A 107,935-nucleotide genomic window follows, 5' to 3' on the forward strand; every position below is an offset into this window, starting at 1 on the left:
GTCCCCTTGACTGCAGAATGGCTCTGGGAACATTACATCTCTGGCAAGGAAGGACCCTGAGTTAGTGCTGGAGGTTCAGAGGTTCTGGCAAAATATTGTCAGACTCACCTTGACACACAGCCCGGGCTCTAGATCTAGGCTTCTTGAGAGGGGTTGGAGTCTTTTCCACTCTGGAGTTGCCCCCAGTGAGAGGCACTGGGCAGGTGTGGGAATATTGATTGCCACCCATCTCAGCGCTTGCATGTTGGGGTTCAACCCACTGAATGAGAGGGCTACCTCCATCATCACATTGGGGGATGTGTTAAGAATGTTGTGTGTACCAATGCACCCACCAGCAGATCAGATTACCCACCCTTTTTGGGGTCCCTAGAGGGGCTGCTAGAGTGCACTCCTGTAGGGGACTCCCTCTTCTTACTGGGACACCTCAGTCCACCAGCGGTCCCACCAATCTGAACCTGAGAGGTGTTCTGTTACTGGACTTCTGTGCTCATCATGGACTGTCCATGTTCAGATATAAATGTGTGCACAAGTTTGGTTGCATCGGGAAGGGCATCCAACGTAAAACTTTTGCTAAAAACAAACTTGTGAATCAAACCTAAGAATCTAATACCGGGTGTGTTGACCACCATTGGCACTGATGATCTACAAGGTACCAGTGGAAATCAAAGAAGGAGAGGGGGAAAGTGTGTTCAGGACCAGAGAGAGAAGAGGACAGGCAAGAGTCTGGGACTGAGAGGAGGGACTTTGAAGATGACAGGAAAAGGTGAAGAGTTGGTCGACATGATGCAGAGAAGGAAGGTGGATATACTGTTGGTCCAGTAGACCAGGTGGAAAGGTAGGAGAGCTCGAAAGCCAAGGAGCAAGCTTTAAGTTGTTCTATCATGGTACTAACAGGAAGAGAAATGGATTAGGAGTTAGCTTGGCGAAGGAGTTTGTTAGGAATGTTGTGGAGGTGAAAAGAATGTCAGATAGACTTATGAATCTGAAACTGGAAATTGGAGGTGTGATGCTCAATGTTGTTAGTGACTGTGCCCCACAGGTGGGATGTGAGTTAGAGGAGAAGGAGGAGTTCTGGAACGAGTTAGATGACGTGATGCAGAATATCCCCTGGGATGAGAGAGTAGTAATTGGTGCAGATTTCAATGGCCATGTTGGTGCAGGCAATAAAGGGGATGAAGAAGTGATGGGCAGATTTGGTATCCAGGATAGGAACGCAGAGGGACAGATGGTGGTAGACTTTGCAGAAAGGATGGAAATGGCTGTGGTGAACACTTTTTTCCAGAAAAGACAGGAAGATAGGGTAACTTATAAGAGGTAGGAACACGCAGGTAGACTACATCTTGTGTAGACGAGGTAACCTGAAATAGATCAGTGACTGCAAAGTAGTTATAGGTGAGAGTGTAGTCAGACAGCATGGATGGTTGTTTAAAGACAGTACAAAGGCAGGACAGAGGACAAAGTGGTGGAAGCTGAAAAGGGAGGAGTGTTATAAGGTTTTCAGGGAGAAGTTGGGAGGTCAGGGAGAGCCTCCAGATGACTGAGCAACTACAGCTAATGCTATCAGGGAGACAGGTAGGACAGTACTTGGTGTATTATCTGGAAGGAAATTAGATAAAGAGACTTGGTGATGGAATGAGGAAGTGTAGGAGTATGTACAGAGAAAGTGGTTCGCAAAGAAAAAGTGAGACACTGAGGGGACTGAAGAGAATAGACAGGAGTGCAGGGAGCAGTGACGTGCAGTCATCATGGAAAAAAAAATGTAAAATGAAAAAATAAATTAAATGGTTGTATATATTCAGTGATTTGTACTATTAAGCTATTTTCCACAACTTCACCATTTTGTTTTTCAAAATCGCTGAAAAAAACAACACATTTACCATTCAAATATGAAGAAGAGACATGCGGTGACACAGCAACCAGCTGATCCCACTATGGATTGCACAATGATTATGCTAACCGTGCTGCCATGCTATGCACCGGGACCATATTGCTGTCTTTGTGTATCTCAATATTAAAATTTGTTGCGTTTAAGTTTGCAGCTTCTTCGTTTTCCATGTTTCGGAAGGAATTCACAAGTTTGCCTTGTTTGAATCGTCTTTTATTTTCTTCTTCACAGCCCCGGGAATCAACATCGGTTAGCCATGGGACACGTACAGTACAGAGTGAGGGAAAAATTCCCGCCAGCACTGCTGTACCAAAAAAAAACACTGACGTAAAAGTTAACGTCAAGTTAGCTGAACAGTCGCGAAAAACTAAAACAAGTCCCAAACCTTGTCATAAAGTGCCATACATTTCCTGAGAGTAGATACAAATACAACATATGTATACTTGAATGTAAACTCAAATAAAACTAATGAGATCACCTATCTCAACAAAATTGTAAAACACTTTTAAATTTTCAACTAAATTTCCATAGTTTAGCTGATGTGTATAATGTTTTTCGTCAACAACTTTTACATCTCTTGTAATCATAAAACGACTAAAAAGAGACATAGAATGAGGCACGCAGTAACGGTGCCTCGTGGAAGGGCAGTAGTCAGTAACTAAAAAAATAATAGAATTAGCAATAGCAAGCTACAGTAAACAGTTAGCAAGTCAAGTGCAGCCATCCAGTTACTTTTCCCCGATCTCATCGAGCTGTATAGCTCACAAACAGCAAGGAATGAATATAAATCTCCAGGGCAGCTTCTCAACTTTTTGGCCCAGGAGGATCTCATTCAAACTGTGCATGAGGCGACCAAGTTGCTCCGGCCGGTGGTCACCGTTCCGGCTACGACAGCATCGGTGGAGCGCTCATTCTCGGCACCGAAAAGACTCAAAACATTCAGTCGGAACAGGATTGATCAAGAACGACTGTCTTCACTGGCAGTTATTTCCATTGAGACAGAGAGACTTTTAAAACTGAAGAAAGAAACGGAAGTCTTCCACAAGCAAGTTATCGACGCTTCTGAAGGAGCGGCGCATGGACTTCAATTTATAAGTAAAGGTAAGAGATAATAACTTTTTTTTACATGTGCTTTTTTCTATGCTGCAGTTTATATATGTAAGGTATACTGATATGATATGATAACAGCTGCCTATAAAATGGTGAATAAGCTACTCTGTAGGGTTCATATGTTTGTAAATCTGACTGTGATGACGTCAGTGCCTCGGCAGCCATGAACCTCACCGCACGTTACTGGCAGGGAGGTTCAACATAAGGTAAAGATAGAAGTAGAAAACACAAAACAAAGAGCGTACGGTTACTTGCATGCTCAGTTGGACAGTAAGTAGGGAGAGAATCATCTATACAAGTTGGTAAAACAGAGAGATGGGAAGGATGTACAGCAGGTCAAGATGATTAGGGATAGAGAGGGAAATGTATTTATAGATGCTAGAAGAGTGATGGGAAGATGGAAAGAATACTTTGAAGAGCTGCTGAATGACAAATGAAAGAGAGGCAAGGGTAGAGGAGGTGACTATTGTAGACTACAAAGTAGCAGAGATTAGTAAAAGTGAAGCGAGGAAGGCATTGAAGAGGATGAAGAGTGGGAAAGCAGTTGGTGCTGATGATATACCTGCGGTTGTATGGAAGTGTCTAAGAGAGGCAGCGGTAGTTTCTGGCTAAATTATTCAACAGGATCTTAGAGAGTGAGAAGATGCCTGAGGAATGGAGAAGTGTGATGGCGCCCATTTTTAAGAATAAGGGGGATGTGCAGAATTATGGCAACTATATAGAGGGATAAAGTTGATGAGCCATACAATGAAGTCATGGGAAAGAGTAGTGGAAACTAGAGTGAGAACAACAGAGAAGTAAGAGAGAAGTTCAAGGTGGAGGTGGGACTTCTTCATTGATCAGCTCTGAGCCCCTTCTTGTTTGCAGTGGTGATGAACAGGCTGACAGATGAGGTTAGACAGGAATCTCCATGGACCATGATGTTCTCAGATGACATTGTGATCTGTAGTGAGAGCAGAGACAAGGTTGAGGAAAATCTAGAGAGGTGGAGGTATGCTCTGGAAAGGAGAGGAAGCTTAGTTGCAGCAAGACAGAGTATATGTGTGTGAATGCGTGGAACTCGGGTGAAATGGTGAAACTACAGGCAGCGGAGATCAAGAAGTTGGAGGATTTCAGGTATTTGGGGTCAACAGTCGAGAGCAAGGCAGAGTGTGGGAAAAAACGAGATGAGATGGGTTCAAGCAGGTTGGAATGGGTTTGTGAAAAGTGTCATTGTTACTATGTGATAGAAAACTATCAGCCAGAATGAAAGGAAAGGTGTACAAAACAGTGGTGAGACCAGCGATGCTATGTGGCCTAGAAACGGTAACAATGATGAAAAGTCAAGGGGCAGAGCTAGAGGTCATGGAGATAAAGATGTTAAGGTTCTCTTTTGGAGTGACGAGGTGGATAGGATCAGGAATGAGTCTCTAAGAGGGACAGCACATGTTAGATGTTTTGGAGAAAAGGTCAGAGAGGCCAGACTGAGATGGTTCAGTCATGTACAAAGGAGGGATAGCAAATATATTGGTAGACGGATGCTGGAATTGGAGCTGCCAGGCAGGAGGTCTTAAGGAAGACCAAAGAGAAGATTTATGGACGTAGTGAGAGAGGATATGAAGGTCGTTGGCGTGAGAGAGGAGGATACAGAGAATAGGGTTAGATGGAGAAGGTTGATTCTCTGTGGCAACCCCTGAAGGGAAAAGCCGAAAGGAGAAGAAGTGATATAATACCCTGCAAGCTATAATGATTATGCAATAAGTACTGGAGGCTGCTGTGTTTATAAATCTGTGAAAAGACTGCTTTGCATCGACCTCCCCATCAAACTGAGGATAACAGAAAAGAAACAGGAGCAGAAACTGAACTACATTAATACAAAAGTTGAATCTTCCTTTGGAGGATCTAGTTTGTCACAGGATAAGCCAGATTGATTTAGCTGAGTCTATGATATTGCCAACTTACCAACAAAACAATATATCAAAGTCAAGATGGAGTGAACCGCAGAGCTTTGCTGGACAGGATGCAACTGACTGCAGAGCAATAACAGTCCATCTGATGCAGGAACCGACTCAGTTTTCATCAGTGTTTCAACACCCCTTCTTTTCATTTGTGGTCTATCTGTTTTGAACAACAAATGCAATACGTTGACTTAAGGAGTCAGCCTGTTAATTTCCTTTTGCATAACTTTGCCCCTCAGTCTGATAGATAGGTAAGTCGTGGTTAGTGACGTCTGAACAAACCACAATGATTGGCCGAAGACCAAACGTCCTTTGTGTTTCACCCATTTGCATCATCCAGCACACCGCCATCAGCAGTCACTGAGACGTGGATGCTTAAGATGTAAGCCAACGGGGAATTCTCTCTGTAAATGCAAGTATATAATCATTGGAGCAGAATCCATTCTAATATTTCGAGCCAGATTCAAAATAGCAACCCACACGGAGGAAACACCCAAATGCTTGTTTGTTTCATCAAATGATGAATGCAATAGTAAAATTTGTCAATTGTTATATCTCAAATTAACTGAAATCAAATTATAAACTTTTTACCCAAAGAGAGTATTGTAATGGGGGTCCTCTTCATGTTCTCATCCTCTGCCGACAATTTTTTTACTCATTTATATAATTGATTAATTTATTTGAGAGTAAGCATGGGTATTTAATGTTGTGTCACAATTGTATTCAGGCTGATACAACCTAATGTACATTGTTGGTTTATTCTCAAAAATTCTTAAAATAGGTGACTTCCTCCAGTGTGCACTATGTGAAAGCCTCATTAAAAAATGTCTGTTATCTACCAGCTTTCTGCAGATGGGAAGGAAAGACAGTATTCTCCCACTTAGAAACAGCAGCAGCTCCAGCATTTAAATGGACTAATGTTGCTGTCCTAAAATGGCGATTTGAGAATTTAAGATAAAAATCTGCAAATATCAACTCAAGAATGTGAGTAAAAATAGTGTCTTAAGAGTAGATGTATCTAAGAGTAAATTCAATGAATGTGACTTCTGGTCAGAATTGCAAATGTCAAACATATTCAAACACTATCTACCATTTAAATCATTTTTTTGATAATGCTTCATAAATTCTTGATTTACACAAGGGATGTTTGAAAAATTTTCTGCTCAGCCCATTCCATCCTCATAAAGTCTTTAGCATTAATACGATTATACTGTGTTTCTTAATGCATTGTATATCTGGATGAAAATGGCATGCATTCTAAAGTATGAGTGCACTGTGTGACCAGGAAAAGAACTCACCTCTCTTATTTTGCAGGACCCCAGATTACATATGTTTGATGTCACTTTACAAAATGTCACTTTACTTTTGCCACTCCTCTTCATGACCAAGTGAGACAGAGGATATAAGAATATAAGGTTAAGACAAAATCTATCTGGAGAAATATGTTTTGCCTTTTCAGTCTTAGCTGTTGACATACATAGTAGACTAGGGCAGAAAACTAACTGTTTCTGGAAAGGAGAACCAGTGCTTTGAAGAGTCAAGCGATTTAATTGAATTGGCTTCTATTTGGCAAAATATAATTTTATGGTAACCTGATTATGATTTAAGGTTTAGGACTATTGCACTTGAATAGGTTTTTAGTTTGGATGATAACAAGTCTTCGATTATGTAACTGTTCCAATTTTAGCTTGAACAAAGTTACAATACAGAAGCATTTATAAAAACAACAGTGCAACCCACGACCACAAAATTATAGCAACAATAAAAGTGTATAAGATGCTGCTGTCTCTAGGCTCAGAGTTTCCTGCTACTTCGTTATTTGGCAAAACCCAACAAAGCAATATGTGATTTGGGATTGTATTGATTATATTTTTGAATTGTCTAGTTTTAAACAATGTGTATTCGCACTCCCAACATAAATCAGTAATGAGAAATTGTCATAAGAACCTTGGCTTAAAAGTGCCAGTTCAATTAGTTCCCACCCAAAAAGAAGAGCAGAGCCAGGCAACCTATAGACTTTCAAAAATATCTTGGCAGTTGGGATTGTTTGGTTCGGCAGATCTGTTGTTATCCTTCATGCAAGATGTTGTATTTTGCCTTTGTGTTTTGTCCTGCTTATCAAAATGGCCTTTGAAAAAAGAAAAAAAAAATCTATTAGTATTTGGGAAAACCTCCCAAAACTTTGGGAAAAATAAGGCCAGATACAAAGCACATTTAGACACACACACCCTCAATTCACTCAAACAAATCAACATTATCTTTAACTTTGGTCTTTGACTGTCATGAGATAAATAGACACTAAGGTATCCTCACAATAGATGGCGAGGCATTAAAATCTAAAAACAAGCCCTCAATGAAGTCATCCATCAAATAGCACCAGCCGTCTTATGCTCACAGTACAACCTGGGCACATCGTCAGTGAAGGACCTGGCATCAATGGATGTTTTGGGTCTTATCTTCCTTATCAGCTGACACCCTCTTTCAGGCTACCCGGCTAGCGTGTATCAGGCCCCAACCTGTGTCCGGGTAGCTAACTGCACCACTTGTCACCCCTCTTAATCCAGAGTCAGCAGGAAGCTTTTTTGGTAACTTCCAAGATATTCTTGGTGGCTCGTCGCCTCTGCTGCCCACGGATTCCTAAGAGTCACAGGACCCCATGTAATGGATGCCCTGTGGAGCCCCTGCAGCCTACTTCAACAGGCTCACAGCGGGCCTTCCACCCCTAGCGCAACTCTCTGCTACCAGAAGTGCATATCGTCACCCTCTTAAAATAACCGCCGAAGTCATTTTTTCAGATTTTTCAGGAAACACAAAAAACTGAACCATTTGGCACACTCTTGACATAGGCAACTTCTACTAAAGGGGTAGAATGGCACAATCTGTTTAACTGAGGATGTAGTCAATTTTGCCAGAGGTGGTCAGCATCATGAGGAGATTATTTAGGCAAAAAAAAACAATTTTTGTAAAAAAATGACTTAGGCGATTATTTTAAGAGGTTGACCATATGTGGCCCTCTTTCTCTCTTGCGACTCTTTCATCCTGTCCTTCCCAGGGAAAAGTCAGATCCAGCAACACCACTTGATGGGCTGCCTCAGACATCAGAACTATGTCAGGCCTGAGTGTGATTGATGTAATTGTGTCCGGGAACTTCAACTGTCTTCCGAAGTCTGCTGTTCTGTTGAGAGAAGAGCAGCAGAGAAGAGAGAAGAACAACAGAGAAGTTCTGCTGTGGAGAGAAGTCCTGCGTGGGCTTCTCTCTGGCACAAAGAAAAGAGGTGGAGCACTTTGCAGGATGTTGAGACTTGCTGGAGCTGACACCAGTACTGATGGTTTCTGCTACTGCTCATAGGACTCCTCCACTAGACTGTTGAATGGGAGCTGCAGCTTGGTGTTCCACCCATAAAGGGCAATGATGATGAGACTCCATGGGAGGCCCAGTCACCTGCACAGAAAGTGGTTTACCTTGCGTTCAAAGGTCTCCATTTCATTGGAACTTCATAAACCAGACGAGGCATCCACACCCTCTTTAAACCTCCACTGCTGTGGCACTTCTCCTTCCTCTAGATTACCTTACGAATCTTCCAAAGGCACTCTTGCGGCTGTGAGTACTGTTTGAAGTCTTTGTGAGGTACTCCACTCAGTTCTGGGGCTGAAGATGCTCCGGCTGACTGGATGAGAGTGGGTTCTTTGATTTTGAAGAGGGTGATGGATTCGAGTGGGGTAATGAGGGTGGCAGATTGTCCAAGGTCTTGCTTCGTCCTGCTGTCACTGTAGGTGTTGCTTATGAAGTGATTGATCTCATCTTCAGGACAGGAGAGGTTGCCACTGCACCTCTGCCCCAGCAGCTTCTTCGTAAATCCAAATGGATTTGAGATGAAGGCACTGTATTTCTGGGCCTTCTCTTTCCCACTTTTTTTGTACCACTCTGCATGCCGAGGGGTTGTGAATGTCCCCCGGACTGTGTCTGGGTGTTCTGCCAGTGCCACCTTATCTTCCTTGCTTACCTTCCTGTACTGGCTCCTCAATGTCCTCAGCTGTCGTCTGAGTTGGGCGATCTTCACTTCCTGGCAGTTTGGATTTTGCCCTGTGGGTGCTTTTGTGATTGTTCCTCGATGCCAAACCTCTCAGATGCAATGCTGATGATGAGGGTGCTCATAGTCTGGAGCCTCCTGCCAACCTCACCCTTTTGCCATTGCTCCAAGGGCTGCATCCACATCCTTGTAAAATTGGGACCCCTCTAACTCTTTGTTGGCAGCAGGCCGCAATGCCCAGCAATTTTCTAATGGTCTACTTAGGGGAAGTGCTTGTGGTGTTTGGAGGTTGTGGACACTGTTGGGTGACTCCAGGCCCAGCTCCTCCTCTGTCTCACCAGGTGCTGTAACAAGTACAGGCTCTGTGCTTTGCACCACTTCCCACCAGCAGGTTTGTTGGTGCCTCCTCTCGAAAGCTGCAGTTTGGGCAGTTAACCCTCCCTGCAATGGTTGCAATCTCTTTGAGCTGTACTGTGTCTCCAGATGTCACTGCCCCACCACTAATATTATCAAGAATAGTTGGAATTTTTAGAAATACCAGTATTAATCTTCATGAAACACAACTATGTTTCACTTTCACCTTACTGATTGGTTCATTGGTACCTAAGAGCTGCAATTTGTTAAAATTGCATCATTGCTTTATTTTATTTTATTTCAGCATTTTTCAATATGGACATCCAATTGTAAGTCTGTGCCAGCAAAGAAAGCTATTCTTTGTTAGATATGCTGCATTAACTAGTTTGACATAATGACATATAGACGATGGTTATTTCTGCTGTCGCTAAATTCCCACCACATAAAAATACACATGTTTTTTCAGGCTTTTCCATTCACAAATATATTGCTACTCATTCTGTTGAGAATGAATACAGTATTCCCTATTTTTCACACTTGTTTCATAGATTTATTCACACATTGCGCATTCAAGGTTTACCTAATACGCATGCAAAAATATCTTCTTCCCTTCTGCACCACCCCTTCTGCTACCCTGCCGCCAACATTGGATGTCTTGTAACCGAGATGCCCAGCAGCGAGGGAGGTTTCTCTCTGTGAGGATAACCCACTAACACCCTCCCCTTAGCCCCCTCGCCCGCGTCTCCTCCACCATCCCCCTTATTCCCTATCCACCCACGCATTCGCCTCCTACCCCGCCTTTCTCTCAAGTGATTACATTTTAACAGAGCAGCTCCAGGCATCGTTCAAATGTGCAAGCGATGCTGATGACTCACCAGCTCCCTCTTTGCTCATGATCAGACAGTTAGTCTATTTCTCACTTATTATTTCTGGCTAAATGAATGTTAAGCCAAAACCAGATAAGTGTGAATTCATGTTGACTGAACAGATCTGAGTGGTGTCTCAAAAATCCTTTAAGCTTCAATTAAATTTAAAGGAGTGGTACAATAGCAGTGTTTGTTTTTGACTTCATGAACTAAGATAATTGAAAAAAATGTATGACATTCTTTGCAAATTTTGGGTTTGCCCCCTGATTCAGCTGGTGGGGAACAGGTTGTTAGTTAGTTAGAAATAGACAAGAGGACCTGTTCACACAGGGGAGAAAGAAAAGATAAAGAGAGAAGGGAGAAACCCTGAAAAGCTGATTATGCAGCTTCTTCTTCCCACGCAGTCTGCCTACGCATCCTCCTCCATCTCTTCCTCCTCTGCCTGTTCAGAATTCTTTTCTATCCATTTTCTCCATCCCTGCCTTTCATTCTCAGCTGCGTCATCCAGCTCTATATTGTGTGTTTGTCTCCTCCCTCCTCCCACCTCTCTGGAAACAGAGGAAGTCAGGTTTGATATCACATGCAGACTCAAGCTGTCTTGCAATGAGACATTAATCAACACACAAAAAATGGTAGTTTTTCAAAAGCCAGCTTGTGAAAAAAAAATGTAACCACATTTGTTTTCTCTTAAAATTTGTCCCCATTATGTTACATTTGTCCCTGAGTTTCTTGTATATTGTTGTCAGAGGTTTTGCATCTCTCCAATTTCTGGAATGGAGAGAGGTGGGTATCCAATTGCAGTCCAAAGTGGGATCTCCTTTTGATGGAGCTGTGCCTTATTCAGAGAAAGGTCTTTTGATGGAAAGACACACAAAATCCTGAGCACCTACCTGCACTTAAAAAACCCTTCTGACGATGCGTTTCCATGATGGTGGTAGAAGTCAAAATTGATTTACGACAATTTTTTAAACAAGCAACATCAACACTTTTGCCAGTGCTACCCAATGGGTATTTCTTGTGGTTTTGGATCACCTGGTCAAGACATATGTGCCTGCTAAGGTTACGAAGAAATAGGAAAAAAATGAAAGAAGGTTGGTTTGCTGATAGAGATTTTTAGCTGTGCTCATTTAAGCAATAATGGGAATGGATGCCCTTTTGGGCAAGTATTTGATCAGTTAGTGAGATATTTATGTCATTAGAAGATTACACCCACTGATACATCTCAATCCTCACTATCTATTGACGCAGCAAAGTTAAGTATGTGGTTAAATTGCAATGGTGCCTTGAGTCAATCTCACACTGTCAATAGAGCATCACTGCTTCTCATCCTTGTTTATTTGGTCTTATCTGTTAAACCGGAGATGGTTTAAATAACTGTTTGTTGAACGTTGCCGACACAGACTCACTAAATATGGATCAATGAGCTGGATTAACAAATCATTTCAGAGCATGCAATCTCAGTTAACCTCCAGCTGTAGAACTCTCTTTGTCACACTTTCAGCATAGCGGAGTTTGACCCAATGAGGTCAAAGGGTTATCTCAAAAGCAGAGGTACGGTATATACAAAACAAAAACGGATGCAGCTCTGTGCTTGCAAATTCCCAACAAAATAGGGAAAGTTGAAAAAAAACTATCGACAGGATGAAGGATTCTGTAAAATATACTTATTACCTTTTGCAAGAAAATGTTACTTGATGCCCTTTGTTATTTTACCTCCCTCACATCACCGCCCTTCCTCACAGTATGCTTCTCAGCTGTGGGTTTACTGATTAGCCTGATCCATTAATAAGCAATCAAAGCCAGAGGAGTGGCATTAAACCTGCCCTTATTATCAGTCTGAACCAACATGTGTGTATACTGTCTATGGTCAACTTATACTCTTAGTTGTATTTTTGGATCCTTATTAGGGAACCTTGAATGACTCTCCACCACTGACGAAATGTATGAGAGCTGCATTTGTTTGTGTGTGTGTCAGAGAGAGAGCTCACGTGCAAATGCGTGCATCTGGGTTGAGGGGTGGGGAAAAACATACACAGTCGGTGTGATTGTGACTAAACTGACTGCAGCAGAATGACTCACCCTGTTGCTATGGCAACTTAAAGACATGCTCTCCTCTAATGTGCAATTTCAACTACTGGTGGAGTGGTAACTAACTGGGCCAGGAATACACGTTTCTAGAGATTATTGAGGGATGACGGGATGACGACCAGCATATGGTTTGCAAATAGTGGGCATAAAATTCAATAAATTGCTGAAACAAAAATCAAAATGTATCATTGGAAAAGGTGAAGTGCTTAGCAACATCCAGTTTCATCCACTGCCCCCCACACCCTTTGCTCGCTCAGCACTGCAGTATGAAATCCAGCAGCCTCTTTTTCACAGCAGTGGACGTGTGGATGTGTGTGGGTGTTCAGCTCAAATGCCCTTGGTAAGTAAACAGCATGTAGGATAAGTTCTGACCTCCACCCCACAAAACTACTACATTTTGTAATTATTTTAAAAAAGTTTTCATATTCTCTGATACTTTCTGTACTGAATAATAAAATGTAACTGTAACTCACCCATCTTTTCACTCATGATCAGTGATTTAGACGGTAGTTTATTAGTGTTTATTCACAAAAAGACAGGAGGGGATGTGCTATTGGGAATAAAAACAACACGATTTGTAATCTCCATTACAGAATGCAAACTCATATTATTATAAAAACCTGTAAATGATCACAAATCCATGAGGAGAACATGAGGTATCAATGATCAAACAGCTTTCAATCCAACAAAAGCTGAAATCAGGGAAACTAGACTTGGATACTGCTAGTTGAAACATCTCACATCTATATCAAGAGACATCTTCATTTTGAGATATATGGGAAATAGATCTGTTGCACATAATTGTCAGGTGTCTTTATATCTTTGATTTATTCTTTTTGTTTTTTTTTCATTTAAGGAATTTAATTCCGCCATTGCTGAAATTCATGATTTCTAGTTAACCTTATTTAAGAGCTTTGCTGTTTTCAGTAATATGAAGGAATCTCTTGATAGTAAATACACGCTTGGCAATTCTGGCTCCGGTTCAGATAGGAGGTGTCATATTTTTTAAGAAGAGATTGTACTGGTGTCTCTATTTATGTAAAATGAGTTAAGCCAGTATTTCTCAAGATTAGTCTCTCCTACCAGCAATAGACCAGAAAACTGGGTAACAGAAGAATCTGTTCCTCTGGAGATTGGTGAAAGGTAAAAACAAAGAAGGGGAGCAAGAGACTCATGACAGTCTGTATTATAGAATGTAATTAAGTCCAATGTGGACCCATCCCAATTTTAATTCATCAGACAATGGAGAATAAACAGAAAGTTACACGGTAACCTCCCCATGCGGCCACAAACTAACATGTTACTCCACCGACTGGTCTGAGAGAAGCAGGCTCCTGTAGACAGACAGATACATTTTCCACCATTACCGAAAGGATGCTCAGCGTTTATTTTTGAAGAGGTTAGTTATAAAAGGTTCCAAAAAGACTGTTACATCATGGACTTCCGTCACCTGGTTTGAAGTCACTGCAAAATTAGTGGCTGGAAGAAAGAAAAAAATCACTATCACTCTCCAATTCAATTTTTAAGCTCAGGGCTTTGTTTAGGCTTTAGTTATGTTGGATAAGGTGTGGAAATACATGTATGCAAATTAATGAATGAGCGCAACTGCCAATGACTGGTGTCATTAAAATACAGCAGCAAGATGTACTGAGTGTATATGTGTTAGTTTGTGTGTGTATGTGTCAGTTTGTGTGTGTATAGGGGGTGGGGGGGGGTCTTGCTCAGGGGTTGACACTCTCAACATGTTACAATTAGCCAAACAAGAGACACTGACATATTGAGCGCTGCTAGCACCTTCTGTTCATCAGCCTGCAAATCCGTCTTTAGGCCATTCCTGCTCACACAACAACATTACCCTTCCTAACAGCATCAACAGGACTTAATGCTGCAGCTCAGATTGGAGGGGAAAAAACTATGTGGCTGAATATATTTAGAGAAATTATTGGAATGGAAGCCTGTCAAGGGTGTAATTCAAATGATATTGGAAACTTGCATATTAAAATATGATTCAGCCGCAGAGTGTTTCTTCCTCAGAAGGGCTGCCTTGATGAGGGCTGGGAGTTATTACACGAGGCTGGGTGACAGGTTAACGTGAATGTCTTGGACCGTGGGTACCGTCTACATAAATGAAAATGCCAATCGGAGTGCAGCATTTTTAGTATTGGTTCACTAAAACACTAAACTCTTGTTTGAACTTCCAAAGACATATAGGCTTGACTGAAAGCCATCAAAATGATTAGGATAGACTCCCTCGATGAGTTTCTTCTCAGTAACCGAGGAAAAAAAGAAGCTAAAATGTGATTCAAAGCCCACCTGCATTGACATTTCATACAATATAGTATAAAATGCCAAACTATTTGAAGCCAATGTGTGTATTTACTATAACTATTTACTTTTTTTTCTGTTTTTGTGTAATGTTTATCAAGGATAATGCGATGTTAAGCATCATTCTGTATATTTCGTTTTACATAGAGAATTCAAAATCTGATGTTTTCTGTGTTAATAACCATTTTCAATCTTAACGATTGCTTTGACTGATTAAATTAACAATTAAAAAAGCTGTGTTTGTGTGTTAGGGGGTGAGTGGATGTGTGTGTATTGTAGTGTTTTTGTCAGGGAAAACACTTGGTTGACGGTAAAACGTTTGTTTCATAAGCAATATCTGTTGTTAGCCACAGCCATGCCACACAAGCCTGCAATACTAACTGTTTCTGCTCAATTCCAGGTACAAAAAAAAAACAGAAATCTTTGCACCCCAAACCATACCCACACCATTCCCAGCAACCCCAAAATCACACAGAAAACAAGCATCAACATAAACCCCAACATTCATGACTCGCTACAATATATTTTGAGTGGGGCATACAATCATATGGACCATTCATGTCATGGACTAGCTGGCAAGAGACTGCAACAGGAGCATTCAGCTCCTTTGAAGCCTTGAGAGAACTGTTTCTAAATTTTATATATCTAACCTGCAGGCATATTTATTTGACACAAATACATTATGCTTCTTTCTATTATTAACTCAAACTAAATGAAATTGCCTCAGTGATTTGATTAGAAAAATGGGGCTGCAAGATAGTGGCAGGAAGACAGTGAAGAAGAACCAACATGTGTAAATGTGACAAATAATCATTAGGATGCAATCAGGGGAGGTGATGACTGAACAACTCTCAACATGGGAGAAGTATTTTTTCAAAACAAACCCTCATCATAGTCAGTGATGATGACAAGAGTACCCTCAATTACAGGAAAACAGAGTGCAGAAGGGAAGAGAAAGGGTCGGAAATTGAAAATTGGTGGAGGGGAGAGACTGACATGCCACTGTGGAGGTGTGTTTGCTGTGAATGTGACTGCGTAGCAAAGGATGAATGAGTCTAGAAACACACACTTAAAGGAGACATACAGTGATTTCCCGAATTAATCCCAAGTCTGATGTTTGGCAGAAAACAGGCTTAGACCTCATTTAGCTGTCGGAGTGTTTGTTTGTTTGTTTGTTTGTGTGTGTGTGTGTGTCTCTTATATCAAATTCAATACTTTTGGATGCCTTATTTACTACTTTGTCTCTCTATGTTCTGTATTTGGTTTCCTTTCTTTTCTTTTTCTATTGCCAATTTATCCACACACATATTTAAGATAAAGGGCGGCAGTGGTTAGCTTTTCAGCCTCACAGGATGAAGGACCCTGGTTCGATTCCCACCAGTGGACCCTTCCGTGTGGAGTTTGCATGTTCATGTTCTCCCCATGTCTGGTGGGTTTCTTCCAGGTTCTCCGGTTTCCTCCCACAGTCGAAAAACATGCAAGTTAATTGGAAGAAATTGGGAAAATAGCCCCAAATGATTGATTGAGTGAATTGTCGTTTGTCTATATATGTGGCCGTGCGATTGACTGGCGATCACTCCATGGTGTACCCGCCTATTGCCCGATGACAACTTGTTCTTCTTGGTAACATAAACTTTTGCGAGTAATATAGTCAGAATTTTTGGTCAATTAGTAGGCAAACAAAAGTAAAATCAATTTGATGCTATGTATTTTATGTGTTTCACCATGAGGCATATCTGTTTGCTCCTCTGAAATTTAAACAACCTAATGGAGGGTCAGAGTTTGGTTTAATGATTTACCTCCAGTGTCAATTTACAATCATCTGAAGTCTCTTAACTTGAGATTCCTCATAAATCTTCAGGTCAAGGCCAAACACCACACACACAAACATAGGGTTATATGACATTATTCTCACAGTGAAGTGTTTCTCTTTCCATTCTGGCTCATTGTCATTGCAGCCAAGGGTAAATTATTTTTCCTGCTTGCCCATAGCAATTTTTTATCCAACAAGATCAGTAGTCGAGATTTCTTGACTGAAGTGGAAACAAGTGGTTATTACACATAGCCCTAAGAACTTGCCACGAAAACACATAGGTAGTTTTTTTCTGTCCCATATTAACCAACTAGATCTGTTGATCCCTCAATGTAACTGAACTATAAATTATGTACAGATAGTTTAATTTAATTCTACAATTATTTATTATTTTTGTAGTGACTTGGTGAACTGATTCGTTTTATGCAGCCAGATAGGTATCTAGTGAATAAATCAGTTGCACACACACACACACACACACAGAAAGATCTAATGTGTACCAGTGTCAAATGACGGCAAGGTAATGGGCACTATTGTGAATTTGAAGTTTGTTATCCATGAATGAAAAAATAATATATATGAGAATAATGTTGGGGGAAAAGCTTTACAGTAGAGCCCATTTTCTGCATCAAAGAGCATCAAATGCTTCACGCCCCACCTCTGTTTTAAAATTTAATGAATGAATGTGCATACATGAGCAATCCACTTGAAAAGATGCTATAGCATATGTAGAGATTCCCTGAATTATTCATTTATTTATTGAAAATACAAAGAATTGCATTTCAGAAATGGAAACTATCTAAATTCGTAATTGCTGACATTTCTACCCCCCAAATGAACAGAAAAAATACATCTATACAGGGTGAATGCAACACTTCAGAGGATATCACTGTTTGGTAAGAAAAAATAGGGAACAATATAAGACCTTATCTTAAGATCAAAGAAACAGCAGTATTCAGGAAGTGCAAGCACCTCAAAAAGCAGAAGTTCAATTCACAGGCCTGATTTGCACTGTTATGATTTTGTATGTTTTAAGTGATAGTCAGGAGATAAAAATCGCCCACATGTCCTTCCTGATGCAAAAAATATTCTTTGGGGAGCACGCCACATGCAACACACAGCATCATTCAAGTGAAAGCAGTGAGTAATGTTTGAAGAGGAAGACCTGTTTTGAAACTGCTCACAGAAAATGTGTGTGTGTGTGTGTGTGTGTGTGTGTGTGTGTGTGTGTGTGTGTGTGTGCCCGCATGCGTATGTTCGTGCATGCGTGTGTGTGTGTGTGTGTGTGTGTGTGTGTGTGTGCGTGCACATGCGATTGTGTGGACTGAAGCGGGGGGGGGAGGGGGGCAGGAAGATGTAGTATGTTTGTATCTGCTAGGACAAATGTGGAGTGTGTAAGTCTGGAGGAGTAATATGTGTGGGAGGTGCATGGGTATTTTTTCTGGTAGGAATGGACATGGTGGGAAATAAAAGTATCTTTGTGGTTCTCTCCCTTCTAAACTTCATGATTTCTTGCTTTGTTAACCTCTTGGTCTAGTAAGCATCAATTTGTGCTGCTTTTGTAAATTAGTTTTTCTCTCTCTTCCTGCAACGATAAGCCTCTCTTCCCACTCCCATCCTCCAATTCTGAACAGCTCATTTTACTTTTCCACCCCCACTGCTGCAGCTAAAATAATTAAAAGAGGCAATTATCTGTGACTTTCATAAAGTTGAAATACAAAGCTTAGTTTCAAACAGTGACTCATGCTGTATTTGGTGATTTCAGTATCCCTGTTGGTAACTAATAATGTTAGCAATCACCTTTATCAAGCTTAATGTTGGTAAAATGTTTCATTTGAACATTGAGATAATGAAATAAAGATGGAGCCAGTGATTTATTAGCAGTTATGTATTGCCACCAATTTATTTTATATATTTAACATTTCATTTGTTTAATATTAGCAACCAAACAAAATGTTATGCAAAGAATGCAGGATAAATTTATCCGTCACAGGATAATGTGGGCCAAACAGATATTAAAATTTCTGCTGTTCCACACGGGCCTAGATCCCAACCCTGACCAAAACTTTGCCAAGGTGCCAAATTAGTAGGTATTATGATGGTATCCCTGCTGAGCTCAACATAAACCCTGCGAGGCTTGCATCTATGGCACAGTGGATATCTTCACTCTCACCAGGTAAAGATGCTTTGGTGCTTGTCATTAATACTAAATAGACACCAGCATGGAGCTTCTACCCATTGTAAGTTATCCCTAATGTTCATATTTACACTGAGAGTGGTAGGCCTAATTAATTCTAAAGACCCATCTGCTCTTTTTCGCGTTTAAATATTTATACAACAGCTAGTCTTTCTTTTCCTCACTTTCAATCTATTCATATCCTCTGCTGCCCATTGTGCCTGGCACTGTATGAAAACAGCTATTGCAGGGAGATTAATAAGACTCTTTGAAATAAGTCATCATTGTTTACCAGTGAGCAGAAGAAAAAGAAAGCTCATTAATCCGCTTGTCGAGGAGTTGAAGAATCGTGTGTGTGTGTGTGTGTGTGTGTGTGTGTGTGTGTGTGTGTGTGTGTATATCTATCATAGATAGATAGATAGATAGATAGATAGATAGATAGATAGATAGATAGATAGTTTAGAGTAGTGTAATGTTGAGTGTGATGGTAATCAATTTCCTCTGGTATAAGCCATGATATACATATGGATGTTCCTCGTTTCATTTTTTCTGATCGAGTATTTGGGTTCAGAGCTGTCACGGGGCACTTAAATCATAACGCTTCATACTCTGTTTAGTTTTATTTGTCTGTTTGTGACAGCTTTCATGTAACAGGAGCAACAGATACTCGGATAGTCTTTTGTTGCCATGGTAACTGGTGCTGAGCACGAGTATTTGCTCTTCTGCTGTCAAGAGTTTTTAAAGGGCAAGCTAGGGGTATGTATTTCTGACAAGGCATAGGCTTTCTTCTCCATCATTCTGGAGCCACAATTCTTCTGAGATTTAATGTGAAAGCTGATGATGCCACCTACTGTGCCCAATTAAGGTTTGATAACGGTGTTCAAATCAATGCAAATTCATCCTTGACTTAATATATATGAAAAGACATGAATGCATTTATGTAGTTCTTCATGTAATCAGTACCCCAGAGGGATTCTTAATATGCAATTGCATTGATTTGTCAAAAATATAATGATTTTACTGATAATATATGATTTTTTTACACATAATATATTTACAATGAATGGGGCATTTATGCTAAATGTTTAAACTTTTATTAATGATCTGTCTCTCATAGTATCAGGTAAGTAAATAGTGTCCCTATGCTCTATCTTACTTTACACACCTTACTGGTATGAAAAATGGCTCAACTGGTGAAAAGTCATGCATGTACAATATGTCATCAATATTATTGCACATCTTAAATGAACAATATATTACTTAATCAGGTGGACAGGAGGATTGTCATTTTCAAGCTCCTGTCAATTTTTGTGTCAGAGATTAATCTTTTTTGATGTGTTGTTGTTTCCAGGATAAAAAAACAAAGGAAATCATAAAACCAAGGTGTTGCCAACGTGACAGATGAGGGGTTTGCTGTGTGCCATATCACGAAAAGTAAAATGAGGCTGTTTTCAATAAGGTTTATTCAAAACCTACCAAGTCCAGGGAGTTCACTGTGATCTGTCTCCTTCTAAAGAGCATAACATTATATTTTATATTTAATTTCATTTAAACTGTTTGACATTTTCAAAGTACTATCTTCTACTAACTGCTGTCAACAGGTTTGACGCATAAATGAGAGGCAGGAGAAGTGAAGGATACTTTTCAAACCGTGTGACTCATCTGGATGTCACGCAGAACTTACTTAAAATTAGGTGCGTGTTTTAAAAGTATCTATTTTCAATGTTTCTGGAAAACAGGTGAGAAGGCAGCTGCAGCAGCACATTGATATGTTTACATTTGAATGTTCTTTGGACAGATTGAACATCATATTGATCGGAGAGAAAACCCAACATTGGCTATCTGAGTCTGCTTTCCGCTTCTTTAGTTTCTGGCTCTTCGATTCGATTCCTGCTTGTCTGTTCATTTATGACTGTTTTTGTTTGATCTTGTGTAATTTTGGTTGCTATGTGTCTCTGTTTTGCTGTGTCCTTGCACCTGTTCCTATGGTTTCCCTTTCAATCATCTTCCTGCCTGCCATGTTGTACTGCCATCTGTGTATTATTTGGCATTTGCCATCTTTTTTTCCTATTGTTTGTGTCATGTTTTCCTTTTTCTTTTTAGTGTTACCTGTAGTCATACATTTTTTCATATTCATCTTGTCACTTGCCAAAAACCTTTGCATAACATTCTTATATAACATAAACATGAAATGATTCTTTCTTATTCATAGCGTTCCCTTTCACTCACTCTCACACAGTAAGGTCATTTTAAATCATCTACAGGATTTGTCACCGAAAAAAATACAGGTATATCTGTAAGAAAAGACACTGCACTCTCAAAAGTTTAGAGCTTCATCATTCAAACCTCAGCTGCAAACTTTTATTTTTTTTCTATTATTGTCAGGTTTCTCAATTTAAGTCAATATTTAATAATAAAGAGACAGACAGAAGGAAGGAAAGAAAGAAAGACAGAAAAACTCTAATATTCTATTTGTTGTTGCTGCCACCATTGTCTTTGACACTTGGTATCTCTTTTTCCCTTTTATCAGACTACATGAATCTGCAGCACCTACAACAAATGAAAACAAAAATCAATGAACCCCCTGCAAGAAAAGGCTTTCTGCCCACATTTAATCAGTCAGATGCAAAACAATTAGCATTGCAGTTTAAAGTCATATTAAAGGAGCTCTGACGTTGCTTTTAATGAATCTTCTAAATAACAGAACACGATGTGAACGTTAAAGGTAGCAGATGGCAGCTGACATGTCACTAGACCTACAGTGTATACACACCAGGATACCAGGACAAATGTAGTTGTTGTTATCTAGAAAAGGCTAGTTATTAAATACAATTATGCTCCTAAAGATTATCTGAAGACAATATACATGATTGAATCACCTGAAGTAGTTTAATTAAAGATGCAATTAAGGTCCTGAAACAAATCGAAATATATCATAAATCTCAATATGTTTTGGAATGTGAGCTGGAGTCATCAAAAACAGTTGAAAATGGCCTTGCTTTGCTGTTGTCTGAGCTTTGGACAGAATAGACATGATGAAAAACACCATATAACGATATTACCCTCTAACAAGTAATACCAAGGTAATCATTTGTAAATGTGTTATCTTTTCTCCATCTCAGATTAAAATCTGATATATAATTTGTTCATTATGTTTATATACGCATTGATAAATCAGATTTTTCTCATTTGATTAAAAATGAATCTGACTGTTTTAAAGTCTGCAATTATTCATCGTCAGGAAGAGACAGTCATAAGAGGATATGTAAGGCCACTAGAGTAGAGCTAAGAGATCTCAGTCATCATGCAGAAAGAGTTAAGAGACCATCAATATGTCAGCTCAGGGGGAGACCCTAAGTCATGACAACCTCAGCTTTCTGTTCAGGTTATAAAGTGAGTGAAAGAAAATGGGAGGGCTAGAGATAGTGGAAAAGGTGACATAGGCAGAGGGAGGTGGGGGGGGATCTAAAAGAAGGACAGGAAGTAAGGTGAAGAGGGAGGGAGCGCTGCTGTATGAGCAGCGCGTGTGCTGACATTCACCTTCCCCATTAATGAACCTCTGGAGGGACTTCATACAGGCAACACAAAACACAGGAAGGAAGTGAGGCAAAGGAGAAGGGGGAGAGCAGTGGGGGAAGAGAAGTTGTGTGAGGGACAGTGGGTGATTCTTTCCTGCTGTTTCACTTTTTCAACCCTTTACTGCCGGTTCAATCTGTAACACACATTAAGAATAAAGTGGGTGGATAGATGTTGCAGCTGCTTTCAGCCAGTCTGTGGTAGACACAGTAATTACCAATACGGAACCCTGTTTGGCTTCGTGACGTACACACAAATGATGTGACTTAAGATGTTAAAACTTAGTAATTAACCCCCTATTACCAACTGTAACACAGTAATTGTCTGATTTGTTTGTTTGTTTGTTTGTTTGTGCTTTTAGAAAGAGATGATTGTATATTGCAGATTGTAAGTGAAGAAAACCAAAATGTATGAAACATTTTCAAAAGCCACAAATTCTGTCATAGTGAAACCAATGATGTAGGTCAGTCACCCTTCAGGTAATAAGTTCAAGGAAACAGGAAATGTATGAAAAAGGGGGCCAAAAAACACAGATGCAAGCAAAACAAACAATAACTGAACACCAATGTTGGGTGCTGAATTTCAGAAGCTACTTCTTGGTCAAGGCCCTGAAGACATCAAATGCATTGGTAATATAACACCAGCACTATGAGCACTTTGAAATAGAATTTGATGACCAAGATCAATGCAATAGAATTGATATATAGTGACTGCAGAAATGCAGAAAACACTGGTTAGAAAAACAAACCGATGCGGTATTGTAGGGAAGGTAAAGGGTGCCCTCATCTGGTCAATTTTGATGAAAGCAACAAAATGCCATTCGCAGTTATTAGGTCATTGCAGGGTTCGGAATAATTTTTGTTGATTTTTCATTTGGTTCGAACCCCTCAGTTCTTTCATGTGGGAAAAAAGTAATTTTGCAGCGGATCCTTTAAAAAATCTCCTACAAATTCTATTTTTAGGAGCAGAATTTCATAAAAATCTACAGGATGTGACTACAATAATTGCAATAGGTACCACAAGAGGAGATAAATCACAGATAACTAGAACAAAATAGTGATAATCATCATCAAACCGTGGATGTCAGTCTTCTCATCTTAGCTATGGGACTGATTATCAGGTGTTTGATGAAACTAGGAAGAGCGATGTGTCACGTAGTTGCAAATTTATTTTCAAATTCAATTCTATTCATTACCTTTGTGGATCATGTTGCAACATAATCTTTTTTACATCTTCATATCAAGGAATCCTGGCCTGTCAAATCATTTTGTGAAAGCCTCCCACTTGTTTCTGGCAAAATCATGGAAATGTACTGCCAGACACATGAAGATTATTTTCACAATAATTTGCTCGAATTTGGATGTCCTATCTAAAAATTGGTGATGATTTGTGACATTACAAGTAGTTTGAATTCTGTTCATATCCTGCAGTTAACTAATGTTGAATGCATGTGGGCAGAACATGCGGGATGAAAGAGAAGACTGTGTTGCACAGTTTTTGTCCCAACTCAACCTTAAATGACATTGTTACTAAGATGGGCATTGTCTTCAAGGAAAACCAGATTTTTATCACAATCTGGATAATATGCAAAATTAATCGATTAAGTGATTATTTTAGAATAATTACACCACTTGGCATGTGCTCATTTGCTGTTGCTGAAACAGTTAATACTACCTTAAAGAAATCATATTTTTTCTGGCATGTTTTTAAAAGGGAAATGCATGGTCCATTTAGGGCCTGGCTCAACTCATGTCGCATCACATTTTGTTAAGTTAAATACAAAATGACAGGAAAGGGATGGATTTTTATTGGTAATGTAGATGTGTTTTAAACATGTATCCTGTCACTTTGAGCCCTGGAATAGAGATTGTAGAGAGTATTCAGAGGGGATGCGTATGAACCCGTTGTCATGACATTATTAAGAACAATTCCATATATACGGTTTTCAAATCCTTCCAGCAGATGGCAGTGTTGGGTTTGGCTGATCCTCAGTGTGTCCCTGTTAAATATTAGAGGTCCACACCTGCCATGTCAGAGATGTGTATTCTCTATTTCATATTACACACAGTCCACCATAAGTTTCTTAAATTTCACGCAACCCCACTGAGCCCTGCCACATGAAAGAGACCAATATTATTGACAGATGAGACACAGTAAACGGCACCCTAATACAGATCATACATTATAGGGGGCTCTCAAGTCTCCACCATGCTGTATTCATTTGTATGGCTCGGCAGCGATGATCCAAACCATATGAGGAGTGGAGTGGATCTGTAGAAAACCGCTGGAGCCCACCCACAGCTCACTGCTTCCCTTTGTCTTCCCTCCCCTCCGAGGTCAGGCAGCATTCCTTCTTTGCCCTGGGGATCTCCACTAATGAAGGCAAAATCATTCACGAGGACTGTTATACTACAGCACATGCTACCTTCATTACCCCAAAAATCAAATGAGAACTTTAGAAAATAAAAATATTTTATTTCAAAAAGATAAAGCTGTCAGACGGATGGGTGGACTCGTATTTTTTTGATATTAGTCCTTATAACTCAGTGTCAGGGGGTGAATGAGTGCAATAAGAGGTGGGTAGATGTGCAGTTCAAACAGTTACAGAAAAATATTGAGCTGTTTATTTGCAACTGTAGATACCTTGACTTTTGAGGAATGCACATACTTTTTTTCGCTCAAAAGACCCTACACTTGAATTTTTCGTAGCAATCTTTCTCTGAGGCCATGCTTGTCTGTGTGTAATCATAGAATAAAGTGAAAGTGAAGACATTAATATCCTGGATAAGCCAAAGCCTAGCCTTGTTTTAATTAAATTGATATGTTGCTCAAAGCAAACATCCTCCCTGATCTACTCTTGTGAAAGATTTGTCTCACTTCAGATAATATTGCAACCAGTTGTGGAGTGAAATATCAGCATTTACTGCCAAGCCCAGACTGTTAAGAGCAGCATCGATGAGGTATTATACTTCAGGCACTTGATCTTCAGTTTATTCGGTATAAGGCGGCTAGAGAACATTCTCAATAGCATAAATGTTAACCACAATGCTGCTGTGGCCCCTTGCTTGCTCATCATCTGCGCTAAATAGATGTGCACTATTTTTTATCACTGTTACATCATTCATAACTTCAGCAAACCATGTTTGCTTCAAACATTTAACTTGGTAGCATTTAGAAAAGAATTAATGTATTTAGATCATACACTTTTTTTCAAAGACTGTAAATAAATTAGTTAACTCAGAGAAAATAGTTACTGTCCAGAATCAACCACACAAATAAAAGATATCCGCTGAAAATTAAATATTCCTCCACTCAGGGTCAGATATGAAGCAAAAGTTCTTAAGCTAATAGCTACACTACAGCTGGGATAGCCTTTGCTATAACCTGAACCGTTCAATTATAAAGTTTAAATATTGAAATGAAAGAAGAGAACACACTCAGTGAGACTTGAAAATTAAAAAAAAAAGGCCATTGTCTTTACCTGGAACTTAGATTCAAAACTCAATTAGCCTTTAATTTTTCTGACATGGTGTGAAAATGTTTTGTGAGGTCATATAAGTGCCCAGCGTCTGGCGCTGGAGAGCATGGATCATTTCCCGACTCTGGAAATTGAGTCAGCGTCAAACTGTGTCCTGCCCTGGCTTATTACTGGCTGAGAGGATCGCCCATCCCAGCAGCATAATTCCATCTGGGCTAAATATTTATACAGAGGGGGAACGACATCACTTATCCACAACACATTCATTCACTTGAGAGAGAGAGCTATTCTTCCAGAGAAGTTAGAATACTGATCAGCAGCAGGGGGAACATTGTTTCTTGCTGGTATTTACTTAGCTTTCTGAAAAGGATTTGTACCATCTAGAGTACACAATGAGCTGTTTGATTTCTGTTTTTTGTGTGATTCTAACTCTCTGTCTGATTGGGAGGAATCCTGCCAATGGTGAGTGGAACTTTGTTGCAATTTGGAAAAGTGTGAACGCGGCTTGCCGTGCATTTATCGTGATTGGATGTAAGGGACCGCAGCTGGAAAGCTAAGATGATGATATACCTTTTTTCCTGATAAACTTCCATTTTCACTGAACTTAAAAGAGTGTCCATCATCAGTTTTGAAAGAAAACCTTTCTACACTAAATACAGACACAACACATAACAATTAATAATAATGTTGTTTTCATTATTAAAACACATATATTCTCCGCAAACTAAATTATTCAAAATGGTTAGTGATATTTAACATTCATCCAGAAAGAGACAACACGCACTAAAGTAACTAGTTTTAAGTTGTATTTGTTGGGCTGTTGTCTTCAGGTGGGATGTGCTGGCTACAACAGGGTCAAGACCAGCGCTGTGACATGGTGCTGATGAGAGGGGTGACCAAAGAGGAGTGCTGCACCGGGGGCCGCCTGGACACAGCTTGGTCCAATACTAGTCTGCCTATAAATGAGGTCAGCCTGATGGGACTCTTGGGAATTGTCTCCTGTAAACCCTGCAAAGGTAAACAAGCAAGATCTTCTAAAATGTAACTTTTATATTTTTGTCTCCTTTTGGTCCATCGATCTATGTTGAAATGATACCCCGCATGTAATGTTATCTAAAATACCCCGTTTCAAAACGTAGTTGTGAAAGTTGAGTTTTCCAAATGCTAGGTTTTCAGAAAATAAAATAATTTTGTTTGTCAGAAGGTAGCTATTTGCTCAGTGTTTATCTGCTAGATACAAACTCACCCCTTCAGTGTCTTATCATTTTGTCGAATCGAGATATTACACAATCAGTTTCCGACGCTGCCTTTTAACTAAATGCAGACGTGGATCGAGGAGAGGCGTTCCGGATAACTCTACTCAGCTGTTCTGAGATCTTTCCTCTTGGAAATTGCATGCAAGGTTCATCCAGGTTCACTTGCAGATTAATTTGTTTTTATAAGCAGCATATGCACTATGTGATCAAAAGCCAAACATATGAAACGATTTTCCCAAGTTTGAGGAAAAACCTAGCTACTGATGTTGTTGAAAACACACACAGCAACAGCTCCAGATTTTCAGCCCCTTGTCAAGAGGCTTACCGAAGGAAATGGAAGGGTTGCGTGTACATAAAGCCTGCTTTGGCAAAAGTCAACATGACATCCATCAGAATCAGTATGAAATATTTTAAAATGCCTTGTGATCTCTGTCAGAGAAATATAGATATTAACCCACAACATCGCTCTTAAGGATAAAAATGTGTCTGTCAATAAAAAGCGAATTACAAAGTCAAGGGAATTGTGGTAGACATGAGCATTCTTCATCCGTCTGGTTTTACTACATCAAAATTTTCATTTCGAGCTTCTTGAAAAGAAGGAATGTGTGCCTCTTTGAGCAAAATAAGAAAATAAATTCCTCCAGACTCTGGAATAAATTCCTGCCACATGCCCAGGAGTCTGGGATTCATAATGGGAAATTCTGTGGAAGGAAAATGTTAGTATCCTGAATGTTAATAAAAGTTTAATGATGAGAGAACATTTTGGAGAAGGATTTACCATCAACATCAAAAAGCTATGTATTATATCAAGATGATCCATTACTGGATAAAACAGAAAGGACAGAGAAAACACTTTAAATGCAGAAGGCGCAGTGAGAGGTGAAAAGTGAGAAGAAGCAAAAGCGGGGCACATCGCACTTAAAAAAACAGTTATGGAATCAAACAGAATATCGGAGAACTGATAGGGACAGCAAATAAGAATGAAGTATCTCATCGTGTACAGAATCCTTGAATCCAATCATCAGCCGATCTCCTCCAAAGGTCCTGGGAGGATCTTTTGAGCAATGTCTAATGTTGACTGCACTGTGTAGGATTACATCCTCCTGAGCGTTGACAATATAGGGTATCAGAGAGGCCAGGGGCTTCCTCATCTCTCTGGCCATAAACTTCCCTGAGAGCTATTTGAACTCTGTCTACCTCAAAGCCCCACCGTCCCTCTGCAGGAGCTTAGCCCGGTCTGTGTGCAGCCGTACACATAGATCTGTTATGAAAACACGCCAGCTTCACATTCCACCAGGCGAGACATCCCTGTGTGCAACATTTAATAAAGAGATGTGATCATTGTAAATATTATGCAAAGTTAAAACTTTGTTATTGTCTTGGGAAAACCCCAGATTTCAAATCTGTTTTGTTTGAAAATGTCTTTGCATCACCTCGTGTCTGTTGACTCGTTAATACAGTAACAGTAACCTGACAGTTTACAGTGCTCATGAACATTTAAAGACACCCGCTGCACTTTTGTAGATACTTGTGAGGGAGTCAAATGTGGTCCTGAAAAGGTTTGCAAGATGAAGACTGGAAGGCCTCAGTGCGTGTGCTCTCCAGACTGTTCCCACATTCCCCGGAAGCATGCTGTGTGCGGCAGCGATGGCAAGACATATAATGATGAGTGTACCATGTTGATGGTCCGCTGCATGGGACACCCTGACCTGGAGGTCATGTACCAGGGAGAATGCAAGAGTAAGCTAAATTCGCCAAATCCAAGCTACTTTCAAGGTGACATGTTCTGCAGTGGAATAAACAAATGTTGTTCTGTTTGACAGAGTCATGTTCCAATGTCGAGTGTCCAGGAACACACACTTGCGTGACCGACCAGACCAATAGCGCTCATTGCGTCATGTGCCGCACAGCACCTTGTCCAATACCCATGCCATCTGAGCAGTCCATTTGTGGCAATGACAACATCACCTACCCCAGCGCCTGCCACCTCCGCCGGGCCACATGCTTCCGTGGACGCTCCATAGGAGTTCGCCACTATGGTCACTGCAACAGTAAGTTCCTCTTTCCTCTGTTTTTTCCACTGACAATATAATCATAAATAATGCAAAAAATCTTCTGTTCTGCTATGCAGGCCCTCCAAGGAAATCTCATCATTTCGAAGGCAGCGAGGAAAACGCAGTTTAAGATGGATGACTCTGGCCTTTTGAATGGAACGATCCTGTTAACATACACCACGAGCTGTGCGTGATGACCTCTTTTTTTCACAATTACTCCCCACCCTCTTTGCAAACAGATGTGTTTGATACGAAAGACTGTTGGATGATACATGTCAGCGTAACGGTCACAAAAAAAGCTACCAAATCTTGTCAACAATTTGTACCAACCATGTGTTTTTTGTGGCAGAAGTACTGTTAGATGAACACGTGTGTTTCAAAAGAGAATTTACTCATGAGCTCTTTGGGAGATGTGTGCATATTGTAAATAGAATACCATTACTATTTATTGGAGAAGGTATCAATCTCTATTTATATTTTTATCCTAGTAACAAAACCATGTATCCTTGGGAAAGCTGATGCAAAAATGTATTTATTTTGTTTTGTTAACTGTGTATGTACAATGACAGTCACTGGCATTGGCATTTTATACCTTTTTATACTTTTTACAGTCTCCATTTCTCATAAACAAACACGGTTTTGTTGCAAACGTAAATGGGAAGCTACTCTAATTTGTTTTTGCAAAGCAGTTTTAAATCACCACTAACAAGAACACCAAAACTGCACTTTTACTGCATCTGGAAGTGAGGAGGACATTCAGCCTAAACAAACCTGAGTAGTATCTCTCTCTCTCTCTCTCCTATTCACAATGCATGCCCAAACTTTTTAGCTACTCGCTAATCACTCAAATAAACTGTTTGGTTGTGCTTGTTAAAGTTTCAAAAGAGAGTTGGTACCACCTCCTTTATTGAACATTGGATTTGTTTAATATATATTTTGAAGGACTTGCTAGTTTATTGCAATGTCATTTTGCTGCTTCAATTTGACTGAAATTTAATAAAAATTAGAAAATAAATACTGGGCAGACATATATCAATAGCATCATCTGATAGAAATTAGATCTGTTTAGGAATGTACCAAAGTCTAGGCCAATTGCCTTCAGAGAGTCAGTCTGTACATTGTTGACACTGGTAACCTTTTTACATTTAGGTACAAATAGACAATTTATGGTCAAGTGATCCATCAAGCTCAAAGCCAATGTCTGAGTTCTTAAAATAATCTTTGCTGTGTATTATTGAAGATTTCCACACAAATTTCTGTGATTATTATTCTCCTGTGTACCTACTGTGAAATGTCAATAAATGCATATTTTTCTATATTTGTACTGCCATTTCAAGCCACATAAAGGTTTTGTTTTTGTCTTTTCGTGTCTACTTGTTACTTCAAAGCTCTCACCATCCTAGTGCCTGCCCAGGGAGAGACCATTGTTTTTCATGGCTTGATTTCAAGCCACATTAAGATCATAGCTGAACCTATGCCTGATGTGAATTTTATAATATTTAGAATTTTCTAAGCAGTGTCACAGTGGTTCATTCATCGCCACTTCCTGCCAAATGAGATCATAGCTGACAGCTCTGTTCTCATGCTAGGGTTTAGATTGGTGGGTCTGGTCCTGGCAGCTAGACAGTCAATGCGTGCATGGGTAAAATCTTCTCTCCTATGCGTGCAGTGGCTTCTTGGTTTTCTCACAGATGGGTCTCTTGAGGTATCGTGAGGGAATCAAATCCAGCTTTTCTCTCTCTTCTCCTCGGGGATATACCTATACTCAAGATTAGATGGGAGGGGTGAAGATGGAGGGCAAAGGAGTTGAAAGAGTGAATATTTCAGTGCTGAGGCTTGGGCACTGACTCACTTTCCTGTGTAAAGTACCCCTCTTGTTTTTCTGTCTTCTCTCTTTCTTTTCGGAATCTCGCACTCTGACATGCAGCAGCATCTGGTTCAACTTTTGGGAGATGATTATAATTCTGTCCAAGTATCCTTTTATTGTACTGGGAATGAAATTAAATGTTTTGTTGGTTTGACCAGCATAAATAACAATAGCAATGAGGAGCTGTTGCTGGGCCCACACCTAAATATCACAAATATATTTTCTCTGAAAGACACAGATCAATTATGTTTGCTGATATCTTTCACATCACATAGCAAGCATTATCATTGGACTGGTTTGTACAAGAGATTAAAAGAAGTATCAGTAAATGTACTGTACTCACTTAATGGTTATTAAACACATAAACTTTGTAATTGACGACACACGATGATATAACTCAAACATTATCGAAGAGAAAACCCATGCTCTATTTACAGCCAATCAAGCAACAAGCATTGAGTGACTAGGTATATATTTAATCAATCAATAAATCAATCAATCACCTTTATTTGTAAAGGGCTTTAAAATGCCAGAAATTTCCACAATGTGGAAATTTCATTTAGGGTGTTAGGGTTTCCCAAAATGGAAAAGTGTAAAACCAGCTAATTCAATAAAATCATGCTGTGTCAAAGGCCAAGGAATAAAAAAAAACTTAAATTTACACTTTATTGTATTATAGTACAATATTATCATACAATATGTACCATACACATTGTCCTGGCGAAGAAGGAGCTTAGCCAAAGGGCAAAGCTCTCAATTCACCAGTCAACGTACGTTCCTACCCTCACCCATGGTCAGGAGCTGTGGGTCATCCAAGCAGCTGAAATGAGGTGCCTCTGCAGGGTGTCCAGGCTCACCCTTAGAGGAGGTTGAGGAAACCCTGCCACCCAGGAGGGGCTCAGAGTAGAGTCACTGTTCCTCCACCTGGAGAGGAGTCAGATGAGTGTGCTGGGTAGTTAGGGCATCTAGTTAGGATGCCTCCTGGAAGCCTCCCTGGTAACTGTTTCTAAGCCATACAGCATTGCTGGTCTCAACACTGTCTTGTGCACCTTTCCTTTCATTCTGGCTATTGCATAGTACCCCTGACACTTTTCTCCACTCATTCCAAGCTGCTTGGACCTGTTTCTTTACCTATGTTCCACACTTTCCATCGCTCTGGACTGTTGATCTGTAAATCTGTAAATACATTTCCCTCTCTCTATCCTTAATCACATCTGCATCCTTTCCATCTCTATCTCTCTGTTTTGCCAACCTGTATAAATCATTCCCTCCCTCCTTACTGTCCATTTGAGCATACAAGTCATCGTATGGGTTAGGGACCCTTTGTTTGGCCTTTGCTACCTCTATCTTTACCTTAAGCCATATCTCCCTGTACTCCTGTCTGTCCTCATCAGTCCCCTGAGCATCCCACTTCTTGTTTGCTAACAGCATTCTCTGTATATACTCCTACACTTCCTCATTCCACCACCAAGTCCCCTTATCTACTTTCCTTCCGGACAACACACCAAGTACTCTCCTACCTGTCTCCCTGATCACATTAGCTGTAGTTGTCAGTCATCGGGGAGATCGCCCTGACCACCCAGAGCCTTTCTCAACTCCTCTCTGAAAACCATACAACACTCCTCCCTGTTCAGCTTCCAACACTTTGCCATCTGCTCTGCCTCAGTCCTCTGGATCTTCCTTGTCCCCAGAGTCATGCTGAAAACCACCATCCTACGCTGTCTGGCTGCACTGACACCTACAACTACTTTGCAGTCACTGATCTCCTTCAGCTCCAATACTAAACAAGATGTCGTCTTCCTATCATATCCTCATCACCATTATTGCCTGCACCAACATGTCCATTGAAATCTGCACCAATTCCCACTCTCTCATCTCTGTGAATATTATACATCTCCTCATCTAACTCATTCCAGAACTTTTCCTCTTCCAACTCACATCCCAACTGTGGAGCATAGCAACTAACAACATTGAGCATCACAAGTTCAATTTCCAATTCAGACTCATAAGTCTATCTGACATTCTTTTCACCTCCAGAACATTCCTCACACACTCCTTTAAAATAACTCCTACTCCATTTCTCTTCCTGTCAGTACCATGATGGAACAACTTAAAGCCTGTTCCTAAGCTTTCTAGCTTTCCTACCTTTCCACCTGGTCTACTGGACACACAGTATATCCTTCTCTGCATCAACAAACTCTCTACCTTTTCCTGCATAGTCTCAATATTCAAAGTCACTGCTCTCAGTCCTAGACTCTTGCTCTTCCTCTTCTCTATCTGCTTCTGAACATGCCTTCCGCCTCTCCTTCAGCCCACAGTAGTCCATTTTCCACTGGTACCTGTAAGTTATTGGTCCAAATGGTGGTTACTCATTGCTAACCCAGTTGAGGCCCGGGTTAACAAAGAGTAACATCCAGTATGAGATTCATAGGTTTGATTCACATTCCGTATTTGGTTTTACACCAGATGCCCTACCTGATCGTCTGCATTTATCCGGGCTTGGGACCGACTCAGGGACATATTGGCCTGTGCCGACCCCAAGGCTGCATTCATCAAATATCTAAATTATAGACATTACATATTACGATATACGTATGCTCAACAAGCTATTTGTATATTTTTATAGAACACTGTATTTTTCTGAAAATAACTAAATATGAGCATGTTTAAAAAATTCCTCTGGCTTATGAATACGTTTAGTAAAGACTTTCGGACATATTTAAATTTCTCACTCTCTCTCTCTCTCTCTCTCCCCCTCTCCTTATTCCCCTCTTGCCCTCCAGTACAAATAACTTGCAGACACATACACACCTGCACGAACAAACATCTAAACACTGCTTCATGCAGTGACATACACACACACATTATGAACTTGAAAACCCTCAGCATAGCCATAAGTTAGGCCTGACATTAACCTAGCTTTGATTTAATCTTTTATCTTAACCAGGGCCTCAGAAGGTAACACATAATGGGTGAGTTATGGAGAAATGTATTGATAAATGCCTCTGGTCTCTGTGAGGTTTTTTTTTGTAGCATTCCACAAAAGGTAAAACATTTTGTCAACAGGCTGGGTTCCAGTGTAGTCTACTTAATCATTCTGAGTAGAGAGGATGTGTGTGGGATAAGAATTAATCTGTGCAAAATTCAAAAATGCCTCTGTAACACACAATAAACTCAGCAACCCAGGTCCCTGACACAAGAGGAAAAACCTGCTAGAATAGTGTTTGACACACTTTGTAGCACACATTATGAAATGTTTGTGGTCTACCACTAAATTTAGACAACTGAAAAATGTGTTTAGGCATCACTTTGATTGCGCCACTGGATAAACTATGTGAATATATGTTCAAGATGAATTTAACCCCCTGTTTTTTTGGCATTGTGACAGTGTATAATCATGACCGGCGACAATGTTTATTACCACATAACCCCCTGCTTTTTGGTTCCATCTCTGTCACACCACTAGTACTAACAGAACCACAGACAAAGCCTATGAGCCCCTTATTTAAGTAACACACTGCATGGAACCTCAGAAATCCTCTTCCCTTTGTAGTAGCCTGTGGGGCCTATATGTCCATTACAGCATGCCTGAGCATAGAATTACGGATGAATATCTTCCACACAAGCATACCTTACATTTGCATCTCAACCTCTGGTTGAGTTGTTTATACATCCACCAACACACTGTGACGCCCGTAGTAACATTTCAGAGAAGCGTAATCACTCTGTTGCAATACGTCAAGCAGCTTTTTCGATGACATCCACATGGTATCATTTCCGCAAAATTGCCATTTGACTTCCAGTAAGCTTACAGCCAAAAATCAGATCTGAAACAATATGTGATGAAACCAGTTGCTGCAAAGTACTTCAGAGACCACCCACTCACTGGATAGCGCCACTAAATTGTAAACATATCCATCCCACAGCTGAAACTAATAGATAACAGATTCATCACACTATCATAATGCATGTTCCAGTATTTTTGTTTCTTGGTTGCATGTTATCGCTCTTATATTTCTCACATACTTATCATTTATTCATCACATCTGATCATGATAATAAATCAAAGACCACATTCTACTTAAGTTGGACCTGTGTAAATGGTTTATGGATTTCTCAGAAATGGTACATTCAGTGACCTCTATCCTGGATTCCTGATTTACTTATCTTTTTGGTTCTTTCTATATTGGGTTGATAGGATGCAATTGAAAGTACTGAGCCACAACTGGTCACATTTGTTAGGTTTTTGTTGACAAATGTATGTCATGTCCTAACCTGAGAAAAATATGGTTGTATATGTTTGCTGTTAGCTCGAAGAGATGATATAAGCTCAGTGAGTTCATGTCATCACTTTGAGCCAACAGTGAAATGCTGGTCTTTGACAGGGACATGCTCAGGATAGAATCAAGAGCAACACAAGTAACGAATTTGTACAAATTGTAATAGTCCCCAATTATTCTTGGTTAATTGTTTCACTTCCTTGCTTCCATTACCTCTGGGACAGATTCTAGCTGAATGTGCCTGCGCCCACGTGTGTGCATGTGTTACTGAGTGATGGCGTGAGTGCGGTCATAGGTATGTGTGTGTGTGTGTGTGTGTGTGTGTGTGTGTGTGTGTGTGTGTGTGTGTGTGTGTGTGTGTGTGTGTGTGTGTGTGTATGTGTGTGAGAGTGTGTGTGTGTGTGTGTGTGTGCCATCTCATCCATATGTACTAAAACATGCATACTATTGGGATACATCTTAAATTGTGTGAAGTTGGCTAAGTATTTATATAAAAATTGTTATCAACTGAAATAAACTGGAGCAGTGAACATATTTCTAAATATAGATCTAGATAACTAAAGGGTTTATATAGTATAGTGTAAAATGTGACTTGGACATGAAGGGAGTGAGATAACTCCCTCCTTTTCTTGGCTCTGGCAAGGTCATTGAATTAACCCTGGTTTGAGTTACTGTTGCATTATTAAGCTGCATACCTTGAAAAAAGTAGAGTGTAATAATGCGGCTACATTTTGTTCCAAACTTGACACAAATTGAGTGCAATTGTGTAATTTGAGGTTTGGAAAATTACAACACCATGACCATAATTTCCCATCAGCTTTTCAGGTGCTCTTGCAAAGAAAGCGGCCAAATAGCCTGCATTTTCTATTAGTCTCAGCACAAATACTTTGTTGCTTATTATGGGACTTTGGGATGTTTATCATGGTTGCGGATTTACTTTGCAGCCATGTGTGACAACATGCCAGGCAGAATATCTATATAGAGACGTTGTAGATATTTTCCTTGGTTCAAATTTTGTCCAGTCTTTATCAACGGGTCATTTTATTTGTTTTGCTGTTGTGGAAAAGCTTCCATCAACCCCTGCAAAAGGTCTGAGCAGGAGTAGCATGGGAATCTAGCAGGATAAAGAGCGGAACAGTCATAGAACCAGCTTCTACACACAATTATAACATTAATGTATATAATTATACATCTGTCAATGTGTTCAACTTTACTGCATTCCTCAACCTTAACTTAATTTTGTGCTCTAGAAACATTATATTATAAACTGGTGTTTGATCAACTATATTAATATTTCTATATTGTATTTCTATACTCATTCATGCATAAAATCTAATGTATATGAAGACAGAAAATCAGATTCTTATTGGTTACCGGTAAATACAAGTCTGTATCAAAGTTGTCAAAAGCTACGGGACAAAATAAAACAGTTGCAGAGCAGAATATAAGACTAACATTTGGAAGACAATTGGTCTTTGGAAGAGAAAATAAATTCTGTTTTAATTTAACATCAGCACATCATGCTAACTATGTAGATGTTCAGCATTTCTCAGAGATGCATCCTTTCCATCTCACACATCATTCTTAAATTCTCACCTTGCTTTTCTTACCAGAGTACACAGACTTCTATATTTGCCACAACCTTTGCCAATGTTATGATTGTTGATTATTGATCACGATTATCTCCATTATACATACTATATACATTTAACAAAAATAAACATTTAACATATATCCACATTTAAAAAAAATCTCCAGTTAACCTATTAGTGATACACATTGTTATCCAGAATCAGAATGTCATTTATGCATTTACATCTTTTTTTAGTTGTATCTATTAGAGGGGAAATTGTGTGCAACTAAAACACAAGTTTTTCCTAATTAGGCTTTTACTGTGGATAACAAATATGTCCATGTATGCAGTAAAGCATAGTGTATGCACGCAAAATCCTTTAACACTCTGGAAAGCAACGCACAGGGGAATAGCCACTTACTCTTATCAACAAACACACTCTTTTTTAACACAGATGCACCACAACACATTTTAATTTATGAACAAACTTGATTTAGTATTGATGACTTAGTTAAAATTAACTGAAAATGATCAATGTCAACCCAAAGCAAAGGACAATGGATGAAGTGAAACAATAGTCTGACTCATTGTTTTAGGTTGAAACAACAGTATATAATATTGAAGATTACAGTAGACTGAAAAGCTGAAAATATCTGGGCATTTTTATTAAATTGAACCATACAAGGGGTCAAAGAAATTAAAAGAAGACAAACTCTACTGAAGTATCACCAAAACATACAGAGCGTGACCACTAAACCCCCTGTACAACAAAGACCCTGAGCTACTAATTGTGCACATATGTTCCTCTGGCAGCATCTATATTTTGTTAGCTGTTTGGTGATGTAATCCCAAACACTTATGTACCAATGTAGTTCCATGGGATTTGTTCTGGAACACAGCGCCTGATCACAAGATACAGAAGATACATATTTGCTGAGATTCCTGTGTGTATTGTGTTTATTTTTAAGGATATATTTTCCCTTCTCTTAAATGGATACTTTTAACCCTGTAACTGTTGATCCATTGATTTTACAGTGTTTTTCTGTGTGACACACGGCCTCAGACAGACTGTGTCTGGAAGGAGAGAGTCTTCGATGGGTGGGACTGAAAACAACTGACGCATGACTAAGAGGCCCAGGAAGTTCCAGCAGGCGGCTGTTATTGCTGAGCGTGTGTGTCTCTGAGTGTATTCATGTGAGGTGTTTATGTATGTATGTGAGTGTGATTCGGGGGCCCACGGGAACTGTGTGGGGCAATCCCGGCTGGAGTGCCTGGAAAAACACTATGGAGTGACAAAAGCGGCAGTGTCCCTTCCAGCATATCCGACTGCAGCCTTGGCTGCATACAGTTATTGTCTCTTTCAGTGCAATAGAAATTAAGCTATAAAAAGTAGGTCAAGAAAGCAACAACTATTTTTTGTGAATATTTGGGGGATTTCCGATGTATGTGTGGCCATACATGCATGTGACAATGACAAATAATCTAAATGTGGCCCACAAAAATAATACATTGCATGTTTTTCAACCACATTGCGGGAAGAAATTGACAGAATGGCCACAAATGTTAAGGAGTTTACTTGTGGATTAATGCATTTTTGCCCATTAAATTCCAAATCTCATTGTAACCCAAGATATAGAAGGTCAGAGTTTTGTTAGAGTTGTTTTCGGCCTCCCAAATGACCTGTCTCTGACCCACAGTAACTCCCTCCCCAGATCGGATTGCTACAATGAGCATTGGACTGGGATGGCAGTGACGCACTGGGCACAAAGAGACAATATCTTACCTCAGCCAGCAGACATAGCAATCCTCAGTGCAATCAGAGCCTCTCTAATCTCAGCCCATGGGACAGCCAAGTCTTTCCTGCTCCCACAAGGCCAGATCAGACACAATACCAGACTAAAGGACATTAGCTAACTAGGTTACATTGGGAGCTTTGTTGTACAGAAATGTAGAGCTTCACTTTCACTGATCCTATCTATAATATGTGCTCCGGGTTGGGAAATTACCATATTATTCAAAAGTTTCACAGCATAGCTTATTTCTATTAGAAATTGTCCATGACAGATTTTTTTTTTATTTTGTAGAAACAGTATGCCAGTAAAACCACAAGGAATATATGAAAAAAATAGCAGTTTGTTTTTAAATTAAGCTGCTTCTGCTATTCAATTCCCATGACATACATATAAAAACAATGTTGATGGTTGTATCCAGTGGTGCACAAGCAGCATATAACTGTACATACATATAAAAATCAGGCCAGAGAGCTTGAGAAATGTGATTGGCTGATGGGCGGTCGAAAGAGAACTCCTACTCACTTTCAGCATGTGGAGCCAAGCTAGAGAGATACTCTGGATTTATGATTGTAGGCGTCAATCTTCAGTTATGATAATCACATCAGGGATAGTTATGAAAAAAAACAAAAAAGAAAAAAAATAAACAAGGGAATTTCTATATTTAACAGCCAAAATAAAGATCAGGCCTGGTTACTTGAAGAAATTAATAATATTTCACTTTAGTTCTGATGTAATTGATTCCTGCATTCGCTGTTGATATGTCATAGCCACAAGATAGCCAAAGAACTGGTTCATAAAAAGTAAGATGTCTCCCCCATATGCAACTTGACTTGTTTTTGAGTTATAGGTTCTGAGTTATAGGTTCATATCTCAGGTGTGACAGTAGACCCAGATAACTTCTGTCAAATTATGAAGGAAAAAATATAAATTCATTTTCAACAGTGTTCCATTCAAAAACAGATGTTAGACATCAAACTGATTTCAAACACTGGACTTAACGGGTAGTAGAGAGGGATCCAATGGAAAAGTAACGTGTGTCACAATAAAACTAATGTGATGCCAGATTGCAAAAACACATCTCTGATTTTAGTGTCATCTCAGAGCCAAACTTGCAGGAGTAAGACATGAGTGCAATGGAGACACATTGTGGTGACACATGATATAAATGTGTTAGGAAGTATTGCATCAAGGATTTCAGTTCTTCCATTCACCTGTTTTTTTTTACATCTGGCATTTGAAGAAATATAAATGTGACTATAACCTAGTTTATTTAGAATCTTATAAGATGAAAAACGCTCCATTAATGTCAGTGGATAACATGACTAAACGATTGTATCTCCAGTTTCTAAATACCTTGTGGTTATTCTTTAACACTCTGGATTCACTCAAGCACCACCATGTGGCTATAACTTAAAAGACACATAGTACTTGGTGACTGGAATATGCAATCTTGCATGGAAATCTCATAAAATCTAGTATTTTTCCTAAAATAATCCTTCTTTTGATTCTGCTTAAATCATTAAAAAAAACTATGAATCGTTATAACGTTAGACTACTTGACCGTCTGACTGATGTGTCGGTCAAAAATAATGTTAAACTAATTAATTAACCGTTTACAATCCAAAGTTAGGACTCAATCTATCCATGCGCGATATTCTAGTTTCATCGATTAAGAAATAATCGTTTCAGTCACACGTCCGTCGTTTTTTTTTCCCGTGATGTCAAAATTGTCCTGCACGGTGCTCCGTAGTCCGTCCTCCGTTCTGCCTAAGTGGCTAAAGATGGCTGAAGCACCTCCATGGCCCAGCCGGTTCTTCTGTCACAGATGCTCCGCAGAGATTAATCCTCGGCTTCCCGTAAGTGTCGTTGACACAACGTTAAGGTGTGGATGGATGAATAAATGTGATGCATAGTATTATTCTGTTTACAGTAATAGGTATCGCTTTAGCTCTGAGGCCAGGTGATAGCATGCTAGCAGTGTTAGCCAGCTACTATGAGGTGCCGTTTATCCTTTTAAATGTTTGTCAGCGCTCGCTGTCTTGTTATCTAAGTTCTGGATCTATGAGTTTACATGTGCAACGCTTAGTCATCACACGCAGTAAACAATTCCATTTCACGTATAGTTTGCTGTTTTCCTCTCCTTAGAACTGTGATTGCTAACCTCTAGCTAATTATCCAGAGTTAACACCAAGTATCCGACTGAACATCGGTCTAATTTAGCATGTTTGGAAATGAGATAGTGATTAAGTTTGCCCTTTTCAAGACTTTTCGAACGATCTATAACCCAAATTATGTAATGAAGCTACCCAGTTGTTTAGTGATAGTATCATTGGTCTTACCGTGTTTTGTCATTACTAAGATCCTCTAGTGGCTTACCAGTTACCGCCGGCTAGAATGATCTGTCATGCAGCTCGAAGTCACACCACGGTGTTAATGTATTAATGATCAGCCACAGTCCGTCGCTGCAGTGGAAATCACTCCTTTTAATTAAGTATAAATAATATGTTTTATTAGTCAGGAGATCAATATTATCAGTCTTTTCAATTAAAATAATAACATTTTTAATTAAATCAGATGTTTACATCAATGAATTGGTTAGATAGAAACATATAATAATAACAATAATAATAATAATAATCAAAAGTCATAGTATTACATTTTGAGATAGGTTTGGGACAGATTTTTCCAAATATTGAATGTCTTCTCGTAGCTCAGGCTTTTTGGAGTTGTAGTTTTACCCCAAAGTAAAAAATCTGCCTGTTAATTGAGCAATGCTTTGCTCAGAGTCATATTTACTTTCATGAGCAGAGTTCTCATTTCACTCTTGTCAAGTAGGGAATGCGCTGCTATACTATTATGTCTATAATGACTGTGTTTAGTAAACAGGAGAAGATATTAGTGATGTGGATTCTCAACATATTGGAACTCATTGTACCCAAGTAATGGGACCAGATGATGTCCAAAACCTTTTATAAAGCCTAAACATACAAAATGAACTGTCATATTTCTTTTTCTTTTCTAGTAGTAATAGCACAGTTATGTTACACATAGTTAAAAAAATGTACTTCATAGTCTGTGCACTAACTTTTTATTTATTTGATAAAAATGTTGAATGTGTACTTTTAATTTCAGTTTGCAGTTACAATTCTCTTTCTTGTTTTCAACAGGATTATACATGTCCAAGATGTGAGTCTGGGTTTATTGAGGAACTTCTGGAGGAGAGAGGGTCTGTGTATAAATTTTAAGATATAGTACAATGTACCACATTTCCTGATTCTCAGTTAGGTTACTCATCAGCATGCAGTAGGGAACAATAGGTCAGGATTAGAGATAAACTGTTATAGATTTAGTGTCACGGCCCCACCTTTTAAGAGAGATGTAACAAAGTAACTTTTTTAAAGAAAAACTGAGCCTCACCAATATGATTCACTTTTCAATTGTGATTTGCAATTGGGACTGTCAGATAATTTTGTTTTCCACCATAGCTATCAAAGTGTAGATTGAGCCAGAATGCTTTTTTTTTTCACCACATAGTTTTATCAACTCATTCAGGTCCTGTTTCATTTCCCTGCAATCAAAGATGGGCCATATATAGATTTTATCCACTTATTCAAAATTCTGACCAGTCAAGTAATGCTACCTCTAAAAGCTTTCCTACAGGCATCAGTAAAACCTTAAAATAGAGACAGATGAAAAATGGTGAACTGTATTCAATAAAAGGAAAAACCAGTGGATTAAGTTTTTGCTATGCTAGACTGGAGCAACCGGCTGTAAGGGTCTGAAAAATATCTCCCATTTATTGCAACAAAAGAAAGAACTATTCCTTTGAGAGTGGCTCTACCTAATGAGAGAAAATTACTGTGCTGAGACCTTAATGAAACAATAACTATGCCAGAACTCAAGCAAAATCCAAGAAACATTTGCCGCATCTTTCTCTTGGGCTCTCATATTGAGCAGCAGGCCCTCCTTGAAAAGGCTTTATAAATGTTGCATCATTTCATGTTGCCAGAATGTGGCTGGCCATCATATTCAGGGTGAAAAAGTTGTTTCCATCCTTTATCGTATCAGACCCTGATGCCTAGTCTGTTATTTTTATATTTGTATCATTGTAACCAAGTGCTCTGGGTTTGTTTCACCATGTGAATTTACAAATTCAACAAATAGCTGTGAAAACCAAGCACAAATTTGGTTGCCTCTTTATCAGCATACAGGGAAAGCTCAACAGTGCGGTTATTCCTCTATTCTTGTATAGCAATAAAGCCACCTGAACAGTTTGTGATATGATTTTTATCTTAAAAAGTTTTGTTTAAAGTACTCTGACTGTTTTGTCTGAGTTTATTAACTGATTTAGTATCAAAGCAGAACTTAGTGGAGCGATGTCTTTCTGTAGCTCTTATGATATATAAATATCTATATATATGATATATGAAGCTCCTATGATTTATAAATGATACATCAAGTTTGTCTGCTGTCTCCTTTTATGAGTGCATCTACACTGCATTGGTTCCTGCCCACTGATTGTGGGCAGGTCAAGGTTACAATGGCCATCGTAACCTACATCTGCCCCCAACCCTGGCAGTTAAATTCAGAAACTCCCCACAGGCCATTTGAACTGAAGAAGCCTCTGGGATGAGGGGTGAAACATCAAGTGAAGAAAATCAAGTCCAGTTGCCACAACTAGAAGATTTTAACAGGAATGGATCTGTTGTAAATGTTAATCAAGAAAAACAAATAACACTAATGACAGAATTAATAAAACAGTAAGTATATTATTGGGTTAAAATCCTATGTAACATCTTTGTCTTTTTTTTTTCCTCCTGTTTAGTGCGGACAATGGCTCCAGTTCAACCATCTCCAGTGGGCCACAGAACCAACATCAATATGAGGTTTTCAACCAATTCTCTACTTTGATGTCACATTAAGTATCATTGACAACAACTTCTGAAACAAATTTTGTGAAATTGGATATTAAACTAAAACTCTCTTTGTCGCCATATATATATAAATGTATTGGTGCGTGTGGAGGGAGGGTGAGGGTGAGGGTGACGGTGGGAGAGAGGGAGAGAGGGAGAGAGGGAGAGAGGGAGAGGGAGAGAGGGAGAGGGAGAGGGAGAGGGAGGGAGGGAGGGAGGGAGGGAGGGAGGGAGGGAGGGAGGGAGGGAGGGAGGGAGGAGAGAGAGAGAGAGAGAGAGAGAGAGAGAGAGAGAGAGAGAGAGAGAGAGAGAGAGAGAGAGAGAGAGAGAGAGAGAGAGAGAGAGAGAGAGAGAGAGAGAGAGAGAGAGAGAGAGAGAGAGAGAGAGAGAGAGAGAGAGAGAGAGAGAGAGAGAGAGAGAGAGAGAGAGAGAGAGAGAGAGAGCGAGCGCGCTAACGAACTGGAAATGTTAGACATTTAGTAGTCCCCCACTGGTAAAAAAAAAAGATAAATACAGTTGTTACTGACAAGATGGAAGCCTCCATAGCTTTAGTACTGTCTCATGTCACAATCAATTTACCAGCACAATAAAGACTTATTATGTCAAAATTACTCTGTAACCATTATCTCACTGGATCTATAACCTAGTTTATGTGCCCAGTGATGTCTATATACCCACTTTCCAATGATGTTACTGTCAACAAAACCCTTGACGTTAAAAGCTGAGTGTTTTATTGACTATAAATAGTCGGGGTCAAGGCGTACTTCTAAATGCTTGTTAGCTCTACAGCACCAAGAATACTTAATGTTTGTTGTTTTTCTTCCTGCCTCCTAGAATGCAGACCAACACTTGTTTACATTCCCTTCGGGCTATGGTCAGTTTGCCCTCGGTGTCTTTGATGACAGCTTTGACTTTGGGGCCGGACTTGGAACTGAAGACAACCGGGATACTGAAAACCGGCGTGAAAGGGAAAATGCATCACGGCAACGATACAGTGCCAGGCAACCCAGAAGTCGTCATGGCTCAAGGCGGCAGGCAGGGAGGCATGAGGGAGTTCCTACTTTAGAGGGGTATGGAATACAGTCCGTGGCCTTCATGACTGATGTGTCATTTGGTACATGTCTAATTCTGCACTTACTTATTACCAGCTAGCCTTGGTATTTCATCATTATGTTCCTCATCATTCTTAGGGGTGGGAATCCCTTGGGACAGAAAGTTTAATTGAGACACATATGTTGCTAAAGGGATATTATTCAATTATAAAGCAGTTAAAATAAAGCTGTTTGAAGCAATCAAAAGTGAGAACTATGTTACTTTAAAAAAAGTGCTTACTCTCTTCTTCTTCTCTTCTACTTTATTTTTCTAAAAAAATCTAATTTCACAATCATTTAATGATGAGGATTTAGTTATCACAATGCTCCCTTGCTTGAATTGTGAAGCCTGCAGAGCAGAATTTGACATTAATATATTACCACAGTCTATAAGCATGGAAATCATTGTTACAATTTCCTGTCATTTATTGTTAAACTGTTGTAAAAAGTCATAAACTTAATCACAGTACGAGGTGCCCATCATCGCCAACATATTCACTTATTTGCCTTGATCTCCGTAGGTATAACATTTCTTTTTGAAGCAAACTAATGCATGTCTGTTATTATTTTTTAAGTTATTATGAAGGTTATGCAATCCACATACCCTTCGTTCTGTTTATTGTGTTTGAATTGCATTGCAACGGAATATCTTTATATTGTGTATTTTTCAATCTGTAGAATAATCCAGCAGCTAGTGAATGGGATTATTGCACCTGCTGCAATTCCAAATATGTCACCCTGGTGAGTCTCTATAACAGAACCATGAGAATTCTCAACTACTTTTGCATGATAAATTTAATGCCATTTGCCTTTCGTGTGTTTTTAAGGGGTGTTCTTCACTCAAATCCTATGGATTATGCATGGGGTGCTAACGGACTAGATGCTATCATAACACAGGTAATTTATTTTTTTTAGTTTCCAAAAATGACTTAGATTTGCATGTTGAAAGATAATAGATATGTAAGAAAATATTTACATAACATTTAAAATATACTTTTTTTCTTTGCTTTATAGCTATTAAACCAGTTTGAGAATACGGGTCCCCCTCCTGCTGATAGAGATAAAATAAAAAGTCTTCCTACAGTACAAATTACAGAGGAGCATGTTGGTAAGTGAAAATATAGTTATCTACATTGATGGTTTTTGTTTCCTTTCACAACTCTAAATAATGCCTAATATCAATAGAGAAGTCTAAATGTCTTATCGTTTTACTGTACAATCAAATTTACTGACAGTATTTTCATGAAAAGCAGCATGTTGTCAGATTGGGATTGAACTTTGTCCCATCTGTGGACAGTTAACGGTGCTGATGCTATTCAGTACCTAATCATTGCATTTAATATTCAGGGAAGAGCTAGTTGAAGAATAACCCGTCAATATTTGGTATGATCAGTGTGAAAAGTATTTCTTTATGTGTTAAAGGTTAATATACCAATTTTTTATTTCTTGAAATAATTGATATTTTCACACCAACATTGTACTTAGGGTCATTGTTTTAAGTGGGATACTCAATGTTAAGAACATGCCACTGTTATTTAAAGGGTCGCTTTAAATCATATTTATTCCTAATGTTGACATCTTGTAAAATTTGAGTCTAGACCGACTTGCTGTAAAAAACAAAAGGGAAATAGAGACATGGCTGCCAGGGTGCATGTTATTCACCCATTGACCCAGGCTTGGAGTTGGATGAATGTAAAATGATAAACTAATGTAATGCCCTCTCTGTGCATATTATTTCCTTACTTCTTACAAACTGACTCTTTGAATTTAGATGTTGTAGGATTGGAAGTTTTGGTGATTTCCCCATTGCAGCACACCTAAGTGTATCGCTTTCATTGCTGCCTGTGAATGACATGGCAGACAGAATATGTTTGAACCTGTATCTCAGTCAATAATGGAAAGTCAAAAGTCATCTGCCAACTATTTTCAAATTAAGAGAGGGTATTTGAGAATACATTGTTTCCTTCTGAAATGTTGTTCAGTGGAGATAACGAAGTCAAATTGGCAATCAAGTTAAGCGCAAGTAACTCAAAGTTATACTTAAGGTGATATATTATATCACACCTCTGCCTACAAATAACATGGCCTCGTGTTTCTCACTGTGGCCCGCTAGGCATTTTGGAATGTCAGTTCACACACTTAATGGTCAGAAGCTGGCTGAGACCAGCTAAGCAGGAAGATGAGTTTTTCCTGTTTAGGATACAATTCATTTAAATCATCTCAGATACCAAAATGGAAAGACTAAGATTGATAACCATGCCAACCTAAAGTAATCCTACAGCATACCTTAATGCAGCATTCAAACTTAAGACACTAAATGAGGTCTGGAAAAACTAACTCATAATGTGATTGGGAAACTAATTGGAAGTATAACTCCTGCAGCAGCATCACTCCTATGTAATTACATTTGCATTCTACAAATAGCACATAAAAACAGTATCTAAAAAAACTTCGTGATTATTGGTTAATTTTTTAAATTTTTATAAAGCAATTTAGCCCCTGTCCCCTCTTTCAATCACAAAGTGCTCCTTCTTGAGTTTGTTACCCTCTAATGCTATATAAACTGCACATGTTCTGTCTTTTCAGCTTCATGTCTGGAATGTCCAGTGTGTAAAGAAGATTACAGTGTTGGAGAAACTGTGAGGCAGCTTCCGTGCAATCACATGTTCCACAATGACTGCATAGTACCCTGGCTTGAACAGGTACATCAGAATATAGAAAAAAATGTTTAGAAAAAAAGGGCTGTTAGTTTAAACCAATGCACCTTCTTGTTGAGGCATCAGTGCTGAGCAGATATGCCCTCATGCATTTCTACTGTTTTCTTTCCCCAGCATGACACGTGTCCAGTGTGCAGGAAAAGTTTAAGTGGACAGAATACAGCAACCAACCCTCCAGAATTATCAGGGATGAACTTTACCTCCTCCTCCTCCTCCTCTTCCTCCTCTTCCTCCTCCTCTTCTTCATCTTCATCTACTCCCCATTCCTCAAGTTCAACCAGCAATGAGAACTCCACCGATAACTCATAGAATACTACTTATCCATCTCACCCTGGGGGCTGCCTGTAGCTCCTTGGTTGCTGCACTTCAGAGCAGTGACCTTCAGTCAGTCCCTGCCACAGGTCAGAGACCTGAGCGCATCTCGCATGGCACACTCAAGGCCGATTTAGTCGTAAGTCGTACGTGATGGCCATGTATTTCTGCTGGTCCTGATGCTCCCACCTTCGTCAGGAATCTGAACAAAGGAAGGATGGAGGCCTGGAGTGCAGTTTCTGTCAGGGATACTGTGGGAAAGCATGGAAACTTCAGAAGGCTTGGATTTGCCTAAATAACCTCATATAGAATGAGAAGACAAAGCAATCCAAAGGTTGAAAGCTTGGAATTTAAAGGATCTGCTTTGCCAATGAGAAAAACTAAGAAACATGTACAGTTATGTTTTATAAGTAGTATACATATCTAAAAAAAATGTCCAACTGTGCATTGTAGTGCGCCACATTTAGTTGTGCACTTAATTTTTCCCATTGTTGTTTTATTTCTGAAAAGAAATGCAATTATTTAATAGTCAAGATCCACAAGTTTTAATGACTATTTAGGTAATTTCTTTATGACATACACACAGATTTTATATTTTCTGCAAGCCCAAAATGTGGATCAGCCTTTCACATTATATACTTTGAAACATTTCAGTGAATTTATGAATTTTACCCTAATGGTAAATTAAATATTTTCTAAGATTGCCAAGTTGAAAAACTGTTGATTTGCAGTATGATTATGTGAAGCAAAAAATGAAAATAAAGATGTTTGGGTGTCATCACTCAAATTATATGAAAATTGTTCTCATTGTGTGCATTCATACTAACCCTATTAAGTGTCTAACACTAGTAAAAAGAAACAGACATAATATTCTGCCAGCTTGTTTGTTTTTACATAATTCAGCTGAAGTTAGTTTTCCTTTGCTGTTAGAATTAAGGGGTGATTGCTGTTAAACTACACGGAAGTACAATGTTTATGACCTGTCCCAAAAAGTATTTGTCCATGCAGTGCATATGTTGAGATTGATCAAAGCAAGTATTGTGTATAGAAAATGTTTCTGCTAAACATGTTTAGGGAATGAACTAGAATGTACTGGTCTGCGCCCCAGACATCTGGAAGGCTCTTGGAACAACCAAGCATCATGGAGAACAATAACCTCATTCGAAAACACCAGGAAGCGATTTCAGTGCAGAATTCATGTTAGAGATTGTTTTGTCCTCCCAAGAAAGGGCTTATCTAAAGGCATGCAAATAGTAAATAGGTCCTAGGTGAAATCCTTCATTGCTGCCAAAACTCTACCATTTAGGTAATTAATCCAGCTTCCTTTTATTGTTGGGTCTTTGTTAATGCATTTCCTCTATATTGTATTGATATTCAAAGGTCTATAATCTCAAGGGATTATTGTTATGGCCATAACATCAGTTTGAGGTCAAAGACATGAACACACTTCCCTTGTGCCTTTGGTTTCTCGGACAATGTAGAATTGCAGGGTTGTGTGTGTATTTTTAACCTTAGTCATTTCTACAGTACATTGATACTTCATAATATACCACCTTTGGAATGTGCAAAGTTAGCTGATGATAGTTCTTACATTCTCTCAGTTTTATATTATAAATGTCTTTTGTGTATCCATTGCAGCATGACGTATTACTTCTTCCTGGCCCATTGTGATCCAGGACATTACAAACAGCTGGTTGCAGGATTTAATGTGGATTGTTTTTTTATAATAAGCGAATTATTGCTACTAAAGAACAGGCTTTCTGACATAGATGTGATTTGTAAACCAGTCTTGAAGTCACCATGATACTGAAATCAAACAATGTGGTGTTTTCTCTCAATAGTTTTTGGCTATGACTTTGTATGTTCGCCAACCCGGTGGAGTGTGGTCATTCCCTTGTCATAAAATACATGAAAACCAATAAATTGTCTTAAATCATGTGAAATTAACTTTGATCGTGATTATACCTCGTGCCTTGGCATTGTCATTTAACAATGTTTTCCGATTCTTAGCGGGGACTATATTCAGTGCATATTAGTCGCTTTGGTTTGAAACAAAATAACGTAAAAGGCGTGTGGTGAAATAATATTCTCATTACGCAGCTGAATCCCATCATCAATCAAGTATTTAATTCGCGTCTATTCTGATATGGTTGTTGTACGGCGAAATAACGCAGCACAGGTGACGTATCTAATCATAATATCAAATTTGTAAGGAAGAATAAAAATAATAATAATCCGAAAGCGGTTTAAGCAGCAATTTTTGACATGGCCGCGCCCACAACCGGTACGTCATAAGTACGTGTAGAGCGTAACGACAGCCAGAGACGACAACGACCGACCGACTGCTGAGGCGGGCGAAGGCTGAACACCCTGTGGAAGTTGAGACGGCTGTGGAGGAACCTCGGACCGTCGTAACTTCACTTAGCACCGTGTTTTCTCAACAATCTTATCAGCCATGAAGTTACTCTGGACTGTTAGTGTCCTTCTGTTGAGCTTCTGGCGAACTGATGCCTCTACAGGTAAATATGTTTTTTTTTTTTCGTCAGCCATGTTGGGAGAAGATGTAGTCTTTGACCTCATTACTGGCATCGAAAACGTTCGTTTTCCTCTATGATTATATTTTACCTTTATTCTACTCGGGTTTTTTTGTTTCTTTCTAATTATTCTTACCGTTGAGAATGAATATCGTCGTATATTGTGTATGGCTCGCAAATTCACAACGACGAGGTCAAAGCTAGCTCAATACCAAGCTAATTTGATGTTGTCAGACGACCTCTAGTATCATAACCACGTTGTTTATTTATCACTCGAGACAGTCCTTTTAGCGATTCTGTAAGTCTGTATGTTTGAAACGGCAGGCTGTAGAATTGCTCCCGGCTGTGTACGCTAGTGTTTTTAGTCATGTGAGAGCCCGAGTTAATTTCAGACGTATGGTCGAGCAGCTACGGTTGCCGTGAGCTCCCTGTTGCGTAACGTTTATACCCTAGCGCCGATATTCATTCATCGATAACGTTGAATTTGTCGATTTCGGACAATTGTTCTAATATCTTAAATCATCACGGAAACGTCACATTTCCTAACGTGAATCGTCGAATTTTACCCCTACTCTTAATCGGTCATTTCGTTTGGACTCAATGAAACGTCTGTTTCCGGTGTTTTTTTTAAGATTACCCCACATATCGTGAAACTAGTATTCGGGTAACTACCACAGGGTTTCCTGGTTTATGGCAGCAGTGACTTGGTTGCTGTGTCACATTTTTTCCGCTGCCCGAGCAACAATCACCCTGGGAGAAAAAAAAAAATGGTTACTAATATCAATGCAATCGCTTGGACAGGATTTCCCAAGGAGGTAATATGTGGGTTATTAGGGAAAGACTTACATTTTCAGGAAGGAGCGAGCTCAATATCCCTACCAAATTATGTAATAAAAAAAAAACTCATTGCTAGTGACATATCAATGCAGCTTGCAAATTTAGGAATCAGGGCTGTAACTTATTAAATGGCTGATAAGTTTTGAACACTTGTGGTGACATGCCAAAGTCCATTTCGATCGACTTTATCGGTATCCCTCATCTATTTAGAAAAATCTATTAAGACACTTGCAGATCAACTGAAAATCAAATGTAAGATTTCTGAAACACAAGAAATGGGGTTTGGGGGTCTTGTTTGCACCCATTGCTCGGCTCTTCATCTCGTGTGGATGTTATTTAATCCGCTCCAAAAAAATATTTGGCTTGTGATTATTATATATATATAATAATATATTATTAAATTAAAGTTTTGTAATGCACTTCCAAAATCATATGGATATACTGCTACCATCTAAATAAATGGGAACTGTCAGACAAGTAGACAGAAAAAGTTAGTTTTTTTTTTTTAAATAAAACTTAAGTCTAGCCCCGTTTTGTGTTCTCTATTATAGTTATTGTAGAAATTGCATTCAAATTAACTTTCCTTAATTCTGGCCAATCCTGGTCGATTGGCACCGTAACCTTAAAAGTTCTTTCAACCCTCGAAAAGGTTGAACTACATAATACATAAATGCCATACATATAAACGTGGACTTACTGCTTTCATTTGCACATGCCAATGTTATGACATTTCCCTCCAGACACCATCAAAACTGACTGAAAATGGAACGTAGGATACAGTATAATTTCATAAATTCAACACTAGATGTGAAGAGTAATTTGATTATTGATCCTTTGAGATCCCGGTTTCCATTTGAATGATTCATTAATTATGATAAAAGCTTCTAAGCGAACACTTATTTCAGTGAGTTTAATACCCCTCCCCCGCTATCATTAGGAAAATGGGCAGGTCATTTTTGATACATCTCATGAGTTGTCTGACAAGCAATGGGGGGGCTATTAAATGTGAGCCTGGAATGGTGTTTATAAATAATGTTTCATAATGTTAACAAATGACCTCTGCTGAGATTTGTTAACCACTCCTATTTGGAAAATGTCTATCTTGAGCTGGTTTCAGAGTTGCTCGAGGAATACAGGGTTTATGCTTGTCTTTCCAAAGGCATTTGGAAATAGTTTAATTTTTAACCTGCTGATTTCATGAAAAATAAGAAAGATAGGGCATGTATGACCATAGTTTGGGTTTATTTACCCTGTGCTTGTATTAATAATAAAAAATCTCCCCTTGTCACAAATGGTTCAATGGAGTACATGTGTGGAAACCCTTAATTTTCAGCACAGGTCCATGCACCCCATTTAGCAACTTTTGTTTGCTCAATTAATACTTTCTGAAAAGGCCTCCCAACACTGTAACAGTCTTTCATGGCTTATGGTTCACCTCTAATCACAGCTGGGTCTTGGGCCTTGGCTATATTTAATTTTGATCTTTTGTGAAGCATGTATCATGAAAGTGACCTTTCCTTGTAATGGGGAAGCCGCCTGAGACCTAATGTAGCATGGTCTGAAACAAGGGCTCTTGTTTACAATGGTCTTTTGTAAAAGTGAATTGGGTTTTTGGTTGTATCTTGAGATAATTATTTAAAATAAACTTTTTTTTAGGCCTACAGATTACAAAATCAAGTCATAGACTCTCCATACATTGTATCTAGCCATACAGCTAGATACGAACACTCACTCCACCACTAAATTTTGTTCAGTGAACATCTCTAATGAAGTCATTTACTCACATACTGTTAGACGTGTCTTATGGCTGGCATGTCAGTGTAGAAAAGAGCAAGACTCTAAATCATTTAGGGACGGTCATAGAACTGAATGCATTGCAATGGTGAGAACTAGCGGGATACTTGACAAAATACATGTCTGTATAGTTACAAAATTTAACCTACAGCTGAAGGGTAAACAATTTCCTGCAGTTGTAAGCATATTTATATAGTGTGTCAATTGGTGTATAGTTTTTTCAATAGCTGTTAAGCCAACGAATGGAAAAGTCTTTGAGCTTTAAAAATATATTTGTACAGGCTTCAATTTAAGATATGTGGTGGTGGACCTGACATTCCTAAGTTCTAAGCATTTGTTCCTCCCACTCGGTCAGAACTTCTGGGGGGCAGATGACCTCTATTGGTTCCGCTTTGAATGCTCGTGTGAGATTGAAGGCATGTGGTGAACCACTAACTGTATGAGTCTCTTTTCTCAAAAGTATTTTATGATATAAATATTGTTCCACCTTGCTTTGTTTTGTAAAGCCTTCTTACACAACTTCAAATCATGTAGGGTTATGTGAACAAATTCACAGCATTAAAATGTAGCATCTCTACTTTTTTTAAATGCACTTTTGTGCTTGTCAAAACAAATCTAATTTTTCTGTAGTTTGTGTCTGCATGGTAATTTGACTGTCTAGTGAAAGGCCTATAACGGTGGTTGGGAAACTTTCACTGGCTTAAACTGCCTTGGACCCATGGATTTAATTCATTTCAGCTTCATTTGCTTTGCTATCATTTATCATTCATTTTCTTTTTCATAGATTTACTGCCATTGTTGGAAAATCTTTACATATGGAAAAACCCTCATTTGTAAGAAAATGCCTGTATAAGCTCTCATCTGCTAGATTTTGAATTTCTCTACCACAGTCTTATGCAGCACTATTGAAGTACTACAAATTCTTAATCTTAATTTCTCATTTACCAAAATAGCCTAAAATTTGAGCTTCATTTCTCTTTTGTAAAGAAATATTTTCATGTAAACTTGAATTAAATTGTACTGATCCATGTACATCTGTTGTTTTTTTTTTAAATTGGTTGTCATTACAGTCACATTTCCAAAGCAATTTGGAAATGTTTTGTTGCTCTTCATTTGTTTTATTAACTGCTTTTTTTTTTTCTTTCTCTCTTCCATTTGCCTGTTTTCTTCCATCACAACCCATGAAATCATCTGGCATGCTTAAATCCACCACATTTAAAATCCCAAACTTTGGGGTGACTAATCTGCACAGCGGGCTTCATCAAGTCCCCCTTCTCTCAGATGAAGTTGATCAATGATAAGGCAGAACTGCATTGCGAAGTGATAGGGAACCCAATTCCTGAGGTGCAATGGTGGTTCATTGAGGGCGAAGAGCCCAATGAGACCTTCAGCCAGCTTTTTGATGGGGCACGGAACCACCGTGTGCAAATAAATGCCACATATATTGCACATGCCACCAGCACCATTTACCTCACTAGCCTCACCCTTGAAGACTCAGGCACATACGAGTGCCGCGCTTCCAACGACCCTGACCGCAATGAACTGAGGAAGACCCCAAAAATCAAGTGGATCCGCTCGCAGGCAAACATTATTGTGCTGGAAAGTGAGTGGCATAGGAAGCATGAGGAGACCCCGGTCAAAGTAGCTTGGCTGTAATCTGCTCATTAGTGAAGTTCTGGACATTCAGCTCCTTTTGTCCTAAACTTCCATGCTTCCTGGTCCAATACCCGCCCATCCTGCCTTCCCCATATTGTATCCTGTAGTAGAGTAAAACCTGGTTATAAAGTGTGGTTGGCCTGTACCCTAATCCTTGATGTCCTGAGACAATGTGTCTTTAGTTACATTTTGCTTTCCTTGACTTCTCACTCTCTATGTTCCAGTTAGTGCATAATGCTGAAATAGTGGCTGAACAATTCTTCGTGTATAAATACTAGTATTTTGAATAATTCAGAATACCATCAATACTTGCCCCCCCCCCTCCCCCTTGTATTAATAGCATTGTCTTAAAAGAAGAGGACTGAAATGTTTTCACTATGTAGTAGTGTGCAGGCAATAGTCCTTTTTAAAGAAATCTTGGTAATTTCAGGTGTGGTTTTGCCATGTTGCAACAACTTGGTATCATATCGAAGTTAAACAAAGTACACGAAGTGTAATGTTTTTATAACTTCCTGTCTTTCTCCCCTCTGCATGAGTGTACCCCCCCCCCCATTTCCTTCAAGTAGCCCATTTGTCCCACCAAATAGCCTAAATAGCATTTGTTTTCTGTACAACTTTATGCATTTTCTTTAGAGAGGACAGATTTGTTGGAAACAAACAAGGGGAATTGAGTCCCTGAGAAAATGTCGAGACTCTTCAATAAATTTACCTGTTAAAAGTGGGCCAGCACTGATTGGCTACCTTTAAAATTTTTGTTCCATCAAATCTGTCACTGTAATTCATTAATTTTGTGTTGTAATCTATAACCCAATGTTAAGGGTGTGCCAGTAATATTCTTTTTGTAAGTGGTTGCAATGGTCTACTAGGCAATGAGCTGTGCATCTGTATTTTAATAATGGTAGTGGGCAAATTCTGCATCTTAATGCCACAGCTTCTCTCCCTAGACCTAAAGGTTTTATTTGGGGGGGGGGGGGGCTGGTGTGATAATGCAGTCCAACAAATTCACGTTTTAATTTAAAGGTCTCTGGAATTATCCTGTAATGGGCTTACATGTGACTGGACTGCATTTCATACCCTTGCAACCTTATTTAAAGCCCATCTTGGATTTAAGTCCAGCCAGGCTTTTCTCTGTGTCCAATTATTTGTTAGGCACTTAAGTTCTCTTAAACTGCCAGTTTTCTGAAATGCACTTTTGTATTCATTTGTGATTAATGCCCATTCCTCTTTATCTGAAGGTCCAATGATCATTACTGAACCTACAGAGGTTATCAACCAGACCTCTGCTGTGCTCAGCTGCAATTTGACAGACAACAGCCTTCCAATTGAGGGGTCCCATTGGATTTACAATGATAAAGTACTCGACGACTCGAAGTCAACAAGCACCAGCCCATATACATCCCTGAAGTGAGTGGAAAGATTAACCTAAATATTGTAATTTGATAGTTTTATACTACTGTTCCTTTTTCATTACACAAGGTTGATCTTGCAGTATTTAAAGAATAATAATTGTAATTTATGCAGTTTTTGAGCACTGCTCGGTCCCTTTCTGTAGCTTATAGCAGGATATTTTTCTGTCATAATGCTCTCTGCCTTTTTGCTCTCTTCATTCCTCCTCTGCTATTCTGCCACTCCATTAGCTGCAGAGCTTTAGGCACCATTCGGGCGCTCACTATTCCTGATTAACAGACTCTGCAGACGTGCAACTATGCTTGTAGCCCTGGCAGCCAGGATAAGCGCCCCTAGCAGTTTTGTTCACTTACTCTGACCTTAATTCTCCCATTAGGCAAGGCAGTACAGAAAAGCAGGACCAGACAAAAGTGGGATTGTCATTATCAGGGAAACTTGAAATGCTTTGCATGAACAGATTTACTTGCTACACTTGAGAATGAAAGGATTCTGTTATGGACTATTCTTCTAGCCAAAGGGGTAACTGTCCCTGTTACCATATCTGAATTTGTAATTCTTACTTTATGCAAGGTTGGACAGCACTTGACAATAGAATTTCATTGTGATGTATGCTGATCTAACTTTCAATCTTTCTTTATAGATTGGACAAGATCACACCGGCTTCTAGTGGAAAGTATCAGTGTGTATTTATGACTAAACCAGAGGTGAAGCAGACAATTGAAGTAAAAAGTGAGTTTTTTTTTAATATCAAATATGCATAACGTGACCCTAGAGGATATGCCCTGTGAAACTGTTTTTGGGGTATCAAGTGTGTGTGTTTTGTTTTTCCTCCCCTAGTTCATAATAAGTTGGGGGAAGTCAACCATTAATTTTGACACATCTGACACATTCTTGCTTGTTCATGGTTCTGTCATGAACTAGGTAATTTTATTAGGTTAATATTGACTTGTCCTGTTACTATGGATTTACTTTTTTCCCCTGAGGGTGTCCTCTTGGTTCTAAAGCATCAGTTTCTCTCCACCTGTTTGCCCTATCCCCCTGAACAAATGAGGGAGGAGGCTGTCTGCTGTACTTGCTTGCGAGTGGGCCACATACCCTATATGGCAAAAAGTATTCACTCACCCATCCAAATAATTGGAATGAGGTTCTCCACTTCTGTGGCCACAGGTGTATTAAAATCAAGCACCTAGGCATGCAGACTGTTTTTTTACAAACACTTGTGAAAGAATGGGCCACACAAGGTGCTCAGTGAATTCTAGTGTGGAACTGATAAGATGCCACCTGTGCAACAAATCCAGTTGTGAAATTTCCTTACTCCTGCATATTCCAGTCAGCTGTATTATAAAAAAAATGAAAGTGATTAGGAACAACAGCAACTTCGCTATGAAGTAGTAGGCCACGTGAACTGACTGAGCTCGGCTCAGTGGATGCTGAGGGGCATACTGCGACAAGGTCGCCAACTTTCTGCAGTCAATCACTACAGAGTTCCAAACATCTTGCCTTGAGACTAGCTCAAGAACAATGCACAGAGACCTTCATCAAAGCTGCACATCCCCGCATGCAATGCAAAGTGTCTGCAGCGGTATAAAGCGCACCGCCATTGGACTCTAGAGCTGTTGAGAACGTTCTCAAGAGTGACGAATCGTGCTTCTCCATCTGGCAATCTGATGAATGAGTCTGGGTTTCACATTTGCCAGGAGAATGGTACTTGTCTGACTGCATTGTGCTAGGTGTGAAGTTTGGAGCAGGGATTATGGTGTGGGTTTTTTCAGGAGCTAAGCTTAGCCCTTGAGTTCCAGGGAAAGGAACTCAAAGCTTCAGCATACCAAGACAGTTTCAACAATTCTGTGCCCCCAACTTTATGGGACCAGTTCAGAGCTGGCCCCTTCCTTTTCCAAATGACTGTGCACAAAGCACGTTCCATAAAGATATGGATGAAGTTGCAGAGTCCTGACCTCAACCTAATAGAATACCTTTGGAATGGGTTAGAGCAGAGATTGAGAGCCAGGCCTTCTCGTCTAACGTCAGTGTGTGACCTCACAAATGTGCTTCTGGAAGAATGGTCAAAAAGGCCCAAAAACACACCCCTGAACCATGCGACCACTCTTCCTAGAAGAGTTGGAGCTGTTAGAGCTGCAAAGGGTGGACCAACGTCCTATGGATTAGGAATGGGTTGTCACTTAAGTTCATATGAGAGTCAAGGCAGGTGAATGAAAGTTTTTTTCATTCCCCCCCCCAGCACTTCCTCATGTTGCAGCGTACAAGCACTCTGAACATGGTAATGAGAAGGATAAAGGTGTCCTGGTGTGTGTGAGCCATGGCTACCCATTACCAAATGAATGGACCTGGTACAAAGAACAAGATGGTGCCCAGTTGGTATGAGTCACTCCCTTTTCTCAATTTTAGTTTATGCAGCAAATTAATTTCATTTTGTTTCACTGTTAATGTATTCCAGACCGTGTTCAGCTGTAAAGGAAACCTTGCTAAATTGACCTGTGTTAACGAACGTTTTTAAATTCAATCCCCAGCCTGTTTTCAACAGTACCAAAAATGACAAATATGAGATCAAGAGCACGCCGAACAAGACCACTCTGACTGTTAATAACCTGAGCATTGAAAATGACATTGGGGATTACATCTGCTATGGAACCAGTGAGATTGGAACAATGTCCGACAGGATTCACCTCCGTGTCCGTAGTCGCCTGGCTGCTCTGTGGCCCTTCCTCGGCATTGTGGCGGAGGTCATCATTCTGGTGACTATCATTTTCATCTATGAGAAGAGGAGAAAGCCTGATGAGATAACAGATGGTACGTATGCCCTCCTGCAAATGTGTAAACCATTTATTCAGTGTTGGCAAAAGTAAGGGTTCTGCTAATTTTCCCTTTTCTCTCCAAACTTGTTAGCCTACTAGAGGAGTGTCTGTGTGTTCACACAATTGGGCATAGATGAGTAATGCACCAATGGGATAACACACACCTGCAAGAATTCAACAAATCTTAGCTTTCATTGGTTTTTAAAGATTAACTTGTACATTTGACTTAAACACTCCTAGGCCTTGTTTCCTCAAAATTAGGAGAGAAAGCTATTAAAATGGTCTACAATCTCAAATTTCCTCAAGGAGCCTTTCACAACCTATTTTAAATTTAGGAAAAACCCACCCACTTTGTAGATCTTTAACACAGCTTTCTGTAAAAGATTACATTTTGCATATACTCATCCACTACTGTCTGAATCATGGGTGAAAATCCTCACCAAAATAAACTCTTCTCAGCACCTAACCTTTTTCAAACTATTGGGGGAAAAATGTTTGGTAAATGAAAGTAACCAGACTGATCTTAATAGGACAGGTCTTACTGTTAAAAGCAAAAACTCTTATCCGCTACAATGGCACTCCATTCCAAGTAAGAATATTGTGGCAAAGCCTTTGCTCTTGAGACTATTTGCATGCATTCTATATGACCCTTTATGCAAAATTTGTTTTCTTTAATTTATTTTTCATTCTTGTTTAAACAGTCTGATAGGACCCCTTTATTTACATTTTTACTTCTCTGTTTGCTGCTGATTTATGCGTTTTTGGTAAGTGAATAAAACTGCATGATTGAAGTGGTTGAGGTGAGATGACTGTGGTGTAAGCTGAGTCTGAACTTTCTTGGTCACCACTTAAGAGGAATGTGCTCCCAAGATATGGTCACTCTTTCACTGGCCCTGCAGTCTAAAGTCCTGGGGCGCACCTTTTCTTGGCCCTTTCAGTGCAAATATACCTGAGCCAATGAAAGAGTCAAATGAGACTAATTTTTTTTTTTTTTTTTTGGCTAGAGGTTGGATAGGTAAAAATGGGCATGTCCTCTGCATCTTATTTTATGCATGATAGATGATGGGTATTTTCTGAAAAGATCAGCATACCATTTGCCTCATTCACTATTTGGCCATGGAGAGCCTACTCCTTGTGTTCCAGCTAGAATATTACCCTCTCTTTCTGCCAGGATCTGTCAGCTCAGATCTTTTTACAGCCACTACTGTGTTCTATGATCTTTTGCTTGTACTGCATGAGCCTCAGTGACACTATGGAGTGATGAACCTTTTACAAAATATTCAACTTTTTTTGTATATAGCTTATATAAGATACTGTGACTGCTATGCATAGTCATCCTAATTGTGTTGCATTGTCAGAAATGCATCAGGTGGGCATGCTTCAGCTGTTCAGATTGTCATAACTTCATTGGAATCTCATTGCAGAAGAATATTTTTACGCGTGATGCTAGAACAGCATGTATCTCACAAAAGGTGGCAACCTATGATTGCCACTCACAGTTCTGTTTCTTTTCTTGCATATTGCTGATAAATGATGGCTGTTCAGATGATGACTCAGGATCTGCTCCTCTGTAAGTCCACGAGACCCATTTGTACCTTCATTGTCACATTTTTGTTTGACAGAGAATATAAACACTTCTGCTTTATATTTCAGGAAGAGCAATTCTAACGCAAACCACAAAGACAAGAATGTGCGGCAAAGGAACTCCAACTAGAAGCTGAAAGAGGTATGTGAGATACTCGTCCTGTTCTGCCTTGAGGAAGTACAAGTAGACTTGATTTAAAAAAACAAAACAAAATTGAGTCTTATTAGCTAAATCGATTTAATCATTCTGACTTAAACTTGCACAAAATAATGTGGAATGCTTAAGTTCTCCTGACTTAACAGTTAGGGACTTTTTTTTTTTATACTAAAGATTCAAAGTATTATGTACGGTCTGGAAATTGTTTCCCTGGACTATGAAATCTTGCTCTCTACAGTGAAGCCAGATAGCAATAAATCTGCAACAACCAGATTTTAACAGTGAAGTATCCTCTGTACCCTACCTATGATTCGGGAAAATAGCCCAATCCTCTGAGTGTCAAAGCTAATTGTCAGGAATTAAACGTTGTCTTGGTTGATTTCACTTACACCCCTCCCCCCTGTCTCTGTTTATAGATGGCCATCCAGATGGTAGTCCTATATTCAGCTGTTGTGGTGCAATCTGCAATTCTAAGTACCATTTTGTGGTCGAGTGTTAACGTAATAAGAAATTGAGTTCTTCTATATTCCTCACATTGTGCAGCCTGAGAACTTAGTTGAAATTCTATGCTTGAAGGGCAAGTATTGCATGAGTTTAAATGCTGTTCTAGCAAGTGTTTGTTGTAAAATCATTAAATGTCCACTGGGGAATGCTTACTGTGTGTGGGGGTTTTCTTTATTTATTTTTTTTCTCCCCAAACTGACCAGTCTTTAGAATTTGTCTCATTTGAAATGGCCACTTGTGAAGGAGCATGCTGCGAGTACTGTACCATGAATTGTAACTGTTAGCACTGACTGGTATGTTGAAACTCTTATTCGATCTGCTGTTCCAGCCAACACACCTTCCATAGCAGACTTTTATACTTAGCCTTAAGCACCATTTCTCATTTAATTTTCTGTGAAATGTCTGAACCCCCTTCTCTTTCATACATTGTTAGTAAAGAATTATGAAGGACCCAACTTCAGAAGTTGTGACATGAGGCAATGTTGGAACTTATTCACTGTCTAGATGATTCAGAAGCCATATGTTCCTTTTTAACCTGAGTAGTGTTGTGATTGGATGTTGCCATTTCACTTATTCAGAAGATTAAGCCAGAATTGAGTAAATTCTTGTACCTTCAATGTACGTGAGAAATCTGTTTCATGAGTTGCACAAACTGAATAAAGGAATTTGATTTAACATTTCTGCCTGAATAAACAAGTTTAAATCAAAGAGCTTTATGTGTGGTACACCATTGCCTGCCTTGAGCTGTTTTTGTGTTGCATCTAAAAATCCATCCCTGAAACTTTAACCCTGCTCCCTTCAAGGGTTGCAACAGGGCCCCCCTCTTTCATTTAACAATATTCCTTGCATTCCTACTCCTAACTTTATGTTCTATCTCCTTTGGTCCTCTTGCCAGTTCCAACCTTGGCATCCTTCCCAAAAAGTAGTATCACTTTTGAGTACATGGCCAAACCATCTCAGTCAGGCCTTTCTATTTCCAAAACCTCTAGTGTGTGTGCTCTTTCTGGATTACTTAATCCTATCCTCAACCACTCACGGCCAAAGGCGGCGGGGGGGGGGGGGGGGGTGTTATCTTTGAGCACATACGGGGAGCCGTGCAGTTTGTTTATTCTTCTGCACCTGAACTTTCACTGACGCTACTGGGGTCATGACTTGGCCAGTGTGTTTTCACCAGGATGTGGGTGTGGCACATACAATTGTGGCTGATTTGTGCATTATACTGCTTTTCTGAGATAATGGACACTACTGCACCTGTGTCTAGTTGTTTTTGTTGTTTGTCCCTCAACCTTTGGCCTTACTCAGATTGCTGCAGAGGCTAAATTGTCCTGATGTTCAACGTCTGCTTTCCATGTTCCCATGTTGGCTACATCTACCATGTGCAGCGTGACATCTGCTTCAGAATCATTTGTATCTGTGTCACTTGGCTCATGATTGGTTGCAAGCTCATTTACTTGTCCCTTTGAATTTTCCCTCCTGCCAAACTGTGATTCCACCTTTATTTCTTGACCTGCTGTTTGCTTGCATTTGACATGTGGCCTTTCTTACCACAGCTGGGGCAACTCTGGTCTTTGTTAGAACAGTCACTTTCAGAATGGTATATCCTACATTGTCCCTGGCATGTATGAGAAGGAAACTGCATTTATCCTCAGGGAGTTACTAAGACTCCCTTGCCACGGTCTCCATAGATCTAGCGATCTCCACTGCTATTCTACAGCTGAACTCAGCCTCCGTTAATAGCCTCTTTTGTAGGGACTCGCTACGGGGGCCGCAGATTAACCTGTCTTTAAGTGCATCTTGCAGGGGAGCCCCACATTCACAATGTTCAAACAATTTATTTAAATCTGCTATGAATTGTGCACTTGGCTCGCCGTTTCCTTGATGAGGTTTGACGAAATGAGCATGTAGGACTTCCCCCATCCTGATCGTAATTCCCCCCGGTTTCTCTGGGGCAATTAAGCTGTGCAACAATCCATACGCTATTGGCCCTATCACACTCAGAAGTACTGGAAGCTTTCTATCCTCTTCTATACCATTTGCGAGTACCAACTGTTCAAATCTCTCTACATGTCGACCACTGCTTCATCAAAATACCCGACATGACCGACGATCCCCGCCATCTTCCCGGCTAAGTCTACCGGCCGGCACCGCTGCTAGCAATGCTAATATTAGCCGCCGCCAGCTGCCGCGGATTCTTCTCCACCCAAGCGTTCTTACGAGTCGCTGTGTGAATCATCCTCGTCGCCAATTTATGTTGCACCCAAGTGAGTGTACTTGAATACAAAAACTGTCGTGATTCAACTTTTCCACAAATAACGGGGGCGAAGCCGTTATAGCGCGTTGCCCAACTGGAAGTACTTTGTCAATACACAGACGGGGAAGACTGGTTGTACAGCCACAGCAGAAATAATATCGCCCCCTGGCGGCACCAGGGGAAATAACCAGAGCTTACAAACAACCCAATACATATCAGCAGTATACTTTCCTCAAATGCACTTCATTCAGGTAACTTGTTTTATTAAGGCGTTTAATGAGCGTGTAGAACAGGTCATCAAGGAGTTTATATGTAGGTAACTGCAGTTTCCTAAAGCCATATGCCACCATTGTAGTATTTTATACAAAATCATGAAAACATGCAAAAAATAAAGGTGACTGCAATGACTCATTAAGGTGAAAATACAGAAACTCAATATGAAATGAGTGGCCTATGGAGTGACTGGCGTGTTTTCATTTGTTTACATTTAAACCTATAGACCAGGGGTGTCAAACTAAAATAAATAGTGGGTCAAATTTCAAAACTGGGGTGGAGTTGCAGGCCGACGTTGATATTTATTGAAAATAACTAGCCTCTACAGCAGCTTTGTGATTAGGCCTTTTTTTTTTTTAACGTAGTCTGTTGTGAAACCAAACCTCTTTTCATCTCTTCTACTTTCTAGCGCCTTTGAGTCATGTCCAGGTCCTTGTACTTGTCTTGGTGTTTTGTTTCACAGTGTCGTCTAATGTGTTATAGCCACATTGACTCCACATACAAGGCAAACAGGTCTGTCTTGTACATATGCATACAGATATTCTTCCTCCCACCTGCCCAGAAAGGTCCTGTTTTCTGCCTTTGTTTTCACCATTTTTGGAGGGGTAGCACGGTGTCAGTGTTAGGATAAGGTTGCTATGACGACTGTTAGACTAGTGGGAGTTTTTGGGTCCTGTTGTGATTTTTGTGCCAAAACACCAGCAGAACATTATGGGATTTGTAGTATCAGCAGTGCATGCGCTGTAGGCTATAATACTGGCGGGCCAACTCTAATAGTCATTTGGTATGGTTTCGCCGGCCAAATATAATGACACTCCGGACCAAAGTTTGACACCTATGCTATAGAAAGTTGTATTCACCAGGATTGTTTCCCCTAAAGGTGGGAGATGCTTTCTTAAATATTAATGTGAGTATAGTGCATTGTATTTTGTGTCCAATTAACATAAGGCATGCGCTTCTTGACTGTATGCAAGCTTGACGATGCCATGTATAGAGTTTGCCACAAGGTGGAGGCATTCAGCCGTGCAAGTCGCACGACCTGCGGCCTGACACTTCACTCGAAGTTACAGGGGACTTGACGAAAGCTCCCGGGTGAGTTACAAACAGCCTGATTTCTGAAACCCAGGCACCTCAATGGTCATCAAATATCTCATGAAACATTTCAAACGGTCTGAGTTAGCAGAGGAAAGTTTTTATTTATTTTCTGTTGTATTTCATCTTTACCTTAACGTTTCATGTGTGAGTGGGAAAGCAAGAGAAACTGTCCGGCCACCTGTTTAAGATACCGGTGTAGGGTTGCAGCCACGGGGTATCCCGCTGTTGCCTCTCCTTTTGGAGAAACACGCGTGTGCCTGACTGGGCACGGACAGATTGCAGCCATAGCAACGCCGTCGGCATCCCAAAGTGTCGAGGACAGAAAGCAGAGGGTTTCTTCTTCCACTGCTGGAGCGCCTGAGTCTTTGTCCTCCTTTGTTTTTGTATGTTTCGTGTGATGGACGAGCCAGAGGAAGGCGACGAAGAGCCCGAATTCTGGCATGCTCGACCTCCACAGGTACATCTCATGACCGGATGCGAGACAGGGAGCAGCGGAGAAACGAAAAGGAAGACATTTACGCCGGGAGGCGGAGCTGCATCAAGTGCGCGCAAAAACTCCAACAACAATGAGCGCTGGCTCTCACAGGGCACGGATTCCGTGGCGTTCAGCAGCGCCGGCAGCACAGCCTGCTTTTCCTTCTACCAGGGGGATGTTGCCCCCACCCGAAACCGTTCAGAGGCGCAGCACGGCGGGGGACACGCAGACTTTGGGGCAGGCGTGACCGGACGGGTATCCGTCGGAATGATATGCAACAAAAACGGAGACTGTAGAAGGGATCCCACCAGTTCCGGGAGTCTCTCTTCTCTCATATCCAAACAGGAGAAGCAGGCAGATGGAGTGACCGCAGCTGAGGGTCAGGCTGCCAGCATGGACGGCTCCATCACCTCCACGGGGTCCCTGACGCACGGGCAGGGGGCCGAGGTCAAGAGCCCCGCCGCCATGGAGAAGAAGGACTCCCGGGTTTCCTTCTCCAGCGCCCCAGCTGGAAAAGGACAGACCCCCAGCCAGCAGTCGAGGAATTCGGTGGTCTTCAGCAAAGCGGAGGACGGGTCGCAGATCGTGGCGGACGATGGGGAGTCGAGGGGGAACCAGACGTACATGCAGCGGCAGTTCAGCTCCATGCTTCAGCCCGGGGTCAACAAATTCTCCTTGCGCATGTTCGGTAGCCAGAAAGCGGTAGAGAAAGAACAAGAGCGCGTCAAGTCGGCGGGGAATTGGATTATCCACCCATATAGCGACTTCAGGTAGTGGTCAAACTGATCCCACGCTTCCTAAACACATTTTGTACCCCAGTTTGAAACGGCATTGAAGGTGTGACTTAACTTGAGACCTCAAATCTCACTTTTTATATCCACCAATGTAAAGTTCAGTAATTTCAGGAAAGCGATCTGGTGGCAGTGTCGTGCCCAGAGGCTTTTTAATATTTGAATATATATAGGAAAGACGATATCATTATTTTACTCAGGTGAAAACCAGTGTGAGTGAAGTTACAAAAAAAAAAAAAAAAAGGAAGGAAAAGTGCGTCGTCATTTTTCAGCACCACGGACAGCTCAGGCAGGAAACGAAAGCGCCGCCGATTGAGCTGCCCGGGATTTTTATTTATTTTATTTTATTGGTGAGAATAAGTGGTTTCATTGGCAATTCAATTAAGTAAAATAACATATATAAAATTAAAAATTACCAGATGATACAAGACTTAGCAACAAACCTCATTCAGCTCCCTTTGCTTTCTATTTGCACCACAATGTCAACTGAACCACTTGAAGATAAATTCATGAAGTGTTTATTTTTATGTATTTGGTTCCCTTAGCTCATCAATTTTGTGATATTGATATATGAGTCAGTGAAGCTTGCTTTTTCTTTGTTTTGTCAAATAGGTGATTGTTTGAAAATGTGTTCAGTGAATTTATAACCAAAAGTAGTTTGTGGGAAAGGTATTATTATTATTATTATCATCATTTTTATTATATATTTGTTATTTTAAAATCAAATAACTGATCAATTAGGTTGTTATCCAATGGATAAAACAGTAAAGAAAAAGAGGAACGGTTGCTAAAGTTGAGGGATTCCTCCTTTAACATGATACATGAAAATGCAGCACTGAGAGCATGTACAGCTGCGGACCTATTTGTTTGATTGCATTTCATCCAGAATATCTTTCCTGAACTTGGTTCATACCTGCTGTTGGGGTGGTGTCTTTTGACAGTTGGTTTAATGATAGACAAAAAGGCAACAAAACAATTTGTCCTGAATCAAGCCACCTCAGCATATTTGCTGTGATGTGATATGCTTGGCCAATCTAATTGTGGGCTTCCAGATATAGGAGTTTCAATAGTCATATTCATTCATTTTGCACATTGTCACTGAAACCATGAAAAACTATTCTGCTTTCTTGTACTTTTCTATGTTCTAGACTTAAATCAACTCAAAATCTAGATGGGGGCAGCATACTTTTGCTGTTTATTGTTGTCAGTGTATGAGGTTGAACAGTCTCTAACAACCTTCCCTCTGTTGTTGCATATTCCCAGGTTCTACTGGGACTTCACCATGCTCATGTTCATGGTGGGCAATTTGATAATCATTCCCGTGGGCATCACCTTCTTTAAGGACGAGACCACCACGCCCTGGATCATCTTCAATGTGGTGTCTGACACTTTTTTCCTCATAGATCTGGTTCTCAACTTCAGGACGGGCATTGTCTTCGAGGACAACACCGAAATCATCCTCGATCCCAAAAAGATTAAGACAAAGTATTTGAAGAGCTGGTTTGTGGTGGACTTTGTCTCTTCCATACCAGTGGATTATATCTTCCTCATTGTGGAGAAAGGGATTGATTCAGAGGTTTACAAGACTGCCCGCGCTCTTCGTATTGTACGCTTCACTAAGATCCTCAGTCTGCTGCGCCTTCTGAGGCTGTCCAGACTCATCCGCTACATCCACCAATGGGAGGAGGTGGGTTGAACCAATTCAGCGATTCATATTTCTGATCTGGTAAAATCTTAGCGTTGATCCATTAGCATTGTGCAATACATAAGGGAAGCAAAAGCAAAGGCAAGGATTATTGTGCATGTGCTCTACTAATCTATCAGGAAACTCATAGATTAGGATTGTTATTTGAGGCTCATATGAAATTGATTTAGAAGATTTATGGACATAGTGAGAGAGGATATGAGGTATATGAGAGAGGAGGATACAGAGAATAGGTTTAGATAGAGAGCGTTGATTCACAGTGGCGACCTCTGAAGGGAAAGGCTGAAAGGAAAAGAAGAAGATGACAGTGATTTGCAACAGCAGAATGCAAAATAAAATAAACTCAACTATACTAAACTTTTCCAAACTTACTGTTTGGTAAAACAAAGCCAAATGATTAACAGTGTCACATCATAAAGAAAGGCTTGCTTGTATTTAAAACTTTATTTTAGTGAAGTGGATGACTTTCCCTGCGCTCTCCACAATGTTTTATTGATGCTTGGGTTCTGCTGCAGCTCAGTTAGTAGAACAGGCGACACCCCAATTGAAAAGATGGTAGTTCGTGTCACAGCTCTTCCTGTCTGCATGCTGAAGTTTCCTTGGGCACACCACTGAACCCCCAGTTGCCCCCAATGGCCTGGTTAGAGCCTTGCATAGTAGCTCTGTCGCCATTGCTTGGTGAGTGTGTTTTTATGTGTGAGTGGGTGGTATCCAGGATAAAGAGCTTTAGGGACTATATAAATGTGGATCATTCACATTTGAGGTTTACTCTTTTAACCCCAAAGTCTTTTTAGGAGACTCTGTGTTGATGAGCTGAATTGTTTATCAAAACTGGTGACATATTAAAATGTCCTTGGGAAAGATTGCTCAGTCACCAAGCTCTGTATTGGCATAGAGGGCCAAACTTGTATTACCTGACTTTTTCATCTCAAATATACCTCTTATTATAGGTTTTAATGATTAGATGTAAAAAGTTTTACAGGTCAACAAATTAGTTTGGTTTAAAATGATGAAAACTTTACTTCTAATCAAGAATGTTTGCCATACATAAACACAATTACATTCCCATCATTGCTGTTGGAAATATTGATATGAAGCATATTTCATTTGCACGCAATTCTTCTGACTGGGCAGAATGGCACTTAATAATATATATTGCTCCAGATGCTCTGATAGCATGCTTTGCAGTGTACTGTTCTCCCTCCAATTAGTGCTTGAATATGTGCAGCTGAATTTGAAGTAAAGTGAAAAGCACTTTGGAGCCATTTTTCACACATTGACGTTCATTAATATTCCTGTGTTTAGCCAAAATCCAAACTTTGTCATTTTGGAAAAGGAGCTGCTGTTTTTCCATTGTCTCCCCCTTTAAAGCTGAAGCATGAATAGATTAATTACACAAACACTTAATGAAGAAGGTCCTTTTATTCACGGACTGATTGATGTAGCTATTTATTATTTATCACTTATATTCAGTTGCTCAAATAACCATAGAAATTACTACAGAATTTTGCAAAGGACAAAGGAGTTAACTGTTCGGAATATCCTCTAAAGAATCTGCAAAAAATGCTCCACTCTTTGCATTATAGGACCGAGGACTGAAAATGTGCAGGAGATTATCCAATAATTAGCATCAAATTACATGAAAATAATTTAATTAGTACCCACTCATTAAATAAAGATACTTTATGTGTATGACTCCCAAAAATTGCGGGGTCACAGCTCAACACTGTTATGGAATCCTTGATATTACGGCAAAATATTATAGCATAATGACAAGAGAGCCACTAATTTGTTGAATTGTTCTTGCTATGCCTCTTCGCCTCAAATTATCATGGATTTCATGTGGGTTGTGACAGCATAAAACTAACATTTTGGATTTTATTTGAAAAGAATACCATACAAAAGAAAAGTGAAAGCCCCCTTCTATGTTAAATGGCAAAGCTAGAAAGCAGCTCATCAGGATCCACTGCACTGACGTGGCCTGAATGATTGAAAATTTAATTTGTGCTTATCAGTGGGAAGGGGAAACAGGATTTTCAGAGGAATTATTGGAAATTTTCTAGGGAACTGATGAGATTTTTCATCTCCTTCTCTCTGTTTTTATGATTACTCCAATTTGGTGCAACTAATCTTAAAATCAGGTCCACTGATAATGTATAAGATGGATTCTCTGATTGCGACTCAGGAAATGTTCAAAGATGGTTCAATTAATAGCCATCATATTACCCCTTGCTACGTAAAGAATTAAGTCGTGCCTGTCTGTGCCTGTTTAGCAATGAAACAGGATCCATATTTAGACTAACAAGCATCTATGAAGCACTGAAAATAACCACAGCTCTTTACAGAATGGTGATTTGAGCTCAGTGCGAGCCCTCATCATTGACTTCAGCACACTCAACTGAATGCTCATTTTGCTGCGAGTCAGCTGTGCCCTGATAAGCTGAGCTGAGTTGAGCTGTGCTCGGCTCCATCCAGAGGTGTCTGGCTGTGTTTTACTTTGTCCAGCTCAGCTTGATTCTGCTTGACTCAGCTTGCAGTAGCCGGGGTGGGGTGGGGGGCTTCACAAAGATCATCTTAGAAGCGGTTTATTTCAGTGATATTCCATCTCAGAGAAAAACTCTGGGAACCCAGCCTCATTTAGAACCGATAAAGCAGGAGATTCAGGTTAAAAATACATATTTTGATATGATCTTTGAAGAGACTGTCTGTGTATGTGTGTGTTTGTTACTTGGCCGACATACAGGCAAAGATTATCATTGTCAGGAATAGCCAGAACAATTTCCAGAAGCAAGAAGCTTCTATCTTGTCTTTTCACTTGTTGGTTTGATCATAGGACGCCTTTCCCATGAGCTATTTAGGAATAGGAAAAATAGTAAGAATGTGTGCACAGTGGTCTGATGTGTAATGGATCAACTTCTCTAAATGTTTTCATTTAAATTTCTATCATCACATACAGTATACCCAGGTGTTTGAGCATATGCAAAAACACAGCACAAAGTATTTTACATTCATTTTTTTTAGACTGACCGCAGTAATATATCTTGACCCAGATTTTGGTCTGACAGTGACACATGGCCAGTTGCAGTGCAGGTATCAGAGGGACCATTAGCTCTGGAGTCTCATTAATCATGATACGATGGCTTCCTAATGACAGGGTAGGGCCTCACAGTACGTTTCCCTTTCTCCTACACCAGATGAACGAAGGTCATAATCCATGTAGGAAATTCTGAAATAGTGAAGGAGGCGGACCGTTTGAGTAGTTACACCTTATTACTTATAATTTACCAACACAAGGAAAAAGTCATTGGCGAAAGGAGATGTGATCCCCCATAGGTTTACAAAAATATAGTTGATATTTGCATTAGCTCCTTAATGAATTTCAGTGGGTTTGATTGTTCCTTACTACATATGCATTGTATGGCTTTAAATTCTGGATTTGGACTGCAGATTTTCTGTGGAGTTCATTCGAGGAAGATAGTAATATTTTTTGTGGGGCCACTGTAACCAACAAGAGGTTGATGACTTCTGGATTAGTGACAGCTGATGAGGATTTTTAGTGAACCACAAATTGAGGGGATCAAGGCCTCTAAGTTAACAAAATGTGTCATCAAATATGTGAACTGTCCCACACTGGTCATTCATGAAGCAGATTATTGAAGCCTTCCAATAAACACATGAAAAAGGTTTTATCCTGCTTAAATATCCTGAAAAAACATATTGTATAAAATTCTCCATAAGGCATGCTTTAATCATGTATTCATTTTGACTAGATAGCTATGGATTTCACACCAGTAATCACAGATGCCAGCCCTTCACACACACAGTGGAGAGGGTCTGGCCAGTAGCCAGTAAAGCCGCCGTGAGGAGTGTTTACAAGGCTGAGACCACAACACCAAGCACCTGAGGGAGGCTTTGCTCATAAACAGCAGAGATGCAAGTCTTTGGCTGCAGATCAAACATTCAGCACCAGATGAAGTTTTCATGGGAATGGGTTCATTCAACAGACCCTGTGGCTGTTCGCTTTACACATCTTTAAATTCCTACCTCAAGTGACACTTTTTTTGAAAGACCAGGGAAGGATGGTCGTCATTTCATCATTCCAAAAAATGTTCTGCACTTGGTTCGTTGGCACTCTGTTGTTTTTTTGCTGATTTAGGACTTCACTGTTTTATTATTCAGTTGTAGTGGTTGTATTGTAAATGAGAACCATGAGCAACGGCATGTCACTTTTTAAACTGTCACACTCGGTAAGAATTGCAATTAGTGGAGAGTATGAGTAACATAGAGAGTAGAGGTAGAATTCACTGCAACAAGATAAATGAGTGATTTTTGCATGCAGTAGGCTAACTACTCTGGCTTATTCCTTTAAGTCCAACAAAGGATGTGTATCAGGGAATAACTTTACAATATCGTGTTTTCCTAGTGGGTGCTTGCAATGTAATTCCATTATCTGTGAAGAGAGTCGCATGTTTTTTTTCTCTATTATGTGACCATTATTTCACTGGGAAGTCCACAGAGAATGAAATCTAATTTCTGAGGGAGGACTATCCAAAAGAGCACACTAGTTGCAATCCTAATAGAATTAAAAGACATTTGACTGTACCAGCATCAAACTCAGTTGATATAAAGCGGTGACAATGCTCGATTTTGCGGACTTTACAACTGAGGACAAAATTCTTGTTTATTTTGTTGATTATTCCAAGGACACCTTGTTGGAGGAAAGCAGATGACATAACAATATGCACATAAATCATTTGTGTAGCCTTAATGGATAATAGTGTAACAATGTATTGAGTCCGTAATGACGACCACAGGTTTTTGGAAGTGTTGAAGAAGAAGTGGTTTTCAGAATACATAAGTATAAAGATTAAATTAAACCGATGCTGAATGCATGTAGACACAGCTTCTATCATCCAGCAAATTAGGCTGCAATATTGAAACAGGCCTCATTTCCAAACTACATATTGCTTTAGTTTCTCTTCAAGATTTTTAACACCGAAGAATTTTTTCCCCATAGATATTAATATTTAAATGTCATTACATTTTTTCACTGGGATTGCAAGTGCAGAGGAGTTCTGCTCTGGCATTTTCAAAAGCCCTTTAAAAGTGCCTTTTTTCTTAAAATCACTTTGAGCTTCCTTGACCCAACCTGAGCTAATTTAGGAAGGGTTATAGCCGGCTGATCATCAATAAAAGCTTAGTTAACAGGCATTTCAGCAAAATAAAGGTTGAAATCACAGAAGAGGTTTTTCTGACACAAGCCAGCCTTTCCAGTGCTATAAAGTTTGATGCACATGCACAGCACTAAATTTGTCTGAAAGTAATAAGAAGTGAAGCATACTTTCACATTACCAATGAGACAGTGATGTTTTAGCAGAAAAAAAAGTGTGACCCAGGTGACACTTTGAGGGTAGGCTAAGTGTCAGAAAATTCCTCGAGCTCAGTTTAATTTTCCAGTTCATGCTCTGCACTGATCAGAATCTGTCTTAAGCGATTAAAAATACCTTTAGTGATAATCTACACCGTTTGTCAAAAATAGACACTATACATACCAAAAAATAAACTTATTTTATTCTTCTTACCACCTTTCCCACTCTGTATCCACCACAACTTTCCATCTCTCTTTCTGACAGATCTTTCACATGACCTATGACCTCGCCAGTGCTGTGATGCGAATAATCAACCTGATTGGTATGATGCTCTTGCTGTGTCACTGGGATGGCTGTTTGCAGTTTTTGGTTCCGATGCTGCAGGACTTTCCTTCTGATTGCTGGGTCTCCCTCAACAAGATGGTGGTAAGCAAACCGCTCTATTTGTTTGTGTTTGTGTGCCAGTGGGGGTGATATTTTCATTAACATTTCAGGAATTTTGAAGAAGTAATAGTATAGTCAAGAAGTATACTATGGAGTGCTAAATTATGTCATATTCAAAATGGATCATTTTGTCCACATAATTCAATATGTATGTGACATAATATCTAAAAGCCAGTCTAATTCTAAAAGTACTAAAAATGGCTTTCAAGTAGCGAATTATATCAATTGATCATGAGTTAGAATAATTTATTACAATATAATATGATAATATTTTAAGTGTTGAATATCCAATCAAGGTTAAGGGCAGCACACACACACACACACACACACACGCATGCGCATTCACTCACGTAGACCTCAATTTCACCCTCTGTAAACCCACATGACCAGATGTGGGCATGACTATGTATGTTAAACAGGAGGAAGGGATGGAATAAGACTGTTTTGACCAGATAGCTATATGAATAAAGCTTTACTTTGAAAACAAATTTTAAAAAATAATTAAAAATAACATGAAACAATTAAGATATTCAAAGTAGATAAGTCACCAAAATCATTATTAAAGTTTTCATGTTAGAAGCATTTATTTTCGACATTAGTAAATCTTCCAGTATTGTATAGATCACTTTTCATGTTATTTTTTTTAAAGTTTAAGACAATATCTGTCTGAGGAATATAAGAAAAGATTTTCTTTTTTCCTTTTTTTTTAAGTTTTGTATTTTTTATTAATTATTCGCTTTATTTACTTTTAAGATTCTTCTTAAAATATTATTTGAAAAGAATAACCATCATCCTACCTGATGGTTAATCTTCTTTTCCAGAGGAGATTTATGTTATTTACTTCTTTGTAAATCAATCTATATATTCATAAACAATACTTCAACCACACAATACCAATGACTTATCCTGTTTTTTTTTTGTTTTTTTTTTTAATTTTTTCAAGTTAAATCCCCCCATCTGTTTTTGAATAATTATTGTACATCGGAGGCAATAGATTGAGAGTTAGTGACTGACGGGACTAAAGGGGTACAAACAGTGATACACTCAATATAAGTTGTCTCATCCTTTTTCTTTTTGTCTTGCACTTTTTAACTCCTGCCCATTATATTATGATAATATTATATGTATTCTCACAGTAACTTCCCATGAAACAGGCTCCAGCATGTGGTACCAAACTGCTGTGACCTCTGTTGCTAATTATACTGTATAAAAAGTTCTTATACCAATTTTAGGCTAGAAACACTTCACCCAGTGTTTGAAAGACTCGTCCATTTTGCTAAAGAGGGATTTGCCTTTGACGGCTTGTATTCAAAGAAAATGACCTATTAGGCCAGAGAAAAATGAATAAATAGATCTAATGAAAAACAAGGGATGCTCAGATTCCTTAATATGTCTTTCTGCAATGTGTTTCTCACTTCGGAGTGCTGTTCTTTCTTATTGGAGGAAACATCTTTGTTTCATTTGAGGTTGTGAAGCAGTGTGGATTATACTGTCTTATGCTGTCAGGTAAAAGCTGATTCCATAGCTATGAGGAATGTTTTCTTTGCTAATAATGAACCTTCTAATGTTTGCATCCTGTGGTCTGACATTGAAACGCTCATGAAAGCAGTATACTTTGGGTGTGTTAAGCATGTGTGTGTGTGAGAGAGAGAAAGAGAGAGATTTCCAGGAACAGATGGATCTCACACCCAGTAACCCTAGGGGATAGCATTGTTGCTTCCCTGTTGTTCCGTCTCACATTTCTCATCTTATTTTACTCACACACTCTTTCTCTAAGTAGCAAGTGGTACATTGCTCAGCTAAACCACACTCCTAATATACTTAACTGCCAGCAAGGCTCAGTCAATCTGTAACTAGGTGCTTTCCCCTGTGTTCTGCATCACACAATGCATAGTATTATCACACAGCATTATACTTTCCTGACATGTGCTGCTTGAGGTTAGAAGTTTCTTAAATCCACATGCCTGGTAGATATTTTCATCTTGGGACATTCAGAAAAATGTAATAAGTCATATGCATTGAAGTTTGTTTTTTCTCAGGCACAGCCCTTTTTGTTTTCTTACTTATTAAGAACCTTTTCACTTAATGGATGTACATCACTGAACAGATATTAGATGTTCTCGTAAAAAAACTGTATTTCTTCAGGAAATTAAATTTAGGAATGCCTTGATCTTTCTACAACAATCAACAAGAGCATAGAGAAAAAGATGATTTGAGAGCAATGAGATCCGGTATTTGTTGTGCCTGCAAAGCAGTGATTTAATGATCAGACAAACCCCTGCTATGTGAAGGAATTAATTTTGTTGACTGACTCACAGAATTTTTGATGCCAAAAAGCAAAAACAGGAAGCACAAAGGTCCAGTCTCAAAAAAATCAATGTCCTACGTGCCCCTTGAACTCCTTAGGATTGGAATTGATAATCAAACTTTTGTTTTTGAAAAGAGATCCTGTGCCGCAGGCATTGGGTTTTGGGGAACAGCAGGGCTGTGATAAATCTGTAGGTGTGATCGTGACAGAAACAGCTAAAGGTTACGATGTCAATGGATGCCAGGCCTTTAAAAGTATCTCCTAGCCTCAAAATGGGTTCTTGAATGCTTTGATTCTCACAGTATCCATTTCATTTTCTTATCATCTCCAGAGACTCCAACTGTGACAATTTGAGACGATTTTTTTGTCAAATTAGAACACTCATACACACAGACACACACACACACACAAACTGCAAATGAACTTAACTATTTGACTATATCCTGATTCATAGTTTGCTTGGCCCGACCAGGCTGGGCAGAAAAAGAGTCTAAAAAAAAAATTGAAAATGCTGGGCCAGCTGTTCACCTCTCATGTGATCTTTTTTTTTGAAAAAAAGGTATGATCTATTTTGGCTTCCTTCGTGAAGTTGTTGATGATTATTATCATCTTTTTCTTTTGGCTCAGTTGGAAAGAGTGATCGTCTTGGAACGATTTGTTCCTGGTTTGATTTTGAGCTCTTCCCAGCCTGTCGAGGTGTTGCTGAGCAAGACACTGAGCCTCCAACTGCTCCCCTGGGGGCTGCTTAGCAGCTGCCCACTGCTCTGGTTCATCCATGATGGGTTAAGTGAAGGAGACAAATTTTGCTTATGTTGTGCTGTATGTATAACTCAATGTGACAAAATAAAGGGCTTAGTTCTTCTAGTTGTCAGATAATTTAAAAATCAGATTTGATAAACATCAAACTCTTTGCAAGGGACAAATAGAGCCTTACAGCTGACATCAAAAAATAAAAAATAGAAATTAAAACAGCATCAAACATTAGTCTTGACAGAGACCATGTGCAGGAAGAACTCAGCAGTTTTTTTTTTTTGACTGGTTCATGAAAAAAGTTCACCCCATGTAAGGCCTCATGTAAACCCATCCAATGGACTCATTCTTTATTCACTTTTTTCCCTAAATTAAACATCGGTTTCACCCCCTAACTTTCAATTAGAATTTGCAGTGAGACTGTTTTGGTGTGTCTGCTAGGTGTGCTGCACTATTCAATGTCTCCATAATCCAATATCAGTCAACTGCAGGCTGCACTAGGTGCTTACTGACTGGACTCTACTCCATTCTCCTCTCTGGTTCATCAGTCCCCTTATTGTCCCATTTAGTTGTATAAATAACTATATACATCTGTCAATTTATTTGAGGGTATTCTCATGTTTAGTCTATGTGCATGTCCGAGGTGATGTAAATGACACATACACAATATGAATAGAGTAGCTGGCTTCATTAGTTATCTAATCAGGCTCCCGCACAACACAGATTCCAGAGTGAGCACTGCTTATTATGTAAGTGGAACAGTGTTACATGTCTATTACATTAGCCTGATTGGCTGGCAAATTCTCAGCTTTTAGGATAAATATCTCTCTTCATCCCAACTTGGGTCTGCTACCAGGAAACATTTTAAGTGTCTGGAGGAGTGACTGCAACTGTGACGGTGTGGAAAATGAATGCATGTGCTCAGGAGGCATGCACTTAGGGAAGGAAACGCCCTCTGCTTTGAAAGTTACTAACAATAATATCCGTTATCTGACTCGCAGTGTTATTTTAATGGCAAAGAGGGCTGTCAAAATGCCAGCAACAAATGTGATTTGGGAAGGTATGAATGTAGATGTATGTGAAAGACACAAATTTTCCATGAACTAGTCGAGGAACATATGTCTATATTTATTAATTTGTAAAATATTTGTTCAGTTTAATTATATTAAGAATTTTCAACTGCATATATATCACAAATGATTTGCCTAATCATTTGCCTGCAAGATCTGTCTCTTGCAGAGGAATCAAAATGTTATGTCGACTCATATCATTATTCCACACCAGCAGATACAGGCATAAAATTCAAAAAGTTCACAATCATTGGGAAAAAATAAGAAGTTGACCTCTCTTGGGTTAAACATAAAATAAAGCACCAGATATGAGTGTCTTTTATGAGACCACACTCAAGGACAATTAATTGAAGAGCTAAACACAGGCTTAACTATTAGGACTATCTGCACTCTGTTATAACTGAGTTATTTGGGTGCAAAACCTGGATGTATTTGCTTTGCAGGGAGATTTACCCTTTAGAAACTGACCCCCATTTTCAGAGGAAATGTCAACTTGAATGCTTCTTTTTGCTTCAACTTTTGACATAATCATGCCTTTTTATTTACTGCTGCTTGGACATAGAGGAGCAGATGCTTTGAGCTACACAGACATAAGACCACAGCTTGAATCATCAACTGTACACTTTGTTTGATGCACATGGTTGCACACCAACAGCAGCCTGAAATCTACAGCTGTGTCTCAATTTATAGTTCAGACAGTAGTGGCAGGTATGTGATTTTGCAAACCTAAAGGCAAGACTTAACCTCCTACCCCCCGTCCTGAATCCAACACTGACCCCCAGTTACATTTACTGTCATTTTTACCCCTCTGCACACCTCATTTACAAAATGTTGAATGACTGAATTGTAATTTCGTCAATTTTTTGTGTTTGAAATGGAAGTTTTTTATTGGAAAGATTCTGATCTTCTACTTGTTGATAACTTTCATCGGGGTAATACCAAATAAAAGCTATTGAACTCAAACAAAATGAGAGGTTATGAGTGCTTTGTTTTCACTCCTTTGTTATTCATTGTGCTTGCTTCTGGACATTTGTTTGGTGTTTTTCAATGCCCAATTTCAATGTTTGAATTACAACCTGATTAACATCAGTTTGTAAAATCAATACTAATAATATTACAAGTTTTTGTTAAATGATTCAAATTAAAATATTCACTTCATAGATGTTAACAAAGTTATACTCTTTTCTTTAAGATGTTTTTGTAAAGTTCATTGATTAGGATGGTTTTGATTTAAAAAAAAAAAAAGGTTTTGCTTAACTGTCTGTATCTCACCTCAGTTATTTTATGTCCTCTGCAGCAGAAAACAACTTTTGGCAGTCTTATTGCCACATTCTTTGTCTGTTCCTCCAATTTGGGGGATGGAAAACAAAATGAGTTTATGCAATAAATACAGTAATAAAAGGAATAAAATGTTGCTGTTTTTTTAACCACTTAGTACATGATGTAATTTATTGCTTTAGCATCTGTGTCAAGGCCTCAATTAAAATATATTTCCCAGAGAACCGGTTGTGGATGCAAACTATCATCAATACCCAAACAGATTTTATGTTCAGATACCACAATTCCCAGTCACATGTCACTCTCCATTGACAGTTGGTTGGGTAAATAACGGGGATCATTAACTCCAACTGATTTTAGTTGAGCATGTTAATTGTAATTATCAGTAATAATAGCAGACATCCAAAGCCCAATCCTTTAGTACCGTAATTTTCTTAAATGCTAAATATAAACACAAGCCTGCAGATTATAGATAATGAGTCTTAATGAATCCCACCCCCTGTATGATGAGCTGTGGCTGATTTGCAGCTCCTCCAGCCAGTGGTTCATCCCACCCCGGTGCAGAACTGAACACTTCAGACACTCCTTTGTGCCCACAGCCATCAGCCTGACTGTACAACAGCAGGCTGGACGGCACACAACTCTGACCAGCCTGAGGTGCATCTGTGCTGCTTCCTCAATCTCACTACCTCACCCCATTCACTACCTCACCCAGAGAACAACAACCATGTAACCATTTCTCAACCAAGTAAAACCAGATGGTTGTTCCAGTATTAACATACACTCCCTTCTATTATTACACTACCATGTATCATATATGTCCACTACTCCCCTTTTGTTCCTCCATAAGTATATTATGTACAATTAGCTATGAGTGCTGCTCACTGAAGACCAGTAGCAAATGAAATGAACACAAGGACAAATGTAATTTGTCTCTGTACCTTGTGGTCAAGGGTATTTCAGTAAAATTAGTTTACTGTACTATTATGAAGGTTGCAATTTTCAATAGTTACAGACAAACATAGACTTTTGTCATTATGTTAAACAAGTCACAAATCTAAACAGATAGTCATTTTCCAGCACTTCTGGTTTTCAATTCATGTGACCATATTGAAATCTGGGAAAATAAATGTCTGGAACATTAATTAAGTCATTTATTTATCATCATGGAGACGTGACCAGGCAAACAGACCACTTTATGTTATATAGTATGGTAAATGATAATGCTCAGAGTTGCTGGTATGCATATTCAAACAGTATATCAATTTTCGAGTCTACTTTTTATACAATGCAAAGTTAATCTGCTTATGTAGTGCTTAATGGCATATATAAGTGATACTTATTTTCTCAGATTTGAGAGACAGGAGGACAATCAACTGCAGTTGAAAATAATCTATAGCTAAGTAACAGCAGAATTTACAAAACAACTTGAGACATGCATGATAACAACAACAATAATGTGGCACAGTGGTGCAGTGCACTTTAGCACAAAAGACCCTGGTTCAATTCGGACAGAGGACTTTTCTGTGTGTTGTTGTTTTCACGATCTCCCCATGTGTGCCTGGGTTTCCAGGTTCCTCCCACAGTCTACATGCAGAAGGTTAAATGGAAAAATTGGGAAAATTGCCCCAATGTGTGAATGAGAAAATGGTTGTTTATCTCTATATGTGGCCCTCCGACTGACTGGCAACCAATTCAGGGTGAACCCATGTAAGATGATGTAAGATTAGCAGTATATAATGGATGGATGGATGGATGATAATAATAACAATAATGATAATAATAATAAAACAGGATGTGAATGAAAGTAAAAGAAGGACTGCAGTTATAAGGCAAACAGTATGGAAATTATTCTCAAACTTGAAGTATTATGATAGTGAATATTAGCTGTTATGTGTTTTCTGGACTTATAAACCAAACCTCTCTTCAAACAGATATACTGTTCAGAGCAGATTTAAAACTTTTTGCTTCTCTTTAATGCCTGTGAGATTCTGATCAAGAAGTTTCTCAATGCCCCGCCGCTTCAGGCATTTCCCTCATGTTTTTGTTCATCAAAACACCATTCTGAATTCTTACTTTCAAACATCTGATGGCAGGTCCTATCCTGTTTCACCACCTCAGAAACCAACTGAATTTGACTTTCTAATGAAACACAGCCGTCCCAGTGATGAATTCCAACTAGATAAGTCAATCAGAGATTGATGGCACCAACTGTCCCACACATACAGTAAAATCCAGATAATGTGTGAACTGCAGCTATTTGAGGCTAGTAAGGGCAGGCTGGCGGTGTCTGTGGAGAGCTTTTTAATGAAAGTATGTAAAATGGTCGACTATGTATGAGCTCCTCCTCAACAACATTTACCTTCTCCTGTTCTTCTGCCTAGCCCAGAAAAGAAAAGACAACTCAGTGATAAAGATAAGGCTATCTACCAAATAATTATCGGACATCGACAGTAATTATCTTTATATGCCCCAGAATGCCTTCCCCTTTTGTCAGCACACTATTAAATTCACTCAGTCTATTATGACTTCTGTCACACTTTAAACTGTAATGGGAGTTAACAGTATACGAATGAGAGAGGAAACAGACTCATGTCATTTGATAAAAACGTTTTTGGCATGAAAGACAACACAAAAAAAGCTCAGAAATCCTGTTTTTTTTCATACCTCAACTGGTATATGTGTGTTGATCAGGCTCCACATGTGTATATGGGTTTATAATTGAGTGTAAGTTGCAAGATCAATGCAATCATCTAATGCAAGCCATATGACTCAGAGAACTGATGAAAGGTGACAATTACATCCTGTTGATTTGAATATGCCAATTAGTGTTTACAATTCAAGCTCCTGTGAATGCCCACATGTTAATTTAAACAAAACAGTTTTGAATTTTTATATTTTCTATATTTTTTGAATTTAGTTTTATTTTAATATTTATTCTAGTTTAGATATAACTGTAACCAACTGAAATCCTTCTGACATGAAATTTATAACTGAATAATACAGAATGCCTGCAACTTTTAACAGAATGTAACAATTAGCTTTTGTCTAATAAAATCAAATACTACTGTAATATTGTAGTTTTGAAAACATAAATGCATATGATAAAAAAAAAACTTCTTAAGATATGTCATACAAATTTCTTATAGTTTTGATACTATTAATACAGTGTGCTAAAAGCACACATGAAAATCAACATCTTTATCAATAGCAAAAATATTTCTTTATTTTTTATATTGTAAATAATGTTTCTATTTAGTTGTCTATACTAACATACATGTATAAATACATTCATATGTATGTATGTATGTATGTATGTCAGAATGTGTGACATTGACTGTGACCCTGACTGCAGGATAAGGAGTATGTGTATAAGCAATAATGTGCATTGCAAAATCCACTTTTGTTGTATCCTCTAATTTTCTAACTATTTTTTACTTTTCCATGTTTTTAACAGAATGATTCGTGGAGCGAGCTCTACTCCTTTGCCCTTTTTAAGGCCATGAGCCACATGCTGTGCATTGGATATGGAAGACAAGCACCTGAGAGCATGTCGGACATCTGGCTAACCATGCTTAGTATGATTGTTGGAGCCACATGTTACGCCATGTTCATCGGCCATGCAACAGCACTCATCCAGTCTTTGGACTCATCCAGGCGGCAATATCAGGAAAAGGTAGATATCTTGCCTTCTTTCTAGAACAATTTACTTAGGTTTGTCTCAGCCAAAGTAAACCAAACACACAGGCACGCACGTACACACACTTTTACTACCCTTCAGCAACCAGTAATAAAGCAATGCACTATTTGTTGGATCTGATTTCCTTGTATTAGCTTCTTAGAGGTATACTGCCTCTTGACTGAAAGGTTGAAATGTGTTTGCTGACCTCAGCATTGAAACGTTTGTGTTAAATCCTGATATGCAAGTTTTATCTGCTCCCACAATATATGTCATACTTCACTGAAAAGTCTATTCTCAGTTTAAATTGAAAACAGGACTATTATTCACCCCAAAAGGATTGCAATGTCATTAATTTTCCCCATGTGTATTTTTTACCTTAAAGCACATTCAGCAGATGTGAAAACAGCCCTCCTGTGCAAAACAAACGAATCAGTTCATGCAGTCAGTGCAAATATCAAACTAATTTAGGATTGTTGACAAAACAGAAAATTGGGCTTTCATGACACTTTCTAAAGCTATATAGCTGCTAGCTTGCTATTATTTTGGAAATTGATCAAACAATCTACCGCTCAGTGAACAAAAGTTACTTCAGAGAAGGTTAGGAACATAAGCAATGGGAATATAAAAAAGACACACACACAAACACAAACACATCACACAATAAGTATATGTATATATGTATTTATTTGCGTATGTATGTATTCACACACATATATATATTGTAGCGTGGGGGACAGGGGGTGGACTGTGGAACCCCAGAATCCTTTGAAAATGATGATGATTATGACTGTTGGGAGCTTTTCATGGTTCTATGTTAAAGAACTCCATGATTGAAAGACTTTACGATGATGTGTTCGATGTGTGACACTAACCTGCATTGTTGGTTATCATAATGGAGGAGTGCAACTTCGGGCTAACTGTTAGCGCTGAGAGACAACCCCCTGGGTTTCTGCAGTTTGTTGACTGTTGAATTATAGCCATCTTCTACAGAGAAATTTATCCTTGACGCCAAGTTTTGCTTTGCTAAACCACAGCTATGTGTGTGTGTGTGTGCGCGCGCTTTTCTATACATATTTCTCTCTATATATAGATATATTCTCTCTCTCTCTATATATATATACATATATATATCCATTCCTTTGTTTTTTTCTGGTGATATAAATCAGTCATCAGTGGTCACTAGGGGGATGTTAACAGGATAAACTAACAATCCATCAGGTGTCTGTTGAGGTTCTCAGTTATCCAGGTCATCGTGAATTCTTGTCGTAATCTTCTTGTAATGGCAACTAGACTAGAATTTCTTCACTTGAAGACGTTCCACACCCATCCAAGAGGCTTCTTCAGTTCATGAACAGAAGTATCCTTCAGGTGGTTCCCCTTTGAGAAGTAGAGCAAGGTGCCATAAGGGCACTGCCGATTTTATGCTCAGTCCCTGTCCTGTGCAATGACATGACGTGGATGAGGGTACCCTGTTTGATGAGCAAAGAGGGTTTGCTCATTTGATTCCAACACATTTTGGTGGGAACAGCATCTGCTCTATTAGCCCGATATTCATGGCTGCAGATTGTTGGCCCCGGGCCCGTCTGTTGCCCCCATTCAAAACAGATCAAAGCCTCTGGTTTCTGCCAAAGACACTCCTGCTTTATAGGCCAGGGTGTTGGCTGCTGCAGGCCTCTGCTCAGTGTCTTGTTAGCTTCTTCAGATCCTTGATGATGTAGTGATGCCTCATGTTATCTATCATGTATACACACGATTGAAGACAAACACACACACACACACAAACACGAGCACAAAGTGGTTAAGCTTTGTAGTCTGGTTGACATCCCTGTGCAGTGTTTAGAATTCAGGATTGATCAGGGTTCCTTGCTTTTGTCAGTGATTTGCTGTTTAGTCTTCATTTCATGTCACTTTTTTGTCTTGTGATGATCATGATCATTTTGCTCAGGATGTGTTTGTTTTAACAGTTAATGTAGAACTTGATTAACCTTGCAACTAGACTGTTCTGCCAAGCTCATGTTTCATTTAACTGCAGATTGGTTTGCTGCACCTCCAATTCACTTTGATTTCCAGCAGGTTGTGGGCAGCTGAGACTGTCCAAATTTTCTGGGGTGAGGTAGCAGGGGTTGAATAAAAGAACTGGCCAATAGCTGCTAAGGAACATTTTGCTTGCGTTTGTTTCAGACCGTTTTATGCCAAACTTTCTTTTGAAAAAGAAGATGCTGTAACTTTGAGATTTTGCAGAGAGGAAATTGCTACATTGCTTGGATCCAGCTATATTCATCCAGCAGTGTTTGGTCTGCCTCCGTTGTTTACAGCTGCAAGACATCTAAGGGCCTACAAAAATTCTGTCATTCACCTTGCTGATATCCCTGGAGCTTAATAACAGAGTCAGCAAAGCAAAAAATGATATACATGGATTTGAACTGCGTGAGTTTAACGGCTGATTACTTGCTCCTGCATCCATCAGCAACTGACAAGCTGTGCAAATAGTGGTCCCCATTGGCAAATTCAAGGTGACATAAAGTGCTGCTTCTTGACTAGATGTGTGGTCTCTTCTGACCCCTTTACCCCATGTCAATCTGAATTTATCTTGATCTGAATGCAATATTTTCGCAAGTAGGAATCAAAGAATTGTGGTTCATCTTTACCAAGACCTTCACGCAGTCCTAGAGAGGGGATTTATTAAAAATAAAATCGGCGAATGCTAAATCTTCTTCTATGATATGTATTTCCAAGCTGGATATTTGACTGGCATTCCATTTTAGTGTTTTCCTGTAGGAATGTGAAACATCTTGATAAATCAGCACTAATATACCGAGAAGCTACATTCTCCACATTTCCCACTGTCTTGCTGCCATTTTCCACTGAGCTAAAGTAAGTGAGGTTAAGAATAGATGATGGGACTAGCACGAGTCACTGCGACCCAGGAAACCAAACAAAGACAGTAAGTCAAACCAAACATGATGAACAAGCGAGGCTCTAAAACAGTGCTCCCCATAAAAGACCATGCAGTGGCAATACTGTTTGTTGGTGACATGAAAAAAATATTCAAAGACCAAACCATATTTAAAATGCAGAAGTTTGCAGAGACTCAAGAAGTTTTTTTATTTAGTTATTTGTAGCTCTTCCCTGAAGAAGTAACATTCTCATCCTCAGCAGAATATCTTATATTGTCAAACAGAAAGGATGTTCACAGGCCTGCTTTGTTCATGTAACTACTTTGTGATCTTGCATAATTTTCTAACCTTCTGTTGTTTTCACTATTTAGTGTAATTCTGGTTTTCAGGCCTATTTTTCACATTTATTTTTACATTAGAATTTTTAGGCAGTCAATGTGTTAGGTAATTTTCCTGTTGTTTTTTTCAGTATTTGTTTTTATCTATTCATTTTACTAAATATAACTCATTCTATTTATACTGTATTGCCATCTCCAAAATTGCCTTTAGGAGTTCATCTGAAAGTAAGCATCCATGTTTCATGATTTGTCAACATAATTTATTAAAGGATACAAATAAAATAAGTATTTAGGGCTTGTCCTATATGTTTTTCCTTTTGCACTAACAAGAGCTCTGTGGGCTCTGTTTTATGTCAGTTAAGAAAGTCCACGAAAGGAAGCTGTGACCCCTGCTGAGCCAGTAGGAGAAACCTGTCTAGCTTTGTTTGCTCATCCTTAACCAATAAAACGAAGTGTGCCTAGCAGCCTTAACACCAGATAATGGAGCAAAGATAGAGCCCTGAGTCGGACAAAAACAAACTCTTTCTGCTAGGTAGACTAAATGTTAATGACAGCATGAACCTCTGTTGACATACCTAGGAGTAAACACTTTGTATCAAACTCGGTGTTGAGACAGAAATGTCATAATAGCTCTTGTCTTATCTACATGCAAAAACCACAGTAACTAAAGATCCGATGCAGTCTTTAACAGTTTCAAAGAAAGAAAGATTTAATGGAAGCAAGTAAGTATTTATTTCTGCCTAATGAACACAGTTTTTTACCAGTTGAGTATCTATTCTTGTAATAAAACCGAATATTTTTTCTAAATTCATTTTCTAAAGGACCACAGTGGTTGAAGTGTGACATATTTAACAATAAACTTTTTGTGTATCTAAGTGTTCACTCAAACAGCAGTAGCGTAAAAATGATGAGGCACTGGTTGAAGTGTGATGTTTGTCATTCTTTTTCCCAGTTGAGGGTTCTGATGCTCCCATTTCTCTTCATTACATTTGTCCCATCTTCAATCTTGTATGTGTCTCCCGTCTCATCTTCTACCCATTTATCCTCTACTGTTGGGCAAAACGCCATCAGCCAGAGGATACCTCACATGGAAATGGGGTCATTAGCTGTTGTGTATTGTATCACTCACCTCTTTAAGAAGCTGAAAATCCTTTTTTTTCAGATTAAAAGACATACGTGCAGTTATGTTTTTATATGTATCTCTGGTATGCACTTAATGTGCTAAAGGACACTGCTGAAAAGCATATAAGTTTTTGTACAAACATATATGCACAGAGATATATGGCTTGTCACGTCTTGAGCTCTGACGTTCAGTGATATAGTCCATTAATAGGAGTGTCAATTCATTTTCCGCCATCCCTGTGACAGCTTCCAGTGACAGCTATGCATCATTTCCATAAGCAGGGATAGACTGGGGCAGTCCTAGACTTTCTCCTATAGAAGCCCAATGCATAAGACAAATGTACTGCTTTCAGTGGCAAGCTTGTAATTATAATGTTCACCCATCACACAAAATTAATTAACATATTAGGTTAATGAAACAAGTTGTGCTGTAACGTACAATAAATGAAGTACAGTATAAGATCAAATTTAAGTTAAGGCCTCTGCTATCAATGCTGCAATGACAGCTGTGTACTTTTGCAACGATAAAGAGGGATCTGAAAGACACTCGTAAGAAAAATGATCATTATCGAAAGAGTATTAGTTCAAGTTAGAACTAAGAGTATGTCAGTTATTAGATTGCATGGATATTAAAACCTGTGTTTATTAAAATGTTCATGTCTGCACAGTCTTGATGTCTAAGTGATAACCTGCTACGAATGAATGCAAAATTGAACAGGATATTGATCCTGCAAGTCCAAATATCTGTAATAGGTAAACATTTGACAGTAGAATCACTTGACCGTCACTCATTCTATAGAAAGAATAAGCCTGCTCTGAGTTGAACTATAATTGAGCTGATATTATTCATATATTTTACGACCTAAACATTATTATTCTTTACACCAATGACAAGCATGATGCAGTGATATCCCATTAAAAGCATATTTAATGATTTCATACTTTCATTCTTCATAATCTCAATGTACTGCATTAAATGTCAAATATCAGCTGTTTTCATGGTGTCAGCCATAGCAGGAAGGATACCTTTTCTATTCTTTTCCGTGGATTAAAAATAAAGTGACCAACTCCATTGTCCAGAATGTAAAAGATTAAAAAGTGCAGGTGTGCCTGGATTCTAGATTGTGCATAAGTGGTAACAATGACAAAGTGGAAAGAGAGGAAGTCGGAGATAAAGCACGGATCCAGCTTTTTATTTGTTCTTTGCTCCTAAATCCTTGTGGTTGCACTCTGCTGACGTGGCCTGGTTTGCAACCTGTTCAATAACACATTGGTGGCATTTACCGCTGAAGTATAAATTATGTAAATATATACAGTATAATAATGTAAATATAGTGAGGCATTTTGTCAAAGAGACAGAGTGAATATCCTTAATCCATTTGAATTGATCAGTTCAATTGAAAGTGTTACTAAGACAATTTAATATTTACTTGCTGGCAGGTGATAGCGCCATTGTTTTGTATGAAGTATGCTCTTTAAAAGGTTCAGTCATTCACAAGCAGGAATGGAGAAACTTTCATTACTTCTGAAAAAAACACAATGTTGAGTAGTCCAAAGATTGAGAAAACAAAGTTACTCCACCTGGCATTACAAGAAATGTAAGCAATTCAATCTGCAGTTCAAAAAATTGGAAAAAAAAGAGAGAATCTAAACAATTTTTCTTCATGTAACGGGTAAGGAGCAAACTGTGACCTTCAAGCCTTCAGACTACATTCCTACATGTTTCACACGGGCTCTGAGAACATTTCTGAGAACAATTGTGTTCCACCTTCAAGTACAAGATAAGATTCCAGATATTCCAGATATTTTTTCAGACTGTATATTCTATTGGTAGTGGTTTTATCTCAATTAGTATTGCATATGTATGTAGATAGGAATATTCAGCTAAATCATGTCATTTTGGGCAGGTCAGTCTGTGTTGATGTTTTTCATTTCAGTTGCACATGTGGTGCCATGAGAATAAAAAGTGACACATCAGATGTGTGTTCTTCCTCCTCAATTGGTTCACAGCACCACTTGAATCATATATAATCGGAACACGGGTTTTTCTGCATTGTTTCTGCACATTTCCATCGCCAATCACATCAAATTTTGTCACTGAGCGTTAACGGACTATATTTTCTAATTTAATTTCAGTAGAGTCTGACTATGTGTCGCCCACCTCCAATTCACTGAATTTGAGTGACACAGTTACTAATTGAAGTCTAAGACAGGGCAAATAAGAATGTCAATAAACATAGCTGTTTCTGTAACAATTTCAAAAAGTAGTGGAAGTAGCCCAGTGAGCGAGAGATGTCATTTCAGTTTAACTGAGACTGCCACAGTTGGAATACTGAGGCAGGAAACGGATTATAGAAGAAGCCACAGTTTATCCTTGGGTGTGATTGAATGCGCTGGATACTTTGTTTGTTGACTGCCTCTTAATTGTTGCTGACGTACTGAAAATGAGGTGGAATGTATCAGTTTAAAATGGAACTTTTAAAGACTTGTGTTTATTTCCTTCGTCAAATGAAGAAAATGTTGAAAAAAAAAAATCCTGTCATTGTTTGATACCAGTCTTAATTTTGTCAGTCAAATTTTGCAATGAGGAGTACTGTCCAAATTATGTATTTGTCTTTTCCAGTATGAAATGTAAAGTATATTGTGGATTCATCGAATAGATGTGTATGTAGTTTAGACCCATTTAACAAAACAATTAAAACAGATGGATCATTTTCTCATATCTTTGAATCAGGTTGGCAACAAAAAACAGTAATTAGGAAAAAAGGAGAGCATTAAAATGTGAAAGCACAAGCCAAGAAAGACAGTTTCCAAAAACATAAGCAGCAAGAGGGATTTGATAAAAGAAATGGAGTGGAATTAAAGAAGCCAAATTGGCACTGCACGAGTAGCGACAAGCAGAAGTAATGACTTTATCCAGAAAAGTCTGCATCCAGACATTGTTTGTACATAATATGATATATCTGTTGTAGCTTTATATAATAAAATACTGGTGATTACTGGTCATTGATGTGTCTGTGGGCCAAGAGAACAGAAGTGTTCTCTGGGACCAGTTTCATTGTTTTGAATCATGGCTGGAGGGTTTTATTTCAGCTCTTAATACATCATTTTTGATCCATGCTCCCTGAATTTGCCAAATTTCACCATTCGGTTCTTAATGTGACACCGATTTTTAAATGTGTTAGATGCATTCATACTTACGGTAATAGCTTCTGGGAGGAAATAGCATGTGCTCTTAATTCTGATTCAAACATACAATTCTGGTTCAAACTCTCAGGCAAGATCCTCACATGTTGCCGACCACGATTGGGCTGAAGGCTAATGGGACCATTATTTTCCCCAGCCTTGTGTGGATCAAAAAGACTGGAGAATTGTTCGGGCCATTACTCACTGATAACACCAATAATACATAATATCTGAAAAAAGTTTTTATATTTCTTTGATGTGGAAACCTGGAGGCCTCTGAAGACTTTCTTAACTAAACTAAATTAAATACAAGATATCTTTTTTGTCAAATGAGATATAAACCTAAGTTTCTATTTTTTATAATTATTGCAATGCCATGTCATCCAAGCAAAGTCTTCATTTTCTTCATTATGTCCCCTTGCAGTGTGGTGAAAGCTTCCTGCCCTCCGCATATGTTTGACTGTAAACATACTCAGTGTGCCACTCTAAATTTCTGCTGTACATTCAAGACTGTTACTGAAGAACAGTTAGGCGTTGACTCTCACCATGATGAAAGAATTTCCTTCCATCTGCCACTTACGAGATGAACTCGCAGCTGAAGAAGCCTCCTCTCTTATGTATATTGGATTGTTTGAACAAGTCAGGCTTCTCTGACATTTCATTTTTTCCTTGATTCTGTAATAAACGCTAAAGCCTTTGCTTGCAGTCAGTGTGAAATGAGCAAAATATATTTAGCGCTGTATTAGAGAGGTGTAAGGAAGATTTTATTTTCATCATTTTGTGTCCAAGTGTAGTATTGGACAGAGGTTGCTCCCTCTGACCAGAGAACATGTGCTTGCTCAAATGTACCACTCATCCAATTGACAGTTTATTCCACTGAGAGATGAGTCACCCTGTTTAAACACGCACACAAAAAACCTGTTTGTGTATGTGTGTGTGTGTGTGTGTGTGTTTGTGTGTGTGTATTTGTGACAATGACTTTATATGCTGACTCTTTCAAGCAATTCTAGTTGCTTAAACTATAAACGATGCAGTTGAGTTGCAGTCAAAGTCCCTCCACTGCACATTTAAAACTCAGCTATATTTGTTGAAAAACTCTCACTTCAGTGAAAATGGTGTTTGACAAAACCTTGGTAAGGTCAAACTATAGTAGTTAGTGCAGGGTTTCAATTATTTGACCAAAACGCAAAGTGGTTTTTACTAAATTTCACCAAATAACATAATATTATATTTAACACACTTCAGTTGGATGGCCTCTCTTCAGTGTAGTCTCTTCTTCATTTAGAATTCTTTAGCCTTTTTGTATATCTGTTTATTTTTCTGACTAACAATATTCTATAATTCCCTTATTTTTCTCTGTTCACCAATGCAGCCATTTCTTAACAAAGGTGAAATGATGTGTTATTACTATATAAACTGATATTTATTCAATGACACAACCAATGAAAATCAGACACTAGTAACTGTTACAGTATTTTCTTATTTGTTTACATACACGTAGCATTGTGATTTCAGTTGTAAATCAAGTCTGTTGCATGAGATATGATCCTTTATGAGTTGTATGTAACTCTCAAGTTACTTGGAAATAATGTTTCATCCAATTAGTACCCTGCATGTGGATTTTCAGTCATGGAAGGTGTGTGTTAAGCAACTCTGGCAACATAATTTTGCTGCATCTCTCGCACCACATGAATCTTGTGGCTTTAAATTTCAATTCAGTGACCTAATTAGCAGATGGGGTTTGGAGGTTATCTTGTTGATGTGTTATTGCAAAACTCTATAGCCACTTATTCATCCCCAGGGTGCGCTGTGTTCGTGCAGTGTTTGGGTGAGTGTTTTGTTTACAGGAAGGTTAGTCATGCATAAAACCCACACAAAAAATCCAATCTTTCAAGCTTCAACAAAACAAACCCCATGTCATTTTTTGGAATGAATGGGGAATAAATGGTATATATTCGACACAGTTTATGCAGTTCAATCCTACTATGCACTAGATTCAGCTGCTTCTACTTTAACCAGAACTCCAGATATGAAATGTGTTGGGAACGAGTTGGGAAAAGGAGAGTTCACTGTGCTTCTGACAAAGATTATTATGACACCTGTAAAATTGAGGTGGTTTAAAAGCCGAGGAATCAATTTTATCCTCTAGTGCTGCTGCTGCCTCTCCATGCTTAACTCTTTGAAAGTAAAGTGGTTGCATATTCATCATTTCCAACATAAATAACAAACAACTTTGTACAAGAATAGTAACCAACACAGTGGCTGCCAACTGCTGCCTCTAAATAATTTACTTGTGTTTCCTTTATCTTGACAATATTATTTAGAAATTCTCATCATTTTTTTTAACATAAATTACAAGTAGCAGAGGCGCATTAATGTTCCTTTTGAATTAAACATTTAATGAAAAGCGTTTTTTGTGCACGTCTAAAATAATGTTTTGTTTGAAAGGAGCTTTACAAAAAGACCATGACAATTAAAAGAGCTTCTATAAATAGCTGATGCTGAGAACATTATGAAATACTATCACATTTTCATATTAACATTAAATACACATGAATCACTGATTTATTGATATAAAAGATGTGGCTCGTCAAGAATAAGGACCTAAACCTGGTATCTTATCAGTACCCATTGAATACAATAATGGAGTCAATCTTCAATCATCTCTAAGTGAATCTGTGTCATTTGCACCAACGAATATATTCATAATCACTTCTGAAGATGGATGTTCATGAGTCACCGTGCTGCAAAATGAAAATATATTCAAAAGAAAATAAAAGATTCACAGCGATTGTACCTTGTAAAACTCCTACTTTAAATCAGTGCTTTTCTGTAGAGGTGGTTAATATAAAAGTCCTCCGCCACAGAGGAGAGAGAGCCTGCCTCTGACTAAGGCATAGCAGCATCTTCCTTCTCTAAACACAGCCGAGCGTGATAAATTCTCATGGGCTTTACAGAACTGTCATGTTTCCTTAACAGCTTCATCACAGTGTTCCTCCCATAGCTACGAGGTATAAATGGGTCAAAGGATCTTCTTGTGGAGCTCCAATTTTCTAGTAACTGTACACACTAATGTTATGGGTGATTACAAGATGGTAATTAGATGATTAAGGGAGAGTAATTTTGAGTATTAATTCATGCGTCTGCACATCTCTTTTCATCTAATCACACCATCACACCCCTATTGCAGTCAAAGTCCCTATATGTATATATACACACACACACACACACACATATACATGTGTGCATATATATAAATATTTGTGTGTGTGTTGCAAAACTGATCTTTCTGTCACATTTAACAAGAGTAACAGTATAAAATTTGAATCCATTCATGCTTCTTCTGCCTTCTCCTTCCATTCACCAGTACAAACAAGTGGAGCAGTACATGTCCTTCCACAAACTACCAGCAGACTTCCGACAGAAAATCCATGACTACTATGAGCACAGATACCAGGGCAAGATGTTTGATGAGGAGAGTATCCTAGAGGAGCTTAATGAGCCCCTGCGCGAGGTACGAAAACACACAAAAATTTCCACTTAACGCACACTTCAATCCCTCCTCTGAGAAATCGTTCTATTGCACTGCCCTGATCTCTTCATCTCAATAAGGGAAACTGTATTGCAGTCTGAAATTTGTCATTTTCATATACAGGCATATAATACATACAGGTTTATTAACTGTTTAGAATGCATTTGCTGGTTTTGTGGTCTCAGGTTTAGCACTTTAAAGTTTGTCAAATTTTCCGAATAAAGAGATTTTTTCCAAAGGATGCAGAGCAGATGGCTTTAACCTGATTTTCAAATGGACTTCATGTACCCACGCTTCCAATAGTCTTCCTGCCAGCTGCCACCGTTTACAGCAATAAAAAAGATCCTCTTGATTCAAGGATGGCTCAGAAGCTGTTTTACTAAGTATATTCTGCAGAAAAAGAGTTAGAAGGCTGAACTGGGTATCACCAGGATCTGTTAATGTAATTAAATATAGATATAAAGTGCAATTTCTACTGGCTGTTATACAAAAAGTCATTTTTCTAGGTATTCCATATATGCATAAAATCTGTCATAAAATTCCTAGTTGAAGGAGCAAATCATCTGTGGTATATGACGGTAAAGCAAGCATTGACCATTACATTTCTGCATGGTAATGTAATAGTGTGCGACATGCCTGCCTTACACGATTAGAGTGGTCATTCCTGAGCTTGCTGTCTGCTGTCAACATTTAGGAAATTATCAACTTCAACTGCCGTAAACTGGTGGCTTCTATGCCACTGTTTGCCAATGCCGACCCCAACTTTGTGACGGCCATGTTAACAAAACTGAGATTTGAAGTCTTCCAGCCGGCCGATTACATTGTCAGAGAGGGCACTGTTGGCAAGAAGATGTACTTCATCCAGCATGGTGTCGTCAGCATCCTGACCAAAGGAAACATAGGAATGAAGCTGATGGATGGTTCTTACTTTGGAGGTAAGGTGTCCTCCCTTTCCCTTTTGCTCTTCTTTTCTCTACACCTTGTTTCACGTTCACATTTTCCTACGCTCATTTTCACATTGTCATGTGTGAAAGAAGATGTTGATGTTGATGCACATGAATGTAAAGTGGACAGTTACGAAGCTGCTCAAAATTGTTTACAATGAAAGCTCTCTGCTTTGCTAAATTTTGCCCTTTATTGTTCGCAGATGACCAATAACTGTGAAACTTCTTTTTCAGATAGTTCAATGAATTTGGAGTCAAGTTTTATGGAAGATTTTGTATTTCTTATATTCAAAATTAATATGGCCACATGGCAAGTCTTGCCCAATAAGTGTTTTTTGATATTCAAAAATAAAAGGTTCTTTCATCCAGGTGTGAATCAGCGTTTTGAGTTGAGTTTTAACTCAGCCTCCATGTTTCTACTGCACAATAATTTAGTTTTACTTTGTTTATACATTTTACCTCTGCTATTTACCCATAATATGTGAAAACGATATCACACAAACACACAAGGGACAATTTGGGGGTCAGGTGACCTCCTGAGATAGGAGAAGCTGCAGTTCTTTCACGCCCTCTCCCATTTTTGAAGGATGAACATTATCAATGTAGGAATGGTGTTTCCACTGTATTATTTGATGCATTTAGTTCAACCTTATATGTTGAAGAAATTAGATTTGCATGACTGTGAGAAAGAGGAAAGTAAATTCAATACCAGTTGCTGTTGCCAAAAGATTATTCCAGCTTGTGCTACCAGAGATTGATATGGGATATTCTAATGCTTTTACTTCTGTTACATCATCTGACCATAAACAATGTATTCACACAGTACAGAGTCTTTCTTTGTAACCTATTAATCATTGATATATCAAGGAAATATTAATCCTTTTAAAGCTGAGTAGAAAACACAGTCACCATAGAGGTCACAGTTAGATAACCTCAAAACAAATTAATATGAAGTACATGTTCAATATTTCTGTTTCCAGCTGTGGCCTGGATCCTGTAATCTGGTGATGTTGTTATTGCTTTTTAACAGGATCTATCTATCTATCTATCTATCTATCTATCTATCTATCTATCTATCTATCTATCTATCTATCTATCTATCTATCTATCTATCTATCTATCTATCTATCTATCTATCTATCTATCTATCTATCTATCCATCTATCTATCCATCCATCCATCCATCCATCCATCCATCCATCCATCCATCCATCCATCCATCTTTTTGCTGGCTCATTCGTCACTACACTGAAGCATTGTGGCGACCCCATACATACCCTTTATGGCATCTGCTTGTCATGTACTTTGCCCCCCTTTCCCTTAGAGAGTCAGAGAAAGCCGATCTTTAAGCATCTCCAACACATAGAGGTATAGAGCTAGCAGAAAGGAGATTTTGGGGCAAAGAATGGGAACAAGAGCTTGAAATTAGGCATGTAGCTCCACTCTCCTGATATAGCGAGCTCCCTTAACTTGGTCACCAGCTCTGTGCCAGATTTAGGGGAAATAGGTAGCTACAGCTGCAGTGAGAGTTTCATTTATTTACTTATTTACCTGTTTATTGATCTATTCATTCATTCATTCATTCATTCATTCATTCATTCATTCATTCATCTATGTATTTATTTAGTCATCTTTGAGAGATACAACCTTTGTCTTGTGTCTCTCTCCACCTCCAGAGATCTGTCTACTAACCCGTGGCAGGCGGACAGCCAGTGTGCGTTCAGACACCTACTGTCGCCTATATTCACTCTCCGTGGACAATTTCAATGAGGTGCTTGAGGAGTATCCTATGATGAGAAGGGCCTTTGAGACTGTTGCCATCGATAGATTGGACCGGATAGGTAAGAACTGGTTTTCTTAATGATAAGTAAAAATGATGAGTTTTCTTCATCTTTTGCTTTTGGATAAAAGTTTGTGTATGTTATCGTGTTTGTTGGTGCATAATATTAAAAACAATACAATTTGGAACTGGAAACTTTGAAATCTACTCAACAGGGCGATCAGAAATTTCTTACCCTCCCTAATTCTGTATAACATCACATAAGAATAAGAATAAGAATAAGAATAAGAATAAGAATAAGAATAAGAATAAGAATAAGAATAAGAATAAGAATAAGAATAACTTTATGTATCCCGAAGGAAATTGTTGTGCCAGAGTTTCAAGTACAACATAACAGTAAATTCATACATGAATTCATATGCTAATAGGTGCTCACAATTCATTCATCAGTCCATCCATCTTCGACTGCTTAGCCAAAGTCGGGTCACGTAGGCAGCAGCACCGTACACGGTGTTGACGGAGCACTGCTTCTCCCTCCCAAGCTGCCAGATGGTGGACAAGAATCTCCTCGAAGCCCACTGGAAGTTGTTTTCCATGGTCTCCCCAAACTCCCTCACGTACGTTTGAGTCTGCTAGGTCTGACCAGCATCCCCTCCCACTATTGGAACTAGCTCACCATTAGAGTTGACAGCTCCGCCCCTCTCCTCCCTTGAGTGTCCAGAACATGCGGCCAAAAGTCTGACGACACAACCACAAATTCAATCTAAGAACTTTGGCCTAGGGTGCTGTTGATGCCATGTGCACATAGGGACACCTTTATGCTTGAACATGGTGTTTTTTATGGACAATCCGTAATGAGCACGGAAGTCCAGTGGCAAAACACCGCTCGGGTTCAGATCTGGGGGGCCGTTCCTCCCATTCACGCTCTTCCAAGTCACACTGCCGTTGCTCAAATTAACAATCTCCCAGTAGAACGAGGGGGTCCCCAGTAGTTGTGCCCTCTAGTAGTCTCTCTAGGGACCCCCAAGAAGGGTAGGTAAGCTGAACTGCTGTTGGTTGCAAACAAACAGTCCGAACAGTCAGAACAGTCCCTCTACCTGAAGGCAAAGGGAGGCTACCCTCTTGTCCACCAGGTTGAACCCCAACAGCTGAGTTGGGGGGTTATCAATATGCCCACACCTTGCCTGCTCCTCTCACTGGGGACAACTCCAGAGTGAAAAAAGGAGTCCTGCCCTCTCAAGAGGCTTGGTTCCAGACCCTACGCTGTGCGTTGAGGTCAGTCCGACTATATCTATCAAATCTCTCAGCTTTGCACACCAGCTCGGGCTCCTTCCCCACCAAAGAGGTGACATTCCATGTCCCTAGAGCCAACTTTTGCAGCTGAGGGTCGGACTGCCAAGGTCCAGCGACCGCCCAACTGAACAGCATGTCTACTGATAGGTTTTTGAAATATTGAAGTCCCTTATGATTGCTGCAAAATTCAATGTAATTTCTAAATGCAGGTGTAAATTTAGACAGATAGAGTTACAAAATAATATTTGGGATTTTTATCATTATGTTCTGTTGGTTTGCGACTCAAGAATGGTGTTCCTGAAATTACACCTTCGAACAATCAAATAAAGTATGACAAAAACATCTGTGTTAAAATGATGGGATATTCTGTTGACTGATCTTGACAAGATATTTTGAAGGGAAGAGCTTAGGAGATTTCTTAGGTGTTATGTGTACCAGTTTGAAAGATTTAAGATTCATGGGACTTCAACTTGCAGGAGCTTTTTGGAAATACCTTATTTGCAAGTAAAAACATAATTTTATGACCCTCCCAAGTGACCTCCCCCCTCCTAAAATAACACCCGTACCACAGCAGTGCTGTGGAATGGGTTAACAAAAGCCCTGTGTATAACACGCACCAGATGTTGCCATAGCAGCCAGATTCCACACATAAGCAGCATTCTGACAGTCCACTCACATATAGATGGAAGATAAAATGATTCAAATCAAACACACCAAAAGCCTATCAAACACTGCTCAGACTGCAAAGACTCAGAATAGAATAATAAAAGTTTTTGTCTTTTTGGAGCACAAAGACTGGCTGAAGAATAAGATCTCTACCTTCTTTGTTCATGTTCGAAATAAGTCCCCAAGTAATCTAAAACATCTCATCACCGTTCTGTCCATTTTCTCCCTTTATCATTCATGAGTAGGTGGATTTGAAAAAATTTCAGATCTGACAGACATTACATTACACATAATCTTTATGAAACCTTTCACATACAAAGAAGGTATGATAATCCCTTGTTAATTGCATTTCTTCTCTTAACCAGGTGATGAGAGCTTAGTTCTTACACATGTGGATATACTCAAATTCTACTGAGAAGCTATTCTGATTACTTGCAAGATGCTCGCTTAAGTCCATAGTCTTTCCACAAAGAACAACAGGAAGTAGCTCTTATTGATCAGCTGTAGTTGCTCAGTCAAAAGCAGCCCTTTGATGTTACCACCATCAACTTTTAAATGTGGATTTCAAAATCTATCACTGCCCATCTGGCTTTACTAGGCGTGCAAGAAAGTATTAAAGTTGAATGATGGATGTATTGTCCACCATGTAACAGCATCTTTCAAGGTAAAGCTATTTTTCTTTGCAATGATCTGACCCACCCAGATTATACTAAATTATCTAACGCTGGCGGGAACCCTGCCAGGTTGAACTTCTGTCCTCACCCAAATAGGGAGAGAAGATGAAGTATTTATTGTCCGCAATAAATCAGAGATCAGCTCGTTGTTATGTTGAAAGAATTGATCTACTGCTCTCCCATATAATCAAGTAGAGATTTTTTTCTGTTCAACTCTCCATTCACCCTTCATTACACCAGACTGGACAAACTTGTCATACCAACTCCCAGCAGGTTCCACTCACCAAAATCTATAATCGCCTGCTGATGTAACAGCGGCGAGAAACCACAGAGTTGGATTCTGACCACTTTGTGACATAAACACAGCTTTTTGCCTGAGGCATGTGTCATCAAATGTGATCAGGTAGTTTCACACTCCCCTGCTGTGTCAGTCAGGGCTTGGCATTGTGCCTGTCCTAGTGCGAACCTGTAATATGCACAGCCTTACTCTGGTACACACCTGCTTTTGGTGCATTTTTCCAGCTGGGTGAACATGTGCTGCATGATTTTTTATTGCATGTTAATCTGCAGTTCTTTTGAAAAACATGCATTACCCTCCTGAAAATGAGCGCCCAATGACTCAGAAGTACTCAGATCTGTGGATAAAAGGAAGTTCGTAACATGTTATTATTTGGAAAGTGCCAACAAGCTAACGCACCAAAATTCAGGGGATGAACTGTGAATGTTTCCATTTTTTTTAAATTTGTGTACACTTATCAATTTGTGAGGTACTATATTGTAAAATGGAATTCAAGAAGTTTTCTCAAATGCATGTATTTACGTTGCAAAAAGACAGCTTTCTTGTAGCTTTCTTAAAAATCCAAACTCTATTCACTTTAATGAAAATGAAATAAAATGTGATTGCATGCATTTACAAAATAGAAATTGGGTGTGTATATCCGTATTTTTCTGTTCAGTCAGTGAAATAAATTTTTGATATACTGTATATTATATATACACAAGGAACTGATGTGTGCTAGACTGTCTTAGCAGTAGAAAGTGACACAGTATATATCAACCGTGTTTCAAGTTGGTGCTTCCACAAAAATATTGCATTAAGTGTGGAGTTTCCCGCGCATGATTGATGTTTTTATAGAGCACCTCAGCCTGCAGAGGGCAACTCAGATTACTTTTGAATGAGGCTCAAAGTTGATAAATACTGTATTTTAGAGTTCCGGGAGCCAAGGTGGTCTTTGCAACAAAATGTACGTCAGTACCACTTTTTATACACGGGTATTTAAAATTTTATCACGTGGACTGATGTCAGTGAGTGTACCTGCGGTTTTACCTGTCCTACCAGAAATCTATCTCTTTTAGAATCTCAATCATTAGAAATGATGCCAATCATGGAACAGTTTTGAAGATACATAAGTTCAAAATGAGCTGAATATAAAGGTTGAACGAAATGTTATCATTTTAAATATTGTATTGCTTAGCCAGAGGTGGTCACAATTTTTTATTCATTTATTTCTTTGTAACCGATAAACTGGTGATGCTTTATATAAAGGTTTTTATATCACTCACATTAGCTACCTCATAAGAATGTGCCAAGTATATTTCAACCCAAAATGCAGTAAAATTATCTCAAAAACTGTTTACATTAAAATTTGACTTTATTTAGCATTTATGCTTCTTTGTACTTTTGTCATTGCAGGCAAGAAGAATTCAATCCTGATGCATAAAGTTCAGCACGATCTGAACTCGGGTGTTTTCAACAACCGAGAGAATGAGATGATCCAGGAAATAGTTAAATATGATCGTGAGATGGTTCAACAGGTGGAGGTACCACGACAGCAAGCCATGTCTGTGACACCACCACTGCCTGGTGGAATTTTAACTCCGTCAAGTTCCCCCTTCCAGCCCCAAAACTCAGCAATAGGTACGCTCCAGCAGGCTGTAGCCATGAGTCTTTGCCCACCAATGCAAGGGAATACAGTGGGAGCTGGAAATCTGCCGTCCCCCAGGGTAGTGAGGAAATTCCAGGTAATGCAAAGTGAATCAAGTCCTGTCTCGGCATCTCCACTACAGACCCAGCTTCTTGCTTCTGGTGCCTTTGCTCCAGTCTTGTCAAGCCCCCCTGTCCAGAGCCCACTTGTAGTCCTAGGACGATCATTCCAATACGGATCCAGTGCCCTGGCTGAACCCGCCTCAGGTTCTCAGCTTTCTTTAGCTCAGCAGCACATAGTCAGTCCTGCACACCGACCCAGCTCGCATAAGAGCACCCATTCTTTGCAAATGGGGAGTCTGGGCCAAGACGCAAGAGCACTGTCAGCCTCTCAACCCTCACTACCACACGAAGGATTGCAACCAGGAGCTCCCAGCCCACCCCAGTCAACTAGAGTCTCCTCCACTTCCATTGGACCAACACAGACCCATTCCAGCCTTTCGGGCATCCGGGGTGTTATTCCACAAAGGGTTGTACTGCCACACCAAGTGTCAGTTGGAGCATTTCCTGTAGCATCTCTGCCGAGTTTCGGGGCTGGAGCAGGGTTGGCAGTAGTAGGGGGTCTGGGCACAGCCCTTGGGGACTTGAGATTACCCAAGAAGGACTCTATCGTGAGCCTTCCCGAGACAGACCAGGTCAAAGTCAGATCCAGGTTATCTTCAAACTTGTGATGATAGATTTCTTGAAAGAGTGTGCCCTTTTCTAGTGAGAGTCCTGCAGTTGCTTCTTCTTCGTTTCTTTTCGGCTTTTCCCTTCAGGGGTCGTCACAGTGAATCAACCTACCCCATCTAACCCTATTTCTCTGTATCCTCCTCCCTCACATCAACTAACTTCATATCCTCTCTCACTATGTCCATAAATCTTCTCTTTGGTCTTCCTTTAGAGTTACTATTCTCTGTATTTGCTCTGGTTTGACTATTTGAATGTACGAACAGCAGGAGGATCAGAGCAGAGACTGTTTATGACACAATAAGCCTGTAAGGAGACTCATAATACTCAAGCATTGAGTTGTTTAGATGCAAAGAAAACATGTGCTCTGTTCAACTAAAATGAGACTTCCCATCTCCACCTTCGTTGGTTAGTGTATTCCCTGCTGTATAACGTATCATCTTCACACCTTCCTTCCTCTTCCTTGTGTTTTCACCTCATTTAACAAAGTAAGGGTTGAAAAGGACTAAGGGAGAACTGGGGATCAACCTCAGATATCAAAAGCTGGCAATTTTTTTCAGTTGTCCTTGAAAATCTTTCAGCTGTACATTGGTTGATTGTGGTTTAGTGGGTTCATGCTAAGTTTTAACCTCAAACAGTGTATTCTCGTGTTTCCTGTTCTCGTTAAAAGAAATCTATAGGTCAGACTTGTAGACTCAAATGCATCCTTTGAAAGAGATAGTACTCAGTATAAAACACGAATGCTCTTATAACATTTGACCAGATGTTTTAAACCATATATCCACCCCACCTGTGTGCATTATTGGTATAGAAAGAATATTTTCATTGTACAGGTGACCTACTTTATAAGTCTTCGCTGCTACTCATAGTCATCATGCGTAGAATATTAATCCCTAGAATCTACAGATGATTGACAATGACTATCCTTTGTACTTAAATTACAGCTATGGGACAGATTGTCCTGTTCCATCCATGTCATTGATTTATACAGGAAATGTTGGGATATTTGTTGAATTTCAAGCTGTATTAACCAATGTTTTTGTATAAACAGTGAACCAATCAATTTATCGTAAGATGAAGGCAGTTACTACAGCTAAGAACTAGCTGGGAATGACTGCCGCTTCATCTTAGAATTTCTTCCCCAAAAATGTATCAGCTGCTGTCACAGATATTTGATAAACAAAACAAAACAAAACACAAAACAGATCCCAATGGCAGGAAATATTAAATTAATTTTGTAAATATATTTGACTTAAATCAGCTGCTAATGAAGCTTGTCTTCAGAATGTACAACTTGCAGGGTTTCTGACAACAATGACGATAAGCAATTTTGCAACATGAAAAAAAAAACTTTTTAAAACAATTGATTAATGTAGCTATAATATTCATTAGTTGACAAAAATCCTAATACCATTCTCTAGATGGCACTTTCTGATAATAAATGAAGTATTGGGTTTATGGGTTGTAGTCGTGTGACTAGTAATATCTGACCACATTTTGTGATAGTATTCTATGTTACCTTAGAATTGTCAATGCACTGCCAGGTAATTACAACTTTTTCTACAAGTGAAAATGTAAAACCGCTCAAAACCAGAAAATCAAAAGGTAAATCAGTACTTTTACAGTCCAGAATCTCTCTTTTAGCGTCCATTTAGGCAATTTGTCACTAGAGTCACTTCCTACAGTTAAGTGTGTTTGCAAACTTCAATCTTGCTGCAATCACTACCAACAGGATAGTGGAGGTCCTTCTCAGACTGCAGCCAGCGGTGTGCCTCGATCATTAATGCCTCCACAAGACATTATTGGGGGCCCCTGATTCGTGTCCAGAAGCATTAGGAAGGAAACCTTTTCTCCCTTTTGGACCTGACATTCTATCCACCTCATCCCGCTGATGCCTGAACCATTACTGGGTAATGAGGGTGAAAAATGGAATCTCTCTGGTCTGTTTGGGACTGTTATTATTCTCCTTCGATTGGATTTCATTATTCAGTGCCAATAATGAGTTCTTCTCTTATGATCATTTTGCATTTTCATTTTGTGTTGATCTAGGTCCCGCTTTGTTATATCCTTTTCAATTGGACAAAGTTGAAGGTTTCTAAGTATTTTTATACAGTGTTTGTTTTTGAGGTCAGATGTACTTTGTTTTATACTCAAATTATGCCCTTTGGAACTTGTTTGGATGCTTAGAATAATTAAGAGGCTTCTTGTGCGAATTGGAATTTTACTGAAAATCATGTTAGTGTTTACTGTCCTGGATACGCAGCCTGGGGACACAAATGTGTGTCATACCAAAATTATAATGGAGACATTTCGCTGCATCAACTTAAGTAAGAAATCACGCTGTAAAGTGAGCCAGCTGAGAAAAAAAAAAAAAAACTAACCTCACATTTGGTAAAACTTTGAGGAATGAGACAAACCAACGTTATACTGCAGAGGCACTTTGCATACTTAAAACTATGCGGGAGATAAATTCCAGGACAGAGATGGAATCATTAACCACACAAGTGCACAACTTGAAGAAAAAGAATACACATCCACATTCAAGTTATTATGTCTTATTGTTTGAGAAACTGAACTGTAGCAAACAAAGCAATAACATTTTGCTGGTCACTTTATACAGAAGAAGCAACGATACTGAAGACGCAATACTTCACATACTGATATCCCACAACTAATGACATTAATATGTGTGATGGTGTGAATCATGTAAATCAGACTATATATTCTACTTTGGTAAAATTTAGTTTCATGGCACTAAAAATAGCTTTTTTCATTTTGGCTTTAGTTATCATATGGGATGAACATACAAGTTAAGGACACAAATGTTGGATTTTAAACAACACCAAGTTCTTACCATCCGTCCTTTCTCCCTTTTGCACATTTACCTCAGCTCCCTTTATCACAACTAGCCCATTCAGAACTACGGACCTACTACTTTTACTATTGAAATATATATATTTTACTTTCATGCCAAAACCCATACCACATAATGACCACATTGCACAGACCTCTGTGAATGCACTCCCCTTTTCCTTCTCTCATCAAAAACGTTTAAAGTTTTCTCTGTTGGGTTTTGGGAAAGGTATGTGGAAAGCAGCAGCAGTTACACGAACAAAGCTTCCTCTGCTAACTGAACTGGGATTAGTCTCCTCAACACTTCTGCAGAAAAAAAAAGTTTTAAATTGTATCCAAATGTGTCTTTGTGTCGATCAGAACAATAAATTGATCAATTTATATGTGAAGCGTTTAAAATGTTTACCGCCAAGGGCTGTTCATTTGAGTTATGTCTTTTTGTTCCTCTGAATGGTCAACCTAACCATTTCAACACAGCATTTCATATATAAATATATACATATATATTTATATTTATGTATATGCAGTTTCACAGTTTTTTTTTCTACTTTACACTTATTTGTCATTCTGAAACAATATTTTCTTTTTTCTTTGCTGTATCACATCACTTTTTTAAGCGTGAATAATGCAATGCAACTCAACAGTAACAAAGACAACAGCAGAACCAATCAATACCAGAAAACTATGGAAAGATAGAAGCAATGACATCTTCACCAGGGACCCACAACTCCCCTTGAGCAAGTCTTTGGATCTTTGTAAAATCACTTCCTAAAGTTTGCAGTACATTGGTTTCTTTGTCAGGGAGCTGATTATCTTGTATTGTAACTGTAGATATCTTGTACTACAGTTGTCACATCATATAATGTACTGTGCATACCTAGTGCCTAGAAAATACTATAATCTTCACAAACATGTACAACAATCTTTGTGTGTGGCTGTGTAAAATGCAAGATACCCAGGATTCAGACATCACTGTCAGTTATATGCCACTGCAATACATGTAAAAAGAAATAAATGTGTTTAAATACTGTACCATTGCAATGCTTCATGTTTCGGGACCGATGCTGGGTCAGCATGTTAAATAAGCACAAATCCCCGCCATGATCAGTCTTGCCTGGTTTGTATAGAAGCAGAATTTAATGCAATAAAAGCATGTGACGGTAAATCACATTGACTTCTGTCAGTCTGTTTTTTTTTTTTAATTACAATAAAAAGATTAAAACTTATACCTTTATCTTAAAACTTATCTTTTTCAAATGTACTTATTTACTTTAATGCAAATTTTCAGAAAATCTATGTGCATTCAAAACAGCAAAGGGGTTATTTCTACAGACTATTTATATCAGACTATAATATGAGGCTATAGACTCCTCATATTTCACATCGATGGAGGGTAAGAAACACAAGATTTGCCTTTTTTTTATGACAATGGCTATTTCAAACAATCCACTTGAAACAAGCATATTCGCTTTGAACACTATTACGCACAAGTTGATTTCCTGAATTGAATTATAGACATCAGTCTGAAATGTTGGGAAACAAAAAAAGGGAAATATTTTGCTTTTGTTGGTCCTACAGCTGTGTTCACAAAAAAAAAAAAAATAAAGACAAATGCACTGTGTATTAGCTAATAGGCTATTTAATCCCTTTGATTGACAATTCTATTTCCTCCAGAATTGAATGCCAAAAACTATTGTGATTTTAAAACCTTCATAATTGTAATTTCAAATCATGTTTAATTTCACAACTCTGTCATGGGCATTTTCGTTTGGCAGGCTCAGTACACCACTGCACCAGATGTAGTGTGTGTGTGTGTGTGTGTGTGTGTGTGTGTGTGAGAACCCGTCACTTACAGTCCATCAGAATAAAGGTCAGAACAAAGAAACTCACACTGACATACAGGCACAAACACACCTGTCAACACTTTACTGCTGTTTTTTTATCTTATTTTTTTCCTTCTCAATCTTACTTACTTGCCCTTGCTCTGGACCCATGTGGCCCCGGCAGCTCTCTCCACTCTGGTCCCCTGGGCCTGAGTTCTGCTGCTGAGTCCTGGGGTCTCACAACACCACAGGGCAGCAGATAGACTAGGAGAGCCTGGGAGTCTGGCACAGACATCAAAGTGCTCTCAGTGAAAGTGCGTGTCCTGGCTATCAGAGACTCTGCCGTGTCTGGCAGATTGCAGCCAACACTTGTGCGGTGTCCACTTTCTGATGGTGCTGTGGCTGGAATGAAGAGCTTGCTAAAAGCTTCGCATTGCTGCCTTAGCTAAATGTGATACACTTACTCATCTGTGTGGAGACATACTGTGCATTTGTGTATCATTTTCTCCATAAACATTACATTTTTTCATAGTATTTTCACTGTCACAGAACTGAATCCAAATAATAAATGAAACAAAAAAAAAAACCTCACATTCACACATGACAGCAGTTGCGAGCACCTAGAATGATATAGAGTTGGATAGGTGTTGGAGAGCTTTGCTGCAGGACACTGGAGTCTTATTGTATGATTGTTTCACACTTCTCACTCTACACATTTTCTCCAACTGATTTTTTTCATTTCCTTATAAGACTCCTGTCCTAACCAGAATAGTTGTAACAAGCTTTATCATGCCATTAATTAAATCACGGCCAAAAGATTCTCACATTCTGCATTCCTGGTTTGATTCCTGCGCTCCTCCAAGCAAGTCAAGACGCTGCTCATTAGCTGCCTTCTGCTCATGGTTCATCCATGTTGGGTAAAATGCAGTGGTCAAAGTCCGCTGATGTTTTGCTGTATGTACAACTGAAAGTTATCATCTGACTTAATGGGAGTTATAGACAGACTTACTGGATGGACTACAAACCCTCATACCCCTGGTCTCTATCACACTTTCTCCTTGTTCTCCTCTCTCTTTGTACCCAAACTGTTCAAGACAGTAGGTTGCCACCCTTGAGCTGGGATCTAAACAAAGTTTCTGACCAGTAAAAGGCAGTTTTTCTCTGCCACTGTCATCAAGTATTTCTTGCTCATGGGGAAATGATGGATTTCTGTACACCATTTAAAAGAGCCTTGTCCAGACCCGCCCCCCAATGTGAAGAGTCATTAGTTAACTGTTTTGATGTGATGCTATATAGATAAAATCTGACTTGACCACTAGTGTAACTATCTGGCTCAAGTAGCAGGTAGACACAAAGGCAACAGTGCAACAAAATAACAATCACCTGCTGTAATTTAAAAAACAAAACAAAACAAAACAAAACAAAACAAAACAAAACAAAACAAACAAGGTTATGAAAGAAAAGAAAAATGTGGGACCATGGTTATGCTACAGTTCTATCAAATTTCCTACGTCTAAACAAGTCACTTCAAGGTAGAGCTGAACAAGTCAATTGCTAGAAAAAATAAATTAAAAAAAAAAACAGACAGCAAAACAAAATCTCAGATTGATAGTATGGAAATAGTGGTTTTGCAGCGAAATGTAGCAGAAGTTAGTTCTGCAGCTTCACGTTATTGACAAAATAATGTTACTTTTGGCTCTCAGAAATAGCACATTTGGGAAGGGTAACACCAATCTTCATATAAAAACAACACCTACGAGTAAAGTCCTGTGGCGATAGCCATTTCTTTTAAATACTGTAGTTGCTGTACAGTTTTATATGCTGCTAATGATCTCCTGGTAGTCACTGACTAATATATTGATTCATACTATGGATTTCCTTTGCGAGGATTTCAGACTTACT

The 107,935-nt window shown here is 39.1% G+C and overlaps 4 protein-coding genes and 1 long non-coding RNA gene across 8 annotated transcripts; 4 read left to right on the forward strand and 1 right to left on the reverse strand.

Moving 5' to 3' along the window:
- Nucleotides 1–25,888: 25,888 nt before the first annotated feature.
- On the forward strand, nucleotides 25,889–30,310 carry fstl3 (follistatin-like 3 (secreted glycoprotein)). Its single transcript, XM_086162104.1, has 5 exons — nucleotides 25,889–26,101; nucleotides 26,470–26,655; nucleotides 28,420–28,635; nucleotides 28,719–28,946; nucleotides 29,027–30,310. Exons 1-5 carry the CDS (start codon nucleotides 26,032–26,034, stop codon nucleotides 29,077–29,079), a joined length of 753 nt encoding a protein of 250 aa, XP_086018230.1. The 5' UTR covers nucleotides 25,889–26,031; the 3' UTR covers nucleotides 29,080–30,310.
- A 193-nt stretch (nucleotides 30,311–30,503) lies between these two features.
- Nucleotides 30,504–40,840, reverse strand: LOC147225756 (uncharacterized). Its single transcript, XR_015107307.1, has 4 exons — nucleotides 40,802–40,840; nucleotides 38,985–39,043; nucleotides 31,605–31,740; nucleotides 30,504–30,708 (listed from the first exon to the last, which is right to left on the reverse strand). It is a non-coding gene; the product is annotated as an uncharacterized LOC147225756 (long non-coding RNA).
- Nucleotides 40,225–49,426, forward strand: LOC147225757 (E3 ubiquitin-protein ligase RNF126-like). Of its 2 annotated transcripts, none has more exons than XM_086162371.1 (9): nucleotides 40,225–40,318; nucleotides 41,630–41,688; nucleotides 43,288–43,348; nucleotides 44,210–44,445; nucleotides 45,145–45,207; nucleotides 45,294–45,363; nucleotides 45,481–45,574; nucleotides 47,053–47,168; nucleotides 47,298–49,426. In XM_086162371.1, the coding sequence occupies exons 1-9, from the start codon at nucleotides 40,244–40,246 to the stop codon at nucleotides 47,490–47,492; spliced, it is 969 nt and encodes a 322-aa protein (XP_086018497.1). In that variant the 5' UTR covers nucleotides 40,225–40,243; the 3' UTR covers nucleotides 47,493–49,426. The 2 variants fall into 2 exon arrangements, with proteins under 2 accessions (XP_086018497.1, XP_086018498.1); XM_086162372.1 differs by having other exon boundaries at nucleotides 40,267–40,318; nucleotides 41,630–41,648.
- A 380-nt stretch (nucleotides 49,427–49,806) lies between these two features.
- Nucleotides 49,807–61,489, forward strand: bsg (basigin). 3 transcript variants are annotated; one of them, XM_086162424.1, is made up of 9 exons: nucleotides 49,807–50,014; nucleotides 53,913–54,263; nucleotides 55,552–55,720; nucleotides 56,364–56,452; nucleotides 57,963–58,099; nucleotides 58,252–58,531; nucleotides 60,082–60,106; nucleotides 60,190–60,262; nucleotides 60,694–61,489. In XM_086162424.1, the coding sequence occupies exons 1-8, from the start codon at nucleotides 49,951–49,953 to the stop codon at nucleotides 60,248–60,250; spliced, it is 1,176 nt and encodes a 391-aa protein (XP_086018550.1). In that variant the 5' UTR covers nucleotides 49,807–49,950; the 3' UTR covers nucleotides 60,251–60,262; nucleotides 60,694–61,489. The 3 variants fall into 3 exon arrangements, with proteins under 3 accessions (XP_086018550.1, XP_086018551.1, XP_086018552.1); XM_086162425.1 differs by having other exon boundaries at nucleotides 60,094–60,106; XM_086162426.1 differs by lacking the exon at nucleotides 53,913–54,263.
- A 2,168-nt stretch (nucleotides 61,490–63,657) lies between these two features.
- hcn2b (hyperpolarization activated cyclic nucleotide-gated potassium channel 2b) lies at nucleotides 63,658–102,707 on the forward strand. The gene is made up of 8 exons (XM_086162086.1): nucleotides 63,658–65,645; nucleotides 66,930–67,353; nucleotides 73,005–73,166; nucleotides 82,048–82,266; nucleotides 93,183–93,329; nucleotides 94,042–94,282; nucleotides 95,968–96,132; nucleotides 100,398–102,707. The coding sequence occupies exons 1-8, from the start codon at nucleotides 64,786–64,788 to the stop codon at nucleotides 101,357–101,359; spliced, it is 3,180 nt and encodes a 1,059-aa protein (XP_086018212.1). The 5' UTR covers nucleotides 63,658–64,785; the 3' UTR covers nucleotides 101,360–102,707.
- Nucleotides 102,708–107,935: the final 5,228 nt, after the last annotated feature.

This window comes from Fistularia commersonii, chromosome 16 (genome assembly GCF_037954325.1).
Source record: "Fistularia commersonii isolate RoL2024-O1a breed Wild chromosome 16, RoL_Fcom_v1.0, whole genome shotgun sequence".
In the NCBI taxonomy this organism is placed as follows: domain Eukaryota; kingdom Metazoa; phylum Chordata; class Actinopteri; order Syngnathiformes; family Fistulariidae; genus Fistularia; species Fistularia commersonii.

What these genes read in the sequence shown, in the direction of transcription:
- fstl3 (XM_086162104.1), top strand. Translation starts at nt 26,032, where the DNA reads ATGAGCTGTTTGATTTCTGTTTTTTGTGTGATTCTAACTCTCTGTCTG. An exon ending in TGGGAGGAATCCTGCCAATG is followed by an intron (nt 26,102 to 26,469) that starts GTGAGTGGAACT and finishes TGTTGTCTTCAG; the next exon opens with GTGGGATGTGCTGGCTACAA. An exon ending in CCACTATGGTCACTGCAACA is followed by an intron (nt 28,947 to 29,026) that starts GTAAGTTCCTCT and finishes TCTGCTATGCAG; the next exon opens with GCCCTCCAAGGAAATCTCAT.
- LOC147225757 (XM_086162371.1), top strand. Translation starts at nt 40,244, where the DNA reads ATGGCTGAAGCACCTCCATGGCCCAGCCGGTTCTTCTGTCACAGATGC. An exon ending in AGAACCAACATCAATATGAG is followed by an intron (nt 43,349 to 44,209) that starts GTTTTCAACCAA and finishes CCTGCCTCCTAG; the next exon opens with AATGCAGACCAACACTTGTT. An exon ending in TAGATGCTATCATAACACAG is followed by an intron (nt 45,364 to 45,480) that starts GTAATTTATTTT and finishes TTTGCTTTATAG; the next exon opens with CTATTAAACCAGTTTGAGAA.
- bsg (XM_086162424.1), top strand. Translation starts at nt 49,951, where the DNA reads ATGAAGTTACTCTGGACTGTTAGTGTCCTTCTGTTGAGCTTCTGGCGA. An exon ending in AACAAGATGGTGCCCAGTTG is followed by an intron (nt 58,100 to 58,251) that starts GTATGAGTCACT and finishes TTCAATCCCCAG; the next exon opens with CCTGTTTTCAACAGTACCAA. An exon ending in GACTCAGGATCTGCTCCTCT is followed by an intron (nt 60,107 to 60,189) that starts GTAAGTCCACGA and finishes TTTATATTTCAG; the next exon opens with GAAGAGCAATTCTAACGCAA.
- hcn2b (XM_086162086.1), top strand. Translation starts at nt 64,786, where the DNA reads ATGTTTCGTGTGATGGACGAGCCAGAGGAAGGCGACGAAGAGCCCGAA. An exon ending in ACATCCACCAATGGGAGGAG is followed by an intron (nt 67,354 to 73,004) that starts GTGGGTTGAACC and finishes TCTTTCTGACAG; the next exon opens with ATCTTTCACATGACCTATGA. An exon ending in GGCGGCAATATCAGGAAAAG is followed by an intron (nt 82,267 to 93,182) that starts GTAGATATCTTG and finishes TCCATTCACCAG; the next exon opens with TACAAACAAGTGGAGCAGTA.